Source organism: Colossoma macropomum, unplaced genomic scaffold (assembly GCF_904425465.1).
Source record: "Colossoma macropomum unplaced genomic scaffold, Colossoma_macropomum, whole genome shotgun sequence".
NCBI lineage: Eukaryota > Metazoa > Chordata > Actinopteri > Characiformes > Serrasalmidae > Colossoma > Colossoma macropomum.
Window position 1 is genome coordinate 22,227,605 of NW_023494807.1, and position 115,577 is coordinate 22,343,181.

The following is a 115,577-nucleotide window of genomic DNA, read 5'->3' on the forward strand; positions in this document are numbered from 1 at the left end:
GCCTACCTCTTCGCTTTGACGCAGGGGCATCCCGGCTTGTTCGAAGCTCCATATACTGATTGCTTCATCCTAGAGAGAGTTATTACAGAATATTCAGGGCTTCTTTCAAGTGAATCTCCCTGTACTACCTCTGCATGGCGTGAACAATGCAAACATCTAGCATGATACAAAATACATTGAAATAAACTAAAAAAAAAAATAAACAACAATTCATGGCGATAATAAAACAAAGTATTAAATAAACATTTCGTGCTACATTCTCATTTCTTTATAGACTTTTAGAAATGAAATGTTTGCCTAATCACAAATCAGAAAACTGCCGAGGGTAAACAAACGCAGCATGCTCTCTGACAAAGGATCTTTTTATTAATCACGTAAAGAAACTGATTTATCAGAAAAAGAATGTCTGTAGAACTTGGTTACGAGTGGTGAGAATTTCCAGTATAGTCTTGCTGTACCACTCCACTGTATGTATGAATGGCTAATGTGTGTAAGCTGCAGCCGTCACAGTGCTGCTTCACTCTTACCACTCAGAAGTAGTTTGTGTAAAAGAGGCCTAAGTATCACTTCTGTGTGTACTATCATTAGACGTTCTCTGTTTGCGAATTATCTAATAAATATTCCTGTGCAGGAATACTTATTAGAAAATTATTTCAGCCTTTCTCTTTAGGCCTCTTAATGGCCATTGTGCTGGTTGAATGGAAATTGATGCTGATATTTTTAATATATTAAACTAAATTATTAAATATTTTTTCCCTGTAACTCTATCAGATTAACCAGGACTCTGACATCTCTCTGAACAGGTCAGCTAAGAGACCTGCTCCAAAACATGCAGAAATCACATATGGCTATTGTAAAAGAGCTTAAAGCTGCCATTTGAACAACAGTTGGAAATAACTTCGGGTTTGTGGGTTGTTTTTTTTTTGTTGTTGTTTTGTTTTGCACTGAAATGATGTTACAGCTGCATTTTAAATATCTCTCTTGGGGCACTCCAAGGAAATGATAGCATTTAACTGTTTAAATCAAGGTTTGCAGGGGGAAGCGACCTAAAGGCCTCTGTGAGTCTTACTTTTTGTTCTGTTGGATAAGAGATGATATTTCAGTGCTAGTGAAAAACAACAGGTTACTAAAGTGTTTCTCGAGATATTCCACTAAACTGGCATTCCAAGATAAAGACTTTCAAAGACTTCCTCCATATTTTATGTTACTCTTTGTGCTTATTGCTACATGCAAGCTAACACTGCTGGCAACAAAAACCAGCAAGCTTAATCAAATGTGGGAGTTAAGCTGCTTTAGCAGTTGTAGCCTAAAGTTTGAGGAGCTGGTGTTGTTTTAGAGATGACGTACAGTATGAGACTTTCATTTCGCATCATTTCAGTGTGCATGAGTGTTAGCTTGCTTGTAGCATAGATGTAGCAATATTCATATTTCAGTTGACATCCTCTCAGCTCAGAGGATCCAGTGACATTCAGAGGAAAAATGTATGTAGGACAAAAATTATCGGCTTTGGACCATCTTTGTTTACCACAGGGTGCAGTAGCAGCAATTTCTGAAAATGGCCCAACCCCTTTGATTCTACCCCTTTGACATAGAGTTTCTTTTATGATGCTGGAGTTCACAGGCCTTTTAATGGTTCATTACACTGATGGACAGTCTGTAGTTACTATGTATAGTCACTTGTGAAGTGGAAAGCAGAGAAGGCATCAGCTATGTAGTCCACGCTAACTAGTAGCTACATTACATGAAAGACTAGCTGTTAATATGAGAACATTGACTTGTTGTAGCATGAAACATGACAAAATGACAACAAACGTCACACAATTGACATATCGCTTAAGAAAATAAAGAATTAATACAAACAAGTAACTAATGTTTTTTTTTAGACTATTAAAAGAATTAACCACTACCTGATGGCACTAATAACATAGCATAGTGTTTCAATGCTGGCAGAGTCATCTGCAGTATTATTCATCTTAATCTGCCATCACTCAAAATGATAAAATACATTATTGAGAATCTTTATGGACAAAAATTAGGAAATTGCTGATCATTCATGTCCAAATAGATTAAGCACTTTTATTGCCATTTGAGCATTGAACTTAGTCAGCAGTGCATGTACTACTGCCACCAACTTCTTAAACTGGAGAAGTGTTGGTAGTGCGTAAGAAGATGAGTACAGAACACCAGCTGCTATTGTACAGTGCAAAGGTCAGAGACCACTTTCCTTTATTGAATAACTTCTCACAGTGGAGCTTTTCCCCTATTGCTCAAAGCTTTAAGTGCTGCTTATCTGATGGTGAGAGGTTTGGTGGTCTACCAGGTATTGAGTCCCATTCTCTCTCTCACTTTTATTAATTTTTCATTTTATTTTCAGCTTTGAAAACTCCTGTTTTTAAATTATGTTCCTCTGGCTTTGTCTTTATTCAAGCAGATCAGGTTATATATAATCTCTTTAACCTAAAAAAATAACTTGTACTTAATAACCATGTTGTTGTAAATGTACAGAAGTAACCTGTTACATTTTAACAGTATACATGGAGCAAAAACAGAATTTTTCTTCTCTTTTACTTGTACTATGCTGGAAGCCAACATGTCTGATGCAGTTCAAAATCTGGACAGCAGGAGGCACAGCACACTAAAAGACTCATGATTTAAACTGCAAACAAGCTTTCGCCCAATCTAAATCCCCAGAACTCTCTAGACTTGTGTAGGGATGTGGTGCTGTCTGTCTAACTGACATTCAACTATAATGTAAGCTGCATCATGCAAACTTCTAGAGAGGCTGTTTGGGGTGCAGACTTTAGCAGACTTTACTTGTGGAATCACTATTCATTCAGAGTGAAACAGACAAGACAGCAAAAACTAAACAGGAAAAATATTTAATGAAAAAAATATAAATTACAATCACACAATAAAAGGTCCTCCACTGTACAAACTACACAATACATGCACAAATGTCCAAACTTGGGGTCAACGTCATAACGTCAAATAAGGAAGCAAACTGAGCTGAAGTCCACACTCATTTGATGCTTGTAACCCCAGGGCCTTGCAGATTTCATGCGATAACAACAAGAACATCACAAAATGTATGACCGAAATCCACGAAACCATAGTCCACGAGTCTGGAGTCCAAATTTGGATTGGCCATTTGTCTTTAAATTCCTCCAGAACTATTAGCTCCTTTCATAAATTTCAGTAAAAAGCCTTTGAAAAATATCCGTTGTTTTCAGCTTAATTTCACAGCGATAATGAGAGAAATCTAACCTCTCAAAATACTAAAAGAAAAACAAAGCATAACCATCTCAAAAAAAGTCAGAGTAGTCTCAGAGAGTCATAGTACCAAGAAAACAGAAGAAACAGGAAGAGCTCTGTAGTCAAGCTGCTTCTATCACCAGCAGGAAGAGCGTTTGTTATTTGAGCCTCTTACAGAAACATGCGCTTTTACTCACTCATGAGTTCTTTAATTCTCTTTGTGTTACTCCTCTGTATCTCAGGTAAGATCAGTGCTGTATTATTCCTGTACAGTGAACGTTCTTTACTTTTTCACTACTTTAAATGTTTTTATACTGACATTTATGATCTGTTCTTTTTTACCTTGGCCTCTTAAACATCATTGTGTAGTGACTGACTTTTTATACTGATGCTGATTTTTTTTACTCTGACATTCACACCAACAGTTTTGAAGCAGTTGTTCAGTGGGACTAATATTGCTGCTTAATTTGACTTCTGTTCTGCAGGTTCTGAGAGCCTGAAGACACTGAAGAATTTAGCTGTAAAACGTGGAGGATCTCTCAGTATTCCATGTGTTTATGATGAGAAATACAAACCAAACCTTAAATACTGGTGTCAGGGGTATCACTGGTCCTCCTGCCAAATAGTAGCCTATACAAACACAAGTGGAACAACATCAGTCACTGATCATCCAACCCAGAACATGTTTACTGTGGAACTGAATAGTCTTCAAGACTCTGGATATTATTGGTGTGCTGTGGAAATTGGTGGGATATGGACCCCTGATGACAGGGATTATTTATACCTGACGGTCAGTTCAGGTAAGAAGTCTCTCTGTGCAAAGCAGAAAATGTTCACTGTAACTTCAAATATTATAAGATGTCTCATTTATAGTGGAGTTCATGTTTACACCACTCATTCTCTGCCTCTTTATTCAGATCCTGCTGTGTCAGTGATAAACAGTAGAGTGAGTGGTCAGGAAGGGGACAGTGTCAGTGTCCAGTGTCTCTACAGTGCTAAATATCAGAATAAACAGAAGAAGTGGTGCAGATTTAAAGACTGGAGCTGCTTCACAGTGGGGAGGACTGATACATCCCATAATTCAGCAGTGCTGGCCAGTGATGATGGAAAAGGATCCGTCAGTGTGAAGATGAGGGGTCTGCAGAAGAGTGATGCTGGCTGGTACTGGTTCAGTGCAGGAGATGTGGGGGTTACTGTTCACCTCACTGTCATTACTACAGGTAAACACTTCATTCTTCAGACTTTACTCTGAAGTTCCTTGCCTTGTATTGGCATGTGGTCCCAAGTATATTTCTGCTCTCAATTTACTTCACACTCTCTACAGGTGGAGATGAGATGCGAAGTAAAGATGAAGGATCACAGCTGTAAGTACTGAGCTATATTTATGCTAAATTTATGTTTTATTTGTTATTTTATTTCCTTGACACTAAGAATATTAGATAAAATGTGCGATTTCAGTGTTTTTTGGCCAATAATATGCTATAGATTTAGTGGGTGCATCTGAAACAGCTAGAATAGCTCTGGTGTTCTGAGGCCAACTTCAATACACAAATGATTACCAAATGAAGCTTCCAGTTCATGTCAAGTGGATAGCACTTAAACAGTTATATTGGAAAAGCATACAGTGGTCAATGCTACATTTCACTGAAATGTAAGACTTGAGGTGTCATTTCCTGCAGGCTACAAATATGATACTGAACAAAACTAGTAAGGAAGTAGTGTTTGGAGATATTCTTACACTACTGAACCTCTTCAGAGAGAATGCATCTATTAATAAGTGTATGAACAGAGAGTAAAGATCTCACATCATCTGACTCACTGCAGTGATGACACCACACTGGCTCTCACCATAATCGCTGGGCTGTTTCTGCTGCTGACATTGGTTGGTTTGGTCATCTGGAAAGTTAAGTATAAACAAAGTAAGTATTTTGTTCCACAGGAACAGCACTGTGCCTGCAAAACACCCATTGATTTATTGGTTGACTGGTGCCACACAAGTATTATCTGGTCAACAACTACCCTGTTGTCATTAACTGACCAATGATGGCTGGGGAACAGTAGGAGTGGTGACCTCCAGTCTGAGAGGGTGACAGCACTGCAGAGTTTAGCATCCTATGGAATTTAACATACTCAAGAATAACTCAAGTGTGGCTAGTTTGGTATTCTCTTTTGGGTTAACCAGTGTGAGTGGATAGATTATACACATCATGCCTCTCTCTCTCTCTCTGTTTGGTACAGGACCAATGAGGTAATTAAACACATTTTACTCTGAAATAGCTCTGACAGTAAAGACCACAGCTTTTCTAAGATCAGACCGGACGTGACCTTCCACCATTAAAAATGAGTCCAATGTGACCATTCCACTTTAAAATCAGTTTTACTGAACATAATCGTCAATTCTTGTTAGCAAATTTTTCAAGTGAATTTTAATTTCAGTCAAATTTCACTCAACTCATGCCAAGAATGTATGCACCTACCTCCTTTTCATTCCTGGTTCTTAAGATTCTAAAAAATTGACACCATAGAAAAGCATTGCCAACAAAACAGGATGCTTTGGAGAGGCCAGATATATTCCACCAGGGTACCATGCTCAATTCCAATTGTCAGCTAGAGGGGTATAAAGCCCCCCAGCATTGTGCTTTGGAGCACTCCATCACTTCACACCTTCCAATACCTCTATAGTGATGATTCTGATCTAGAATTAATCATCCAACATCAGTATCTGACCTCTCTAATGTTCTTGTGGCTGAATGCAATCAGATCTTCACAGCAATGTTCCAACATCTTGTCTAAAGCCTTCTCAGAAGAGTAAAGGCTGTTACTGCAGCAAAGGGGACAAACTCCCTAATAATACTCTTAATTTCAGAAGAAACATTTGCAATAAATAGGTGTCTAAAAATATTGTTACTCAGTGATCTTTGGTTCAAAGTAAAATAAAAACATATACATAATTCTTTGGGCCTTTTTTTGATCTTAAACCACACAGCATTCTAAAGGCACCGAGCCTGATGTTCTGCTGCCTTGTTGAAATGCCCTACCGTAGCGCAAACTAAGGTAGGCTAAAACTGTAGGTAGGCTGTTTTGATAACCTAAATTCAGAAAATGAATCCTCATTTCCTTATCAGAAAATGTTACAAGCATTAAAATTATAGGTAGGATGTTGTAGCACCGGTACAGAAGAAGACACTGAAAACATTGCACGTACGGGCGAGTGTGGCAACTGGGAAGCAACAACCATCCAACTCAAGTTTGTCACTGAGCCGAGTCAACACGAGTGGGAGGAAGCAGCTCCCGGTCGTGATGGGGGGGCCTGAGCCGAGTGCATGAGTCCTGGCTTGCGCCTGTACAGGATGCGTGCGTGCATTGGTTGGATTCCATCGCAGCTAGGACCGTGCTCAACCTCAGGAAGGAAGCGTGGGCTGGGCATTTCTGGTCTTTGAAAAGACCCTCTGTTGTAGGTAGGATATTTTTGTAGCCTATATTATCTTACCAAGTAAGATGAATATGGAGCAAAAAAAATATCAATAATGGCAAAATGCCTCTTCTGCAAGAAAACTGGACATTAAGCACAAGTGTGTCAAAAGAAATGCAGATGCATGTGTGGAACAAAGGAGATCTAAAGAAAAAAAGACAGTCAAAAGCTAATGAGACACCAGTAAGAGCACTGAGTTAGTCGTCATCATACTCTGAATTGTGTGTCTATTCTATTGATACAGAAGGCAAAGAAACTATCAAAGTCAATGGATAAACACTGAAAATGGTCCTAGACACAGGAAGTGGATGAAACATCATAGGGGAAAATCTGTAGAACAAAATGTCAAAACTGTCAAACACAGTCAAAACTGAAACAAACTGGAAAGTAATTCTATGTCTATGCCCAAGCCAACCTACTTCAGTGCTTTGGTTACTTTGAAGCACAACTAAAATGGCAAAAAATGAGACAAATGATGAAATGTATGAGATCAAAGCAAATGTGCAGCATTGCTAGGCAGTAATGCATGTTTTGATTTAAAAGATACTAAACTCAGGATATGATGCAAGGCTGTAGATCAGTACAGTGATAGGTTTATACAGCTTATACAAGAGTTCAATTCACAGTTTAAAGGAAAATAAGGTACAAGTATATAGTCACAGAATCACTGTGCAAAACAAAATAAAAAACAATGGAGGCTGTAAATTAAGAACTTGATAAAATGTTGGAAGATGGAATAATTGAAGAAGTGAATGAGACGTCGCAATAGTTTTCCAAAAAAAACACTGCTAATTCCAAAGAAGGACACTACAGAAATAAGACTATGTGCTGACCTGAGAGAACCAAACAAAGCTGTAATTAAAGACATCTGTTCCAACTATAGACAGAATTTAGCAAACAATACAAGGAGCAAAAGTGTTTGCTAATCTTGACACATAAAAAGGCTTTTGGCAAATTGAGTTAAAACCTGAATCTACGGCTTTGTTCACACAGCAGGCAAAAGTGGCCCAAATCCGATCTTTTTCTTTATATGTGACACAGATCTGCTCTCTGTGTGGCAGTGTGAACAGCAAAAAACACACTGAATCAGACATTTTCAATTCCGATTTGAGACACTTTCATATGTGGTCCTGAAATCCGATCCGTATCCAATATGCGGTAGTGCTCAATCTGAACAGCCAGATTGGAATTCATGAGACTTTTACGTCAATCTAACTTGACATTTGTCATAATTTTGCACTGCTGAGACCTCATAAACATTTAGGCTGATGTTTCTGTACCATAAAAAAAGGCACTTATTGCAAATGTTCCGTGTTCGAAGAGGCTGCAACGTCAAAAAAAAGTTTAAAGAATCCGAGGATGTGAACCAAAGAAGTGACCATGGCCCAATAACGTGCACTTTTTACGGTGAGCTCGAACACATTCTGGGTGATGAGCCCAGCTGTCAGTCAATGAAGCTTCATGATCACTCCTGTGATGTTGGTGAAGATGAAACTGAAACCTGCATTGGTTAGCAGTCATGATTGTTTACCTCTGGATGAGTCACGTGAAGCAACGTGAAGCATTGTTCTTTTGCGCATGCGGGTCAGTTTAGGAGCTGATCTGTTTAGACTAATGTCGCATATGGATCACATTTAAAAGATAGTGTGAACGGCCAAACAAAAAAAATCTGATTTGGGCTACTTTTACCTGCTGTGTAAGTGTAGCCCAGATATTTGACTACTTTCATCATGCACAGAGGCTGCTATCGTTTCAGAAAGGTTCCCTTTGGATTGTCCAGCACTCCAGAGGCATATCAGAAGGCAATATTGTGTGGAATGGCAAGAGTGGTCTAGTATTTAGACGACACAGCTGTGTACGTGGAAAGCGAAGCCGAGCTGGAACAGAGGCTTAGAAAAGTCTTCGACAGATTCCAAGAGTGACTTCGAAAAAAAGGCAAATGTGTTTTTGGACTCAGACAGATTTAGATACTAGGTCATGTTGTCTCAGCAGAAGGAGTAAAGCCTGATCCAAAGAAAGTCAAAGCCATTTGTAAAGCACCACAACCTGAGAATGTAGCACAGCCTCAGTCAATCTTAGAAATGTGTGGTTTTCTGATGAAATTCATTTCAGATTTTGCACGTATATCAGAGCCGCTCAGGAAGCTGACATGAAAAGGAAAACAATGGGAATGGACTTCAGAAAGTAAGAAAGCTTTCATGAACATAAAAAGTGCATTGGTGAGTGAACCATGTCTTGTCCATTTTAAGATGGATGCATTATTAGTAATGCTAGCCCAGTACGACTAGGACCTGTTCTATTACAGAGACAAGAAGATAGTGAGGAAAAACAGGTCACTGACCCCTACAGAAAGAAGGTACTGAACAAGAAGTACTTGGATGTGTGTGGGCAGTAGAACACTTCAGAACCTACCCATGGGAAAACAAGTTTACACTGCGCACTGACCATCATCTGCTTATCTATTTGTTCAATTCAGAAAAAGCTACAATTATACCTCCAAGAATTTAAAGACTAGCATGGAGATTGCAGCTGTATATATGCAAGGTTGGACACATTGTAGGCAAAGCAAATGTTGCACATTCTCTCTCCAGACTTCCTTTGTCTGACACAGAGGACAGTGGTTACATCAAACCCTATGTGGACAGAATACTTTTTAATGTCTTTGCATGACGTACCTGCCATAACACTTCAAGAACTGAACTGATACTTGTAAGGACGATACATTGAAAAAACTGATGTCATTTGTTGAAACATAAAATTGGCCAAATCTAATACCAGAAGAAATACAGCCTTCGAAGAAGAGTCGTTGACTCAAAAAGGATTGATTGAAAATTGTGCTACCAGCTGCAACAGTGACACAAGCACTGACAATTGCATGACACACACCACAGTGTAAGTTCGCACCAAAAGCTACCTGAGAAGTAAATTCAATCAGCCAAACATGGACATGGATGTTTAAAGACTGATAAGCTAATGTTCAACATGTGTGTTGAATCAGCCGCTTAAGGGCCTCTCCAGCCACTTGAACTACCACCCAAAACTTGGACTAAGTTAAGTATAGGCTTAGTAAGCCTAATTCCAATTCAGTATGTGCTGACTGCAACTGACTACTACACGTCTTACCTAGAAGCAGCTGGTATATCTAATGTATCATCCAACACAGTCACTGAAGAGCTAATGCAGATTTTTGTGAGGTTCGGACTCTCAAGTGAAGTCGTTACAGACAACGCTAAACAGTTTGTGGGTCAACTGTTTGACTCATTTCTGAAATCGAATGGGATTAAGCACATCCATGCCTCACCTTAATATCCCAAGACTAATGGCAATATAGAGATTTCATAGGTAACTGAAAATGGCCAAAAATGAAGGAAAAAAAAATCAATCTATGAAAACATCAGGAGAGACACCAGCTCACCTTATCTTCAGAAGAGATATTCACACAAAACTACTGGACATGCCAAAGGAGGACAGAACAGCAAAAGACATAATTCATTCACTCATTACAGAGAGTACAAAGAAAAAATGAAGCTGTACACAGACAAATGGAACAAAAAATGAAAAAAAGCATCATTTTAAAATTGGAGACAGAGTACATTGCGAACATGGACAGACGTTATGTACTACTCAGACCAACTGAGAATTTCTTTGAACTTGTCAACCCAGACTTTGCTACATGGATTGGTCAAAATGTCAGACTTGCAAATAACTGGCCATTCCAGAGTCTGATACTGGAGTGAAAACTGCAGCGTTAGACATGCAGAATAATCCAGAACCTGGATTCTGGATTCCAGGAGATGAAAGTTGATCTACATCCTCTTCCACATCTGATCAAGCTCAGATCACAACCAGGAGCGGTAGAGTGATAAAGAAACCAGTTTGTTTCAGAAACATGGTTATGTGACTGGACTGTTACTGTGTTAAAAAAAGAACGAGTTACAATGAAAGCTAAAAGTTCACTGATATTGTGAGACAATTGAAAGAATATGATAAATGTAATTTTGCATTAAATCAAAATTTTATTTATGGAAGGTAACAAGTCCATATTTTTATGTCATTTAGGAGAGTGTTGCTGAACAAAGGAAGGGATGTAGTATAGGTGTATTATTATTGCTTGCCTGCATCCTAAATGTAGTTATTCATTTTTAGAGCTGTCACAGAACATAGTAATATGATCATTATGACTGGGGTGGAATACAAGGCGACATTCAAGAGCGATGCAGTCACATATATATGCTACTTACTGGTTAAAAATATAGTTTCACTCTAGATCAGTTAAAAGTGTTTTTATTTAAGTTTTCTACAATGTTCTATGAAAAAAATGTTTCTATTTCTAATCCCTGTTTATTGCAGCCCTACTATGAAAAATATTGTTAAAGAGTTTGATTTCCATAGTAGAAACTGTGTATGTATGCTTAATGTAAAGTGCAGACAAAAAGTTGCTTTGTTACAAAGTTGCACTTGTGAGCAGCATTGGCATGGAATAGAAAGAAGGACTTGATTAGGTTAGCAGGATAAACTTCTGACGTGGTCGCCAAGCCTGAAAATTAGACAAGGAAATTCTACTCAAGCATCCCACAAGCCATCAAAACAGCCAGGCTTCATTAGTAAATGATAAGCTTTGGGAATACTGCTTTATTTGAGCCGATCACTAGTCCAATTACTTTATGTTTGAAGTAATGTGGAGTTAAATAATCGACTCCAAGCATTTCGACTCTCAGAGTTGACCCTGACTCCCAGACACGTCGACTCTTTTGTTATTTTGCGACTTGTTACAGGATTTGATTAGATTCATTCTTTTTTTCCATGTGATATCCTATTCAGGATTTTCTGCTGATATCGGCCCAATGCCAATACTCATTGATTCTGATATGCCAATTGTGAAACCTTTCAAAAGTGATCTCATTCAGATGATTGGATGATTGGAACCCTTCTTGCACATCAGTTGGCATTTAGAAGTGATCTTGAGATACTGAACCTGCATTACACATCTCACCGACATACAGAAGAGGGTCTGGTCTAAACAGCGTGAGACAGGCTCCCTCTGTAGGCTTCTCTGACACTGCATGTTTGCAGAGTACATACCTAACTACATCAGCCTTTAGGTAGCACAAAAGAAGGAGTCTTTAATTTATCCAAATGTTTATATAATTACACACGCTTTCTCTGAATTTATGCATGCTAACAAATTTTCAACCTAATACTTATGTGAGCTACATCAGCTAAATTGAGTAGCTTGTTAGCTAAGTGTATAATTTCCTCCCAAGCTGAGGCTTTGCTCAAGTCTGGGCCTTGGTGTGCGGGGCACTTGCAGTAGGGCTGCATGTTTAAAGTCGCAGAAAACACAGAAAAATAATACAATTGTATGTATGATACTAAACTTTTGTGTTATATTAAACTTCCAGCAAAGCTTGAAAGAAAAATAAACTATATAAATATGATAAAACACGCCTTAAAAACATCTGAGAACTTTGTGGGCATGGATAATAAGCAGCTTGATTGACAGCTCCCTGTCCAGCACTCCTAGCCTGCTCGGCCACTCATACAGAACTAAAATCATTATCCTCCTTATATGTGATGGTAACTGAAAAAAGTCACAGACAAACAGACATGCAGACAGATGGCCGGATGAACGAACAAACGGATGGGTGAAGCAACGGACGAACAGATGTGCAGATGGACGGACAGATTGATGAAGCAATGCATGAATGAAGGAACAGATGAATGAACAATGTTCATTCGTTTATCCATACACAAACGGGAGACAGGCAGCTACAGACAGGTGGTCTAGCCTGCTAGCTTTTGGTTATGCTGGGTTAGCTTTAGGTTGCTAAGTTTCTCTAACTCTGAAACTGTTTTGTGTGGGCGGGGCATGAGACGTCAGCCTTGCTAACGAAAGCGCTACCCAAGATTAGAACTGCCCAGTTTACATCGAGAGGACAGAAATATAGTGAAATGTATTAGTCATTTATTAGTCATTGGAACATTATTCAAAGGGTTTACTTACATGTTTACTGTCTGCCTGCAAGAACAAGATTAACCTAATTAGAAAGAAAGCACACTGTTTTGGCTTTTGGCCTAAGCTGCATGACGTGGCCTTAATGTTGTGTTAGTGTGGGCCTCAAAAGTGCAGCATCACACGCACCCATAACAGGCTGCAAAAACATAGGACATCAGCCATCAGCGCAATTATTGCTTGTGGATTAAAATGTGCTAAAATTTGCGTCTACATGTACATACATTTAAATACACGCATTTATTGGCATGCTGTTTAGTTGTCCAAACTGTGATAACTGCATTAGCTTTGCCCATCTTATTAGCATACAGGTCTGGAAAAAATTACATAAATATAATAAAGAAATAAATAAAATAATATAAAATAAATAAAATATGTACTAAATAAATTAAATGTAATTTAATAACTAAAATCATTTCAGCATTTCTGCTCGTAATTAATAACTTATTTGTTAATTTATGCATTTGTACCCACATGATTTAATTTATTTATGCTTTTATTATACATTTATTTATATATGTCTACCACACATTTATTTATTTATTTATGTTCTTATTTGTCTCTTTTTCAAGTCAAGTTTCATTTTCTGTAGAATCCAGAATGGGAGAAGAGGGAAAACTAATCTCTGCTGGGCTGTGATCCTCCAGGATCTGAGTTTGTCACACCTGGGGTAGAAGGGGGTTGACAAATTGGGCATGACAGCAAGGGAGGTGTTTGTAATGAAGTGGACGATAAGGGCGCATCTTTAGGCTTCTTTAGGCTTCTGTGATGTAATTTATAAAGCAACACTTCAGTTACTGGAACATTATGATCATTTTTTCTCTCTCCTTATTTTTAGGATTAACCACAAAAGGAGGAAGTAGTGGCTGTTCGGTATGTGTTACATCACCACAGCTGCAGTCTGAAACATGAAAACTGTTAGCTGTGTTTGCTTAGTTTCACACATTCAGGACAGCACAAACAAGAGATCAGTCAATCTAATATATATTCATGTGTACATGTGTATAAATGAGACAAAAATATTAGACTTATTGAGGAAAATGATCCAATACTACAATATTTGTGAGTGGCAAAAGTATTTGAACCTTTGCTTTCAGTATCTGGTGCGACCCCCTTGTGCAGCAATAACTGCAACTACACATTTCCGGTAACTACTGATTAGTCCTGCACATCGGCTCGGTGGAATTTCAGCTCATTTCTCTATACAAAACAGCTTCAGCTCTGTTATGCTGGCGGGTTTCCTCCCATGAACTGCTGCTTCAGGTCCTTCCACAACATTATTATAGGATTAAGGTCAGGACTTTGACTTGACCATTCCAAAACATCAACTTTATTCTTCTTTAACCATTCTTTGGTAGAACAACTTGTGTTCTTAGGGTCGTTGTATTGCTGCATGACCCACATTCTCTTGAGTTTCAGCTCACGGACAGATGTCCTGACATTTTCCTTTAGAATTTGCTGGTATAATTCAGAGTCCTGGCCCAGATGCAGCACAAACAGGCCTAAACCATGATACTACCACCACCGTGTCTCACAGATGGGATAATTTTTATGCTGGATTGCAGTGTTTTCCTTTCTCCAAACATAATGCTTCTCATTTAAACCAAAAAGATCTACTTTGGTCTCATCCGTCCATAAAACATTGTTCCAATAGTCTTCTGGCTTGTCCATGTGATCTTTAGCAAACTGCAGACGAGCAGCCATGTTCTTTTTGGAGAGCAGCAGCTTTCTCCTTGCAACCCTGCCATGCACACCATTGTTGTTCAGTGTTCTCCTGATGGTGGACATTAACGTTAGCCACTGTGAGACAGGCCTTGCTTAGACGTTATCCTGGGTTCCTTCATGACCTTGCAGACTATTACATGCCTTGCTCTTGATGTGATCTTTGTTTGTCAACCACTCCTGGTGGAGTGTAACAAAGGTCTTAAATTTTCTCCAATTGTACACAACCTGTCTGACTCTGGATTAGTCAGATTATGTCAGATTAGATTATAAATCCAAACTCTTTAGAGATGGTTTTGTAACCTTTTCCAGCCTGAAGAGCATCAAAAACTCTTCTTCTGTTCTTCTGAGGTCCTCAGAAATCTCCTCTGTTTGTGCCATGATACACTTCCACAAACATGTGTTGTGAAGATTAGACTGTGATAGATCCCTGTTCTTTAAATAAAACAGGGTGGTCACTCACACCTGATGGCCATCCCATTAACTGAAAACACCTGACTCTAATTTCACCTTCACATTATCTGCTAATCCTAAAGGTTCACATTCTTTTGCCACTCACAGATTTGTGATACTGGATCATTGTCCCCAATAAATAAGTGACCAAATCTAATATTTTTTTGTCTCATTTGTTGAACTGGGTTGTCTTTATCTACTTTTAGGGCTTGTGTGAAAATCTGATGAAGTTTTTGGTCAAAGTTATATATATGTGTGTGTGTGTGTGTGTGTGTGTGTGTGTGGTGTGTGTGTGTGTGTGTGTTATTTTCTCTTTTCTTATAGACAGAGTTTGATGTGGTGTATGCTGATGTTATCTTCGATAGTCTGGCACAAAGGAGTCCAAAGAAGGTTTGTCTTTTTTGTTTGTTTGTTTATTTGTTTGTTTTTTAGTAGCATCAGATTTCAGACAGTAACATCAGTCATTCACACGCACCCATACACAGTGTGTCTTCAAACATAAAGCATCTGAAGATCAAAGACAGCATTCTAGCAGATGCAGGCCAAAAATATGTGGACACCCAAACATCACATCCATAAGTGGTTGTTGAACATCTCATCCTAAAACCATGGTCATTACTATAGAGTCGGTCTTCCCTCCAGTAAAAGCCTCCGTTTTTCTGGGAAAGCTTGTCATTCCAGTTCAGCCCAAATGTTGGATGAGGTTGAGGTCAGGGCACTGGGGCACTGTCATGCTGAAACAGAAAAGGGTCTTCCCCAAACTGCCGCCACACAGTTGTAAGCACACAATTCTGTGGAATGTCACTGTATGATATAGCATTAAGATTTCCCATCACTGGAACTGTGCGGAATATATAATGAAACACAGACTATTATTCCTCCTTCACCAAACTTTACAGTTGGCACTACGCATTCAGGCTGGGTGTGTTCTCCTGGCATCACCTAAATTCTTCTGTCTCAGAACATGTCCACTGCTCCGGAGTGCTTTACAACACCCCGGCAAATGCTTTGTATTGCTTGTGGTCATCTTGGGCTTGTGTGCAGCTGATCAGCCAAGGAAACCTAAGCCAGTAAGCTTCTAACAAACAGTTCTTCTGCTGGGACTCAGCTGACCAAGGCAGGTCTATCAGAATAGAAGCTGACTTCTTGGACAGGTGACATCCTAGTGCATTCAAGCTGAATGTCACTGAGCTCTTCAGAATGACCCATGCTAGTGCTAGTGTTTGTCTATGGAGATTGGATGGCTGCACGCTTGATTATATGCACTTGCATGTAGCTTAAATGACAGGAATGACTGAACTGATGAGGAGGACAACTAAGACAAATGTTTCTAGTGTTGGAGGCTATCTAGATACCTTACTTCAGTTTGGCTCCTTTTCTTTGGTTGAAAGGTAAAACTTGTCTTTGGTGTCCATTTTGTGTTGAATAAAGATATAATTTCTTTTGTGATTTTGTTTGAAGACATTAGAGTTACACTAATGCTTGCTTGGGATTTACTAGCCTATATATTAGTCTTTAGGAGGCTGGCACTCAGGAATGACTGACACCACAAGGATTCCCAGTGGTTGTGTGATGTATCTGTGCAATGTATGCTGAGTATTATAGTGAAAGAACAATGATGAATGAAAACATGAAAACAATTTAAAATTTTGAATTTAAGTTGTGGTACTTTGACACTTTACTGTTTTTTCAAAAATATATTTATTTTTTTGCCATCTTCCTTTTTATTCTCCTCTAGGATCTGTGTCTGCAGTGTGGGTCAGTGGGTGGTGGGTTAGTGGGAAGCGGACATAAATAAATGTCATGTTTTTGCTCTGACTTATGAATAATGTAAGAACTTACCATTTAGCACCTTTCTAGAGGGTGAATCCAAATAGCATAGAAAAATGTGTTTTGTGTGTTTTTTTAATATCTATTTAAATGTACTGGATCTGCGTCCAGCAGGTTACATAAAAGTTCTGTAAGCGCTGTAAAGTAGCGAAACAAATATGCTTTTTATATCGCATGTAATTACTCCACACACTCCCTGTATTACTTAATGGTGTGTCCCTTTTAGTGAAAAGCTACTGAATGGGTTTTAAAGGTTTTTTTTCTGTGGGTGAAGCTGTTTGGTGGGTACCCTCTATGAATGTCTTGTGCACTTTTGGCCACAAATAATGTGTAGATTGGTTTTACTTTTTTGTTTTTTTGGCTCTCTGAAGTTGCCTTCTTGCTTCTGTTTGGTCACATCCTCAGGCATCCCCTGCCACTTCCATCTAAGTAGTTGTTATTCATTGTGGCACAGCTGTTATGCAGTTTATGGGCACACTCAGTAAATTAGGAAGTAACAGACTAATGTATTGAAAGGGTGAGTCTCATAGAAGGTTTTACTCCCCAGTCCATAAAGTCCATATATGGAAACTAAGCTACAAACAATGGCCCTTTTTGAAATTCTTGGTTCTTGTAATGTCATGAAACACTTTATTCACCATGACCAACACATACACCCACCTTTATGGCATACAGTAATTTAGCTCTGCCCATTCACACTAAGGTAGAAAAAGTGTTTCTGTTTGTTTTTTTTTGTTTTTTTTTTAATGAGGCACAAGGCAGAGCAGCCAATCAGAATAGAGCTCATTTGCATAGATCAGTTACAGTAGCACAAAAGCCCTGGACAAAATGAGGCTGGAAAATGGCCATGTGACTGTGTTTGGGACATCAACCTACACAAATATACTAAGTGGACAATGAGGTAAAAAAACTGTTTTAGCTGATTATGCTTATTTTAAAGGTATCTACTTTATTTTTGAACCAGGTTACATAATCTAGTTGATATAGAGTTTGTTACAACCCAATACTGAACATGTCAAAATGTTACTTCATATTAAAAATCAAAGGAAACACAGAAATGTGGGTTAGTGTGCTATCACCAGTTCCCAGCCTTATCGGTTTCTGAGAATGATGTTGCCTACAGCACATCATAATCTCACTTCTTACAGCAGTCTTTGTTGTCTCTTGTGTAGCTCTGTTCACTTACATAGTACCAAATAATAAGGCAACATGAAAACTGATATGTTTCCTTAATGCAACCGAACAATAAACTGACCCACAGCATAAAACTACACTGATAATGTGATTAATGTGATTTGCTTTATGTGGGTGAAATGGTGCATTTGGTTAGTGAGTCAGTGAAGGCTTTCCACTCTGTAATTACAACTGGTTTTCTTCCAGCTCTCTCAGGCTGCCTGTGATGACAGGGTCATCTATAGCTCAGTGAAAACTTCCCAGTGAATGGGTGAGTATATCTTTCCCTAAACAGAATAGCTGGATTTACTGTGTGGTTTGCATTTCCATTAACATAAATCTGCTGAAACATTCACTGTGCTTTAAATCTGTTCACACGCAAGGCTGGTCTCTGTGTTGTAAACAAGCTGTGAATAATTAGGGATGTACATTCTGACTAATTTTGATACTCAGGTATACAGAAGAGTTAATGAATTAATGAACGAATACCTGGTGAACTGCAGAGAAGTAAAAAGCAACAATAAAAGGGAGAAAAAACAGGTCTAGGCCAAAATTAGCACAGGGCTGTGGGCTTACCTTTCAAATATTAGCACTAAAGGCTGAATTTTGAAAAGCTGTTTCCCAGGTCGCCATGGAAATCAGTAGGTTTTGTGTCTGATACCTGCTGAAAAAAACAGCACTGACCAGCATGCATGCCATGCTGGTCTATGCTGGCTATGCTAGCAGCAATGAGGAACAGAAGCCTATTCAGAGGAGCTAATGAGCTAAGACTAACTGATACAACATTAGTTTTAATGGAGACTGCTCCTCAGTGGTGCTAAGTGATGTGCTAACATAATACTTTGGCAAGAAATGTGACTTTTCACAGTTTCTGGACCTGGCTAACGTGAACTAGAGTAGTTAGCGTAGTTATATAATCTGGTTTAAAAAGGATTTATTAAAATGGCATGAATAGACCTTTTACAATTCAAGATTATATCAGACCTACATTATCATTCACATGACGTCCCACTTTCTGGTATTATTCAACCTTCAAACTATGTGAGGTTGGAGTGTAAAACGTCACTATGCAGGTACATAGGTTTAGCCCAGGAATACCTAAGGCATGCTTACTGTAAGAGAGTTAGAAGTCACATATCGAATAACAAGAAACCTACCAAAACATGGTGAATTTGCAAAAACAGAACAAAGAAATATTCAGGTAATCTGGTATATTATCGCTGATTTCCTATCGATATAGACACATGCAGACTGAGGTAAACATAACTTTTTCTCCATCTTTGTTATGCTCACTTATTGACATGCCATATGTATCTAAAGGTGGGTCTGGGGAGTTACTGGCAAGTCCAGCATCCAACTGATGCATTTCTTTATGTGTATATTCAGGTTCAAACATAAACAACATAAGGCTCATTTGTACAGAAAATGTGGATCTCAAATTTGTAATCAGACACTGTACTGATTTTATGAGTACATTTGCTTAGCCTTTCTACCGGTCCTAGCTGATGGTGCATCAGCATCGATTTTTCTTTCTGCCCTAAATTAAGACCTGGTTGTGGTTTGAGCAGGTTGAGACATGTTTGGAACAGTGTGGGTGACTATTGACTTTTAGTGTTTGTTATCATCATGAGCCAAACAGCAGTCCTTAACTAAAGAAGCACAATTTGGTCTAAAACTTGGCTGATTGACTGTACTTGGGCTGCAAGTGGAAAGATTATGTAAATGTGATTTTTTGCTCACATTCAGGCACTCCTATTCCATAGTAGCAAAGTTTAATATATGTTCTCGCAAAACTGTCACAATTAATCATGAAATCTGTATTTTCCTGAATTCATCTGCTTATTTTCTCTGTCTTTCCATGATGAAATGTGAAGAATACACAAAAACATGATGTCAGTATTTGAATACTGATATCTGGAACAGTTAACCAAGTACTCCAGTACTAGTGCACATCCCTACAAATAACCAACAAGCATCATCATTATGCATGACTTAAATCTATTGCACCATTTGTCAAAACTCAAAGAAAATAAATGACTGTTGGCATCTGTGTTCTTCATGTGGAAGCTGGTGCCATTTTGTCATTATACCTGGTCTTAGCTGAGGAGGGGATATACACCATAAATCCCATGTCCAGATCAGCAGAGGATCTTAATCTGGCCCTGCTAAACAGTCGTGTAGGGATGCACTGATACAGGAATTGTTGGTCATACCCAACATCTGATATTTTTATGTATATGGACCAATGTTGAAATATAAACTTGTAGAAATTCTACTCTCTCAGTAAAATTGAGAAATTATAGTTCAGTAGTTCAGCATCACCTTTACATTCTGCTCCTCCAAGAAACGCATCATCATTTCAAATTATCAGTCATATCTAAACATCTATCTGATGACCTTCTGTCTGATTTCTTTTTATGGAATTATCTGTTTATACCAATATAGTTCCAGTATTATTATGCGTTCCTAGTGTTTTTCTGAAATCCACTTTTACTCTGCTGAGTGTTGATTTAAACTCATAATTACTTCTGATGGGTCTTTGACAACTTTTTACCCTGCTGCTTAACATTGACATAACCACCCCATAATGTCTCATGGCAGATGTCATATTCTGTCTTTGGGTATTTCCATCATGGCATCTGTCATGACAGTTACTGATAACGGGCCTCATTCACCAACTATTCTTAAGAAGAATTTTTTTTCTTAAAACCCACTTTACGCAGTTTTCACGAAGATTCTAACATTCACCAATGTTTTTATTTGGGATCTTAGGTAAGAACAGAATCTACACCCACTCAAGAACACAAAGGAGCGAAGAAGTCTGTGGTTTAAGAACATGTAGGCTTTTTCTTAGGACTTTTCTCAAGAACTAATTTAAGAAAAACTATTGAAGATATTGGTGAATGAGACCCAATGGTAACAGGACACCGTGATATTACGCAACAAAAACTGTTAATACAACTTATACATCTGACATCTGCCATGACATGATTATGGCCTAGTTATGTCATTTTTCTGTAGCAGGGTTCAAGTAAATGGACAGAGCAATGGAGATCTCCAACACTTCAATGATATAAAGAGTGTATGTGTGACTTTGACATTAACCACTTTGGCAGTGGTGGGCTCCTCTATTTTGAGCTGTACACATTTGTATTCATATTTATTTCTGTATGAGTATGTAACTGTTCCCTTATTTTTTTAAGAAATGTGTCAGCATATGTATCACTTATACAGACAGAACATACCACATGGGAGTGTGGCTACCCTGAAATAGAATTTGAAGAAGTATGGGGAAGTGTGTGTGTCAAACACAACTCTGTTCTTTTCAAACAGTTGCACAGATGCGTCTACAGCCAAGGAGGAATTTACTGTCTTCTTCATTTACATGGAGTGAACAACCAATCCAATTGGACCTTAGTTCTCAAAAACTGCACACCGCAGTGAAACTTTGCATTCAGAGTATATTTCTGTGTCAGAACGAAGACTGGCAGTCATTTTTTCATATTTATAGAGGCTTCATGTTTGAGAACAAGCTGATTTGTGTTCTATGTCATGCTCTCAACTGTACACATGTGAGCACATGCAGGTGGGAGGACGCAGGGTCCAGCTAATATCATCTATGCTGTAATGCGAGTAGACCCCTACTAGCGTTCTTTAACCCATGTATGTCCAACGACTAAGTTTAGTTTGATAACAGAAGTGCCACAGAACTTAACTTGGTCTGAAGTGATGAAATTTTTTATAGTTAGGTCAGTGTTAGATGAGCATCTAACACAGGGCTGTCCAAAGTGTGGCCTGTGGGTCAAAGTTGGCCCATCATGACGTATGATTTGGCTGCTAGAATGTTACCTTAGCCCCATATTCATCACCCAATGAGAGAACATATCGGTGTTGTCGGAAGAAAACCTTGTATCTTCATTTTTGACATAATTTGAAAATACCTGTTACCCTTTACATTGTATGTAAATTTCATAAGGAATGGACTAAAAGAAATGACCCAAAATGACTTGGAAAAAAAGTCTGGTTCCATTGACTTACATAAAAGGTAAAGTAGGTTTTTTCCTTCTCCTGTAAAGTTACCACTGGAGATACAAGGTTTTCTTCCGACAACAGTGACATTTTTGTACTGTACATAACATTCAATTCTTATTTTCTTTTTTTAAATTATATTTTTGAAGCATTTGGTTACAAAATATATTATAATGTTATATAATATATTTGTAAAGACTCAATTTGAAATCCACCATCTTCTTTTTTTATGTGTATCCTATTTTGTCCTTTTGTGGCACGGTGGGTAGCGCTGTTGCCTCACAGCAAGGAGGGCCTGGGTTTGATTCCCTGGCTGGGTGACCAGGGTCCTTTCTGTGTGGAGTTTCTCCCCGTTTTTCCTCTGGGTACTCCGGTTTTCTCCCATGGTCCAAAGACATGCACTCAGGCTAACTGGACATGCTAAATTGCCCCTAGGTCCCTAGGTGTGTGTGTGGATGTATATGTGTGTCTGTTTGTATGTCTGCCCTGCAATGGACTGGTGACCTGTCCAGGGTGTATCCTGCCTTCTGCCCACTGGCAGCTGGGATAGACTCCAGCTCCCCAGCGACCCAGAAGGATAAGCAGTTTAGAAAATGTGTGTGTATGTGTGTGTCTTTGGCCCTTGGCTCACCACAAACATTGGACTTTGCTACCCCATGATAAGAAGTTTGGGCACCACTGACCTAATAGAACCATTATTTTTTTTTTATTACATGTAATTTTCATACATTAACTGACAATCAAATTAGAATTTTGTTTTGTCACACTGAATGAAATATGATAGATAAAGAGATCAGTTTTAAAAGTGTCTTTCAGTTTGTGCTCAGGCAAGCTCAGAGAACATATGGACCAAAGAAAATTTTAAATTGAGATATACATAAAAAAAAAACAACAAACAAAAAGCCAAAGCAAGTAGTGTTCATTGTAAATAGACCATTCTGAGACTGTAATGTTCTTCTTGGCAAAGGCAGCCGGTCAATGTCAGATCATTATTGTTTGAGCAGTTTATTTGCACACTTCTGCAGCTTTGCATCCAAAATGCCTTTGTACTTTCTGATTTTACGATCCATCAGTGAAGCTCTCACAAGCTATCCAACCAGTAGCCTTAGTACAGTCTGGACTTCTTCTTCAGGTTTTCTCCACACAAATAGAGTCTATCATCAGTTTGATGTTGTGCTTATTTTTTTTTTTTTCCCGATCATTTTGTTAAACAATTTATGAAGTACCTAAAGAACTTCATTAAAGTTTACCTGTGGTTAAATGGTTCAAGTGTTCAAATACTTTTTGTTGCAACTGTAGACATTAATGGGTTAATGAAGCATCTCTTTAAGGCATAATTGCCTGGGCTACCTGGAACATTTCATAATGTAAAATCACTGTGGAGTAAATGCAGCTTCCCTCGAGTAAGGATGTTGAATAGATTTCTGTGCTCTTTTCTTTTTCAGCCATGGACATTGACATTGACCTTTACTGCCACCAAGTGGTGGAGAACCACTGTGATTCTTTTTTTTTTTTCTTTTTTTTTTTGAAGCAATTGTTCATCGAATGTACCAAATGAACCAATAATTTTCTGATCCTGAACCTTTTCTAGAACATTTCATGGAATGATTCTGTGATACTATGTTACCACACTGAGCTCATGTTATAAATTCTTCATATTCCAGCATCTGCTTACTTAGAATTCAAGCACAGCTCTTCCCACTTGTGTAAATCACTGGAGCATGTACACTGATAAACAAAGGATGTGATTAGCAAATTCTTTGAACAGGATGCATCACTTTGAAAGCTTTCTCTCCTTTAGGCGCTTTTAAACCACCACAGTGATGATCTAGCAATTTATTGAGAAGACAAAACACAGAATGGCTCCTATTCTTCAGCAGCAGGAAACAGACTTGGGTGAATGAGTACATATTTTTCTTATAATTAAAACCTGGGAATTCAGATTTCCTTCTGCCCTTAACTGCTCTGCTTTTCAGTCATCTTATTGTGAAGCTGCAATTCACAAGTTGAAACATTGCTAAAACTCGAGCAAAGAACCACCAAAAACCAATTTTCTTATGAGCATATATCTCTGGGATTTTGTCCATAGCGTACGTGTAAAACTTTGCAGCTTGAAAGGACAATAAAAAAAAGTGACTCCAACATTATGCAAAGCAATAGCCATGCTGAATTATATTCATCATTTGCAGATGACTGCAGGCTACAAGTGTACCAAGTTTGCTGCCAAGTCAAGAGGCCTGATAGATTTTAGAAGCAATCACCAGCATATGCGACTGTGCTGCTGAGTTTTGCATTCATTAAGAAGTTGAGCTGCTCTGAAATCCTGGGCTCTGCAATACATTATTTCATTATTTTCGCTTGCAACTTTGTTCAGTAGCACATGCTTGTAGTATTGGAAAAAATACAGTGGATCATGTGATTCATTTAACTGAAAGTATTGAGTTGCCAGATATCCAGAGTTTGAATTCTAACTTGTGGCAAGATAAGCCATCATTATCCTTTCCCAGCAACGTTCATGTTCCTTTTTTAGTCTAATAATAATCAAAGAATTTTTCCTACTAGAACAAAAATGTAAACAGACAGCATGACCTCAGACCCCACCGAGAGATCCTGATCTTTCTTAAAGTGCCCTTTGTACCCCATGAACTTTTTTAACTGGCTTTGGATTGAGGAACTCTGGTTGCTGAACAGTGCCTATGAGTCTGGCCACCATCTGCAATAGCCTTGCGGGGGCTAATGTCCACTACTGTAACCAGGGTTTAGGACCCCTTTGTCCTCAAGCTACTGACTGGACTGCAGCAACCCTTGAAGCTGAGGTCTGCATCCATTAAGAAGTGTTCACATTTGGTAAACCCTGGGCTCCATAATACAGAATCTCATTTTCATTTGTAACTGCATTGCTTGTAGGATTGCTTTGGGTGCTCCATTACCTAGACATCCCCCCAGTGCCACAGTGGTTGTCAGCATATGAAGGTGTGTGCGCTCCTTATGACACATTTATCTGACAGATACATGACAAGGCTGGTTTTATCGTAGCATAGGAGCCAGAGCTCGAGCGCTATTCCTTGGGTAGGTGCGGAAAATCCTTTGTTCCACAAATAGAATGACAGTTTACACACCAGTACATGTTAAATTGTCAATTAAGCATTTGCCTTGGTATTTAGATCTGGGTCCCAGTATTTGTGATGCAAATAAATCTTATCCCAGTTCCTTTCATTATTGCTGTCTCTCCAGTTGCAGCAAAATAATGCAAAGAGGTTGCTGTTTGTAAAAAAAACAATACCAGAATATATGATTACTGCGGATGTTTCCCCTGTGTGTCTTATAAGAAAGCGAGATCCAAAGCTGGATCAAAAAGCATATTTTATTTGCATAAAACAGGGACTTCACATTTATTAGACATTTGACAGTAACATAAATAAATACATACTATTGCACTGAGCAGAAGCTTAACACCTTCAGATGTCACCAACTTTAACCAGTTGAGATGAGTGTTTATATACCCTGAAGTGATTAATAGGCATTTTCTGTACAAACCTGGTCATTCTCACCCACACGCATACAAAATTACCTTCAGCTCCAGAGAAAAATATTAGAATGTCAACCCAAATGCCATCTGATGACTTATCAACCACTATTCTTTTGTAGAAACGTTGGCAACCAATCTAAAAATCTAGTGTCTAGAGCTTTATTTTCACAGTGTTATTCAAATAGAGGTCAAGAGTGTGAGAGAATATTGTCCACGCTAAACACTTATTTTGTGGCTATCACAAATACTGACGTAACATCTCTCACACTTTTTTCCTGTAGCCCCCTCTGCCTCTCTCATATGCATCAGCACGCACACAAAATTCATGAATGTGTATCAAAGCAAAACTGAAAGATTCTGAAAATATAAAGAAAGAGTTTGAATGGACAGTGAGGATGGACATCAAAGCTATTCACACTGGCTGGCGGAAGCAGGAAAAAAAACAAAAATGATTTACAGAGTTACACAGTCTCAAAAATGTCCTTCTCTATTCTCACCTCTGCTCTCAAAAAGTAGGTCAGTGTCTGACTGTGTGACTACGGCAGCCTACTCCCCAAGATTCTTCCCCACTCCTAAAGTGGTCTAAAATAAAGGAAAAGGAAATGTACAGTACTCTGGCCCTCTATTTGATAGGTTCATTTCACCTGTCAATTTGGTATTCAGGTATTCAGTAGCCAGACTTCTTTTTTCCAGATTCTAAAGCATCATGTTGGTCAAAGTAATTTCCATCACTTACTTATCTTGTGTCAAGATAAGCCATCAATGTCCTTCCAAAGCAACCTCCATGTTCCTCTTTTAATCTAATAATAATCAAAGCATTTTTGCTCTCAGAACAAAGACAGAAATAGGTAAAGTATCCTTGACCACACCAGGAGATCCCACTGTTGAGCAACTCTTACTTCAAATGCCATGTGCAGCAAATGACCTTTTCTGTAAATGGCCTTCTGGACCGCTTTTCCTCTCAACTTCCCCATGCTGGTCCCCTCAGCAGTGGATCTCATAGGCAATCTGTGTGTCAAACAGCAGGCTCTGGTTGATGAACAGTCCCTCTGGGTCTGGCGGAGGTCCCTCACCACCCTCTGCAGGAGCCCTGCGGGGGCCAATGCCTGCTACTCTTCCTGGGGTCAGGACTCCTTGGCCCTGGAGTGACTCGTTGGACTGCAGAATGCCCTGCTGCCCTGGGACAGGTGGTGGGGGCAGCACAGGCTTGGCACGGTTGAGCACGTACATCTCATGGCCTCGCTCATCCCGGTACTCCTCGAGCTGCGCAAAGGTGGTGGGTCCATCGGAATAGTCGTTGACATAAAGGATGGACTCCTCTTTGCTTGGCCCATAGCCACCACCCTCCTCTTTCTGCCGCTGACGGTGGCGGCCGTAGATCATGCAGAGCAGCAGCAATGCAGTCAGAGCAAGAAGAGAGATGCCAACAGCGATGGCCGTCTGGGTGGCAGTGCCCAGGGCATTGAAGTCCATGCTCTCCAGCTCATAAAGAGGCTCCTGGCTGACATCCCCTGAGGATGGATGATAGTTTGAGGAAGAAGAGGAAGAGGAGGAAGATGGGGAGTGCAGACGAGGCCAGATGGCTGAGGACGATGATGAAGAAGACATGTTGACGGACAGGTGAAAGGTCACTCGGGCAACTCCCCCAGGATTCCAAGCTTCGCACTCATAACGTCCTGCATGGGCCACAGTCACGTTGCTCAGGAACAGCATCCCACTACCCGTATCTGGATCAAAGTTGTCCCTGTCTCCATTATCCTCTATGCCTCGTGCTGAACTCCGGCCACCCACATTACCCCCATTACCACTAGGCCTGGCCGTCACAAGCCTCCCGCCAGCCCTACTGTCCCCGTCCATCCCTACCTCCTGCACAAGCCCTCGGGGGGACAGCTGTGCTTTGCCGTGGGATGCCTTTCTCCAGGTAACCTGAGGCTGGGGGTAGCCCGAAGCTTGGCAGGATACTCGCAGGCTCTCTCCCAACCGCACTGTCAGGTGACTGGGCTCCAGTTGCACAGCAGGTGGGATGCACACCAGGCTGTTGGCTGGAACCTCCACCAGGCTGAGGTGAGAGAGGCGCGGAGGCTCTGCACAAACCAGCCTCCGCTCAGCTGAGCTCAAGAGCCGCTGGCCCTCCTCATTTATCCAGCCGCGAAGCCAGTGGAGGGCACAGTCACAGCGCCATGGGTTATCTGACCAACAGAGATAGGAGGGGAGAATGAGAAGGGAAAGGAAGAGAGATAAAATGGGACACAAGAGAGAGAAGGATAGAAAGAAAGAGCGAGTATTTAGTGAGCAATCGGCCACGAGTAGCAGGAATAAAAGAAGGAATAGGACATGGAATAGAACAACAGAGAGAGAGAGAGAGTCTCTCACCTCTAAATCCCTTCACACTGAATTGCCCTAACTTCAAAGCTATTGTCCTGCACTCTCTCTTTATGTCCTTTTCCTCCTTTTGATTCGGATTCCTTTTGATACCCTGCTAATCCGTCTTTCCCTCACACTGTTCCTCCAACCCCTCTGTGCTCTCTCTCCCTTCTTGCTCTATTCCTCCTTTCTCTTCTCTGAGCTCTCCTTCTCTTTCTAAATCCTGACATCCCTAACTAGTCCAGCTTGCATTTAAAATCCGAAACCTTTCTTTCCTTCCAGTTTCATCACCCTAGTCCTCCCCACACCTTTTTAGTGTCTTTATTACTTCTGACCCCAAACATAGCTGTGTATGAAGGTACCTGTGATGCGGAGCACCTGTAGGCTGATGAGGGGTCTGAGTGTGGCGGGACTGAGGGTCCTCAGATTGTTCCTGCTAAGGTCCAGCAAAGCCAGAGAGGACAGGCCAACCAGAGCCTGCTCATCCAGTGCCTCCATTGTGTTTTCCTGCAAGTGCAACTCCTGCAGACGCTGGTGAAAACAGAGAGCATCTCTCATTATCATCTTCATCATCATCATATTCAACATCATACGCATCATTATTCATACCATAAGTAACACAGTCACCATCATCATTGCAACATCATCATTTTTGCTATAAGTAATACCATCACCATCAAACTCACTGTCATCACTGTTCTCATCATCACTGTTATCATAAGTAACATCATCACCATCACTTCACTTTCATCATTATTACTGCCATAAGTAATCTAATTTTCATCATTATTCACAAAATAATGGCACACCTTTCAGCCAATCACAATCGTCTCAGAACGCTACTTCTGCAAAGCAAAGTAAAAACTCTGATAAACTCCTTAGAACAAACCTGCAGTGAGAACGCTGGTGGCAGTAAATCAGTCAGAATTATAAGGATATGAAAAAGATGGTGAGAAGGTGTTACTAAGGAGCATTTCACTCAGCAACCTGATCATCTGAAGGGTGGTGTTGTTTTAATTTCATTCCTAAATCTGAGAAAGTTTTGGATTAACCTGTGTGGAGGACCACATTCACAACTCAGTATCGAAAAACTATTAACACTCAGACTTGTGCTGGCTTTAAGGTATGCTAACCTTTATCTGGGTTGCTGTATTTGCAAATTAAACATTACAGAACAATGTTTAAATCAGCTAGCTTTTTTAACTAAAACAGCAGCTACACAACAGTAGCTTCATGAATTTGTCTCATTAAACCAGAATGTACAGTGTTCACATTTCTGATTAAAACATTCTGTGTAAAGATAAATATTAGATTAATATTAAATATTAATATTAAATATTAATATTAAATATTAATATTATCATGAGTGTATACATTATTGCTGAAATATCTTGTGTACAAATCGATGAGTCCTCCTAGGCATTTAACACTGTTCTCAGTAGCACCAGTGTTAGCTTTAGCATTAGATCATCAGAAGTGGCAGCTCTCAGCTCCAACCTCCTCCTAATTAGACATGAACACCTGACATGTACTCATCTGAGTGCTTCTAAATTTTCATTTGTGCTACTGAGCTTTTTTATCTGTTAGCACAATTGTTACAGATGCTACCAGGTAGTCGAAAATGAAAATTCGACAGCTATAGCAACAGTAACTAAAGGTGCTTTCACACCTACCTTGTTTGGTCCGGACCTTTGGACTGTTCAGTTTGGTCTGAAGCAAAATAGCAGGTGTGAAAGGTGCCTCGGACCAAGGTCTGCACCAAAAGACCAAAATTTGGTCCAACCATATAAGGTGGTCTCGGTCCGGACCAAATTGAACAATGGTTTGGTTCGTTTGCAGTGTGAAACCACTTTTTTGGATAGTTGGGACTTTCAGACAGGCTATCGTCGCCCATTAAACAACTAAAGAGGAAAAAAAAACAGGACAGCAAAGATGAGCTGCATTTTTCTCCATTCAAACGGAAAAGTCTACCCACCGAATGTTAAGTATAGGGAGACGCAGCCCACATAGGTGATGACGATAGGACGTAGGTATGTCATGCAAAGTTCTTTGGTGTGCTCGCTAAATCGCAATGTGAAACCAAAACTAACTGGATCAAATGTATACATTGTAACAAAAACATGAAGCTTGGTTTGAAACTCGGTCCAGTCTTTTGGTGTGAAAACTTGCAAAACGTCAATTAACATAAGAAACATCAATTATATGATCAATATCGCTGCCTTTATCATCAGTGCCTTCATTGTAGCCATATGTAATATCATCATCACAATGACGACCTTCATCATCCTACAGGTTATTATAGCTATTATTAAACTGTGCGTAACAGTGCAGTCTGGTCTGCCCTTCATTATCATTATGCTGAGCTGACTGCAGCCCTTTATCTACGCTTCAGAGTTTTCTCACAGTAATTAGCACTCTCCATAATGTCACTTTAACATTTACAGAGAAAAGTTTGCAAATATAGAGTTTCACACAGTCACACAGTTTCCCCCCCTTGGCATTCTGATTCTGTAAGTTACCCTCAATACAAAGAGGCCGTGTTTACTGTTGCCCATCAAGCCCTCTGCAGTGTTCATGTCATCACATTTTCTACGTTACATCTAACGGTGAAATAATTCTGTACAGGATTTACAGAATCCAAAAGGGACTAAGACGGCTGAAGCTCAAGCATGCGGGAACAAACGCACCTGCAGTCCGCGGAAAGTGTAGTCTTCCAGTCGGGTGATCCTGTTCCCTGCCAGGTAGAGGATGCGCAGGTGCTCCAGGCCACGGAAGACATCAGCAGAGATCAGGTGGAGACGGTTCCCATTTAGGGCAAGCTCCAGCAGTTGGCCCAGGCTTACGAAGGCTCCAGGCTCCAGAGCTGAAATGCTGTTGTTCTGCAAGTAAAGGTAGTGCAGGCAGCCCAGGCCTGATAAGTCCTCCGCTCGGATCTGACCAATGGCATTGTCCTGCAGGAAGATCGTCTGAAAAAGAATGTGGAAGGGAATGTCACGAAAGAAAGTATGAATCTTGCACATCATTCTCAGTGTTTTCACAGGCACTGTTCCCATTGAGATCTGTTGTATTCAGAGAGTAATTTAAATTCATGTGCTGATCTACAGTAAAACTGTCTGTTGGAACAAAAGCTCGTATCTCCAAAATGGTAACTTTACAGGAGAAGGAAAAAACACACTTTACTTTTAATGCAAGTCGATGGAACCAGACTTTTTTCCAGGTAATTTTGGGCCACTTCTTTCGGTCCTCTCATCATAAAATTTACATACAATGTAAAGAGCAACAGGCATTTTCAAATTATGTCAAAAACTGAAAAACAACAAAATGGAGATACAAGGTTTTGTTCCGACAGCAGTGGAATGCAACAAAGCACAAATCTGAAAAACACATCGTGACCACGCTCACATTACAAGCCTTATTAATTAAAAATTTTTGCTTAGACATGATCCTTCTGCCTGGACATCTAATATTTGTTTAAGGTGACCTATATTTGTCTTTGCCTATGTGTAAACAGACCACTGCCTTGGACCAACTCACATGCACACAAACAAATCAATAACGTCACATGAATTAATGAGCCATGTGTGTTTTGAACAACAACAACAAGTGTACAGACTAGCAGCGCAGGCCTTCATTTCAAAGATTATTTTCTTCAAACAGCGCTCAGCTGTTCATGATTAGGGCGAGAAGGTGAAAAAATTTGGCAGCTATTATTGGCACAAGCTTCAAATCAGCCAGTGCTGTGCTGCCAACACTGGATGATGACGCAGTGTGTGGATGCATGAAAAAACCAACAAACAAGGCAAACAAAAAACAAACACATTATAATCTGAGCATTTTTATTAAAGTTACATGGCTACAAATTGGATATGTATCTGATCTAGGACCACATGTGAAAGTTGCTTAGATCTGATTTTTTTTAATCAGATTTTTTGCATTCACACAACTCTGAAAACATCAGGTCACATAAAGAGAAAAAAGCCAGATTTGTGTCACTTCTATGTCGTAATGTGAACGTGACTCTTTGTCTGAAATTCACAATACAAGTCTGAAGGCTTTGTAAACACAGCAGGGCAAATCAGGTTCCCTAAAATATCCTTTTTAGAGTGTTTTGTATTTGAGTGTTCCGATTTCAAGTTACAAGCGACCAAATCTGATTCGTATGGTCAGACTGTAGACACATTTGCGACTACACAGATACAGTACTTGCAACGGTTGTCACAGTAACGTGTGAATATACTGACTAGGAAGCTGCAGGCTAAACTTAGCGAATGGGTCCCATTTATGAGCTCAGATGTTGATGTGTACTTAATGACTGTAACATTCTGACAGCATGAACCACCATGCCCTGATGAAAAAACACCACGTGAAGCTGCATGTACATAAATGTGATTTGAATATATCATTGTAACATAATCAAAAATCTGAAGACATTTTAGATGTAGGCACAAGTAATTGCAATTTGAATAATATGCAGCCAGGGACAAGTTGATTTTCATGGAACAAACAAATTTATAAGGAAAAACAAATTTTCCATTTACCCCAGTTGTAGTTAATCAGCCAAGACATGTTTGGAGTCATTTTGATTTTTTGCCTCTAGCCATTGGCTATCATTGCTCACAAACAACAGAACTGAATAGTCACCCAAATCTTTTCCATAAATCTGTCCCCAAAACATCTCTCAACCTGCTTAAACAGCATCCAGGTCTTTTTAAGGTTGCACAGGCCTGCTGATGTGGTTTAAAGCACAGTTTGACCTGCTGTGAACTATAAAAAGCAAACAAAACAACCCTGCTACGGGCAGCCATTTCAGAAAACAGCAGGGCTGGGATTCACAAAGCAGGACTGATCTTGGATCAATTTCCTCCGTATTTATGATATGGCCATTGTCACAAAAACTGATTCTAGAGGTGGTTTGTGAATAAAGACCCTATTGTGTAAAGTTGCTGCCAGCAATTTTGCTCATTCATCTAGCTCACACTAAGTGTCTGTGTGTTCTAAACCACACATCAAGTCAGCCAATATGGAAAAAAAATATATATGGACATATATTTTTATATATTTTAAAAACATTTCCAACACTAAAATGTATTTTAGAATATATTGCCATATTAACTGAATAGATGTTAAAAATATACTAATTTTAAAATGTATGGAAATATTATACATAGACATGTACTATAGAAAAGTAAATACGTGAAATACATCAAATACATGTGAAAATGTAAGAAAATAGCAAAAATACTTGTTTAATGCACTGTTTGGAGTACCTTTTAATTAATTTGTGTTCCAGTATCTTAATTTTATATATTAGCAAATGGACCTTTGACATAAATGACAAAAGCAAGCATTGCAGGTATTGATACACTTTGAAAATGCAGTTATGATTTGATATCTTGCCTATTTGAAATACATTTTGTGTGAACACTATCTCACCACATATCACATACAACAGTTAATGCAAAGTACAGTGCGAAACACAAAAGTCAGTACCGTTCATTCAGTTCATATATATTTAGTTGTATCTGTAACCTTTGTTAAAACTACATGCATTAAAAAATATATAATAACAAATAAAAAATAAATGTATTTTAAAAACGCATTTCACAAATACTTTTTTTGGCCATTTTCATACATTGCAAAAATATATTTGACGGATACATTTGGAATATAAGAACAATAAAATAAAAAGCCTGGAGATGAGACGGGGTGTGTGGAGCCAATACAACTTAGAAAATATAATTTTAATGGATTATGGTACAATTATGTTCCCTGACTAAAGGTACTGAGATGTACCCTTGAGGGTACCACCCCAGTGACAAGAGAGGTACTGCTCCAGTGATAGTTTTGTACCTTTTTCTGAGAGTGCAGACGCTGTTTAAGTAGGTTGAAAGGAACTTTGAGGATGTTTTTTTACAGAAACAATTTGGGCTATTTGAGTGACTATTGACTTCTAGTGTTGTTAGCAACATTAGCCTCGCTGCTCGAGTCCTAAAGCACAATTTGGACTCCAAACATGTCTTGGCCCAACAACTACATCAGGTGTCGGTGGAAATTTGTGTAAATTTGACTTTTCACTGTATCACTTCTTCAAGAACAAATAGTTTAAAGCTAATATGATGTTAGACTAGTTCATTTTTATTATGTTTTATCGTGAAGCTGTAAAAATGTCCCCTCAAGAAACAGTTTTCAGTCCTGTGGGTCCCTAAATTTACCCCTGCGACTATGTTTGTACTCATTAGAAGGAAAACATTTGCTCTGCAGTTCTTCTCAGTTTGGAGTCCCTGTGGTAAAATGAACATATAACAGCTTTTAAGATTCATCTCTAAGTGGTTGTTTACCGACCCGGGCTGAGGCAGCTATTTCGGTTACATTGCGTTCAGATGGAAAAATATGCTAGAGGGTAGCATATCATGAAAGCGCTTTTTATCCAACAAGTGAAAAGTGGATCAATGGGAAGCTTTAGGCTCGCTAATCTGCCCTGGGTTGATACTTACAGAAACGGCTTCCTTGGAGTCCATACAGCCAAGCGCAGATACTCATAAACAAATCAATTGGTAGCAGCATTTATGTGAACAGTGGCCTGTGTGAGGCTTTCGGCATGCTTTTGTGGTAGTTTAGCAACACTGTATCAATTGCATAATGCATGACACCAATTAATTGCAGATGCTCCCTTTAATACTGTTTCCGCAGCGATTAAACGCGGGCGGAGCTACGGCAGCCCATTTGTGTGGTGCAGGGTTATATGGGTTAATTGAGCAATCCACGCGAGGCAGTCTATGAATATGCAAAGGCTGCAGTGGTGCCGGGGACGCGGCCCGAGTTAATGTATAGAGACAGGAAATTGAACTGTCACCACAGAGGAGGAAGTCCATACTCCTCTGGGACACGGTTTGCAATACATTCAGGCTAGGAGGGGAGCCACTGCTGTGGAGCTGATGTTTATCTTTTGTATTAAAATGAGATCGTACGTTAATTAGACTGTAGGTGTTAAACAGAGAGACTGTGCTCATGCATTAGAGAGAGAGAACATCAGTCATCTTCACTCTGATTACCAAACAACCATATGCCACGTATTAAAGATAGAATGGACTGACGCATTTTCAAGGCTCAGACTCATTCTCATTCCTGTTCAAGCCCTAACATGATTTCAGGATACATTCACGTTGTCTCTTCAAGTCTTGTTGCTCGAAATGTTTTGCACAGTTCTGATTTTTTTGCTCAGATCCAATCTTTCTGCATCGTTGATTCGAACTCGTGTTTGTGAGTGACCCATATCTGTCATTAGTCTGAACACACCTGTGCCCTGTGCCCTAATCTGCATGCACACACTGGATGATAAGCACAGTGATACTGTGATATACACAGTGAAGTGGTATGTAAGGAAAAAAAATAAATAAATAAAGGAAAACATGGATGTGTATTCAATATGCATCCCGTTCAGGAGCATATATGAAAGTAGCTCAAGTCTGATTTGAAAGGCTCTGATTTTTCTGTTGTGATAACTAGGGAAGGGCCAAGCATTCACAGGTTTTTTCTTACTCTGTTTTTCCATGATAATGAGCTATTTTTAATTCGTTTTCTTGACGTCTGGTTATATTTATGTCATTTATGTCACAGCAAAACACGTTATTTTCTCAAGATCTCAAATTATTTATATCAGTGTGTCCCAAACGTCTCTGCAAAGGGCAGGTGTGGCTGCAGGTTTTCATTCCAACAGTGCAGGAGCACATGTGATTAATTGCTGAAGACCAACTGATTAAAAAAGTGGAACCAGTTGAGCTCCAGCTCGTATGGCATGAAAACCTGCAGCCACACCGGCCCTTTGCGGATAAGAATGGACACCCCTGATTTATATCACAACATAACAGACGTAACAGATTTGTTATTTCATGATATTGGCATAAATATCTCAAGATCTTAAGAAAACAACAGAGGGCATTTACATGCACTTAATAACCGCAGAAAATTTGATTTTGTCAGTAATCCGTTCAACGTGTTTACATGCACTTGAGTAATCAGATAATGGTAATCAGATAAAACTCCGGTTCTACATGAGTCAGGTAGTAATTAGACTTCTGCTTTGCAACCAGCCAATAAACTCAGAGAATAAGACTGTAATAATGTAAACGTGATGTAAAACTGTCATTGAGTCATTTTAATGGAAAATGTAAATATACGTGAACTAGAAGATGAATTCCATTTCCTCATTTCATCAAGCATTTAGTTGCTCCAAAAGTGTTTTGTTACCATCTCATGGGTACTGTGTTAACGCTACTTGCTATTTCCTTGCAGTGGTCTATTTTCACACATAAGCAGACTGAGAAAAACGAAAGAAATCAGGGTAAGGGTACACATGCTCTGAAAAACTCAATTACAGAGCTAAAATCCAGCAATCTTAGTCAGATTTCTACGACTTCATCCAATCTAAGCAAATCGGAGTATGCTGTTTACATGACCACTCAAATAATCAGACAACTGTTGAAATCCCATAACGATCGGATTATTAAGTGTATGTAAACGCACTCATTGTGACATGATAATGATACAAATTACTCTAGATCTCGAGAACACAAATGAAAATAACTTGTTATTACGGAAAAACAGAGCATGCAAAACAAGGTCCTTTATGGCTTCCATAGAAAACACCACATCTGTCAAATTTAAACAAAAAAATCAAACAGATTTACACCAGTTCACCCCTGTAATGTGAACGTGCTAATCCTACAAACTGTTCATGAGATTTTTGTCGGATTTTCAGTGATTTCAAAGCAGATTTTAAACGTTACTGTAGCTTTCTGTTTGGAGACTCTCTTTATCCCAAAGATGTAGGAGACTGGTCTTGTATGTGTGGAAGTAATTGTCCAGGGGTGTTGCCAAGATGGCCACTAAGTGAACAGACAGCCACCTCTTACTTTCGATGTAGCACTCTATTCGATTCTTGTTATTTAAATAGGCAACTGATTTTTTGGTTAGGAATTTAAAAATAATAAAGCAGATTATTAAAAAGATTATTATAAAGTAGAAGTGTTATTTCTACAGCTTTAGCTAATAAAAAGTACTGGAAATGTGCTAATGTCTTCCATGTGTTCATTTAGCACACACAGTGTGACCTTCAGTTAAAAAAAAAACACAAAAAAGCCAGATAAAAGAAACAGTTCATTGGCCAATTGGGCTGTAAAGAAAATCAGAATTGACCAATAAATTTCATGATCAGTGCACTTTGTGTTCACACTATTAATAACAGATATGGCTCACAACAAAACAAACACAACGGTAAACCACAAAAGCAGAAGGATCGAATCTGAGCAAAAAACAGGACTGAGCAATGAGGCTTGTAATGTGAACACAGCATGTGGCACAAATCCCATATAATAAAAAAGATCTGATTTTGGCTGTGTTTACATTACTAGGTTAAAGGGGCACAAATCCGATTTTTTTTGCATTAATGTGACATAGACCTGATGTTTAAGAGCAGCATGGATGCCCAAATCTGATTCTTTTAAAATCAGATATAAGCAACCATTGGATGCATATCTGATTCATGTCCATGCAAACGTAATGAGAATGATCAGATCTGATTTTTTTTACTGCACACGCACATATTTCCATACTCCTCCTGTGTTTACAGCACGGCAGCAGCAGCTAACCTGACGTTAGTCCCAGTCATAGCTGCAAAGCCATTAATGCATCCTGCCTTTTTTCACCATCTCCCCTAATCCCGAACAGCTGAGGGTTGATCAGAGCTAATAATCCCTGTGATTAAGGCTTGTGCTGCTAGCTTGTTTATTTGTTGTTGTTGTTGTTCATCTTCTTGATGCACACGGATCACTCACATAACATTGTGATTAGGATGCGCACATGGTGATCGTGTCAGGGAGCAGGTTTGTTTACATTAAAAGGCAGATAGGGGTCATTTACACACAAATGTGAACCAGAAAGACTGGAAAGAAGAGAAACATCAGAATTGAGCAATAAGATTAGTAATATGACCTTGTCTTTGTGTTCACACAGCTTTAAGAAAATCAGATAACAGTGGAGTCCAAAAGCCTGAAACCACATTAAAATTTTATTTAAACCTGGAAATAAACAAGAGAAACCTTTAGCATCTTTTAGCATTTTAAAACAAAGAAAAGTTCTGACATTAAAATGAAGAAGGAATATTCAAAACACTGCACTATTTCTAAGTCACTATTCAAACTGGAGGAAATTAGAGACATTGACCATGTTGAGGCCTTTGTGAAAAAAAAGGTAAGAGTGTTCTTTTATTTTATTTCTTCCACTGAAACTCGTGTTCAGATGACTCTCAGGAGGATTTGATCTACTTATCAGAGGCTTTTGCACAAATGGAGTCCATTTAAGGGGGATATACCACCAAATACTTAGAAATCCTGAATTCTTTATGTAAACATTCCAAGATTTTCAATCAAATTGTTATTTTGATAACATAATTTGTGACGCAAAGGTTTGTATTAAATTAGAAAGTGGTCTCAGACTTTTGGATCCCCACTGTATGTCACATTTAGGCTAACAAATCAGATCTGTGTCTTTTTAAACTTCAACGTCAAAGCAGACCAAGACCCTGTTTACACCTGGTGCCTTGAGTATTCGGATAATATCCGCATAGAGTTTATCCACATAAAGATAAAATCGTTGATGCACCCAAAACGCATTTAAAACAGATTTAAATCTGTCTCTCCAAGCCACATTCGACAACCCAAACCTCTTCCCACACTGTGAATGCACCTCTCTCCGCTTAGCGTGAGTTTTCCCCCCTGTATTTACTTTGGCAACCTGCAGCAGCCTGAGTGAGTTAAAGTGCCAGTTTGGTTCATCTTTACTTCAGCTTGTCATTAGTCACTGTTTTGCTACAATACATTGCATTTTAATGCATATAGTCCATGATTATGATGACTAATGCAGGATTAACAGCCGTCTTCTTGTAAACACGTGTAAAGCTGGGCTAAGAAAATGAGTAACGGCATGCAAAATTGTGATTTTGGAGGTGGCAAACATCTTTTGAATAGAACAGCAAAAAAGAGGATTGAGGTTGTATGAGCCTGATTTGCATATTATATGCCATACATCAATCGGAATTCAATCTGACTAAAGCCTTGGGTTCACTACACGATTTTGAAGTCTTAACAGATTATAAAACGACTACTTCCACTATATACGGCTCACTGACACAGTAAAGAAGCAGCACGTGAACATGTTTAAGTGAGGCTCATGGATTTAAAAATGTGATCAGTGTAGTATTTTCTATTGTTTTGAATGTACATAAACTCAATTGTGCTTGCGCCTTAAACTCAGCACATTAAAAGCTTCTTCTTCGTGACTTTTTGCCATTTTTCTTTGTTTACTTGCTGTATTTTCTTCTTTCATGCTCTCAGTTTTCAGCAGTTGTTGCAGGAGTCCGTTCAGATTGAGTTGTTGACCAGTTTACACTACTAGATTATGCTCGGGTCGAAAAAAATCAAACATGTTTGATATTCTCCGACTGGTCTGAAACATGAGTGGGAGGCCAAAAATCTGAGTCTGCGCCCCTCACACACTTTTTGATTCTCTCTCTGTCGACTCTGACTGACCCAAAAATTTGTAGACAAGAACCAACTAGCACAGACTGAGAATCGGGGCTAAAAAAGTTATGTAGTGTAACCCCAGCTAAACTAGACATGCACTTGACTACCAAATGTAAATGTATGTGGATAGTCTTATCAGGTTATAATCTAGATATAAGTCACCAGGTGTAAACAGGGTCAAAGTGGCTCAAGTGTGATTTAAAAAAAGATCAGATTTTTGTGTTCACACTGCTCCAAAAAAATCATATTTAGACAAAAATCAGATAATGTCAATGCAGCCTGTATAATAGATATATAGTCACTACAGAGTCATATAGTGTATAGTCACTGACCTGCGTGCCGTGAATGATGCCCCGTGGTATCTCTCTCAGGCCGATGGAGCCGCACTCAACTGTCAGGCTGTAGCAGCGGCAGCCTGAGGGGCAGCCCAGAGAAGATGAGGGGAACAGGGCCAGCAGAGCCAACAGTGTGGGAATATGGAGGAGGAGGAGAGCCATCTCAGAACAGACAGCGCCTGAGGAGGAAAAGAGGCATAGATACTGTAAGAAAGAGAGAGAAAGAGGGGGCTGAGGTGGAAGAAATGGGATTAGAGAAAGGAGGTGGGTTGAAAGAAAAGGGAGAGAAAAAGAATGATGTACAGGGAAGAAAGAAGAAACATGAAAGAGGAGGAAAGGAGAAAGAGAAGGACACAGGGAGCAAGAGACTGAGGGAGTGAGAGAGAGAGAGAGAGAGAGAGAGAGAGAGAGAGAAAGATATGTGTACCATTCTTGCTGTAGCGCATTGACAATGTAAATGTGAATCTGTTATGTCAATAAAGAACACATTGAATTAAAGTGAATTAACAAAACAACAGAGAGACACAGAGAGAGCAACAGAGACAGAGAGAGAGAGAGAGAGAGAGAGAGAGAGAAAGATGGAGAACTCAGAGAGAGACACGAGATAGAGAACCAGGAGAGATAACTGGGACAGAGAGAGAACAGAGAAAGAGAAATGAGATACTGAGAGGTCAACAGAGAGAGAAATGAGAAAGATAACTGGGAGAGAGAAATGAGTCAGAACACAAGATAAAAAGAGAATGGAGAGAGAGAGAGAAATGAAATAGAGAAGAGAGAGAGTCTAGGAAAGAGTAGAAAGCAAGAGAAAAACGGAGACTGGAAAGGAGAGAGAGACATTAGATTGAGAAAGAACTACAGAGAGAGACTAGGAAAGAGAGTAAAAAGAGAGAGACACAGGGACTGGGAAGGAAAGAGAAATGAGACAAAGAGAAATGAGACTGAGAGAACAACAGAAAGAGAGAGAGAGAGATGAGACTGTGTGAACAGAGAGAGAGAAATGAGACTGGGAGAACAACAGAAAGAAAGAGAGAGAGAGAGAGAGAGAGAGAGAGAGAGAGAAATGAGAAAGAGAGGTGTTAGGAGAGAAGAGCGAGCTGATCACGCACGCAGCGAGACACGTGACAGCCTGTCACAACCTGATGGACAACCAGTGAGAGCAACCAAATAACTGTTATTGATTATTACTGATTATTATATATCCTGACATTTGTCTTGACCCGTTTATTTTCCTTTCCTTTTTCTTTGATTACTAATAACCCTGTAAATAACTTATTTTCTAGTGTTCTATTATAATCTATAATATCATCTTTTTCTTATTTATTTATATGTGTTTCTTATTAACTGCTTTGGCAAAAGTGTATTTCATTACATTCATGCCAATAAAGCACTGTTGAACTGAACTGAACTGAAAGAGAGAGAGAGAGGAAGAGAGAGCGAGAGAGAGAGAGAGAGAGAGAGAGCGAGAGAGAGAGAGAGAGAGAGAGAGAGAAATGAGACTGGGAGGACAACAGAGAGAAAAAAAGAAAGAAAAAAATGAGAGAGAGAGAAATGAGAGAGAGAAAGAGAGAACTGACAGAGAGAAATGAGTGAGAGGGAGAAATGAGTGAGAGAGAAACAGAGAGAGACTGGCAGAGAACACTTTCTTCTTCACTGTGTTCAACAATTCAAACAGACAAGGGAAATTTACACAAACAAATTCAGAAAGCTGATCCCAAACTTTAAAAGATGTACACAAATTTAAAAATTACGAATAATCCCTGGAGAGGGGCACACAGCCCCCCTCGCTGCTAAATATGTAACACATCACCGCATGAGAGACAGTTGGTAACAACCCCCCCCCACACACTCTAGTGACCTCCACCCTCTCTATACCCGACCCTTCTGACTGCCACCCCACATACCCACACCCTTCAGAGATGAAGGGGGGGAACAACAGATAGAGACAAAACAACCATGAGAGAGAAAGAGGGGGAAATGGAGAAAGAGACAGAGATAATGAGAAAAAGGGAGAGAGCAACAGATGAAAAGAAACTGACAAGAGAGGAAAAGAGAGACTAAAAAATGAGAAGATGAAAAAGGAATGAGAAAGAAAGAAAAGACAAGCTAGAGTGAGAGACAATGAAAATAAGAAACATGAGAAAGAAAGCAAGAGAGACTAAAAAGGAGAGAGATAGACTAGAAGGAAAGAGAGAGAGATAGACATAAAGAGAGACTGAAGAAGAGGGAAGGACAGAAAAAGACAGACAAAAGAAGAGAGAGAGAGAATGTGAGCAGTCTGATTGGATATATAATGCATGAGCAGCACGCTTAAGTGAATTGGAAAATGGAATATCATGGTGAAGAAAAATGGAACAGTGTGGTGAAAAGGAGCGGCGTGTTAATAAGACTCTACAGGAAAAATAGAGAAAAAAAGCAGAGCGGAGGGAACAGAATGATACGCCTGATGACAGCAAGCCACTCAGCTGCACTCAGGCCTACAGAGGAGCTCTCTGAGGAGCAATCTTCACTGTTTCTGCTGGGCTTCACTTAATTAAACATATGTGTAGAGGTGCACACAGACAGCCCCGAGAAGCTCACTCACTCTCCCCAACCACCCCACCCCTCCCCCGCCCCTCTCTGCCTCCACTGAATAGATGAGGTGTAGTGCCTCTCGTACGCCCCGGCACACACCTCACCATTTCCCCCGAGGGAGCTCTCTCACTGTAATCATCCCAAGATCAAAAAGTGCTGCCTGTGAGGCTTTTTCTGTCTCTCCCTCCCAGCTGCCTCTTCATTTTCAATGAAGACATGGGCTATGAACACAGACCTGTAGATTACAGCCTCCGGTGCCAGGTTTAAAGCTAAGCTTGGATGTAAATCCGACAAGACTCAGTCGAAATCGGAATCGAGTTCTGAGTTGAGCCCAGACAGATGAAGAGGATGACGGAATGCTGATCAGAACGTGAGCTCTCTGAAAGAATGCGAATGAAGCACAACGTGCAAAAAAGCCAAAGAAAGCAAAGGGAAATCTCAGATTTCAGACATCAGAGTAGGTCTCGACTGTTTAACAATCCATTGATGCACCCAAAGGAAGGTGCATTGATCTTGGAATCAGAATGTGGGTTTGTTTACAGGTGTCATAATCAAAAGCACTCAGTAGAATGAATTGTTGAATCAGCTGTCATAATTATATTAAAAAAGTATGCAGTACGCAGTTATAAATTCCTCAGCCTACTTTCCAATGTAAAAGTCCTTGATGCTTTTTTATTTTTATTGTCTGTATTTGTGTATTGATTGTATTTTAAAAAAATAATCTCAACCAGAACAATCTCCACTCTTTAAAATAAAAGCGTAAAAAGGGTTCTCTTGAGATGCCAAAGAAGAACCCCTTTTGGTTTCCTTTCTGAGAACCTTGAGAGCCCATCCATTGTTGTAACGTCCAGACAATCTGCTAGGCCACCTCCGGCTGCTAGGAGGGGCCAGAGAGCCAAGACTGAGTAATTAGGGCTGAGTGGTACTAGTGGTGTGTGATACTGCAAAATTTGGTATCGATCCGATACTAAGTAAACACAGGGTCAGTATCGCCGATACTGATACCGATACGTTTTACTTATAAAAGCAGCTTATGTACTTTCATGTAGGCTAGAGCAGTGTGTCATGATTTATGAGGTGAATCTATCATCAATATGCTAAATCTGAATACATTTTAATGCCCACTAAGTGATTTTTGCTTTCCACTGTTAATTAATCATGAACATGTCTAAACCCAGGACAGCAAAGTTTTTAGGCAAATAAAAAATATTTTTTAATACTGTAATGAACTTAATTTGCCAACATGAATTCTGCACGAAATTACTGGAGAACAATGAATGTTTTAAAACTTATACTCTTCTTTTCTTCGACCTGTGTTTTTTGTTCAGGAACAATTAAATAATCTTGGATAATCTTTGCCTCTCCGAAAGGACTCTGCCAGTGTGTCTCTGTGCTGGGGGTCTAGGTCTGTGTGAGGGATTTCCCTCCTCTTCTCTCCATTTCTTTTGCAGCTCAGAGTTCTCTTTTTTCGTGGTTTTTCATATGTTTGTATAAATGAGTGGTGTTGCCACAGTAGTGAAAAGCCTTCTTACACACATCACAGTTTGCAAGGTTTTTATTTACAGCTATAAAATATCTCAGAACGATGCTCTTCTTTCTCTCTGTTATGCTCTCAATCACTGCAACCTGCAAGTGTCCGCTCTTATTGCCGCTGAGTCACGTGACAGCACCGCTGAGTCACGTGACAGCACGACAATGAAACAGCAGAGCGAGGGAGGAGGAGGAGCACAGTGTGCAAGCAAGATGTGAAAGGAGCTCACACATTGCTCGCTGTTCAGTCTTGAGTTTTGCCGCCACGTGCATGTTGCTCTGACTCAGCCAGTAACCTCAGTATCTGTCTCGAGTTTTTGAGTCTTTGCTTTTCACAAATGGTTCTCCAGCATAAGTGTTATATAAAAAAAAAGTGTCTTGAGTGTGTCTCACTCTCCATGTTTAGGGAGAGGTGAGTGTGAGATTAAAGAAGGGAGTTTTTTGGATTCAGGTTTGGGGAGCTCTCAGATGACCCGGACTGAGAGTTCCCCAAACCTGAATCCAAAAACCTCCCTTCACAGCCATTATCCTCTTTGGTGGCATGCTGTGTAGTATGATAGTATGGTAACGGTGAGCAGAAGCGCTCGGGTGGCCAGTTACTTTCCTTGTTGACCGTATTACCTCTTTGTTTCATTTCTTGTCTGGTCTGTTTTCCCGGCTCTTAGCCCCTTTCGTTTCGTTGCACCTTTCTCGTAGCACTACCGACTACTAAAATAAGAGTCATGAGTTCGATCCTCACTCAGGGTGAACCCCCTGGTGCATCACAACTGTAAGCAGGTACTTCAAACTGTATTTCAGAACAGATTACTGATATAATTTGTACTCTAACTCCTAGATTACTTTCCATTGCTTTTGGATTACTTAAATCCAGGGGTGAGAAGTAACAAAGTAACTTAAGTATTTTTTAAGTATCTGTACTTAAGTATTTCTGTCACTTGATACTTTTTACTCATTTCATTTAAAAAAAAATCTGTACTTATACAGATATATTATATATAATATCTACACTTTCAAACCAGGCTTGTTATTCTAGAATATTATTATTATTGTTTTTTTTAAATCAAACACATTCAATTCAGGCACATTATCAAGCACCAGATCCTCGCAAATTGAATTCCTATTGGAAGTAAAACTAGAATGGTGTGGGGGGCTATTATATAAGTCATTAGATTGAAAGAAAGCGATAATGATAAACCAGCATGTATTCTGGTATTCTAGAAGTTGCAAATAAGTCAGAAACGAATTCCCCTCCCCACCTTTGCCCTTACTCACAAGAACTGTTTGACCTGGTTGGTTCAAAAAACAGATCTTGGCATATTCTCTACAAAAAAACAAAAAAACAAAACTATAAACAAACAAATAATTAGATGTTGCGTAACACTCAGTGAAGCACACACAGTTTCAAAAACATAATTAGAAACAGTTTTTAAATAAATACTTTTACTTTTTTACTCTAGGAACATGCACTTTTATACTTGAGTAGAAAAATGTAAACCATACTTTTTGTCCTTTTACCAGAGTATCTTTTTACCAAAGTACTTGGACCTCTACCTAGGTAACACTTTATCTGTATAGTCCACTTTAGATGCTTTGTAGATACTTAATTTACTTTCAAGTTACATTCAACTAAATATCTACTAAATTGATCATAATTTTCTTTAACTCTAAACCTGGCTCTAAACCTAACCTTAACCTCAACCCAAAACCTAAACCCAACCCGCACATGGGTCCTAGCCCTAACCCCGGTCCAAATCCAAATCCTAACCCACTGTTTAGAATCAACAGAGTTTCAGCAGAATGTTGGTTAACAATTTGAATATCTGTAGATAATCTATAGGGGACTAAAGTGGACTAGCCAAAAAAAGCGAGACATTTGGGTAGGGAACTTGTGTACCTCTGCCACTTCTGCTTAAGTCATAATTAAATGAAGACGAGTTAAAGCTCAAACTGTCCCTATACTCCCCCTACACACAAAACACCCCTAAATAAACCCACTCCACAACACATAACACAAGCAACATGTTCAGGCCTAGTGTACTAATAAATAACTACATCAACAACAAGTCCCTCGGTTGGGGGCCTACCATGTGCCTTCGCATGTGGCCATCTGTATAGCCACACCTCCAGAGTCTCCCAGAGCCAGCGCCAGCCAGTAGCGTTTCGCTACAATATATTCTAGTGACATTTAACTGTCTGTCAAAACTACACACAGCATACATGCTGCTTTTTTATTATTTTGCTGACAGCAGAATGTCGTCATGTGACAAGGGTTAATATGAAGATGTTTTTAAGTAGTTAACCACTTAAAATCCTTATTATATAATAAGGCTTATTATTCTGAAACTACAGGGACGTCAGTGCAAACTGGCTGAGCTATTCTTAGGTCATAAAAATGAGTAATAAAACTTTGGGCTCTCCGGGGGGGCCGTGGCTATTTAAGGTGTTGAGTGATAAACGCACACACGCACTAAATGAATGAGTCAAATGAATGCCAAGAGCTACAGCATGAATATGTTTATTCATCAGTTAGCATTCAGTGTAAACTGCAGTGTAATCCATCTCAAAGCATGAATAGAAAAAGTTCTGCAGGTAATTAATGAGTCTGAATAGTAACTAATTTGTGAATCATTTTTGTTTTGTTTTGTTAATTTTAGATTTGATTTTTGATTTAATGATTAATTTCTTCTCTTTTAAAATCTCATTTTTTGTTTTAATTTCCATTCTCTACTTTATTATTTTTTTTTATTTTAATTTGATTTGTCTTTGTATTTTCTCATTTGTAAAGCACTTTGACCGCAGTGTATGAAAGGTGCTATACATAAATAAACTTGCCTTGCCTATAGCTGGGGAAAATAGGCCGGAATGCACTGGAACCGCATTCCGCAGGACAGAACAGCATTACGGCTCAGATTTCAAACATTTACAGTTGTTTTACTCTGTTCTTAAGTGTGCGCATAAAATAAAGTGTCTGGCGGACGCACCTTAAGTTCAACCTACCAATAGAAAGTTGGGGTGCAGCAGCAGGGTCTGCCCACCCAGTCTCCATGGTAATGCACGCAGTGTGTTTGAAATGTTAAAATAGCCACAATCAGTAATAAAATTTGTAGTTTGATTTCTAATTTCCTCTAATCATAACATCATGTTATTGATATTTTTGCAGATTCCAGCTGTGGAAATTCAAATTATCAGTGACTCAAGTGGAAGGTTATGACTGATACTGTGCTAACTAGCCTGCTAATGTCAGACAGTCCTAACAAGCTAGCTAGGTATCTAAATGTAAACAGTCTATGATATCAACTCCTGTAAGGTAAAAGTAACTGGATAAGTAATAATGTCTCCCCCCTCTGGGGAGAATCCACTTGGACTCTTCCAGGCACCACACACTTTGCACTGCCACTCACACCTGCAGCTCATATCCTGGACTCATTAACTCCCTTTTATATACCCCTTTGTTTTACCTGTTTGTTGTGACATCTCTGTGTTTGCACCTGAGTTCTGAGCCTGTTTCCTTTGTACTGTTTCCCAGTTTTGACCCTCACTCTGACTTTCTGTTTTTGTTTTTTTTGTTTTTTTTTAAATATAGATATGCCTCTGATATTGCCTGCCAGTGCTTTGACCCCTGCCTGTATGGACTATGAGCATTAGACTGCCCCAAATAAAGCCATTTCACACTTGGAACTGACCTACATGCCTTCAACATTACAACACTGGATGTCTTTGACAGTCCAGATCACATCACAAAACAGGTAGTTTAGTATTTTGGTTGCGATAGCAGTTGTTTTGACATCCATTTGCTATTTTGCTTTTTTAATCCCTGCCTTACATCTCTTTGTGTTATGTCACTAGTTACTGTAGTTTCACTGAAAGTTCAATTAAATTGTAAGGGATGTTTTTCATCTACGCCTCTTAGTTCATGAACCAATTCAGTGATGTTTTTAAACATTCAAAGAGCCAGACTGTCTTTTCCTGCTCTACAGTACTATCTACATTTTAGAAAAACAAATGGATTTTAAGGACTGGGTGAATATCTGATATCTAATCAACACATTAATGATTATAAGGTCTGTAATGAAAATGTCTATATGGATAGAAACCTTGACTTACTCACAATAATCAGTCAATACCACTGCTGTTGGCAACATGCAGAATGGTTTAGTTCTTTCAGCTTTAATGAAAAAAGGTCTGCGACCCCCGATGTAAGGTATTAATCTTAAGCTTCTATGAAAAACCATTTAGGCTTCCAGCTTTCAAAATATCTTGGTATGTTTAAAGCAGGAAGCGCAATAGAATAAAGCATTAGATATAGATTATAAAAATCTATGAAAGAAAAGGTTATTTTAAGGCCCATGTATCAAACACAAGGCCCGCAGGCCAAGTCAGGCCCGTGGCACAATCCTATTTGGCCCGCAAAATTATTTTAATTTTCTATTAATATTAGCCCATTTTACCATGAGCTGCACTACAGTTCCCCAGCATGCACTGCAACGTAATGTGTGCAAACAACTCCGCAATTTTTCCAATTGCAGTAGATAGGCTATACGTGTTGGTTGCTTTTAGGCTGTAGATATAATTTATATATGTTTATTGCATGCAATCTGTTCTCCGCACACATGACTACATGCTTATTTGGGGGCTTTGGAGGGGCAATGTTGGCAATGTTGATGAGTGTGCTTTCGCCCCCTACTTTGAGCACCACCTTCATGAAGCATTGGACTAGTTTGAAAATTTCACACTTTGTTCCCACCCTAAAAAATCTACGTTCTTTGTTGTCCCCAGATGTTCTCCTTAGGTCCCATGAGACTATGGTGATGGAATGAATCCTTTCCTAAAGAATCATAATCAAGTCAAATTGTAGGTCAGAGATTCACAGGGTGCATAAAGTGCAAAAAGTCACTTTGAGGCGAATAGACCACAACGCACCTCAGACAGACACAGAGGTGTTGGCATAACAGCCATTAGCACAGAACACGGCGCTCTTCAAGCATGAAAAAGTTTCAACCTCAGTGTAACACCAGCCGGGTGGATCTACACTTAAACCGAGTAGTGAGCCGTGAACAAGACGTGAATATTTCATGCCTGCTGCCTAATTCGGTGCGTATTTGTGAGGACAGCAAGCCAGATTAATGTAATGTGACCTACATAAGCCATCTTATCTGCTCAGAGCACGAAAGAGAAAAGGAAAAAAGAGGCAAAAGAGGGGAGCCGATAAACATCGGCAGAGAAATGGCAGGCTGTTCCTGTCAGCGCTATTCAGGCTCACTGTCCTGCGCTCGGCCTGCTATTCTCCTCCTGCTAGGCAGAAAGAGAATGGAGAGCGAAAAGAAAAGGAAGAATTTTGAATGAGGTTTGCTTCCAGTGGTTTCTTTTGCTACGTGAACAGCCTCCCAAGCAGTGGAGAGAGTGGAGGGATCCGGTGAGCCAGGGAATAAGGTGCGATGATGATTTAGAAGATGTTGAAGGGAGTGAGGATTCTTTGCTCGTTGGAGAAAAAGACAATGTTCAAAAGCTGGGAGCAGATAATTTAAATATTTAGGACCCTTGTGCCGTGTTATCAGACTTTAGTACTGTTCGTGCTGGATTAGTTTTACCAGAGGAGGTTCTGTAATGCAATTTGTAAGAGATTTGACTGGGTGATTCATATGGGATAAAGTGTCTGTGTAATTTCCCCAAAACTCTTGGACTGAAAGGTCAGCTGGATGTTTACATCAGTGTTCCACGACAGGCGCCCTAAGCCCTGTGGTCATCCTCAAAGGCCGTACAGTGGTGACGTCAACAACATGCAGACAAAGGGGGCAGCAGATCTCGGAGTGCACGGTTTAAAGTGTGCATACTATACACAGAAAAATTCCTTTTTTTTAATAAGTTTACTTCCTTATCTACATTGGCACATTCCAAGCATAAGGCAGCTCAGTGCCGGCTCTACATAATAAGCAACATATAACTACCATTATGTACATTATTACTGTACCATTATGTTATCTAAGATTATGGCGTGAGGGGAAAAAGCAACTCAAAAAAGGATGTACACATCTGGAGCCAAAGAAAAAGAGAAGATAGCTTAAAGATAAAGGTATGTTTTGTGCTTCTGTTGTATCAATGTTATGCCATTTGTTTTTTCTGGTAGTGGGACAACAAGAAGTAGTCAATCTGGGGTCTTATAAAGCAGGTTCAACTTAGACAATTAATCCTTGTGCATGTGCACATGAAAGCATGACGTTTATGATGAACAAGCTGCATGAAAATGAGAAGTCAAAGAAGGAAAAAATAAATTATACTTCATAAATATGTAGAATGTACAACGTTTATAATGGCAAAAAAGAAGCAACCATGTAGCCACTGCCAACAGGGTTAGATCAAACTAAGCTTAAAGTTCGCTGGGTAAGTGAGAACCTCTGGACTGAGAATGCTGAGATTATCTGTCATTTATATTATAACTTATTACAGCCCCTAACAAGCATCCAATCATCAGCTATACACAATTAGCCAGTTAAAAATTTATATAATTCAGACAGTTTGTGGTAGTCATCGTTATCAGTTAGCCTCTAATTTTATAGTACACCAACTAGCAAAATGGTGGACCCCCCCAAAAACATCCTGCTTAGGGCCCCCAAAAGGCTAAAGCCAGCCCTGATGCAGCTCACGTCAAATTATAAGTTAAATCTTGTTAGAAGTTAAATTAATAAACAAATGTATTCTAGTTCACGCAGCCATGTTGACTGTAAATAAACCCACCCAACTGGTCCTCCCTTGTATCTTAAGGACTTCTGTGTAAGAGGCTACAACTAGTCCACATCAGTGCTGTCCTTGCTTAAGGCCACACTAAAGGCACATAGAGGGCGTGCGCGAGTGCCCCTTTGAATGGCAAAATGAGAAATGGGACACCCGCAGGCATGTACAAAATGAGGACCACAGGATCAGCAGTGTAGAAAATGGGACAGGGCTTCAACAACAATAACAATGCAGCACAGGGCTGTGTCTATTAGGTTTTGTTATTCCATTGTCATGAGGTAGACTGGAACTGAACTGTCCTAACCACCCAAGCAAAATGAAACAACTGCTGCGGTTTGAAAAACCTTGTATCTCCACTTGAAGTGATTAAAATAACTTTTTTCCTTGTTCCATAAACCTCCATTTCAAGGTGAGCATGTTTTCCTTGTCCTGTAAAGTTACCATTTTAAAGATACAAGTTTTTTTCCAACAGTATGATATTTAGTGCAAACTGTGCAATGCATGTGATTTGACTCTTGGATATTACATACTTTCTGCAAAAATGTGATGGGCCAATCATTAGTTAGATGTGTTAGTCACTGATCACGTGATTATGACACTAACAACATGGACACCTCAGAGATGACAACAGGTGAGGAGCCTGGTGATATTGAGGTCTGTATCTCCGGTTTCCTCTATGCTAGCAATGTGATACAGGGCACATCACGCTCTACTGACCTGTGGCTTTGTTCTAATATTTCTTCACCAATCTACAACGCTTCAAAGATTAGATATTGAATGCAGTTATCTCCAGTCTACTGAAGATAACAATAAAACGTCATGTGTCATTGCAGAGAGGGCATAACACCCTATAATCCTGTAAAGTTTAAAGTAAGTTACTCTTATTTTCGCCAAGTGACGGTAATCTGGACCTCCACCGCAGTCAAGCATCTCGGTAAGGCCGCCTTGTGAGCCTAAGTCGGATACAAGTTTGCCAAATTCCAGGGTCCATATCTCCGGCTCCCTGAGGCCTAATGCGATCCAGGGCTCATTGGAAGGCTCTACTGACCTGTTGCGTTTGGCTTTTTAAGTGAGATTTTTAAAGTCACTTGCTGCAAAGCATTGCCTGCTCCTCTGGTTTTATTCATGACATCAATATTAGTCAACATCGATTCGACTTTCATCACATAACTGTCAACTTTGAAAAATCTGAAGTCGTGCAACCCTTAATTCCAACCCTTATTAACTTTGGATAGTGCAGGTTTGAAAGCTCTCTGTCAGCTGTACATGGCTTTAGCCCTAATAGTTTGGAGACGCAGGGTGACGTGAGCAGCGGCCCATTTAATGAGGGCTGAAGTTGATGTTCCATCGCCCATCAAAACCCTGTAAAAACGCCACCAGGGCAAAGAGCTCTGAGAGGATGTAGTGCCAAACACATGACCCTAAAATCACTTCACAATTATTACTATCAGACAGTAAAAACTACACACACTGTAAATTCATAATGGATTAAATTCACTCCACAATTATTACTGTCAGACTGTAAAATCTACATACTACACATACTGAAGATTCATACTGGATCAAATTCACCAAATTCACTCCATAAGTATCACTGTCAGACTGTACACACAGTAGATTCATATTGGATTAAAATCACTTCACAGTTCTTACTGTCAGACTTTCTACATACTATACACATTGCAAATTAATACTGGATCAAATTCACTCCACAATTATTGCTGTCACACTGTAAACTACACACACTGCAAAATCATAATGGATTAAATTCACTCCACAATTATTACTGTCAGACTTTAAAAACTACACACACTGCAGATTCATACTGGATTAAAATCACTCCACAATTATTATTGTTGTACTGTCAAAACTGCACTTACTACAGATTCATACTGGAATGAAATCACTCAAGAATTATTACTGTCAGACTGTAAAATCTACATACTACACACACTGAAGATTCATACTGGATCAAATTCACCAAATTCACTCCACAATTATTACTGTCAGATTGTAAATCTACATACTATACACACTGCAGATTCATACTGGATTAAATTCACTCCACAATTATTACTATCAGACTGTAAAAAGTACATAAACACAGATTCATACTGGATACACATTGGAGAGTTGTTCAAGATTAAAATCACACATCTTGTCGTTAATCACATTATTTGCAGTACATTTCCAGGTAAAACTAAACCTGTTCCAATAGGGCTTATGAGGCATAAATGTATAGCATGTTTGAGAGAGATGGAGAGAGAGAGAGAGGGAGAGAAGGAGAAAGTGACTTAAGTGAAGGTTAACGAAACAGATGGTATGCTCACTCACAGACGCTTGATTAATGATTCTCCCAAATTTGAAATAAACTATCTATCTGCCAGCTGCCCATCGCCTTCTGTGTTGAAAGCGCACTTCACCCGCCAACATACCACAGCAACAGCTATAAACAGTCAAGCTCTCAATCGCCGCACCAACCAAGCATTTGTAGGCCTTCTCTTTATATGCCAGCTGGGGTTTGCAAGGAAAGTCAATCTGTCAGTTTTATGGACAACTGCTCTAACAACAGCATCGAGAAGGATCCTTAACCACCTCCAGCGTTTGTATGGCACGTCTGTTCCTCAGGAGGTTGTCTTAAGGCTCTTGATAGTTGGTGGATTCGTATCGATCCACAGAAGAAGTGGAAGCCCTTTGTGACCAATGCAACAGTAATTTGTTCTGTAAAGGAAAAGTTTTATACATCTCTGCAATGTGGTCTTGCACCAAGTTTGGTAGGTCCCAAACATTTGTTATAGCATTTATTTTATAGTAGTAAACTGGGCCATTACATAGCCTACAAGTGGGCTATAGCCTAGTTGACTTACACTGCAGCCCATAAGTGGACAGTTTGGCTAATTTGGCTCTATTGTCCAGCACACGCAGCTTCATATGTCCACCCACAGTCTGATGTATATTATATGCTAGTGCATACATGTATACTGTAGCTATGTCCAAGCCAATTCTTTTCAATAAATCAGTCGATCTGATTCAAAATTTCAACCAATTTCCAGTCATTAATTTTATATTTTATTAATGGGGAGGTTGCTAGACTAAACTGTGTTGGTGCAAACTGTCCATGTTCCGAACATTGCAATGTTTAATGCAGGAACCTTTTAATTCACATTATATGTGGTCTTTGCTCATCCAGTAGCACAATGCTAATAGGATTTTCTGTGTTGTTAGTGACAAGCTTGAGCACATTAGCATTAGTGTTTCAGCCTTGGCTTAAAAACAGACATTCAAGTGACATTTTAGTTGGTATATTGTGGGTTTTGCACTGAAACTTGGATATTTTTGCTCAATTCTATTCAGCTAATATGTCTCTGCATATTAGCTGAATAGCCTATTAGCCTGTTATCTGCTGACCTCAGGCCAGCCTATTCAAAAGAGGACAGAAATTAGTCGAGTTACAGTGAATATAAAATGCAAATGATTTGATGATGATTTGACATCATTGTGCTTGCTCTAGCTGAACATCAGGGTTTATAGTTAGTCAGTTGGCAAACACTCCAAGGAACACGAATTAGTCAGTTGAATCGGATGTTTGATTCATTGAAACGAACAGTTGAAAAGTTACCGGTTTGGTAAAATCAATCATACTTCTCATCACTATTGACCACTACTCTCATCGACACCGTGCGTACACACATCCTAACACTGGTTTTTACCTGTTTGATGGGAAATACACTGTTGCAAGCCATCGCCTCTCTGAAAACCACAAAAACAATGTGCCTTTCAAAGCAAGAGGCCTGCTGGATTGGAAAAAAAGGTTCATAAAGGTTTAAGCATTTCATAGTTTGTAAGCGAGATATCTTATATATTTGCATGTGCATATAACTTTGTTTTATGTGGGTCTGTTTTTGTTGTAGGTTTAAGAATCTCCCTACACGTCTCGCAAAAATATCATTTTGTATGTCAGTCAAATGACCTTTTCCTGTAAAAGTAGGCAGTTCTCAGCCACATTAAGCCAAGAAATCCACTGATGACAGACAGAGGTCTGATTTGTGAGCCTAGTCGGTCACAAATCCACTTCAGTTGATAACTGCCTGAAGTCTTCGACCCGTAGCCATCACCAGCTGCTGGGTGTCTTGCCTATTGACGCTCTGCCAGGCCTGTAATGCATCCTTTTTCAATTCTCGCTTGTTTTTGCCTTCAGCCTTGTCACAGTAAGTGAAATGCTTGCTCTGTGGGATTCAGGTTTGTGGACTGACAAGAATATTCCACTTTTTGGCCCTGAAAAACCCCACAGTTGCTGCGGCAGTTGGCCTGTTGTCATTGTTTCATATTTAAACAGACTGTGCTAGAGTAGGCCTGCAGAGCCAAACCAATAAAAATTGTTTTGGCTGTGTCCATACTCCCAGACTATTCTATATAATTGTATATTGTCATAGTCTGGTCACATACCTTCTGGAATCTTCTTAAATTCACCTAATGATCAGTCATAGGGCAGGTAAACAGACTTAGCATTTAAAAACTGCTGTAATGCATCTGGTCTGAGCATTTCACACGCTCCATGGGACTCGCTAAAATCCATGGCCTCAATGTAATTGACCCATTAATGCGCCCTGTCCGTCGATTCTTCTCAACAGAAAACACATCAAGGCTGTAAATGTCCTTTTTAGATAATCCATTAATAAACAGTATTCCCTGGACAGCTTGTTTTGTTTGACCACGCGTGGGAGGACAGACTCCCCGTCTGCTTTGTTTAACAGTGGGCGAACAAAATCCATTAGGTCTGCTGTCTTCAATGAAATGGAAGCTGTCTGACCAGATGTTTTAATATGACCAGGACTGAGAGGGTTTAACGGAAGTCGACTTTGGACCACCTGCCTGGGCCGAGTGTCCGTTATGCATGCTTGTTGTTGGCCGTCGTGGTTACTAATGGCAGTTTCCTCTGTTTACGCACCAACTTGTAGCCCTCGTAATCTGTAATCCTCTCAGAAATCCAGCCATAATCAGGCTAAATCTGTCGCCTCCAGCCTTAAACCCTGTGTTGTCTCATGCCTGGCATGTTCACTTCTGTGCACAAGGCCAAAAAACCATCCGTAGCTTTGCATTCGGAGTCATATTTAATGGGACAGAGTTTAATCTCTACCCTGTGCAGCACTGCACGTGTCATAATGATGTATATCGACAGCGCTGCACATGCGCTCGCCTGTCACTACCGCTTAAAATCATATTCATCCGATGCACATCTTCAGCCGTGTGATAATGGACAGTGGTGGCAGGAAGGAAAATAGCTCGCAGCAGCCTGACTGCAAGCATTATTCTACACCATCAATAGCATGCGCCCTTGGACAGGAGCTTTCATCAACGTCCGCTCGCGCTCGCGCTCCGTCCCTCACAAAACAATAAGCAAAGAGCGGCTGAATCACGCTCAGAGCATAATGGGACACTTGAAGGATGTCGAATTCACAATTGGAGGTAAAGAGAGGGAGAGAGAGCGGAGAGAAAGGCAGAAACAGAGAGGAAGAGGAAGAAAGATAAAGAAACACAAATGATAATAATTGTGTGTGATTAATAGACCTTTGAAGTCATGTTCTTATGCAGTCTGAATCATGCCCATACAATAAAACGGAGAGTTTCAGTTTAAGAACCTAACTGGCTGAGCTGCATTCCAAGCCATTGTAAAATGACTCGATACACGCACACCTATGATTGCATACTGAATTCTGTATTAAGTCACCAAAAACCATTGTGCTGTTAATGGACTCTTATGCTGCTGACATAGACCGACATTATACCGTCAGACAAAGAACCTGATTTTGTTTAAACTGAGGGGCTGCTAACTGATTTTCTTACTAACTATAGGCTAAAAGACAGCAGGCTAATCAGGCTGAGAAGTAGCTAGCAGGCTAAACCACTCCACCACTAAAATTCACCAGTAAGGCCTTTACACACTGAGTGTGATTATTCAAACAACAATAAATTAATGTGTTGGCATGGCAACACCCAAGATGACACAGCAGCTGAATTCCAGCAAATAGCAGTTTTTCTCAAATGCTAAAGGGTTCAGAATCTCCAAAAACAACTCAAACGAGGCTAAAACCGAGATACAAACATCCTATGTGGACGCATTCAACATTTCAGCTTCTGAATGAAGTGGTGAAGCTCCTCATGCTAGTGTTACTTTCCCTTTTCCAAAATGGACAGTAGCTGTGAGAAGCTAAGCATCTTATTTTCACTTGCAGACATTCTGGCTGTTTGTTTTGTGCTACATCTCATGTGAAGCAGCTTAAACTGAGTTTCAGAGGTCCGAGCAGTGAGGTAAGGGGTTTGTAAAGTTTTAGCACCTAAAATGAGGTGAAGAAAGTGTCATGTCCTTCATTTGCTTTTCCAAACTGGAAAGCATCCTGCACAGTGCTACAGTCTGCCCTTTTAGTAAAGAGTAAAAGACCTTCTCATAGTTTTTCTGCCCTGTTTTTGCAGCATGAACAACTTGGCGAAATTCTAGAATCCAAAACATTCTGGTGCATCCAGTGTGGATGGTTTTGATGATGATGTTTTAATGTTGATTTATGTTGCTTGAATGCACCCACAGTGAGAAAACAAGTGTGTGGAATTATTAGCTTTATGCGAACATAAATATCATATTAAGATGCTAGCGGAAATTAGCATTATTGTTGTGGTGGTAATTTGTTAAATAAAACTTAAAACCTATAAGACTGAGGTTTATGCTTTAAACAAAACTATAGTACAATATGATTATTAATATTACATATTATTACAAACAAAGCTATAGTATGATTTTTTTCATTATTACATTACAATAAATCAAAATATTTATGAAACGACTGCAGTATATGGGTGACTTTTTAATAAACGACTGTGAACTTGTTCTTTTCAGCAATCCATAGTTTCTTAGCAACTGTAGCACAATCTTGGTGGAAAAATCATTTTGCAATCGTTAATAGTAACTTAAATTACTAAATGAAAATTTGTGTATTTTAGCATATTTTATGTTTCACCTTTTTAAAAAAGCACAGAACACACGGCCTTAAGTGGCTTATAACTTTATTAGCAACTCGTGGCATATTTGTTTTTAGCTGGAAATGTTCTAAATCTAATACATTTGGTCTTGTGTACATCTCAAATGTCACTATCTTCTGAAATTACGAGGTCATTAAGGAGTTGAAATATGAATGCTGCTTCATGCAAGCTAACACTGCTGCATAGTGAACTGATATTAGACTGTCATAAGACTGGCAAACCAGTGAACTTTGTGAAACATGGTAGTTAAGCTGCTTTGGCAGTAGGACACTTATTTTCATGTGACATCATTTCAGTGCGCAGGAGTGTTTAGCATCCTTGTAGCATGTACATAGCATTTTTCACATTTTGATTGCTGAACAACATCATAATTCAGAAGATCCAGTGATATTCAGAGGAAAACATATTTGTTTATAGCAGCGATTTTAGAAAGCACTGTTCATTTTTCCCATAGAGGAAATCAGTTTAGTCCCAGAGCTCCTAATATGAGCATGACGACAACTGCAAAACGTCTGACCTCAGAGGTCTATATAATCTCAAGTCAATCAGTTGTTCTATTTATATTTCTTTCTTTCTTTCTTTCTTTCTTTCTTTCAATTCACTATTTGTTTATCCTGTTTGCATTATTGTTTGTATAATTTCTAACATTCATGCCAGTAATGCATAGGAAAAGACATGAATAGATAAAGAGAAAGAGAGAGAATCAGAGGGAGAGAGAGAGAGTGTTTGAGGTATGATTTGCAATCTTGTAAATGATTTCTTTCCCATTCTACTTATTTTTCTTATTTCTCTTACTTTTGCCTGTAGAGCACAGAAAGAGACAAAAATAGAGGTAGAGAAAGACAGAGAGAGAATTCCATTTGAACACATTATTATTAATATATATTCTTCTATTTTTATATGTATGTTATGGACAAAATGTAATTTCCTCACATTCATGCAAATGAAGCACAGAAAGAGACAGGGAGAGAAAAAGATTGAGATAAAGAGTGAAATAGATAGATAGATAGATAGATAGATAGATAGATAGATAGATAGATAGATAGATAGAAAAGAAAAAAATCTAGAAAGAGAGATAAAGACAGAAATAAAGAGAGAGGTTTAAGATTGCATATAATTAATAAGCTTTTGAATAATATATTTTCTTTGGTTTCATTTGTATTTCTTTGAAGTCAGAAAGAGAAAAAGACAAAGACGAGAGAGAGAGAGAGAGAGAGAGAGAGATTATGATTGTCTATGATTCAAGATTAAAGGCCAATATCCTCTATTTTATCTTCCCTTGGGTGCCTCTTACAACATCTGAGTGATTTTATGTACCAAACATTGCTTTACAAAGAAGACATAAAATCAGCATAAGAAAACAATAGAAAATAAACATAATAAAAACACTGAAAAAGAAAGAAAAACAAAAGAATAAAAATTAAGGGCTCATATTTTCCTTTTTTGAGTCTACTTGTAACATTTGTCTGATTTTATGTATCAAAACAGTCATAATTCATTTTTACATAGAGAGAAAGAGACTAAGAGCACTAAGAGCTGAAACACTGCTTATAACCTCAGTGTGAATGAGCAGAGCTAAACTGCCTCAGGCTGGATAGAAAGATATGGATTTATGTAAATGAGTTGGTTCTTATTACATCACAGAAACAATGAATTCAAAACAGCAGAATAGTTTCTATACATGTAGTGTATGGACTGGGAGTGAATGTTGTGTTTGGAACCTGAAACAATGGTTACATATTACTTAAAACTCCTTTATTTCCAAAAAAACAAGGGGAAATTAGGATTTCCACAACATGGGCCCTTTAACTTGTTCTATATTGTTCTATTTCTATTTGTTTCCCTGTTTTTCTCTTGTTTATTATGTTTGTTATCGCATTGGCAAAAATGTAATATTGTAACATTCATGCCAATAAAGCAGTAATGAATGGAATTGAGAGAGAGAGAGAGAGAAAAAGAGAGAGAGAGGCCTATATGCCCTCAGGCCGTTTCAGGCCATGCTTCTTGTGTTGTCATGGAAACAGTAGCCAATAGTGCAGGGTCTGGTGGAGGAAGGCGAGGCTCGGGGGCTTTGGGTCCAGGTCCAGGGTTCAGACACTTAAATCCACTCCCACTATATGCACAGAAAATGAAATGAGATTTTACCCTTTTACAATCTATTTCTATTCCTTCTTCTCCATCTCTCTACTGACTCCTTCAAAACGTATCATTCACTCCCCACTCCAAACAGTCCCCACTCCAAACAGTCCCCACTCCACACAGTCCCCACTCCACACAGTCCAGAGAGACGAAGCTGTTTTTAATTCACTGATTTGTGATGTCACAAAAACCAACACATTTACCTATGTCCTTCTGTTCAGCCTACATTAGTTTAGCCCCACCCATTAACACTGAAGCTATAAGGAGTGTTTCAGTCCAGACTGAGGGACAGCCAATCAGAACAGAGGTCTGTTTAATTCAATACAAAAAATGTAGAATATGAGAATATGAAATTGATTGTTTGTTTTTTGTTTTGTTTTTTTTTTCATTTCTTATCCAGTGGATTTTCTTCATTTTCCACTGTTCTTACATGCTGTTTGTTTTTTTCTTTCATTCTTTGTAAAGCACTTTGTGCTGCATTGTAATGCATGGGGTTCTATAAAAAAGTTTGCTAACACTTCAATGAAGGCGTTCATAAGGCTACATGACACCCTACATAAGTCCTTTATGACAACTATGTAATTTTATGTACAATTTTATGACATAATTTAATTTCAGACAAATTTGATGTCACATGACCTACGTGCTACCAAATTGATATCAAATTTGACAAAAGCAGACTTTATGACAACCGATGCTTAATGAAATAAGTTTATGTAGGTTAATGACAGCTGTCATAAAAAGCATATGTAGCTATCATGTAGCCTTATGAACAATACCCTTCAGTAAAGTGTCACCTGAAGTTTAGGATGATTATTATGATTATTAATTAATTATTCTATTATTCAATAGAATCATGCTTGCATTACAGTACTACTCAAGTTTCATAAGTAAGTTTTGGATGTAAACAAAAGGCTTAATTCGTCCAAAAACTGGCCAATCAGAAATTGTTTTTCTCCGTGGTATCTACATAGATATAGCTAAGTGAGCTCTCCTATTGGTTATGAGCTGAAGAGCAGAGCAGAAGGCCTAATACATTAGACTGTCAGCATGAGTAGGAAGTGACAGGGGAATCAACCAATCACATTTTGGTTTACAATGTGTGGGACACATTTGGAGAGTTTTGACATCTATGGGGTGAATTGAACTAATAGCCATGTCAACTTGGAAAAAAAAACCTTACAAAAGGAGACATTTGAATATGTTTATGTTGGTTTATGACAGTTTTTTATAAAATTCTTATGTAAGACTCATATAGCCTTATCGTAGCATTCACTGCTATTAAAGGAGACACAGCTTTTGCACAAGTTGTGGTGCTTTATTAACTAGCTGTTCTCGGCCACAGCCACGCCATACGTAACAGAATTTCTTTAACAGTTCGCTCTAGCCTCACTAGGTCTTACTTTCTTATCCGCAAGGTTGACTTCAGTTCTTCCTGTTCAACACACATATGCCCCGAAGCTGAACTGGCCCCAGCTTCACAATAAAAGACCCCAGCAGAACAACCCCATGAATAAATGCTGAAGAGCTACTAACCTGGAATTAACATCCACATATTTCTTGAACACACCACATTATGATCACTGCCCTACAGTATTATTGTTACCTGAAGTTTGTTATGATTATTGTTTTCATTAGAGCCGCAGATTGAATGCGCACCCCTGCATGCGTGAGTGTATATGCACTGATATTAAGTGTGTATGCATGTTCCCTGTGTGTGTACATGTATCTGTAGGTGGGAGGTTATAATGAAAAACATTCATTTTTCCTTTCGCCTGCATTCCAGCTCCATCTCGCTGAGCCGTTTAATGCACCGCACCCCACAAAGTGTTTTGTGTCATCCAGAATGTGTGTGTTTTCACTCCTCCTGGTCCTCCCTCCCCCCATCTCTGATTGTCTGCTCACTTTTCACCACTCTGTAATCAGCGAACACTGGGAGCGTAATCAGAGCCCACTCACAAACACATACGCATAACACACACCCCTGCATCGGAAGTCATCAGAGGCTACTCGCAAACACTTTGCATGTAACGATCCACCGCATAGTTCATCGAAGACCAGGAGCGCCGGTTCGAACCGGCTCAGTACCACCAGCCAACCTGCTGCCAGTGCCAAGCTCAGTCCAGCCACCACTGATCAATGGCGAGAGTGGTGGAGAGCTTTGCAGTGTCTAATCACACATCTGGAAGAAGATTACAGAGCATCCGGACCAAGTCCTTCAACTTCACGAACAGTTGCTTCCATCAGGCCATCAGAACAGACCTGCCTGATGGCACTTTAAAGCAATGGTTCAGCCAAAAGTCATACTTATATGGTTTCCCCATTATCAGAAATATAATCAGTCAGCTTTGACATGTTTGTGTCTGACGTTTGCTGATTTAGTTTTGCAGAAAGCTAAAGCCATGAGAATAATATAGCTCACAAGTGATGGAAGCTTATAGCAAGCCTTATTAGCCTTATGCAAACTGCATGAGTAAATCAGCACATGCTTGCCTCAAAGCATTTTTAGTTGTTAGGTAATCTCAAACAGACACGCTTACGTGGTTTCTGATGTATAATCAGTGTAGTCAGTACTTAGAAAAAGTAAAGGCTGAATACTGAATACTGTGGTATTATGTGATAAACTGCAATATATGAAACAATCATGTGTTCAGAATAAATTTAGAATACATTTTAAATACATGTTGTTAAGGCACATAGGAAAAACTCTACTGTTGTTTTCTGTTAATGACATATAACTTGCCATGAAACACATGCAGGAGTTCAGTACAACATGCTAATGCTCATGAACATGTCCACTACTGAGGAGACTGTTCAGATCCATCATCTCTCAAAACAGTTTAGGAACACTGAAATTAATAACTGATCATCACATTGATTTATCAGTCTAGTCAGGCGTTAGCAGAGCTCAGTAACACAGAGGTTAATAACTGATCCTCACATTGATTTATCAGTCTACTCAGGCTTTAGCAGAGCTCAGAAACACTGAGAATAATACCTGATTATCACATTGATTTATCGGTCTATTCAACGGGACTGGACTAGGAATTAAATTCAGTCCTGTACTTTTGTCTAGACCAGGTAACTACAACCACAGGTGTAGTCACCATGCCCCTCTAAACCTATTATTTTTATACATGCTTCTATAGTGGTGGCAAAATGCAGTCAAAATGAAACTAAGCTTTGTGCATGCTGCATTACAAGGATTGGTAAAAGGAGAGAAGGGAGGGGAAGGTGGGCCAGGAGAACATTGGCACTGCCTGCAGTTGTGCTTCAACGAAAGACTTACTTTGATTTTTATTAGAAATTCCAATAAGCGAGTAAAGTATTATTCGCTCAGGATTAGTTTTCCATGTGGAGGTGGGTTAATGCAAGTTCATCATGTCTGTAATGTTTATGAACAATTCGTATGGAACAAGAAATCTCAGTTAAATGACACGGGTGGGAGCGGCTACTCAATTTACAACTGCCTTTTGTCCAGAAATGAGTAGAAAACATTTAATTTAGCTGTTATTCCCTTTATCCTAACCATCTGTCTAGCTGTCTTAGGAGAATGTGTCATTAGCATATTAATTAGCTTGGGAATGCACAGCCAGCAGTCAACATCACTGCATAGAATCAAACCTTTTTTCTGTTTTTTTTTTTCACCTTTTAACATTCTGAATTATACACTTAAGGTAGGACATGGCACATTCAGATGGGAGTTAATTACCCAGAATCACAGGTAAAAATTATATTACAAATTATATTACTAATCCTGTCCAAATGGTGCTTATGTGAATAACAAAAGGGTTAACAGTTATAAAAGGGACATACACTCCACTCCACTGCAAAAGATGATATCTTAACAGAGGAAATCATCTTAAACATAGTCTAATTATCTAATATTTCTTAGATTAAGATTGTTGTAAGCTTATTATAAGATTATTTAACTTATTTGTACATTCTCAGAAATAAAGGTATGAAACTGTCACTGGGGCAGTACCCCTCTTGTCACTGGGGTGGTACCCACAACAGTACATCTCAGTACCTTTAGTCAGGGAACATAATTGTACTATAATCTATTGAAATTATATTTTCTAAGTTCTCCACACACCCCGTCTCATCCCCAGGCTTTTTATTTTATTGTTCTGTTTTAAAACATTATGTTCTGAAAAGGTACAAATATGTACTTTTCAGTTGGGAAAAACTTATTTAAGGTTCACAATTGGACCTTTGAACCACTGTTGTACCTTTGAGGGAACATTGACAATGTTTGTGCCCTGATGAGCGAAAACTGCACCAGCACAGTATCTTCATTTCTAACAGTGTAGATGTTTTCACTTGTTTTGTAATGTTATGAAATAAAATAATCATCTGCCAATATAGTGAGATAATTATACTTAATAAAATGACTTAAAACAGGTAAAAAAAATCCAGAACTAAACGAAATAATCTTATAATACACTGACAACAGTAGGTGGCACGGTGGCGCAGTGGGTAGCGCTGTCGCCTCACAGCAAGAATGGCCTGGGTTCGATTCCCGGCTGGGCGACCGGGGTCATTTCTGTGTGGAGTTTGCATGTTCTCCCCGTGTCTGCGTGGGTCTATGTCTGTCTGTCTGCCCTGCGATGGACTGGCGACCTGTCCAGGGTGTATCCTGCCTTCCGCCCAATGACAGCTGGGATAGGCTCCAGCACCCCATCGCGACCCAGAAGGATAAGCGGTTTAGATGATGGATGGATGGATGGATACACTGACAACAATCTCAAAATGAGAAATATATTTTTCAGCTAGATTTATGATAATTTTACTTGCCAAGAAACATTTTTTTGCAGTAAACATCTGATAACAGTATCGTGATAACAGCATGCTATAGAGTGTCAGAAACTACAAGTCTGTTTGAGATTACTTAACAACTTAACTTGTATGCTGATTTAGACACAATGCTAATTGGCAGGGTGTGAGCTTCCATTACTTAATAGCTACATCACAGCTCAAGTGCAAAACCAAAGAAGCTTCAGACACCAAACATGTCCCTGCTGATCAACTACATTTAGATAGATTGTAGATTTCATTTACAAATTGTGTACATTTTTTCTGTGTTTTTTTTTGGTGGGGGTGGGTGTAGGTCTATTGGTCTGTATGTATTGTCCGTTGTTGCCGTGTTAAATGTAGCATCGTGGCCCTGGGGGAACTATTTTTCATTCCCCCTCAGCACCCGGCTGTGATGAGAGGAATGACAATAAAGCCCGACTTGGCTTGACTTCAAAAGTCCAGGCTGCATCTCACTACCTCTTCTAAGTGCACTCTCAAAATAGACTGTTATTGTGAAAAACAGCTGGTCAGGACGGCACACTTTGTGTTACTTTTAAAGCGCCTATCACAGAAAACCAGATTTTCCTCACTTTGTTAAAATAAAAGATAGATGTGGTGTGTAAACATTCTTAAAACTGCAGACCAGCACACTCCACAGTCCATATACAAATGCAAATGAAAACAGCTGGATTTGAATTCATTGTGTTTGTGATGTCACAACAGACAAAATTATTCATTTGTTTATGCGCATTCTGCCTACAGTGGTTTAGCTCTGCCCAGTCCTGTTGAAGCTATAAGAAGCATTTCATCCTGGCCTGCTTTTTTGAATGAGTCCCAATAAAGGGCAGCCAATCATTTACATATAGTAATAATATCAGTCTTAAAGGCACAGTAAAAAAACATCCTGTTTAATTCAAAGGCATAAAGAAAGGTTGAAAAATGATCATGAAAAAATGGATTATGACTGTTTTGCATACATAAACTCATGGGGTCTTATAAAAATGGTCTTATTATGAGCGGTCTTATAAAAATGGTCTTATTAAAATATTAAAAATGTCTGATATGGACCTTTTAACATAACCAGTGCGATGTAACTAACACTAATATGTGCTCTAATCGCACTATATGGGTTAGATATATGCTGTGTTCTTGTGGCCTGATGCAAAATAGGTTAAAATAGAGTTTAAAGGGGAGTTCCACCAATTTTACAAATTTTCTACTTAGGTAAATTAAATGGTCAGGCTATGAACAAAGTCATTCAGAGTGCTGACTGACACATTGTTTCATGATAGTTTTGAAAGAGGATTTTGGCCTGAAACATATTTAAAAATCTATTCATGGTAGAGAGGTACGTGGAGATTTGCCACTATTTCCCCTTTATCAATATTACATATAAAATCTCAGAGGACACATGTAAGTTCACTGGTCGTTTCAGACAGTAGATAAAATGGCTATATTTGCACTATAGACATTGCAAGTCTTGGTTCCTATCACCACCTCTGTAAAGAAATCTGAGCCTGTAAGTTTCTGTACAATGAACTATTTCACTTTAAACCACTCTGGATGGATTTGTTCATCTCATCCATTGAATTGTGCAGATATTTTGAGAAATCAATGGAATTTCTCTTTACACTTCACTTTGAGATCATTTACAGTTTTAACCCAAAGCAAATCAATACAAACAAGCTGAGTTTTTTTTTCATTGTGTCCGACTCAGGCCTTTTTAGCACAGGGATATGTATTAAACTCTAATTATACAATTGTCTGTAAAGGTTTGGGGTGCCCCTGGTCAAATAGTGTTTTGTTTATTTTCACTTTATTACACTCTTTGTCCATTTTATCGGCTCCACTTACTATATAGGTGCACTTTGTAGTTCTACAATTACAGACTGTAGTCCATCTGTTTCTCTACATACTTTCTTAGCCACCTTTCACCCTATTCTTCAATGGCCAGGAAAGTCAGAGACAGCAGCCCATCTGTTGCTGTACAGTTTGTGTTGGTTATCTTTTAGTCCTTCATCAGTGGTCAAAGGATGATGCTTACAGGATGCTGTTGGCTGGTTTATTTTTAGTTGGTGGACTATTCTCAGTCCAGCAGTGACACTGCGGTGTTTAAAACTCCAGCAGCACTGCTGTGTCTGATCCATTCAGACAAGCACAACACACACTAACACACCACCACCACCTCAGTGTCACTGCAGTGGAATGATACACCACTCAAATAATACCTGCTCAATGGTGGTTCTGTGGGGGTCCTGACCATTGAAGAACAGGATAAAAAGAGGCTAGCAAAGGCTCTGTTCACACTTGGCACTAACATGCACGCTGGGTGTGAACTTGATGAGTCTTTGATGAGTACCCTTACTCCAATCACAAAATCCGCTCACTAGAGATGCTTTCGAGACACAGGGAAATGCCAAGTGTAAGCAGCTATACGTCTTGCTGTCCACTCATCAAATGAGGAGACCAATTGCTGTAGTTTTGAAAGTGACATTTTTTCCCATTCTTGCTTAACATAGGATTTCAGCTGCTCAACAGTTCGTGGTCTCCTTTGTCATATTTTTCGTTTCATAATGCGCCAAATGTTTTCAGCAGGTGACATGGGTTTGGCATTGGCTTGTGGAAATAAGCAAAGGCTTCCCTGAAAAAGACGTCATCTGGATAGCAGCACATGCTGTTCCAAAACCTGGATTTATCATTCAGCATTAATACTCTCTCAACGTGCTCATAGTCATCAGATTCATCCACTCGGGGAAGGGGTCTGAAGCACAACCCACGTTACAGAATTTCTTCTGCATGTTGTGTGCTATTACACATTTCCACCAGAGAGGTCTCCAAATCACCAAAACTTACACAGTGTAGCTTTAATATATTTTTAAAAAATAAAACATAAAATGTGGCCTGTGCAAAAGTTATGGCACATTTTTTTGCATTATATGTTTTATTTTTCCCAATATGTTGAGCAAATAAGTGTGAATTGTGCACTAGAATCTGCAGACAAAGGTCATATTTATGTTTTGCTCCCTGTAAATGATGTGTACTTATTATCAACATCTAATTTGACCAGAGTTATAAAAGAAAACACATAACTATATTATCATGTTTCTGTGCATCATTATCAGCTGTAATTGGGGTCAAAATAACAGAGCAGAATGCAGAGCAGAGCACCGAAACGAGAGCAGAGCGAAAAAGCTGAACACAGTGTGAAATGCTGACAAAAGGCTTCCTTCGACAGGCTGAGTGTGCAAGCGTGTGTGTTTTATGGGGTTATGTATGTTGACGTGGGTGTACTGTGTTTTTTCACTCCTGCTGTCTTTGGGTAGACCGAATGTTCCCATGATGATGGGATCACATGAAAAAGTTATTTTCCTCGTTTCATTTTTTATTTATTTATTTATTCTTGATGCTGCAGGGACATTTTGATGGTTCCTAACAAGGATTTGTTTTTAAATCTTACGCAACCGGGGCAGCGGGACACGAGTTTAAATCCCGATGATGCCACAACTGTCCACTGCTGGGAGCCTAAGAGAGCACAAATTGGCTCTGCTGTTCTCTGGATACAAAGAATGGCTTACTTTCTCTCTGCTGTCCATCAACACGCTGCTGGCCAGTCCTGGCCTTCTGCCAGTGCACATACACTGAATTGGGCAGTCAGCACTCTCCTCCAAATGCGTTCAGCTGCCCTACAATGCTGCGTGAGCAGCAGCTCAAAAAAGATAGTGGCCTCAGAGGAAACATATGCGTGCCTTCACACTCCCAGACCGGTTAGTGTCATGCAGTAGATAAGGATGAGGAATATTCAGTACAGTGAAAATGAAAGACCACCCTTCATTTACTTAATTTCCAGCCATTAAGTACAAGATTTTCTTTTTTCAGGAGAGATTTCTGAGGAGATCAGATATGAGATAATCCACTTGTATAAGGAAGGGGAAAGTCAAAAGGAAAATAAGAAAAAAACAGGAGTTTCCAAAACTGGAGTTCAAAAAAAGGATAAAAAGATACAGAGAACATGGGACTCCTAACAAAAGTGGACCTGGTAGACCACCTAAACTGTCCCCAGCAGATAAACAGAACTTAAAGCTTTCATCTTTGAGAGAGAGGAGAAAATCAAGCTCCACTCTTGCTTTAGATCTGAAAAAATCCACAGGAGTTTTTGTCCATCCTTCCACTGTGAGAAGACAACTCAACACTATGAGTCTGAAAGGATGTGTGGCTGTCAAGAAGCCCTTACTAATAAAAGGAAATCTATAAAAGAAGAAGAAACTTAAAAGTGTTTGTGATTACTTTCAGAAAATGACCCAGGGGTCGGCAACATGCGGCTGTTCTACTGCCCTGTTGCAGCTCCACAGCAGAATTAGATTTTTAGGGAAAAACCAAATAATCCTGCTTTGCAGTTAAATAAAGCTCTGTTGATCATTCTAACAGTTTTAGCAAGAAACGGTCAAAAACGTTGGAGTTAATGTAGCTTATAACTGCTATTTCACCCTTTAACTCTGAAGACTGGCGCACTGACTGCTGGTCACCATAGCAACACAGACAATCTCGCCTAGCTAGTAGCTAATGAAACATCAAAGAGAAAGATCAGTGATTTGGGGACGAATCTTAGGAGGACTTATTTGGACTTATTTGCATTTATAATCACTCCAGCTGGTTTCCTAAAACGTTTAATCTGCAAAAAAACTGTCCAACACTAAAAAGTCGCGAGGCTGTAGTCAGTTTCTTGTTCGCCAGCTTCTTGTTTGAATTTTCCTGTTCCACCTAAGATGGTGCAGCGGTTACATTTAAGGTGGAACGGGAAAATTCGGACAAGAAGTTGGCGAATGAGAAGTCGACTTCAGCCTTGTAAAAAATCAAACATTGAGAGACTTTTCACAAGAAATTATTCTACTTTTGAGGAAAAGTTTCCTGCCAGAGATACGAGAAAAGTAGCTACAGCTGAGCTTAAGCTCAAAGCAGAGTAAAGTAGGTCTGCATTTTCATTTATATTACGTTTTATATTAGATGTTTTATGTTTTATATGTTTTTATACTAGTACATCAGCACATACTGAGATATATTTACAGCCTAGATGGTAAAATGGACATAAAATGTGGCTCCCCAAGGTTTGATTTTTGTTGAAAGGACAAAATGACTCTTCTTAGCATTTGGGTTACTGACCCCTGGTCTAACCCTTAGACTAACCTTAACAGTTACCAAATTGTTACAAAAAAATAAATAGCTTTGCTCATTCTATTTTAAAAAGGTGAAACACGGAGCTTTCGTATGAAGCACTTCACAAAGCCGGGGATGCTTTGTTGCTTCTGTAGGTTACAACTGTACAAAGTCAGGACAACAACAAACACACAGACACACACACAGGCAATCTGAGGAGCTGTCTGAAGTGGGTTCTGAACCATTACATCATCAGCAGCAGCCCATGAGGATGTGGATGCATCTCCACTTGGGCAGTGCGCTTGTGCTTGCTGAACGGATCGATCGCCCTCTGTTTCATTCCCCGCACGTCCAGCTGGCTGTGACACCACAGCGCCGTGCTCCAGCCAAGCCGATCCCTCCACCACCACCAGCGCTGCTGCTGCACTGGACGATTGAGGCATGCAGCATCTCTCCTCAATGACCTGTGGAGCCCAGTCGATATTGCTCACAAAGATAATCCATTCCGTCTGTCACATAATGCCGGGGTTATTACACATCCCTCAAACCCACCACTGACAGGTCATCAAACTGACATCCAATACCCGCCACGGGCTCTCTGAAAAATGAGTTTGTTCGACATGTCCAATATCTTCCTTGTGTTTTCTGAACCGATTTAGAAATAAAAGTCGACTTGATTTGATTCAGAGATGCAGATCGCAACATATCAGCCCATATGTCGTATTTAGAATTCACTAAGAGGCTTATGGTCCACATTATGTCCATTATACTTAGCCTAGTACCACCATATTAAGCTGTCAATACAGTTATGTGTTTTTTCAGGTCGCAGAATTCTGCTATACGCTCTGTATTTATGTAATCACGTTCATAGTGTTTGAATCGACTGCTCAACAAAGGCAAACTGAAAGAATAATTTGAATGCTTATGTGTTTCTTGCCTGGTTAAATCGTAAGTTTCTATACTGGAAAACCTCTTGTCTGTGGTTCTCTAAACAACATATTAAAAATGCCTGTTTTTTTACGTGGAGGAACCTCTTTATAGTACTATCTAGAATCTGTTTTGCCAAGAGTGGAAGGTTGCAGTTTTATGTATTTGGTATCTGCTCATGATAGAACACTTACAGCTAAAGCCAGCGACAACTTAGCCAAGACACACTCTGTATTTTTATGATCATGTTTATGATGTTCTGATGGACTGCTCAGAAAAATGAATCAAGGAGGCTTTTTGACTTGCAAAGTGAAAATATATCAACATATATTAAAATTGGCCTGTCCATGCTCTGCCCACAAACCTGATCTTGAGTAGCAGCTGTTGCTAAGCTGGACAAGTTTTACAGAACTCTGACAAAAATGAATTTAGATTATAATTTAGATCGAGTTTTCAGTTTAAAATGCTACATTTTAATATGCTATTTTAAGGAATTTAGAAAACTGGAACTGTGCTTTTTGTATTGGCTATCAGTCCAGAACACTTTTAAAAACGAGGTTCTTCAAGGGTTCTCTAGTAAAGATAGTGGTTATATATAGAACCATGACAACCCAAAGAGCCATTTAAATCTTATGTGGTTCTTTTCCTTTCCTTTTCTATGAGAAGAACCTGTAAAAAATGGTTCTACGCAGCACCAAGTATGGTTCTCCTATTGTTGCAAGCAAAAAGACTCCTTTTTAGCACAATATAGAACCCTTTTTGCTAAGATTGGAAAGTTCCATTTTATGGTTTTTGGTACCTGCTGATGACTGGTACCAACAGGACTTTGCCAACACTTGCAGCTAAGGCCAACGACAACTTAGCGAAGATACACACATTTTTATGATCATGTTTATGATGTTTTGATGGAGTCCTCAAAAAACCAACCAAGGAGGCTGTTTGACTTGCTACCTGAAAATGTATCAGCATATATTACAATGGCCTGTCCATGCTCTGCCCACAAACCTGGTCTTCAGCAGCAGCTGTTAGGTAGGTACCTGCTAGGCTGGACAAGCTTTACAGAACTGTGGCTAAAATGAATTTAGGTTATAGTTTCGATCAAGTTTCCAGTTTACAATTTTACATTTAAAATGCTATTGTACGGAATTTTTTCACTGCATTAAGTACTGGAAACTTTAGCACCAGAAACCAGAACTGTGCTTTTTGTATTGGCCATAAGTCCAGTATACCCTTAAAAAAGAGGTTCTTCAAGGGTTCTCTAGTAAAGTTAATGGTTATATATAGAACCATGATGACTCAAGGATCCATTTAAATGCTTACATGTTTCTTTTTGCTTCTTCTCAATGAGAAGAACCTATTAAAATTGTCCTACACAGCACCATGTTTCCACAACATGGTTCTGCTATTGTTGTGAGCAAAAAGAACCCTTTTTTAGTACAATATAGAACCCTTTTTGCTAAGATAGGAAGGTTCCATTTTATGGTTTGTGGTACCTGCTGATGACTGGTACAAACAGGACTTTGCCAACACTCGCAGATAGACCAAAGTAAATTCTATGCACTCTGTATTTTTAGAATCACTTATATTGTTTTGATAAACTACCTGTTCAAGAAGTTCCAGCAGGGCCTAATAGTACTTGATGGTGCTCTCCTCTGTATTTGGTTACACTTGCAGCTGAAGCCAATGACAAATTTTATGAATTTCTTTACTCTTCTAGGTGAAGATAATGTCACCAGGCACTGTTATACCACCACTAAATACACCAGAATGTAACGTAGAATGATAGAGTGATGTGTCGATTGCTATTTTTAGAATTCGAGTTCACTAAAGTGATAAGCTAGTAACATTATTAGCACTTATGCTAGCTCCCATGAAAAGAGTTTGCGCATATTTCTAAATTTCTTGTAGATAATTTGTGAGGGAACATGCACAGAACAATGTCGTGTATCATTTCATATCAGCCAATAAGTTGATCCATTAAAATCCCAGGTTTATTACTAAGGCTTATTATTCAGTAACTACAGGGACTTCTGTGCAAACTGACTGAGCTATTCTTAGGTTATAGACGTGTGTAATAGAACTTTGGACCTGTCAGTGGGCTTGGACTAGCAAGCAAGCTAGTTGTTATCCAGTTAGATGCTTTAGAATGGTATGAAATAACCATAAAGGCAAAACTGTTTGTCTAAAGCAGTTGGAAAATGAATTAGAACTAGAACACATAGTATCATTTGAGCTTAACAGAACTCTCTAAATTTAGATATTTATTTGCAAAAAACTCAGTGGGCTATAATTTTTTAATAGGTGGGATAGACTGAATGGGCTTGTTGCCAATGTACTGTAATGCATGTCCAACGCAGAAACAGTTTTTAGTAACAGTTGCTACAAAATAATGCATTTGTGGGCAAAGCATGCATAGATCAACTGCATTTTATGTTGAGGTAACAAAAGCCTATAAATATTGACTCTACTCTGTTTGATTTGAATGGTAATGAGTGGCAAAATTAAAAGTTTAAACTAAAATGTATTAATATTTTTGAGTGCCCCCTGTTGCACTCACACTGATCCTCAGGAGTTCTGAGCACCTCTCCTCCTCTTGGCGTCTAATGAAACGGATGGAGCTGCCTCAGAGCCAAATCCTACAGAAAAATGACTCTCATTGAGAGGCCACCACTGAGTCGCACCTACTCACTCTCTGTCAGCACTCATCCATCTGGAAGGAGGCTGCTGTGTACAGAACAAATGGACACTGTAATCCCTCTGCCCTCTGCTTCACTCTCTCTTTCTCTCTCTCGCTCTCTCTCTCTCTCTCTCTCTCTCTCTCTCTAGTTATTTATATATTTACATACATAGCTCTGCCGCTGTATCACTCCTTTCATTCATTCCCTTTCTTCTTTCTCTCTCACTCTTCCCATCACTCTCCTCTATTCCATCTCTCTGTTTGACCCTTCTTCACCCTTTGTCTCCTCCTTCACTCTCTCTTTCATTCCTACATTCATTTGTCTTTCTCTCTTTACTCCCAGCCATCATCTCTCTTCTTCCCTATCTCCTCCAGCACACTCTCTCTCTTTCCTTCTTTCATGCCTTCTCTCTCCTTTCATTGCACACTTCACTCCCTCTCTTTCTTCCACCACTGTCTCTTTCCTTCCTTCATTTATTTCCCTCCCTCGCTCTCTTTCATCACTCTCCTCTATCCCATCTCTGTTTTCCCCTTCTTCACTCTCGCTTCTTTTATTCCTCTCCTGCTCTATACTATCCCTGTTTTTTTTTTCAATTTTTACTCCTTTTCTCTTTACTTCATCTTTCCTTTTCTCTTTCACCTCACTCTCTTTCAGTCTTCTCCTCTCCATCTCTTGTTCCATGTTTCTTTTCTTTACTCTCTCTTTAGTCATTCCTTTACTAATTTGCCTTCCTTTCTATCTCTCCATCACTCTCTTCTTCCCGTCTTTTTCTTTCTCTTCCTCACTCCCACTTCTCTTTTTTATCTTTCCTTACTTCACTCTCTCTTGAATCATTGCTTTATTACTTCTCCTCTTTTCTCTTTCATTCCTTTCTTTCTATCTCTATTACGCTCTCCCCAATCTGTCTCTTTTCTTTCCTTCTTCACTCTTTATCTCTTCCTTCACTCTCTCCTTCCTTGTTTTATTTATTTCCATCTCTCTCTCTCTCTCTCTCTCGCCTGCTCTTTCGTCCTCCATCTGTTTTCTTTCCCTTCTTCTCTCTCTTCCTTTCATTCCTTCATTATTGCACTGTCCACCATCCGTCTTCTGTCCCTTCTTCACTCTCTTCTCTTACTCTTTCATTCCCTCATTCACTCCTCTCTCTCTCTCTCACTCGCCTTCACTCCATCTCTCTTTTTCCATCTTTCCTTACTTCATTCTCTTGAATCATTCCTTTAGTAATTCCTCTCCTTCTTTCTTTCTCTCTCTATTACACTCTCCTTACTCTCTGTCTCTTTTCTTCCCTTCTTCACTCTTTATCCCTTCATTCACTCTGTCTTTCCTTGTTTTATTCATTTCCATTTCTCTGTCTTTCTCTCTCTCTCTCTCTGTCTCTCTATCTCTCTCCCTCTCTCTCTCTTTCATTGCACTGTCCTCCATCCATCATCTTTCCCTTCTTCACTCACTCTCTCTCTTTCATTCATTCATTCACTCTCTCTCTCTCTCTCTCTCTCTCTCTCTCTCTCTCTCTCTCTCTCTGACTGATCCATGTGGTCTGTATTTCTCAGTACTGGCATTATGTTGCTGTGCTCTGTCCAGTGCTGGATGGTCAGTTTGGAAGGTCTACTCTTTTCTGTGGCCCTTATCTACACACCTCCTCTGCTCCCACCACACTACAGTCATCCATCTGAACTACAACAGCAGATCCACTCTATTGTTAAACAGACATGATAACATGCATAATATAGAAATAAGAACGAACAGCTCACTGCATCACAACACGCTCCATCACATCCAACACGCCAACCATCCAGGCTAATGAATCACTCCGTTAAGCCCACACTGGCTGCACTTGGAGGCACATTCGCGTCTGATCAACTGAAGCCGCTCTGCAGGGAAACGCTAGCAAACAGCAAAGGTGGCTTAGTCGGGTGAGATGAATGCGGTCCACTGGTTCAAAAGTCCAGCGCACAGCGCGAGGAGCCAAACGAGAAACTACCAACCTGTCAAGCGCGCGGAGCCAAGTAGTGTAATTGTTCAGCCGACGCTTCAGAGCTGTGTGCTCGATCTGAGCGGCGAATTCAGTCCGCTCCTTCGGGACACGCGGAGCTTTCAGGGCTCAGACATCAACGACAAACACAAAAGCGTCATTTCAGCCGGTCCTGGTGGTCCCTAAAGGCCACGGTCCCGTCCCTCCATTCTTCTAAGAGGCGACGTGCTCGCTGGTCAGCGTCCACCGCGTCCCCCTTTTCGTAAATATCAGTCGAATGTCAGCTGGCGTTTGTCCCAGGCGGGCTGCGAGCGACCCCTCCGCTCTCTCCGCTTTCAAGGCATCGGTCGTCTCCCGATGGACGAAGCTACGGATCTCACCTCCAGTTTTGCCTTATACGCTCGCTCTGTTCCGTTTCCCCTTCTCTTTCTCCGACCAAAACCACCCCTCGTCCCTCCCCCCCACCGAGCCCCCTCCTCTCGCACAAGCCATTGTTCACACTGATTGGTAACGTAAGCTTCGCATCAACGCGCAAGACCCAGTCGCAAAGCCTCGGAGCAGCCTGGCGCCCGTCCAGCGCGCATTGTTTCCTTTCAATTCAATTTAGTTTCCTCACAAAATCCCATCCAATCTCTCCGAGCAGGGGGATAAAAGACGTGCCATGTGTTGCTCTCCTGTTGTTCTTGCTGTTGTTTCTCAGCCCTAAAGCCTCCACATAAAAGATCAGAGCCCAGATTGAATGGGGGCTGAATAGTTTTTTCGTGCTTAGACAATTAGTGAATTTGCCTACTTGAGTCTAAGGTCACCACAACCAATGCCAAGCGTCTGCTAGAGGGCTATGAAGCCCCCTAGCCCCCCAGCACTGGACTGTGGAGCAGTGGAACTGCATTCTCTGTAGCAGGGCTGGACTGGGAATTAAATCCAAAGCCTGGACTCTTGTATAGACTACCCCTCTACCACCACGGTGACCTACACTGCTCCCTCTTTCCCCACCATGACCCCCAAAACCCGTGACCCTGGCACACGTGGTTTGTCCCATTCCTTTTACATAGGACTACATTAGAAACAACCATGCTTTTGTCTCTGTCTCACTCTCTCAGCAGCCCACCCACATGCTGGCTCACCAGGATTTGTCCCAGTCCTCCTGATGGCCAGTCAATCCCTGCTCTGGAGCGATAGACCACCATCCGATACCAGATCTAGCATTGGTACCTGATTCACTAATGCACTTGTTGCTGAATGCAATCAACGTCACACAGCAAACTTATTATTAATATGCTTGATGATGGGGAAAAAAGTGTCTCCAAGCTTTTGAACATACAGTCAGGGTTGGGATATAATGGAATACAAGTATTAAGAATATGTATTCAGAAGACAGAAATTATCTGCATTCAGTACAAGTTGCTTTTGAAAAAGCTGTATTTTGGATACAGTTAATTTTTTAAGATAATGCTTTTAGAACACGTATCCAGTGAATTAAAAAAACATGCATCTTCAGATAAATAGCAGTGCTAGTTTATTAATTATGGCATGTAGCAAACATGCTTGTCAGGTGAATTCTAAAGAAGTCCTCTATTTATGGCTTCTTTACAAACACTGAAGTCAGTTTGTAATCTCAGTGTTACTGAGCTCTTTTGAGGGATGATGAAGCTAATAATCTCAATAGAAGGCATTTGTGAGTGTTGCAGCAGCGTTGTATTGTGCTGCTTGGGGGATTGTGCAGCAGAGGACTGAAGCAGGCGATGAAAGAGGGAAAAAAATGCTGAGAATGTTTGGAACTTCATTTAAATAAATGTTTTAATGAAATATATTAACACAATACTTAGCTGCATGAAGAAACCAACCAGTAACAGCAAGCAACAGTGTGAATTAGGTAAATATTAGCTTTTCCCATGCGCCTTACTAAAATGAATGTATTCTGAATACATTGCTTTTTATGTACTGTAACAGAATACATTACTGAGTACATTTAGTACAGTGTATTCAGTATTCAGCCATCACTACTTTGAAAGTATTTTGCCCAGCCCTGCAAATAGCGTAGGAACTTTCAGCACCATGGACAGCGACACATGGCCCCAGTGAATAGTGCTGAAGAGGATTTCAACTGGAAAACCCATAACTGGTAAATGGGATGAAGGCTATTAAATACGTAGCTTACAGTAAGTGCCCATTTCTACTAATGACAGTCTTAAAAAAGGTGCCAAAAAGGGTCCCACTTCTGGTTCCCTTAACAACCTTTCAATCTTTCAAGCTTCTTAAACTCCCACATAATGTAAAAGTTCTTCAGAATAAAGTTTCCTTCAGGAAACTTTATTCTAAAGAGTGCAAAAGGCTAAAACCGTTATAGTAAAGTGCTATGAAGGTCAATTCAGTTGCCTTTACTTTATTTGACACAACAACAGGTGATGTTTATTTGCCAGCATGAAATACCACAGCACAGTGCACTTACATCGGGACCCGCTACCCAATGACTTGTGAGAGCCACACTCTACAAACACTGTAGCTATTGACCTCTGAAGCTGTGTTGTCATTTTGTAGCTGGTGTCATGCCCGTATTAGGAACTCAACCAAGTTAAAGCTGTTTTTTAATGAGAAAAAATGAATTGCATTTTTGAAAATTATTGCCATCGAGCCCTGTGCTGTGCTGAAATGGTCCAAATCCGATACACTTTGTCACACATATATCTAGGCCCAATCCCATTTCATATTTTTACCCCTACCCCTTGTTTTCGAGTGTCACCTTGCACCTTGAAACTGAGTTACAAGTTGCAGTGGTTGAAATCTAACCCCTATGAAATGGGACAACCTTCAAATAAAGAACATTACTTCATTATCAGGCTATTAGCGCTGCTCTGTGGGTGACGCTGCCAGTCTGCAGTGACAGCAGAGGAGGGTAAAGTTCAGCAACCTCACTGCTGGGCTTTAGCTAAATTTAGGGCGTTGTGCCTTCAAAGAGGGCGGGATATGACAGTTATTTATTATCACCCACCCCTAATTCTTCAGTGATATGAAGCTGAAGTCAACTATTCGCCAGCTTCTTGTTCACATTTTCCCATTCCACCTTAAATGGAGCAGAATTTTTGATGCCTAAGGTGCCAGAATGTAACCAGAATGTATCCATTTAAGGTGGAATGAGAAATTTAGCTAACTAGCTACTGAGATATCAGCGTCCTACTAGCGATTTTTATGCTTGTTTTGAAAAAAAGGACCATAATACATTGAAATGTCATTAAACTAAGATAATACAATGGTTATCATAATTTTTTAAAGGAGAAAATACATTTGTGGGTTTCTTTGGTTGCTTGTGCAGCCATCTTAGCAGTTTTTTATTTTTTCTCATAACACTCCGTTTGGAGTGTGCCTCTGAAAAACCTCCATTTGGAGGTCCACATAGCCCTAACACTTCACCCTACCCCTCCATCTCAACAAAATTGGGACACCCTACCCCTAGACGTGAATGCGTAAAAACGGAGGGGTAGGGCTAAGTGGTAGGGGCAAGGGGTGAAATGGGGTTGGGCATTTATGCCTGAATGTCACTGTATCCTCTGACTTACAAGATCATTACGTAGTGCAAATCCAAATATTCCTACATACAAGCTAACACTGCTGCACACTGAACTGCCACCATAAGACTGGCAACCTCACCAAAATACCCCACACACACAATCAAGCTTCATTAAATGTGTCACTTTGGTAGTTTGGCAGTAGCCTATAGTTTGAGTAGCTGGTGTTGTTACATACAGTACTACGCAAAAGTTTGGTTGCCCCTGGTCAAATGACATGTTTTGTGGCTTTTCTAAGTGAAAATATGTACAAATCTTCCACACCCTGTAAAAAATTGTTCATCAGTTCAACCTAAAAAATTTCCGTGTTAACAAGTAAATGAACTAGTTTTATTCTACTCAAAAATTACTTTGATTGAAAGAATCATTCATTCATTGTATTGATTTAGTTTGAATAAAACCACCCAATTTACTTGTTACCACATGAAGTGTTTTTAGTTTGAACTTACAAACCATTTCTTACAGTGCAGAGTTCACACTTCTGTGCTTTTTCACAATTACAGTTTATGTCTTAAATTTAACATATTAGGTAAAAAAAATACACATAAAAGTTAGCCTGTGCAAAAGTCATTGCACATTTGAAATGTTTTCCTTTTTTTTCTTCCAATACGTTAAAGTCAGCAAATAAATAGAACTTTTTGTTTTGTTTACCAATGTTTTCATTTTTCCCAAAGAGTAGAGCAGCATAGACCCACAGTTCTTAATATGAGCACGATGCCAACTGCAAATTGATGCATAACTTTATAGCACTGCCCACAACAATAATCTATAATAACAACAATTCAATACATATGTACACAGAGGCACACACACATACACATACATAGGTAGTATCTCACTTTTCTATTATGGTTATTTTATGCATTATGTTCCTATAATGCACTGACATACACATACACTTTTTTCCAGAAAATCTTGCATATTTTGTAGTAATATTGTCATTAGTTTTTACATTTTATTTTTGTAGAGAATTCTAGGATAGTTTTTTTTTACTGTAAATTATGTAAGAATTCTGTATCAGTTCTGTGCTAATTATCAGAGTTCATTCATTCTTCCATAGCATTCACTGTAAAAAAAAGGAGGAGCCAGACAAAACAGTTTACTGTTATTTAACAGTAAAAGAGTAAAAATATGTTTTCACAGTAATCATACAAATTTGTAAACTTAGTCATTTAAATTTTTAGACATGCTCCTTTTTACTATAATTCAACACTTTCTCTAGTTCAGTTAGCTATTCTGACCTACACTATTTTACCATAGTAATAACAGCAACAACCACTGAAATCAATACAAAAGTCTGTGAAGTAAAGGTGATCACTAGTTTTTGTAAATTTACAGTCTATTTCTATGAATTAACAACGACAGGGTGAAAAAAGGGTCTATGTATACGGTTTTTTTTTTTTATTTTTTTACAGTGTAGAGTGCAGTAGATTTGCATTTGCATGTCAAGAGTACAAACAATGCAGCTGTGCAAACGTAGCTCCCACTCATCTTCTGCAGTGTCAAATGAAAGGACTGAGGTTCACAATACAAGATTGAGGTCCATTGAGTATCAGGTAAGACAGTTCCATCGTGTTGTCATGGCTACGCTGTTAGTTTTCTAACCGGTAGTCTATGATGGCTTACTCACACAAAGGCCAAGTGAAGAGATGACCTGTATCCATCTCCAGCTTTGTGTGCATATATCTGCCCATGACGGTAGTTAGACATGCATTAAACTCTCAAAAGCAGGATTCATTTGGCTGCTGTTGGGTAAGTCACATTGCACAGCACGGGAGACAAAAAATGCGCTTCACCCATGGCGTTTGAACCACCGTTTATTTTGGGAACATCCACAGTGCTAATTAAAGCAGAGCCTGAAACAGACTCACTGTAAACGATCGCCGTCAGGATGACCCCCGCAAGGCCGATAGAGCTAGTAACCATCTGTCCTTAGATGACTCACAGAGCTGCCAGGGGAAAAAAGGGGAAAACAAGAGTTGAGCAGAGCTCTTCTTCAGTCAATAAAGGCGAAGGGCTAAGACCTGACAGCAGAGGTTTCAGAAGGTCTTAGATGCGTAGTTTTTGGGAAATCCTTTAATTGCTGTAGAACTTTTACATTATGTGGAAGTTTCTCAAACTTCAAAAAGCTTCTATACATGCTCACATCTCACTTTTGGTTCTTTAAAGAACCATTCAACTAAGTATTATTTATGGAACCAAAAGTGGTTCTTCTATGGCATCGCTCCAAGAGAATCATTTCAGATGAGAATTATACCACCGTGGATGCACCGCTAAACGGCATCTCGGCAAGTGAAAGCATCTTAAAAGTAGGCAATATATCCAATATTTCTCATTGAGAGATTGTTGGAAAATTGTTAATGCTTGAAATAAGTAAAATTGTCTGCCAATCAGTGATTCACTAGATAAAAATATTCAAAATTAAGTAAAAATGTCTAGAAATAAGTTGATAAATCTGTATCACTTGACTTGAACCCTGCAACATAACATCAACATGTATGTTATGATGATGTCATATACTGATGTACAGGAATGTAACAATGTCATGTTACCATTACCGTTAAAAGTTATGACGTACAGTCATTTGTAAAAGTTTGGGCGCCCCTGGTCAAATGACACTGTTGATTTACTAAGTGAAAATAAGTTAACACATCCTCTACAGAGAACACACTTCTACACATTGGAATACACAATTACTGAATTTAACATACTAAAAAAGGTTATATCAAACATATGGCACCATTTACAATTAATTTTTTTCCAGTATGTTAAACTCAGCCCTAAAATTAGCAGAAAAATGCCATATTTAAGTGTGTTCTCTGCAGAGGATGTGTAACCTTTCACCTAGAAACTAAACAGAACATGTAATTATTTCTGTACGACTGTATGTTATGATATGTGATGCAATTAGAGGATACTCAGCATAAATTAGCACGTGATACATGCTGTCATGTCATTAGGGCATCTGTCATAACTATTACTGGTCGAGCTAACATGACACTGTTATATTACTGAAGAATATCTGACCTGTTTATGGCATGCTTATATCAGTGTTATGTAGCTGGGTTCAAGTGAAGTGTTACCAATTAATCCTATAATTAGGAATGTATGATAATATGGGAATCATTTTGGTTTTGGCAGATAATTGCTCTAAAAATGTATTGACATCAGACTCGCCTTTAGGTTTGGCCAATATTTCCAACCAATATTTCATAATGCATTTATTGTATTCTGGAAGAGCAGAACATTTGGGCAATGCTGGGCTACTGCACTGCAATATCTTTCATTTTACTGCATTAATAACCCTACAGAAATATATGTTACATCTCCATGCAGATGTACTCCCAATTTCTACACTTCATAAACATGAATGTGTTGGTTTCAGCATCATAATTGCAATATCAATATACCCCTACTTAAAACATTTTCTCAATGATGTCATAATAATAAATATTGGATATATTGCCTACATTTAAGATGATTTCATTTTCCAAGATGTTATTTTTTTGCGCTATATTCATGGTGCTGTCATGGCCGTATATTACAGTATTCATTATATTAGTAGACTCTTTGTCTTTATTTTTACTTTATATTTTTATCTGTGACTTTGCTATGTATAATACTGTGCTGTAAACTCAGAGCTCACGGTCCTCATTTCTCTCTGTTCTGCATTGAGCTTCTTTTTCTGGCCCTGATATTGTTTATATTTGGGTCACATTAACTTCTGAGGGAGAGTGAGGGAGGGGGGCGGCGGGGGGTGGTGGTGATCGAAGGCTGCCATGGTAAGACGAGCTGACCCACATCTGAAGCTTTTGAATGTGCTTTTTAGATAGGACAGGCATTTAGATACTCACTCTCTCTCTCTCTCTCCCTCTCTCTCTCTTTTCCCTCTCTCTCCTTTCCCCCTGTCAATTTTCTTTCCCGCTCTCCTCTCTCTCTCTCTCTCTCTCTCTCTCTCTCTCTCTCTCTCTCTCTCTCTGTCCTCCCACTGTCTGTCTCCATCTCTCTCTCTTCCCTCACTCTCCCTTACCCCTGTCAATTTTCTCTTTCTCGCTCTCCCCTCTCTCCCCTCTCTCCTCTCTCTCTTGCTGCCATGCCTTCTCTTTCTTCTCTTTCTCTCTCATTCTCCTCTATCTCTCTTTACTCCCTCTCTCATCTCCTTTATCTCTCTTTACTCCCTCTCTCATTTCTCTCTCTCTCTCTCTTTCCTGTCTGGGTTTCTCTTTCCTTTTCTTTCTCTCTCTCCTTCTCTCCTCTATCTCTCTCTTTACTATTTCTTCCATTCCCCTCTTTGTCTCTCTCTCTCTCTCTCTCTCTCTCTCTCTCTCTCTCTCTTTCTTTCTTTCTCTTACCTCCTCTTTCTCTCTTTCTCCTTCCCTCTTTTATCTCTCTTTACTATTTCTTACATTCACCTCTCTGTCTCTCTCTCTCTTTACTCCTCTTTCTCTCTCTCCTTCTCTCCTCTATCTCTCTCTTTACTATTTCTTCGATTCCCCTCGTTCTCTCTCACTCTCTCCCTCTCTCATCTCCTCTCTCTGTCATTTTGTCTCTCCTCTCTCCATCTCTTTCATTCTCCTCTCTCTCGTCTTCTCTCCTCCATCTCTCTTTACTCCCTGTCATTTCTCTTTCTTTCCCTATCCCTCTCTCTCTCTCTCTGCTCCCCTTCTCTTCTCTCTCTGTCTCTGTCTGTCTCTTGTTCTCTCTCCACTCTTCTTCTCTCTTCTCTTCTCTTCTCTCTCTCTCTCTCTCTCTCTCTCTCCCTCTCTCTGTCTCTAAAAAGCTTACCAAAAGCAGCTCATCACTCCATTATTTTGTTTTTATTTTTTATTTTATAATGCACCAAAAAGCCTGTTATGCTAATGTACATTAATGATAAAAGTGTTTTTTGGTTCTCCTGTTCAGACACTGTTTTAGTGAGAAGAGGGTTTGGTGCAAGACTGATGTTACACTTTTACAAATCGGTGTACAGTGTGTGTGTGTGTGTGTGTGTGTGTGTGTGTGTGTGCGTGTGTGTTGGGGGGAGGGAGGGTATGAGCATGTGTGTGTGTGTGTGCGTGCGTGTGTGTTGCGTGTGCATACATTTGTGATGAAACTCTGTAAAGCCCCTGAGCTGTGTCGGTCCGTGTCGACCCAGATCAGTGTAATTAACATCAGAGACAAACGTCTGGAGGAGGCGGGGGCTCGGGGACCATGCTGATCCCCCTGCACAGCACGCTGCACACACGCTACATATGTGCCTACACTCGCACACACACACACCCTTCTGTTTGCTTCTCACCACACACAGCTATCAGTGTCTGAACAAGCCTGCAGAGACCGTATGGAGAACATAGGCTCGTGTGGGCGTACAGTAAAATATCTTTGCTGTTCTAAAAAATCTTGTAGCAACTTTATAAATTATGTTTAACTGAACTTGGAAGCTTAGAAATACATCATCAGCTACAAAGTGGGAAAATATGGACAACTCCAAGAAAATATTATTAGCAACCAGCTATTTATCTAATGTTAGTGAAAATGAGTGATAACTTTAATGTTTACATTGAACTTTATGGTTAGTGATATAGTTGAAATTAGCTACTGTGTCTGTATGTTGATTAGTCTAAAGTAAATACTACTATAATCTACTATATATAAATATATATATAAGTTGTACTTCATTCCTGCTGACAGTGTAAGCAGCCATGTTGATTTGATATCATACGCTCAGCTTGCAGTTAAGAACACCATCCCAACTTTCCATGTAGGATTTCCCAATGGAGGGGGCATTTTCTTTGATTTTTCCTAACTGAGGATTGGAAATTTTCCTCAAGCTCTTGTCAAATACGGGATTATGTATCATTCGTTCATTTTTACATGACCATTTTCCACCATCTCTTTTGGCTCTGTTCACATTACAAGCCACATTGCTTACTTGTTTTTGGTTCACATTCATGTAGGTAATTGGCTCAAATCTGTCATTAATGTGAATGAATACATGCACACATCCTAATCAATAACATCATGTGAGACAACCACATGTGTGATGAACAACAAATTAAACAGGTGAATAAACAAAAGAAGAAAATTTGCTCTGCAGCTTTCAGCTGTTCGTTATTAGAGCAAGACAAGGATATATATACACACAACATTATTAACCTATAAACGTGTGTGTGTGTGTGTATATATATACAATTCCAAAAAAGTTGGGACGCTGTGTAAAATGTAATTAAATGTAACAGAATGCAGTGATTTGCAAATCTTATAGACCCATATTTTATTCATAATAGAACATAGAACACATATAAGATGTTGAAAGCAAGACATTTTACAATTTCATAAAAAAAAAACATTAACTCATTTAGAGCTTGATGGCAGCAACGCATCTCAAAAACGTTGGGACAGGGCCACGTCTACCATTGGTCTGGACTGCAGGCCTCTCCTCTTGAGTCTGCAGTCCATGGTGTCCATGGTTTCCAAAAAGAATTTCAGATTTTAATTTGTCTGACCACAGAACAGTTTTCCATTTTGCCTCAGTCCATTGTAAACGAGCTTTGGCCCAGAGAGGACGGCGGCGTTTCTGGATCATGTTGACATACAGCTTCTTCTTCGCATGATACAGCTTTAACTTGCATGGATTGCACAGTGAACTGTGTTCACAGACAATGATTTCTGGAAGTGTTCCTGAGCCCCATGCAGTAATTTCCAGTACAGAATCATGCCTGTTTTTAATGCAGTGCTGCCTGAGGGCCTGAAGATCACGAGCATCCAATATTGACTGTCTGCCTTGTCCCTTGCATACAGGGATTTACCCAGATTCTCTGAATCTTTTGATGATATAATGTACTGTAGATGGTGGGATATCCAAAGTCTTCACAATTTTATTTTGAGAAACATTTTTCTGAAATTGTTCCACAATTTTAGACACAGTTTTTCACAGATTGGTGAACCTCTGTCCATCTTTGTTTCTGAGAGATTCTGCCTCTCTAAAACGCTCTATTTATACCCAGTCCTGTGAGTTAGTTGCAAATTACTCCTCCAGCTGTTTTTTTTATTAGTACCACTTATTTTTCCAGCCTTTAGTTGCCCCTGTCCCAACTTTTTTGAGATGCGTTGCTGCCATCAAGTTCTAAATGAGTTAATGTTTTTCATGAAATGGTAAAATTCTCACTTTCAACAACTGATATGTGTTCTATGTTCTATGGTGAATAAAATTTGGATCTATGATATGTGTAAATGATTGCATTCTGTTTTTTTTACATTTATTTACATTTTAAATTTACTGTGTGTGTGTGTGTGTGTGTGTGTGTGTGTGTGTGTGTGTGTGTGTGTGTTTTCTTTTGTTTATTTTTGCAGTTTATTGTCCATATATAGGCTGTATGTGCATTTTTAAACATTAATAATGTGTACATATTACATAAAACTCATCAAAACTCCACATATTACATAAAACTAATCAAAATTACAGTCCAAATATGGTCAAAAATAAAAGCATGAATATAGCAGTTGTCACACCAATTGAGACAGGCAAAAAAAAGAACAAGTGTAAAGTCTGTTTCATACTAAGGGATAGAAAGAGGCTGGAAAATAGTCATGAGTTTTGGGATTTATAAGATTTTTTGGTACATAAAACCACACAAATGTTAAAAGTGGACCTCACAGGGAACATAAAACACAATGAAAATGTATGATATGGGCCCTTTAAGAGTTGATCCCACACCAGTACTATATGTAATTTAGCTGCTCAAGGGAAACAATATCAGAACAGAAAAGTCATCGTCACAACAGCAGTCACTTTGGAGCATGTCTACTGACCCATTCAGCTGAAGTTTTAAAATGTTGTAGACAACATAAGCACAAAAAAGCAGGTTTTGATATGACTGACAATGCGTGTGATGTTTTTGTTGTGCTTTGTGTTCTAATGTGCATGTCCTTTTGTAGCTTCTACCTGCAGACAGAATGGTTTCAGGCTGGAATAATGATGAAGTAATAGCTGCAGTTGAGGCCGGGAAAGGTTCAGCACAACAAAGGCAGCTTTACTCAATTATTGCAGAGGAAAAATATGTGTGTTTGTCATGACTACGGAGAATGGCATGAGCAATGGCATGCCTAACAGATGTTTCTCTGTTCACCAAGCTTAGTGGGTTTGGTGGTTTAGGGCACAAAGAGAATCGCAGTTCACAAACACCCAACACACACACACACACACACACACACACACGTAGATACAAGAATGAATGTCAGTTAGTACCAGCTAATGACCACAAGCTGATAGATTGATATAATTAAAGGGAAATTGCAGCAATTTTCCAGAAATTCTGCATAATTGTATCACGAAGTTGTAAACAAAATCATTCGGAGTGGTTTGATGTGAAATGGTTCATTGTGGAGGAACTTAACCACACTGATATCTTTACAGTGATGGTGATGGTAACCAGTGGTCACAATGTCTACAACCTAAATATAGCCATTACATTTACTATCTGAAATGACCAGTGAACCTATATATGTTTAATAGGTGTTTACATGCAATGCTGATAATGATAAAATTGTAGCAAATTGGAAAAACTAACAGTTCTTTAGGGACTACTTTGCCTTAGAACACCCTGCATGTACCTCTCCACTGTAAATGTATTTTTATTTATGCATACAAAATACATTTCAGGCTCTAATCCTACCTCTGAACTATTGTAGAAGAATGTCTCAAACATCAGCCCCTTATATTCATAACTCATCCATGTAATAACTTTCTGATGTAACTATTAAAGAAATTAAACTCTTCATCTATAGACATCTAGTTCCCATCACCAACACTGTTGACAATTTGGCTGGGTAAGTTTCTCTAGAATGGAGCATTTCACATCAAATCACTCTGAATGGCATTGTTTACATCTTAGCCATTTAATTAGGCAGGAATTTTGAAAAATTGATGGAATGTCCTTGGAAAATGTGAACAAAATGGCATCAAAATATTTTTGTTGATCACCAGTTTATAAGGGGGACAGATAGTTAGTTCAGCACCAACATTCCCAGATTTATTCTGGGTACTAATAATGAGCCGCACCTTGTGATCTAAGTGGGCGTGTTGGTTGATAATAGGAAATAAGGTCACTGAGGTACTGAGGAGCAAGGCCATTCAAAGCTTTATATGTCAGTAGAAGAATTTTGTACTCAATGCGGAATTTAACTGGCAACCAATGTAAGGTACACAAAATTGGGCTAATGTGGTCAAATTTCCTGGTTTTGGTGAGAACTCTGGCTGCAGCTTTCTGGACTAACTGAAGCTTGTTAAGGTTTTGTCTGGAACAACCAGAAAGCAGAGCGTTACATTAATCTAACCTGGACGTGATAAAGGCGTGAACTAACGTTTCTGCATCCTGTAGCGACAGTGCATTTCTTAATTTAGCGATGTTACGCAGGTGGAGGAAAGCTATTCTGGTAATATTGGTAATATGCTCATCGAAGGCCAGATCGGGTTCGATCGTGACACCAAGCCTTTTTACAGATGTGCCTGGTGCAATTGGGAAACTATTGAGATTAAGAGTAAACGTAGGCAGATTATCCCTAGCAGCTTTTGGACCAAGAAGAAGAACTTCTGTTTTGTCCGAGTTTAGTAAGAGGAAGTTACTTGACATCCAGTCTTTAATGTCTTTGACACAGTCCTCTATCTTATTAAGTTCAATTTTGTCCTCTGGTTCATCTGAAATATACAACTGTGTATCATCGGCATAGCAGTGGAAACTGATGATTTGAAATAGGTCTATAGTTTGATAACTCAGAGGGGTCAAGACTAGGTTTCTTTATTAAGGGTTTAATTACACCTAATTTAAGAGATTTTGGAACATACCCGAGGCTGAGAGAAGAGTTTATTATAGATAGAAAAGGCTTGGTTATTTCTGCCAAAACGTCTTTAAGTAAACCTGTAGGAATTGGATCTGGTATACAAGTTATTGTTTTTGAAGATGAAATAATTTGGACAAGCTCTGCTTGATGGAGTAAAGTAAAAGACTCCAGCGTCTCTGTAGTGGTTATACTGCACTCTAGATCTAGATTAGGTTTATAGGATGCTGCACTGCAATGCTGCGCATTTTGAATTTTGTGCCTAATCGATTCAATTTTATTACTGAAGAAGTTCATGAAGTCAATGCTGCTGTAGGCTGATGGTATCTGGGCTTCAGTAGCTGCTTGATTATTAGTCAATTTAGAGATAGTACTGAATAGTAGCCTAGGATTATTCTTGTTATTTTCAATCATTGACGAGAGATAGGCTGAACGTGCTGACTTTAGTGCTTTTCTATAGTCTATAAGACTCTCCTTCCAGGCAGATTGGAAAACCTCAAGTTTAGTCCGACGCCATTTACGGTCTAATCGCCTAACATTCTGTTTCATAGCTCGAGTATGGTCATTGTACCATGGAGCGAAATGTGTCTTCCAAACATTTTGTCAGCACATCTAATTCATTAGGTTCAGACGGACAACTAATTTTAAAGAAAGATCTAGAAGGTTTTCAATAAAGCTATTGGGTGTAGACGATGTTATAGTACGTTTAACACTATAGCGTGTGGATGAACATATATTACGACTAAAACTGATTTCATGTGAGATTAAGTAGTCACACTGCTGTGGTCTGAGGAAGGATGGCCAAATGCTTAATGTCTACACCTAAGGTCAATATTAAGTCTAGAGTGTGGTTACAGTAATGACTAGGCCCCATAATATTTTGAGTGAAGCCAAAACAGTCTAAAATAGATACAAATGCCTTACTTAGCGGATCCTGTGGTTTGTCTATGTGGATATTAAAATCTCCAACAATTATTACTTTATTCGAGATTGTTGTTAAACTAGATAACAGGTCAGTAAATTCCTGTAAAAACTCAGAGTAAGGCCCCGGCAGCCTGTAGATTATGATAAGTGAAAATGAGCTCTCAATTGTTCCTTGATTGCTAACATTGAGCAGATGAATTTCAAAGGAAGAGAAATTATGGTCTGCTTACTGGTTTATTCCTAAAGTATTGGTGTAAATGGTTGCTATGCCTCCACCCATGGTTTCATTTAAAGCTAAGTACTCTTCAGGTCTAATCCACGTCTCTGTTAGACACAGAGCATCAAAGTCGTGATCAGTAATAATTTCATTAACAATGACGGCTTTAGGTGCGAGAGATCTTACGTTAAGCAGTCCTAGTTTTAGACCTAAGGTGCGGTCATGGCAGAGTGGTACAACTGGTCTGATATTAATCAAGTTACTAGAGCAAACATTTCGAGGCTTTTTGATGCTTTGTTTTATTGAGATAAATAAGTCATTGCCACAACTTAGTAAGGCATGGGAATGAGATAATTAAGCCTTGACCACAGCTTAATAAGGCATGATCTCATTCCCATGCCTTACTAAGTCATAGCCATGGATTAGGATCCTGTTCCCACATGTTAATATGACGTGGCCATGCATTATTTTTATGTACACCAGATGTCACCAGAAGGGCTCTGTAGGTTTGCTTTTGCTTGATTAAAAGAAAAGCTTTCAGCAACATAAAGGCTTGTTTTCGGTCAGACACTGTTGAAGTCTAAGTTCCTGCCCACATTTAGCCCAGAGTTTCTCATGGTTGTCCCCAGACGTTCTCGTTGCTGGACTGATGGAAGTCAGTTCTATGGACTGATTGGATAGACACTTGGAGTTTGGACACAGGTGGGTTTAGCACAGAAGTGCACTTGTGAAAATAAAGGTTCTAAAAAGGATTCTTAGGAGTGATATCGCTGAAGAGCTGCTTTCAGCTCCTTGAAGAATTAGAGGTCTTTTATAAAACAAGTTTTGTTGCAGAGATGCACTGTATGCCCAAAGGTTTCTAGATATCTGTTCATCGTTTCTTCTGAAATCAAAGGTATTAATAGATTGTTAACTTTTACTGCAGGAACAGCCTCTACTCTTCTGTTATGACTTTAAACTAACAGTTGGAACGTTGCTGAGAGGATCTGATAGCGTTCAGCCACAAGAGGTTGCCCAATCCTGGTCCTGATGATCTACCACCCTGTAGAGTTTAGCTCCAAACCTACTCAAAGACACCTAATTCAGGTAATGAAGGACCTCATGTGGGTCTGAATGAGCTCGGTGTGTTGGATCTGTTTTCCAGGGTGGTAGATTTCCAGGACCAGGACTGAGCATGCCTGCTCTATACCTACAGTAGTGTGCAAAAGCCAGTGGCCCATTTATTTAATTGAAAGGGCTATTAAGTATAAGTTATTCATTTTTTAACATCAGGAAACATACAGTAACGTCCCACACTGCTGTAGAGGCTCATAGGAGGCGCATAATCCCCACAAAATGGGCATGTTTTTATTATGTTGTTGTCTGGTACTTTAAAAGTGTGTGTATGTAGTTGCTGTGTTATTCTGTGAGTGCATTTACATGCACTTACTAATCTGATAACTGTAGAAAGTCAGATTTGTCAGTACTCTGATCAACATGCACTTGAGTAATCAGATAATGGGGAAACTCCAGGTCTACATGAGTCAGGCAGTAATCAGATTTCTGCTTTGCAACCGGCCAATAAACTCACAGAAGAAGACGTGTTAATTGAAATTATAACCGTACATCATCTGGAAGATGAAAAATATTTAAGTCCTTGATTTTGTCAAGAATGTAGTTGGTTTCAGCATCACTCCAAATGTATTTTGCTGCTATCTCATGGCAACACTGCTTGCTCATTTCCAGTTCCGCGGTCCGGTAATTGGATTTCTCCGATATAAGAAATCGGAGTATGCTGTTTACATGACCATTTCAGTAATCAGATAACTGCAGAAATCTGATTATGATCAGATTATTAAGTACATTTAAATACACTCTGTTGTCAGAGGTATGGGTGTTTTGTGTTGGGGGTTGGTCCCCATGGGGTGGAAGCCTATGGCGGATGAGTTCAGTGTTTTGTATGTGTGTTTCTGCTGGTGTTTCAATAAAAGAGCACTACTCACAGCAGGATCAAGGCCTCCACTCTGTCTTACTCTATGCCACAATATCATCACTGTCCAAAAAACCCCAAGTATCTCTATTTTTTCTGATTTTGTTTTCCATGTCATTTGAAAAAAAGTATGGCCCTTTATATAAAACAAACTGATATAAATGTACCAAATACACTGTACCAATGTACCAATGTACCAAATACACTGATATAAATGTACCAAAAACACTTGGAATAACATTGCTTTACATTATCTTACATTAAGAGCTAAGAATGTTTTTACTTTGCCATTTTGGAGCTGCTTATATTTTTTGAATAGTGATGATATATTTAATGAAAAATTACATAGTTGTAACAACTGAATATATCATCAAATTTTAGTATTTAGCATGTCCACCCTTACTACAGCTTCCATTCTTTTCAGGAGATATTTTTCCCCACTTTCAAAGTTCAGTCTTAGAAGTTGGTTGCATTTTCTGCTTCTCATGATCAAAGTAATCAAACACATTCAAAAAAGCTCATAGAAATCTAAATGCAGTTTTGCAAATGTCTCAAAGTGTTGAGCAAAGAAAACAATTTTATGAAACAGTTTTATCCAGGTTTTTTTTGTGTGTTTGTATTAATTCTAGAGGGCAACATACAAACACACACACACACATACACACAGCACAACGCAATATCCATCAGCACAGCCTGAGCTCTGGACCCCTGAAATCCCCTCATGGCTTTCATTCTGCGATTTCTCAATTGCTTCATTACTATTTCAGAGGCATATTGCGCCACAATCAATACGTTTCCATTACGGTGATGAACGGCTGCTTTTCAAACGCTCTTCTGCCTGCACTGATTAAGAAGCAGAAAGTCAGGGCAGAACATCGACGAGCTTCCACAAACAAAGCTATGAAAGGTGGTTATGATTTGAGCCAGTCTCTGAAATGAAGCCTGCCGGCCTTGATCTTTATAGGGCTTCAACTCAGCCGTTTCTGCTTTTCCACCACCAGCAATGTCAATTATTGCTGCAGCAGAGTCACCAGGAATGATTTTCCCATTATCTGTTATTAATTAGAAGTTATCAGTGTCTACAAGAGATGTTCAACATGACTTCTGACTCGCACTCACTAGTCAGGTCACCTTTATTTACAGTCAAGTATGACATTTTTCAGCAAATTCTAGAGCACAGTTTCTATTTATTTGAGTTTCACTTCTTGAAAAAAAAAAATATATATATATATTGTGTATTTTTTTTAAATCTTTCATTTTCACTTTTTAACATCAACAAAGCATTATTTGGCTGGGGTGGCCAATTTTTTTTGCATAAGACAAAATGTAAACATTATTACAGTTTCACAATGTCCCATTCACTCCACAGCCCATATATGGAAACTAAGCTTTTTTTGCGATGTCACAAAAGCTGTGCATTTACATATATCCGCCTATTCAAGCCTACAGTTAAGCCCTGTACATTCACGCTGAAGTTATAAGGAGTTTTGCAGTTGCAGCTCTTTAAATGAGGCACTATACAGCATAGCCAATCAGAACAAAGCTCATTTACATATGTCAGTCTTAAAGGGACAGTAACAAAAACAGCATGTTTAATTGAAAGGGATAAAGAGCTTGTTGTGTAAAAATGAATTATGACTTAAATGAATTTGTTTAAAATTTCAATAATCATAAGGAAAAAAATAAAATACATGCTACTGGCCCTTTAATCTCTTACCCCTGTAATCATGCAATTTCCCTTTTTTTGGAGGTTCCCAGCTGAACTATACAATTTTTCTTCAGTAATGTTGATAGAATATATTTATATGATGCAAACATGTATGATTTACACAACTGATGTAGACTGAACTAGATTTTCCTCTTCATAGATGAACAAGCAAGTCAACATTTATAAAAGTTTATTGTGTTTATGTTTTTTTGTGGCAGTCATACATGATTTTTTTTTTGACATAAAGAAAGCTGCAGTTTTATTTTATCACAACAGCTGTCTTGGAAAGTTTTCACAATAGGGGGTTCTCTCCCCTCCCCTTTCAACTTCAGTGTTCACTAGCAGCTCAGCGTAGAGTCACAACATTTCATACACAGAGTGTCAAGCGTCCTAGTTAATCCAATAACAGAGTTACATGGAAAACATATTTTATTTACTTATACTGATTGAAAATTTCAGAGCTAATTTCCATTCCACTGGCAGAATGGAAACTAAATTTCTTAATAGGATTTTAAATTGTCTATTGTATAAAAAATGTAAGCTGTTCCATAAGATTGTGTTTGCAAAAGAAGACACTGGTTTTCTTCACATTTACACAGATTTCCATTCCAAAGCCTGTTTGGGGCCCAAAGCTGCGTGTCCCTCTCACTCACTATGACAACGTCAAAATCGAATTCAGTCTCCTCTAATATATCACTCACACTGACACTTGGTATATCTTAGAGGACGACTCTGGACTCGTGAAAGCATTTTGCCAACACTTATTGCCAGCATACTGACAAATCCAAGGTCATCCTGCCCCCAGAGAAATGACATGCAGCATGCAATGCCTCATCTTTCTCATTATATGTAGTATTGAATATAGAAAAGAGTATATATTCATGCTTATTCATTCAGGATTTATAGAATAAATGGCAGTGTATCTCTGTACTTTCATAATCAGCCTGTTCTTAAAGTCATAAAAAATAAAAGTACCATGCCATCATTTAACTACCTGTGGTTTCCTAAATACCCTTCAAAACTGATGGTCCCTTAAAGGAATACTCCAGTCTAATCTGTATCTACTGACTCGTTGCATTGAAGCAACTGTCCACAGGCTTCTATTGTAAGTGTCAAAGAGACTGATGTATGTAAACGACCTCTGTTCTGTTTGGCCACTTTTTATTGTGCATCATTCAAAAAGCAGCCTGGGTGGAAACACTTCTTATAACTTCAGCAGGAATAGGCGGGGCTAAACGTCCTTAGGCTGAAAAGGCAGACAAAAAAACAGTGAAAACTTGGTTTTCCATGACATAGGCCCCCAAAAATCACCCTCAGGTCCTTCTAGGCCTTCAGAGAAGTCCTAATGATTTCTGTTGCCTTTAAATGCAAATTTAAGAAGATATGCAAAAACAAGAAAATGATTTGGGGGCCCAGAGGGCTTTTGCATTTTAGTTGTAAAATATGGTGTAATAAAATACATATGCAATAAAATAAAAATAAAGGCCCCAAAAAGGGTGTTTGGAGCAAAGCCATAGAAGAAGCACTTATAGTGGCATATATAGTGTACATCTAAAAGCAATCTTGAAGTATGATGCATCATAAAGCCCCCCTGAAGAGAAGCAGCACTGCTGCTGGCTCGCCAAACTTTACTACCCACTTACAGTCTCTCACAGTTCCTTGCTATGGAAGATTTGACTGAAAAGTGTGAAAAAAAAGATAAAAAAACAGCTCTGTACAAATGATACAGATGTAGGTAAAAATAACTGCCATGCTGGTTATGCTGGGATATTGAGCTTGTGGAAGAAATTTGATGACCTCTAAGAATTACAGAGTTCCACAAAGTGCTTCTGAGCTTTTGAGTCCATTCAGCTTGTCAGCTGGGGCAATATGCTCTGATCGCAATATAATCATAAGATTGCTTATGGTTTTGTGGTAGGCTGTTTGATGTGATTTCCTGATATTATGCAGTCTTTGCAGTTATGCAATCTTTTTAGCAGTGCCTAGTAAAAGGGACAATAAAGCAAGAAAATTATGTGGGCATGCCCAATTACTGAATTCAGATAGGTGCAGCTATTGCTAAGAGGTGCATAAAATCAAGCATTCAGTTTCCGTAGACAAACACAGGCAGCAGAATGTGTTGTACTTATGAGCTCAGTGACTTTCAACGTGGTGCTGTCATAGGATACTTCCGTGCTCTGCTAGAGCTGCCCCAGTGAACTGGAAGTGCTGTTATTTTGAAGTGGAAACGTTTAGGAGCAACAACAGCTCAGCCGTAAAGCAGTAGGCCACACAAGCTTACAGAATGCGTAAGTTGTGTGTACTGAGGTGCCTCTACAGAGTTTTCAGATTGATTCTGGAATGTTCTTGTGAATTGAAGTGATCCCCATAGCCATGTTCTCAAATCTAGTGGAAAGCCTTCCCAAAAGACTGAAGGCCCTTCAAAAAATATCATAACATATATGTCAAAAAAAGTATTTTTAGATGTTTTATTCAATTGTTAAGTACAACGAGAAGTTATTGAATAGTGTATACTGTAATAATTTATTACAATACATTATTGGTCTCCATATATATAAAACCAATATAGAAGGAGATGGGGAAAAAGTTTCAAGTGGAAATAAATTCCAGAAATTCCATCAGCCAGGTGACATTTCAGAATTAGTTACACCATAGCCATTGAGTTAAAGTGTGGAGACTAGATTATTTGGCCCCATTATTTGATAAGGACAAAAAAGTGGGTGGTCTTACATAGGATGGAGTTTTTCCCCATGTTACCCACACAACATACACATATAACAGAGATAAATAGACAGAACAGCGTATTAAATATTAAATACATATTATAGATACATTTTATGCAATCTACATTCTAATGCAGAAACTGTCACTGAATGATATGTCCCTGTTGTTGTAAAGCTATGAAAAATAATGGCACTTTCCAGAGAGATAGAGTTCATTTTATGCCTTGAAAATCTTTAAAATGTTTCTTTTTTGGCATTTTGTGACAAAGTATTAACCAAAGTAAATGCTTAACCTTGAATAATGTTATTTCCCCACCTCAGGCAGTCAAAACAGATATTATATGAGCTATATTTTTTGCAGCCCATTTATTCATTTTTAGGGAGATGTGTAAATGGCTTATAAAAGCCATCAGTGTTAACTGAGTTCATTATTATCTAGCAAGAAATACATATATTTATGAAAAACATTTCGAATAAATAATAAATATATAAATACGTTTTTTTTTTCCTCTAAGCAAAAAATAGTTCAAGTTCTCTTGTATTAGTAATTGTAACTAATGACACTCACTACCAGATTGAAACTTCTGATAACATAACCTACTAAATTAAAAGTTTTATTTTCACCAAAAGACTATTTTCACCAAAAATGACCGAATAACAGGAACAATCCAGGATAACAGGGTTGAACACAGATCACATTCCCCATTCAGTTGATTTTGCTGCAGTAAAAAACGTTTTAAATATGTAACATAGAGCAGAGACGAAAGTTGAAAATTGCTTTAATCAAAATATTTTCATCATTTCATTTTCATTAAAAAATAAATGAAGGTTAAAAAATGGGTCACAGTGTTGCCAGTAACAGGTTTGCAAACAGCCCAAACTAAGCAGCATTCAGGAGTGGTTAGCTTGTAATGGTGCACATGTTGTTTGCTAACTGCTAATAACCACACAGTTTACATAAATTAATAATATATAAATATATTTTCTTTTTGAAGTGATCAATTTTCACCCATGTAGCCAAACCAATGTTTTGTGTGTAAATTAAAAAAATTAGAATAAGAATACTTACTCGTCTCTGTCAATCTGCAGAAAAGGACAAGACCATGCAACTTCCTGTATAAATCCTAATAAATGGAATGTTCCATTTTTTTACGGGGGGGGGGTGTTGGGTAACAGGTTAAAATGATTTTTTGTTAAATAAAATATAGAAATAGGACAAATCATTATTTTATCATTAAATTGCTTGGAAATTAACCAAATAATATTGTAATGATGGTTACTGGAGGATTTTAATGAATATATCTCATAGAGAAGTTCACCGTCAGTGAGGTGGGGCAGCCCAAAATCACCATTTTAAAGGTGGACTTTTTATGTGTTTTGTGATGACACAATTTTAGTCTCTTTATTCCTTTTAAAAAAGCTAATGGGACATAGCCTACAATGAACTCTGTTCATAGAAAGTGCGCAAAACTTGGAGAAACCGCTACAGAACAAACACTGAGCTCTAATGATGGACGGCTGGGTGAAGTGAGGGTCGAGGTCTGTGGTTCTGAGGGGCCTTTTCAGGAGGGAGGTTTGATGGGAGTGTCGCTGGCAGTCAGGGAGGGAGGAGTCTGAGTTTGAGACCGCGCCAGTTCAGCTGTCGAGCTGTGCTTACACAGAGGGCGCGCTGTGAGAAGGAGAAACAGGAGAAACTTCTGACAATGTAAGTTGAGCCTTCACACAAAGCACTGTTGTAACTTTTTACTTGATTTTAGCTTTTCCTCAGCGTTAGCGATTAGCTTAACGAGTGTTCTGCACAGCACGCTGGGAAAAACCTAGAACTCATGTGGTCTTTTAAACGCTCATGGCTGCCGAGCCTGTCTGTCTGTCTGTCTCTGAGATTTCAGCCCTGTAGTTTCTCAGGTTAAGTGTTTAGAAACGAACGTCTGGCTTCGCTGGGAAATGTAGCTAATATAGCTAATGTACAGGTCTCTTCACATTATTCACACTGGAAGTGCTGAAACTGTCTGTTCAGTTCATTCTTTCAGTTCAGTCAGTTCAGTCAGTCGGTTTATGAGGTGTGGAGCGATATTCAGCGGCTGCATTGCAATCACGATACTCGCTGATGTTTTCATGCTAGACGATAGAATGCCTGCGTTTTCCATGTTTTCCAGGATTTCCGGGAATCTAGGCCTGTCATAATCACGAAATCTTTATCTGCTGATTAACTGCCATATAACTACCTAATTGCAGTTAACAATTTAATATATTTTTTTTTTGTTTATTGTATACAGTTATTGAAGTGGTCAAAATAGCTGATTAGCTAACTGCTTCTGAGCTGTCAATATTAGCCCCCAAATGACGACAGACACAGCTCAGACCTGAAGTTTTGGTGCTAACCTAAATATGGGCTGAGAACTTTATGAACCCGACCTGGCCTGACCCACAGCACCAGGTTTGAAGTCCGAAACTGACCTAAGAGTAACAAAACTCTGTCCGAAATTGACGAATGATGCGACAATAATGGTCCATATATATTGTATATATTGTTATATGTATACATAACGATCAGGCATAACATTATGACCACCTCCTTGTTTCTGCGCTCATTGTCCATTTTATCAGCTCCACTAACTATATAGGTGCACTTTGTAGTTCTACAATTACAGACTGTAGTCCATCTGTTTTTCTGCAAACTTTGTTAGCCCCCTTTTACCCTGTTCTTCAATGGTCAGGACCCCCATGGACCCTCACAGTGCAGGTACTGTTTGGGTGGTGGATCATTCTCAGCACTGCAGTAACACTGACGTGGTGGTGGTGTGTTAGTGTGTGTTGTGCTGGTCTGAGTGGATCAGACACAGCAAGGCTGCTGGAGTTTTTAAACACTCACTGTCCACTCTATTAGACACTCCTACCTTGTCAGTCCATCTTGTAGATGTAAAGTCAGAGACGATAGCTCATCTGCTGCTGCACAGTTTGTGTTGCTCATCGTCTAGTCCTTTATCAGTGGTCACAGGGCGCTGCCCACAGGACGCTGTTGTCTGGATATTTTTGGTTGGTGGACTGTTCTCAGTCCAGCAGTGACACTGAGGTGTTTAAAAACTCCAGCAGCGTTGCTGTGTCTGATCCACTCAGACCAGCGCAACACACACTAACACACCACCACCACATCAGTGTCACTTTATTAGGTACACCTGCCGTATGTCTGCATTCTTTGTCCATTTTATCAGCTCCACTTACTATATAGGTGCACTTTTCAGCCCTCCAATTACAGGGTATAGACCGTCTGTTTCTCTGTGTATTTTGTTAGCCCCCTTTCACCCTGTTCTTCAGTGGTCAGGACCCGCACAGGGCAGGTTCATTTAAAGGGTATTATTTGAGTGCCCAGGTACAGTTGGATCAGACCCAGCAGTGCTGCTGGAGTTTTTTTAAACCACCTCAGTGTCATTGCTGGACTACGAATAGTCCACCAACCAAAAATATCTGGCCAACAGCATCCTGTGACCACTGATGAAGGACTAGAGGCTGACCAACACAAGCTGTGCCGCAGCAGATGAGCTATCGTCTCTGACTTTCCATCTACAAGGTGGACCAACAGGGTAGGAGTGTGTGATAGAGTTCTCTGTGGGCCCTAAGCTGTCACAGCACCACTCATTAGTTAGAGTGTTTGCTTTTTTCATAAGACCCATAATGCGTCTTATTAAACGTGTTTTCTGAATTCTTTTAATTATGTGTTTTTACCTCAAAGCAACTGATAAAAACACTCCTAATTGACATTCTGTTTGTTGCAATGTGAATACATCATTACGAAATCTGACAGCTGTGCGTTGTTGCCTGTGATAACATATCCAGACATCTTACCTTGTAAATAAGGTCAGCGATATTCTGTCTTTGCCATCAACTACACTATCACGTCAGCGTTTATTGTAGCTATCCAAGGAGTATTTCTTCTCTGGCTCAGCTTTCTTTCCCCTCAAGGTGTCCAACAGCTGGGGTGCTACAAAAGCTTACGCTGTTATGCTTTTCGTTGCTTTTGTCACACCACGCGACACAGCTATAATTTATATGTCAGGACATTTTATTAACTAAGGATGCACAAACTGTGACTCTATGAATGTCACAGACGCTGTCATTGCCACAGTATGTCAACAATATGGCAGCAGTGGCAAGTGTGACATTAGTTGAACACTACCTATAAGACAGTGTTACAGGAATATTATATAAAGGTGACAGTATTGTAGAAATATTAAACAGTACTACAGAAATCTTATAGTTTCCTGTTGTACTGCGATCGTTCTTATTTATAAGTATGGTCAAAACATGCATTAAAAGAAGAAAATTAGTTGTTTCGTTGGTGAAAATCAAGCACAATAGGTCGAAAATAGATTTTTTTGCCCATATAAATGCAGGCTGCTCACGCAGTACAGGTCAAGTGTATAACCTTCATATTCCCAGCAGTCTGTTGAGTGAGTTTGTGTCTTTAACTAATCCTCGACCTCAGCTGCTGCTGAGTGCACATTTTCCTCTGCGTATCAGAAACACCACACTTTATAAACAAATTATTGATTCTAATCAGAGATCTTGTTCACACACTAGTAAATGCTGCACTCAGCTTATGGTTTCACTGCATTGCTGAAAGTTTGCCCATAGGCATCATATCTCTGCCAGCGAAATTAACGTGAAGAATTAATTAGAAAAGTTTTGAGAATTAATTAGAAAAGCTCTGAGTGGATTCATTCATTTTATTTCGGTAGAGGGAACTTGTGCCTGGAAGTAGAGCCCAATTTATTTTTCTTAGTTCGGCTCTGACTCAAGTCCTAAGTAAGAGCCGAGCTCAGGAAATGCATGTCCAATCCATTTCCACACATTAATAGTCATATATTCAGCTAGATCTGGGTAATGGGAATGAGAATGCTGAATACGGAGGTGTAGGATTGGCTCAGAGGTTTTAGCTTTCCAGATCTTCATAACAAAGTTTTAATTTCACATCTCTGACTTCATAATTCAAGTTTATGTCGTGTTTAAAAATTTATGTTGTTGGGGGCACAAGCTTCCAGTTATTCTCACAAACATGACAGATACTGGAACCCACCTTTTGAATGTAGCTTATGAAATAAGAAAGTTATGAAGAGCATGACAAAGTGCAAAAAAAAGCATTTTGGAACCACCAGTGGTCTCAAGGAGTTGAAAAGGTTAAGATAAAAATGTAAATAATATATATATTTTTTTCCATTTTTTAATAATCTGTTTGCTATTGTTGGACTATACATTTTGAAATGAATTATTAACACATACAAATTTTACAAAATATAGTGTTTTGCAGTTTTATCTCATCACTGCAACACATTAATATTAGCCAATTTTTTTCTCTTACCTCATAACACTGTTGTTTTGGTTCACATCCTTAGATTTTAATTCATTAAATTAATTTTTCTTAACTAAAAAAAAGACGTGAACACATTGCGTTGATGAGAATTAGGGTAAAATATTGCCACAAAACTTTAAAATAGAAAAATCAGTCATTTAACTTGCTGTGCCATCCAGAGCTCCAAATGATCAAGTAAATTAAGTAAATTATTATTAAATTTTTTTTTTATCTGTGTGATGATTGACGCTCAAATATTTTGTACGTGGTTTGAGGCAGTTATTAGATAGTATTTATTAAGACAAGCAACCTACACATCCTACAAATTAAAATGTAAACTTTGTCTACTGTTTATGAAAAATCAGCCGAATGTGGCACAAAGGTACAGATGTCACAACTTACCCCGTTTAATATTTGCTAAAAAAAATCTGGTACGTTGATACAAACACAGTTAATTCAGTACAGTGTTGTTTGAACCGGGCAATTTTTCTAACCTAAGTACAAAATAACATATGTATCAGAATAAATTTGATTAGTGAAAAGGTCAAACACCCTATAAATTTCATAAATCACAAAGTAGAACAACAAACGTCAGCATATAACGTTTAAATATATTTTGTTAATATGACTATCTGTACTATGCTTTCAAATATGTGAATAAAAGCTCAAAAAAATGACTGTTTTGAATGTCACTGTGGTAAAATGGAGTTCACTAATTGTTTGCTTAGGGAAGCTTAGTTGTAAAACTGTGTTAAAACTAACTCCACCATGTGGAGGCTGTACTTTAGCCTGACTAGCTCTCACTGTGAGTTTTTATACACATCAGAATGTGCTGTTTTACAGCCACCAAGAGTGTGATTTAAACAATATATAGTTCAAATTTTGGTGCTCCTGGTGAAATTCCATGTTTTGTTGATTTTTTTTTTTTAGGTGAAGATAAAACACCCTCTACAGAAAACACACTTCAACAAAACATGTAGTTTGACAAGGGATGTTCAAATTTTTTTTTCTATGACTATAACTGCATAGATTCCACAGAGAGGATTACACTGTTTACTGAAGAAAAATGTGTCTTACAAGCAGGTAAATACTTTCCAAATACCCTAATATTTTCCAGAGTTCCATGGGAAAAGCTGAGCAAAACAAAGGTTGGAGGGCTGTGTGCTGTGGTGATGCGTTCTTACCACAGACAAACGCTCAAATGATGAAATGCCATTACATTCAAAATATTAATTAAGCATTTTAGCAAGCCCAAATCTAATCAATGTACAAGGACACAGGATACAATAACACTGTTATTGCAGTGTATAATACAGAAAACATATAAAACAGTCTTTCTTTCATATATATGTGAACCACTGTGTGTATACGGTTGTATGCAAAAGTTTGGGCACCCCTGATCAAATTACATATTTTGTTGATTTTCTAAGTGAAATAGGTTAAGAGATCTTCTACAGAGATCAGACTTCTGCACGTTTTAATGCACACTTGCTGATTATTTGCTGAATTTAACACTAAAAAAATAAAACCTAAAACATGACCTGTGTAAGAGTCATAGCGCATTTTATATTTCATGTTTTATTTTTTCCCATATTTTAAACTGAGAAACTGTGTAATAAATTGTGCAGAAACGGTCATATTTTAGTGTTTTATCTGTAGAGCAGGTGTTAACTCATTTACACTTAGAAAATTGTATTTCTTTCTAGACGATACTCAGGTTAATCATACTGTTTCTCACCAAGTAATGACCTGTGGTTTCAAAAACCAAAACTGTGAAAAAGTAAAGGCCGAAAATTTAGTGTACTGTGAATAAATATAGTTTAGGCTGTATCACATAAATATTAGATAGATTTTTTTTTTTCCAGGCCTGCTGTTTGCTTCTTTTCTATATCTTGCTCTGTCTTGCTCTCTATCTTGCCCAACCATGCACAGATAAAACATTCTCTTTGCCTTTCAGTGCAGAATTCAAGATCTTTGACTCTGTATTTCATCCATTAACCATTGTAATCCAGGCTGTTTGGGTTTCTGATTGTATGGGTTTGGCTGAATAGGTATTTATGTGAAACTCATTCCACATGGCAACTTTGAATAAGTGATTAAGTGAATTGTGCAAGTTTGCTCCCCCATTTCTCCCCATAGGTAATACCAGCTGAACCAGTCCTTCCTGTGTTGCTCTGTTACATTTCAACTCTGTGCAAGCAGTTGAATGGTATGCTGGTTAGACAAGTGAACATAACAGGTCTTCGAGTCAGCCAGGGTTACTGTCATGCCTTAACAATGAAGATTTTGTCCATCTGCAAAGTTTATTAAAGGAAATGTAATCCAATTCATTTTAAACAGTAGCTGCTCCAGTGTGATGTTTTTATTGCCCACTGCCTGTTCAGAGAGCCCAAATAGGTATTGGAAGGATGCCCACTGTCCCTCTTTGCCATTAAATGGTTTGATTTTTTTTATTGCATCTAATCTCAGCATCATAATTAAACTTCTAATAAGATGGTAAACTGTTTCTCAGTTGCAACACAAACATTCTGGTATATTGCTTAAAACCACAGATCCTCTGTTCTTGCCTTTATTGCAATAGTTCAGCAAATTAGCGATTAAACAGAATTTTCCACCAACATAGCCGGTCAGCCAAGACATGATTGGTGTCCAAAGTTTGCTTCTTTAGTTTTGCCCAGGAACTATGGGGCTAATGTAGCTAACAAATAATAGAGGAGCTAGCATTGTGCAAACTATACATGAGTAAATAATCAGGTAACACTCTATGTGGATAGTCCACTTTAGATGCTTTGTAGATACTTCATTTACTTTTAAATTACATTTAACTAAATAGCTGCTAAATTCACTATAATTTTCTTTAACTTTTGACTCTAATCCTAACCCTAGCCTTAATCTCAACCCAAAACCTAAACCCAACCTTCACCCTGCTCTTAGCCCTAATACTGGTCCAAATTCTAACCCTAACCCCACCACTGTTTAGAATCAACTAAAGAGTTTCAACAGATAGTTTAACGATTTGAAGATCTGTAGATAATCTGTAGGGGACTATAGTGGACTATCCAAATAAAGTGAGACCAATAATCTTATTTTTGCCTCAAACTTTGTGGAATTGTTAAATGTTCTTATTTGCTTATGTGGATTCTGACACTGTGTGACTCTGCTATCTGTAAAACTTGCAAAGGTATGTTGCACAGCTAAAAACAGTTGTAGCTGCCCTTCATTTTGTCTGTTGTTTTGTCCGTTGTTATTAACAGTATGCCACATAGTGTCAGTAACCACATAAGCAAGTATGTTTGAGATTATTTAGAGGGCAATTCCATTAATTGTTCAAAAATTCAGGATAAGTCAATCATTGTGATGCAAGTCATTCAAAATGGTTAATGTGACATGGTGAATTGTAGAGAAACTTACTGAGTCAATTCCTTTACAGTGGTGGTGATAGGAATCAGGGGTCACAATAGGTACAGCTTAAATGTAGCCATTTTATTTACCATCCAAGATGAGTGAACCTATGAATGAATGAATGAATGAATGAATAAATAAATAAGTAAGTAAGTAAGTAAGTACGTAAGTAAGTATGTATGTTTTAGGCAATAACCTGATTTCAAACCTATCGTAAAAAAATGTCTCAAACAGCAGGCAGTCTATTTCTAATAATTTCATATAACTTTATGTGAGGGAGCTTTTAGAGGTATTAAACTCTACAGAAGTATCACCACCACCGTAAACAAACTGACTCGTTTTTCTAGAACGACGCATTTCACATCAAACCACTCTGAATGACTTGATCATAACCATTTATGTGGAAATGTAGCAAAATTGGTAGAATTCCCCCTGAACAACTCAGCACAAGACAAATGTGTGCCGATTTAGGAATGCAGTTTGTACAAAACTAATTGGCAGAAAATTCCCTTAGGCTGGTTATGCGCTACACGATTTTTAAATCTGTTAACCCCAATTTTTACACTTGAAAAGTGAATTTCCAGGTCGGGGGCTTGATTGGAAGCAGTTGACGGCACAGAAACGAGTTAATCGTTGGGCTTCCGTTCTAGCTCCAGAGCGATCAGGAGGCTCAGCTGTCTCAGTTGTTAACGATGGAAAAGTCCCGTGTGAGATGGACAGTGATGTAATCATTAGACAACAGCCAATGAGACAGCAAAGGTGTGTACGCATACTGCATGTGCAGGGGACCACAGAGCTTTGGCAGGTGTTTTTAAAACGTTTATAATGTATGGAGCAGAATTGAAAGGCACCCACCTTACGATTTTACATCATTCTGCAAGGTCTTAGCAAAATCAGTTGTCACTGTAGAATAGAAAGAATCCGTATTTCTCAGCCACGTTCATTTCCAGTTTGCGTTTTGGCTACGGGGGCATAAAAAGTACAGACCAGTTCGGTCCACTTTCTACGTTGCTTGTCTGAAATGTGTTGTGCATGTGATACCCTCTCTTTGCCTTGTCACCTTACAGTCTGTGCTTCTTCACTGCTGTTCTTTTCTATATATCTGTCTTTTCTCTGTCTGTGGTCCTTTACTCTATATTTGGCTTTTAAATCTGTTCTGTGTATATTAAGCCTTTAAAAATGAATGAGCCGTTACAGTTCTACTTGTCTCACCCATTCTGTCCTAGAAGCAGTGTAGATTCATTGAGGACTGCATTTCAGTCTTTTGTTCTTTAATTTTTTTTTTTTTTTATCACTTGCATCCCAAAGGAATCAGAGGTCTTTGCAAAATTAAGGGGCATCATAAGAGGAGAAATGAATCATCTAACAACATAGATCACCATAACAGCAGACTACAGAACAATAAACAGTGGCTGAAGCAGTTGTTTAAGGAGCTGTAGTTAAGCCCGCTGTTTACAGAAACGTTACCTTAGAGAAACTCATGTTTGTTTGTTCTGGCTCGATGAAAAATGACCAACCTTTCATAAAGTTAATCAGAAGCTTATTTTGAACCTCTTAATAAACCATTGGATGGACCTTGTGCGTTGACCTGGTAAAAAAAAAAACTGTTGAAGTCGTTTGATATGATCACGTGATGAGTTATTGGCAAGTTTCGCGCAACTTATTCCACTAAGTTGAGATGCTTGCAACTGTTGCAGCTGAGTTTCAAGTCAGTTGCAGGATGCTTTACATTTCACATAGGTTTCAAGCAACTGAAGTTGTATGTAAGTTTCACTGTGTACAGCCAGCCAAAAGAAGCAAACTCCAGACACCAAACATGTCTTGGCTGATCCACTACATTTGGAGTAAGAGCAAAATTGTGCAAAGTTGTTTAACAAACCATTAATATTGTTGCTGTTTCTCTGTTGCAGGGAGGACATGTTGTTATGGGTATTAGCTGTTTTGCTGGTGCTCTTCTGCAGCGTGGATGTTTGGTACTATCTGCGAATTGTTGCTTTGCTTATCCGGGCCTGGTGGCTCTCTCCTGTGTTTGATGTGACGGGAGAGCAGACTTTGGGGGGCCGCGTCCTCCTCCATGACATTGACCTGTGCCACATGAACAACGCCCGCTACCTGCGCGAGTGTGACTTTGCCCGCATCTCCCTGTATGCCCGCAATGGGGTATTCAAGACGATGAGGACTCTGGGGGCCACTATGGTAGTCGCAGCGACCACGATACGCTACAGACGGCCACTGTGCATTGGTGAAGCGTTCGAGTTACGGAGCCGGATCGTCACGTGGGACGAGAAGGCGTTCTATGTGGAGCAGCGCTTCGTGTCCTGTAAAGACGGCATGGTAGCAGCCATTATGTTCTGCAAACAGAGCGTACTGCGGAGCAGCCCTGACAAAATCCTACAGCACCTCTGCCAGAGAAAAGTGAGTGATTTAAAGGGTTTAAATTCTTAGTCTCACAACAATCATGTCATTTTCCTGTTTTCCTTCATCAGTGTTCTTAGACTACCCAGCATGCATTACGCAAATACATGATATAACCTTTAGGAATCCCTGTGGTGTCAACCAGTCATGGCTGCTAGCATAGCTACTGATCTATAGGCTAATAAATGCAATCCAGCTAGCATTAGTGTATCTCTTACCTCAGTTATCAAGCAAAATTGTAAAGAAAACAGTGATTCTTATCTTTATTCAGCACAAAATGGACACCAGAGACAAGTTTCTCTCTGTTTAGCCAGAGAAAAGAAGCCAAACTGAGGTAAGATATCTGGATAGCCAGCTGCCTTGCAAAGTTTAGCTTTTAGCTTGTTGTCCTCCTCTTCTGATGTCATTTTTGATGCCATTTCTGGCATTTGAGTAAAGTTTTCTCCACTGTAATGATGATTTTAAGACAGTTACTACATTCATATGGCTGCAATACAATATTCAGCTTCTTAGCAGTAACATTAACTATCTGCCTTCATTCGACATTCACCATCTAGAAAAAACAGAAAAAAATGAAAACAATCCACCCAGAGCAGTTGTAGTTTTTAACAAGTTCTTCCCACCTTCAAGGTACATCATCAGAAAGGGTTTTCCTAGTCTTTAAACCCAGATATCTCAATCTATATTACTATGGAATCTCTGTTGGATGCAAGTAAGCATGTTAACAACAGATGCAGCAATGGTTACATTTTTCATTTCAGAGTTTCAGAGTTCCCCCTTTAAATGAACAGTGACAAATGTAAGATTTCCTTATACTCCTAAAAACAAGGAAGCCCTTAAAAAGACTATTAAAAAATATAAAAATGTCATGTGGAAATAAATATATTTAAATAAGTCTGTCCATCAGGCTGTTTCTTACTGTAATGTAATGTAATTTTTTTTTTACAAGTAATTGAGTTTAATTATGTAATTGTGACATCCATAGATTCAGTGCATTATGAAATTTCTGAAATCACCACAATTTGATTCTGTTCGATTATTTTGATTCAATTCAGAATTATTTTTTAAAAGTACACTGAGTATGCTAATGTGACTGGTGGGACAGGGCTGCCCCTGTTTGATTTGTTTGAGTTAGCCCAATCCCACCTTCTCATCCAATCACAAACACATGTCCTTTATTTGTATATTGTTTTGTCTTTTTGGCTCTTGGTCCATCACAAACATTGCTCGTTGGTCTACAGAGATAAAAAGTTTGGGCATGCTTGATTGACACAATGAAAACAATTCACCAGTGTTTTTTTCTGTCTTTATGCTTGGAAAAAATTAGCCTAAGAATTTTATTATGGCAAAAAATGACAGCGTACTTTAATGTTCAAAGATCAATAGTGCTGATTCGCCACCCTTCGACTGACGCATCAGAAAGCATTGATGCATTTTAACACCTAGTGATTCAGCAAAATGCACCAACAGAAATCCACTCTATGTTTGACTGGAAGGCTGCAGGGAAACGTAAAGATTTCTAAGGTAAAATTATAATTAGCAGGTCTTATGATGTGTCCCTGAACACCTTCGCAACACACACAAACATGCACATATAATACATATAAAGCATTATAATTATAAAAGAAATACATTTCTGTACGTGGATGCTGTATCATCTAATGCAGCATTCATTTTAAATACATTTTCAGTAGACCCCATAACTGAAATTAACACTCTCTGTATATGTATGTATGTATATATACAACCCTCTATACCTGAATATGGAATGTACAATCTAATTGGCCTTGAACAGACCAACTATCAGTGTAATGGTTAATGCATTGAATGTCTTCTTTCTTGTTATTCTTGTTATTAATAATATTGCTATTATTGCTGCTGCTTTGGTGAATAATATAGGGATGTGCACTAAGGTCGTAATGTTTATGTTCAGTTCGTTTTTCTTGTCTTAAATAAAAATTTAATCAGAAATGAACACTCTGATGCATTAATGCTGCATGCGGGTTACCACCATCTTTTCATTTATTTTTCAGGTTGAAGTACCTGAGTTTCCTGAAGAACTGCAGCACTGGATCAACTTTATGAGCGCCAGCAGTCAGGCTCTCAAGGCCGAGAGCGGAGTGGAGGAGAAGAAGAGCGAGTGAAGACAGAAATGAACCTGCTCTCTTTATGAGGCAGTAACGTACATGTTTACATGACACATACTCGGGGAGTCGCACACAAAATGCATCAGTACTCACACTGCCTGGGATGTGCATTGCAAATGGAAACTTGTGTGGGGTTTACATTAATTACATCACGTAGTCGGAACAACAGTGTTTAGAAAGTGATCTTGCGTGCTGTAGCTCATTATACTGATAGTAACGCTACCTAGACATCTACACCACAAACACTATTACAATGCAATGTGCATTTCATCCTAATTTCAGAATAATGCTAATTAATGCAATGTTTCACTCTGTCTTCAGTGTATGCACAATATTTGCATCCCTTTTAATGCATATATTATTTTTTTGTTAGAGTTTTGCTATTAAACTGACATCAGGCAGTTTCGAAAACTGGAGTGCAAAGGATAAAAGAAATAAAAAAAGTTTGAAGTTTGACACTTGCACTTTCACTCACTATTTCCGATCATGAAAAATTGATGTTCACTATGTTGGGAATTGGCCAGTAAAACAATACAGTGATTTCAGACAGTTCATTCCAAGACACTCTATATAGCAGCACTGTGAAAGAAAAGTCACTTAAAATAAACCCAGAGCTCAACATAAAAGCTCCACCAGAGGGGTTGTGACAGCAAAATTTAATCAGAAAAGTGTGGAATCCTTATTAAGAATAGCCATTGTAATTATTTTTTTTACTTAATTTTTAATTGAATTTACTTTATGAAAAGACAGGATTTTTCTTCTGTGGACGAGTTGAAGTTGTAAACACTTTAATGAGTTTTAAACACTCAAATATTTTTTTTTTATTATTATTATTTTTTTAACAAGCATTAGCCAATGACCATACAATTTTGAAAATGCTCATTAGATTGTAAAAGTATGTTCAGAATAAATCAGTTTATTAAAATATTTGATGCATCTTATTTAAGTAGTTACCTGGATGAATCATTAATAGTTAAACACTGCCCCACTCACTTATGTTCATTTGTTTATCTGGACCTTTATAAGCAAGAAGTTTGATGTAACCTTCACAAGCTTTAGTGGAAAACCCCTGCTCTGTATTGACGTCCTTTAACAAAGGCTGTCTTGTGAGGTTGACGTCACATTTGCCATTTAGTTGATGGAACATCCAGTTAAATATATCCACAGTTTAGGTTTGACTGTTTATATTTACATTTTAGACATTCCTAACTCAGCCCAGATATATCTTCAGTCTATTTCCAATTAATGATATCTTCAGTGCTTTGTGATCTAGTGCTAGTTCTAATAGCAGCCCCTGTGGAGAACCTTTAGCCTGCTGAACGCGACCGAGCATCTAAAAAGTCTTCAGGGTTAACAAGCACCACATTAGCTTGAAATATGTTGGACCCTTTCAAAAAACGCTTATGTCTGTTGCTAAAATTAGTATTAAAGGGGGGACCTATTATGTTTTTCTGTTTTTTTTTCCCCCCTTTCCTTTACTGTGCTATATAGCTTTTTGTGCATGTAAATGGTCTGAAAGCTACAAAGCTCAAAGTACAGAGGGAGTAACTCTGACCCAGAGAAACTGCTTATCTCAGCTGCCTGCTCTTTGGAATTCCAGCCCTTTACCTTTTTTACAAGATGACGCAATCTCATAACACAGTCCTTATATCCCACCTACCAGCAAGCTTGGCACGCCTTCATACAATGCACAGCAACTACTGCAGGCCACAAAGTGTTAATAGCGGTGATTTACAGCTACTCAGGAGAGAAGACTCTGGCAGCTGACCAGTTAGAACAGAGTAGGAGAGCTGACCAATCAGTGCACACTGGGCTCATCGGAAGGGGGACTTAAAGACACGGGAGCTCTAGCAGAGGGTGAATAGAGATGTATAGTATGAGAAAAATAATGTGTTTTTGGAACATCGAAGCATGTAAACCTATTCTAGACCCCAAAAATAAAATTATGAGCACTGAAAATGAGCATAATGGGTCCCCTTTAACTAGCATTACTTGCCTTCCACTGTCCAAATTTAGTTCCAGTACTTGAGCACAGAAGTACCAAGAATGGTTAAAATACCCAGAAATGTTCTCATTCTGACTAGTGAGGATGCTTTGGCTGCTGACTCGTGTTTTTCTAAGGTTTATGGGTTTCAGGCCCCTCCCCTCTTTAGATTACACCACTGATTGCACACTATTAGCAAGTGTACAGCACATCTTGTACTGGTGCCCTTCAGACTTTCTTTCTAGGAACACAAGTCTATGGTAAGCCCTTTTGCCAAACTGATTTGTTTGGCTATTCATAAGTACATTTAGAGGATGCATATTGAAGAGTTACGGTGTAATCAGAATGCTAGTTCAGAGACCTCTACAATTACAGTCAGACTAAAAGAAAGACTGTTAATGATATCTGCAGATACTCAAATCCAGGGCCATTTCTGAAAATGTCTGGGCCCTAGGCAACATACTAGTTTGCAACCACTACCCCCCCAACCTCCTAACCCTCAATTTCATTCTTTTGTAAGCTAGTATACAAAAATAATTAATACTTCTTTCAATTTAATTGGAAAAAACACAAATCTCTGGACTCTGTTATCTTTTTATACAAATAAATTGGATTATACTGCCTATAGCCAGAAATGCCCCTGCTTCAGATCTCTTATGCTGGCTTTATTGCAATCGGAGCAATTCAGCAAGCACACCAGGAAGCTAGAAGCAGTTCTCAGCATGGCATGAAAAGCTTCAGCACGCCTTTGATATCTACAGCTGCAATTCGTCTGGTCAGAATGATAAGAGCTGTCTAGGCAAAACTCAAAGACAATCATTGTAGATATGTAGATAGAATGACTTTTGACTGGTAATATCTTAATTCCCATATCTATAAAGGTCTTGAGGAACCGAAGATATTCATCAGAGTGAGTCTTTTCAGAACTACAGTGCAGATACATTTGGGTTGAGTTAGGACTTTCAATAATTTAAACATTAATAGTCCAAACCAAGCTGCAGATATTTAATTGGATGTTTCATATAACATAATGGCAAAAGTGACGTCAACCTTGCAAAGGTTTCAGAAATAAAGCGATATTTTAGCATTTTGACATTTTGACAGACATCCTGAAGTAGTGTTTGACTCTGTGGTTTGTCTGCTAGTGTCTGTGGGTTTAAATCTGCCTCAGGCTTTGCTTATTTTTTATTTAGAGAAAGTGTTTAATAAGTGGCATGCAAATTGCGCATGTGAAGCATTTGCGAGTGTTAATCAGGACAATCAAGCAAAACTATAAACTTGGCCTGCATTTTAAAATAGTTGTTTTCATAAAGAAATGTGTTCAAATTAACAACATAAGCTATTGTAGCTTTTATTCACTTCATGCTGAAGAAGAAATGACGTTGATCAATGAGCCCAGTGTGATTGGAGATGTCGCTGCTGTCAGAACAAAACCTTGTATCTCAATTTTTATCGTTTTTGACAATTTGAAAATGCCTGTTGTCCTTTATACTGTAAGTAAATTTCATGAAGAATGGACCAAAAGAAATGGCCCAAACTTACTTGGAAAAACGTCTGGTTCCATTGACTTAGATTAAAAGTAAAGTATGTTTTTTCCTTCTGCTGTTAAGTTACCAATTTGGAGATACAAGGTTTTGTTCCGATAGCAGCGATATGATAAAGTAACATTTACAAATTCTATTTAGTCTAGGCTTAGACTTAATCTGGGTCTGGAAAAGCAGGCATACAGACATGGACAAATTTGTTGGTACCCTTCCACAACAAAAGAACCCATAATTTTCTCTGAAAAAACTTGAAACTGACAAAAGTAATTGGCATCCATCTATGTTTATTCCATATTTAATAGATCAGACTAATCAGACTTTGCTTTTGACTTATGATTCCACAGAACATTTTAAATGATAAATTAAAATGGCATGAACAAAAATGATGGGACCCCTAAACCCAATATTTTGTTGCACAACCTTTAGAGGCAAGCACTGCAAACTGCTCCATCCTGAGCAAACTGCTCCAACTGTCTCAGGTTTGAAGGGTGTCTTCTCCAGACCGCATGTTTCAGCTCTTTCCATAGATGTTTGATAGGATTCAGATCAGGGCCCATTGAAGGCCACTTCGGAATAGACTAGTGTTTTGTTCTCTTATGCTTTTCGTGTGTGTTTTGGGTCATTATCCTGTTGGAGGACCCCTGACCTGTGACTGAGACAGAGCTTTCTGACACTGGGCAGTACTTTTCACTCCAGAATGCCTTCAGATTCAAGGCATCCTGTTCCAGATGCAGCAAAGAAGCCCCAAAACATAACCAAGCCTCTTCCATGTTTCACAATAGTTATGGTGTTCTTTTCTTTGAAAGCTTCATTTTCTCGTCTGTGAACACAGAGCTGATCTGACTTGCCAAAAAGCTCCAGTTTTGACTCATTTGTCCAAAGGACATTCTCTCAGAAGTAGTGTGGCTTGTCAATATGCATTTAAGCAAATTCCAGTCTGGCTTTTTTATGCTTTTATTTCAACAGTAGGGTCCTCCTGGGTCTTCTTCTATGGATCTCATTGTTACTTAAAAAGCGACGGATAGTGCCATCAGATACTGATGTACCTTGACCTTGAAGTTTAGCTTGTATCTCTTTAGAAATCTTCCTTGGCTCTATGTCTATCATTCGCACTGCCCTTCTGTTAAATCTGGGGTCAGTTTTCCTGTGTCCAGGAAGGTTCGCTACAGTTCCATGGACCTTAAACCTCCTATAATATTTGCAGCTGTGGGAACATCAGGCAAGATGGTCCTATAGCCTTTACCTTTAACATGTTCTCCTCAGACAGCTCTCTGTCCTTTGCTTTATGTGGTCCATGTTCAGTATGGTGCACACAATGATACCCCCTATGGAAAAAAAAATGATTCCAAATGTATTTATCAAATATATTTTTGCAATGTAAGAAAATAGTTATAACAAGTATTTGTTTAATATATTTTTAAAACACATTTATTTGCATTTGTTACTATATATATATATATATATATATATATATAATTGTATGTAGTTTTAAGAAATGTTAGGTCAGATAAAAATATATGTCGTATATATAGTGTGATACTAATTAAAGAAAACAGTTTGAAATATCACTACGATCCAATTATTTATAATCTTATCTAGGGGTACCAACACATCTGTCCAGGCCGACAGATTTTAGAATATCTTTGTGAAAAAAGTAATAAATAGTGTCTGTAGCCCTCAGTGAGACTTCTGCACCTGTCAACATGTAGTTTGGCCCACTCTTCCTGAGCAAACTGCTCCATCTGTCTCAGGTTTGAAGGGTGTCTTCTCCAGACTGCATGATTCAGCTCTTTCCATGGATGGTCGATAGGATTTAGATCAGGGCCCTTAGAAGGCCACTTCAGAATAGTCCCATGTTTTGTTCTTATCCATTCTTGGGTGCTTTTAGTGTGTGTTTTGGGTCATTATCCTGTATCTTTGTGTAAAAGTAATAGTTTTTCTTTTCACACTTTGCTTTACTGTATAAAAACAACTGGTTTTAGTTTCCTCACTTTTCAGAAGGAATGAAGCATTGTTTCAATGAACTGTAAGGGCACTAACAAATGTATCCATGTCTGTGTATATCCAAAAGTAGCCAGGCACTCCGTCTAATTAGTTAATTCGGCTACTTTGAAGGGCCCATATCATGGACATTCCTCACTATTTCTGAAATAAAATAGTTTGATGTAGTATGTAAGCATTGTTAAAGTTTTAAAACAGCATTCATTCCCCAGTCTATACAGTCCATATATGGAAACTAAGCTGCAAAACATTTTAAATGTATTTTTGTGACATTACAAAACAGCACACTTATATACATCCACCCATTCTGCCTGCAGTAGTTTAACCCTGCCCATTTATGCTGAACTTATGAGTGTTTCAGCCTGGACTGCTTTTTGAATGAGGCACAATAGACAGCAGCCAATCAGAACAGAGCATATTTACATATGTCAATCTTAATGGCACAGTCACAAAAACAGCCTGTTTTAAAGGGTAAAGAGAGGCTGGAAAATGAATTATGACTGTTTTTTGGATCACAAACCCATATAAACATTATAAGTAGAC

General features: G+C 38.9%; 3 protein-coding genes across 5 annotated transcripts; 2 read left to right on the plus strand and 1 right to left on the minus strand.

Moving 5' to 3' along the window:
• Positions 1–3,360: 3,360 nt before the first annotated feature.
• LOC118796714 (CMRF35-like molecule 2) lies at positions 3,361–47,665 on the plus strand. 3 transcript variants are annotated; one of them, XM_036555769.1, is made up of 9 exons: positions 3,361–3,494; positions 3,738–4,052; positions 4,170–4,472; positions 4,577–4,616; positions 5,077–5,171; positions 13,576–13,610; positions 15,237–15,302; positions 18,123–18,186; positions 47,436–47,665. In XM_036555769.1, the coding sequence occupies exons 1-8, from the start codon at positions 3,434–3,436 to the stop codon at positions 18,180–18,182; spliced, it is 975 nt and encodes a 324-aa protein (XP_036411662.1). In that variant the 5' UTR covers positions 3,361–3,433; the 3' UTR covers positions 18,183–18,186; positions 47,436–47,665. The 3 variants fall into 3 exon arrangements, with proteins under 3 accessions (XP_036411662.1, XP_036411661.1, XP_036411660.1); XM_036555768.1 differs by lacking the exon at positions 47,436–47,665 and adding an exon at positions 30,463–30,511; XM_036555767.1 differs by lacking the exon at positions 47,436–47,665 and adding an exon at positions 21,249–21,859.
• On the minus strand, positions 26,332–75,690 carry lrrc24 (leucine rich repeat containing 24). The gene is made up of 5 exons (XM_036555761.1): positions 75,288–75,690; positions 39,749–39,930; positions 30,525–30,803; positions 28,200–28,368; positions 26,332–27,662 (listed from the first exon to the last, which is right to left on the minus strand). Exons 2-5 carry the CDS (start codon positions 39,911–39,913, stop codon positions 26,458–26,460), a joined length of 1,818 nt encoding a protein of 605 aa, XP_036411654.1. The 5' UTR covers positions 39,914–39,930; positions 75,288–75,690; the 3' UTR covers positions 26,332–26,457.
• A 22,090-nt stretch (positions 75,691–97,780) lies between these two features.
• them6 (thioesterase superfamily member 6) lies at positions 97,781–110,459 on the plus strand. The gene is made up of 3 exons (XM_036556255.1): positions 97,781–97,899; positions 106,854–107,358; positions 109,392–110,459. Coding segments are annotated over exons 1-3 (618 nt in total). The 5' UTR covers positions 97,781–97,897; the 3' UTR covers positions 109,503–110,459.
• Positions 110,460–115,577: the final 5,118 nt, after the last annotated feature.

What these genes read in the sequence shown, in the direction of transcription:
- LOC118796714 (XM_036555769.1), top strand. Translation starts at nt 3,434, where the DNA reads ATGCGCTTTTACTCACTCATGAGTTCTTTAATTCTCTTTGTGTTACTC. An exon ending in AAAGATGAAGGATCACAGCT is followed by an intron (nt 4,617 to 5,076) that starts GTAAGTACTGAG and finishes GACTCACTGCAG; the next exon opens with TGATGACACCACACTGGCTC. An exon ending in GAGGAAGTAGTGGCTGTTCG is followed by an intron (nt 13,611 to 15,236) that starts GTATGTGTTACA and finishes CTTTTCTTATAG; the next exon opens with ACAGAGTTTGATGTGGTGTA.
- lrrc24 (XM_036555761.1), bottom strand. Translation starts at nt 39,913, where the DNA reads ATGGCTCTCCTCCTCCTCCATATTCCCACACTGTTGGCTCTGCTGGCC. An exon ending in GCATCATTCACGGCACGCAG is followed by an intron (nt 30,804 to 39,748) that starts GTCAGTGACTAT and finishes ATTCTTTTTCAG; the next exon opens with ACGATCTTCCTGCAGGACAA. An exon ending in ACACTTTCCGCGGACTGCAG is followed by an intron (nt 28,369 to 30,524) that starts GTGCGTTTGTTC and finishes TGTTTTCACCAG; the next exon opens with CGTCTGCAGGAGTTGCACTT.
- them6 (XM_036556255.1), top strand. An exon ending in AGCACCTCTGCCAGAGAAAA is followed by an intron (nt 107,359 to 109,391) that starts GTGAGTGATTTA and finishes TTTATTTTTCAG; the next exon opens with GTTGAAGTACCTGAGTTTCC.